Source organism: Rhopalosiphum padi, chromosome 2 (assembly GCF_020882245.1).
Source record: "Rhopalosiphum padi isolate XX-2018 chromosome 2, ASM2088224v1, whole genome shotgun sequence".
Lineage (NCBI taxonomy): Eukaryota > Metazoa > Arthropoda > Insecta > Hemiptera > Aphididae > Rhopalosiphum > Rhopalosiphum padi.
Window position 1 is genome coordinate 2,376,663 of NC_083598.1, and position 113,407 is coordinate 2,490,069.

The following is a 113,407-nucleotide window of genomic DNA, read 5'->3' on the forward strand; positions in this document are numbered from 1 at the left end:
CTTTCTACTTGTTTATATCCAGTTATATATTACCAGTCTTATAATAAATTATAGTACATGACAAAATGTACCATTATACTAATGAATTATGTTAATAACATAAACTTATAATAATAATCATAAACCAATTAACAAATATGAACAAATTAAAAAACATTAAAAACAGTTACAGTTAACCAAAAAAGTAATCAGTGGTTTCTAGCGATTTACCTAACCGTCATAGCCAACATTGTATACATTAACAAGTCATGGTGAACTTTAATTCTCTCAATTTTTCAAATTAGTATTTATCTAAAGAAACAGTATCAATTATTATAATATACATAATATATGATATAATATAACAATAACCAATTTCAGATTTTTAAAATAATACCATGTGAAGGAGTCAGTATTATCAATTACTAAATTTATGGATATAATTTTTAAACAATAGGTAATACATTTTATTTAAATTTTATTTTTAAGATAATTCCAAAGATATTTTAAGAGTGGGAATCAAAGAACCAACACGTAGTCTAAATATGACATCATTAGATTTTTGTTCATCGGCAATTTTTTTATTGAAAAATTAACTAGAAATTAAAATTAAAGCAGTCTGATCAAATATAAAACCTAATATTCAAAAATATTATTCAATTAAAAAAAATTTAATTTTTAAAAAGTAATTGTTTAACATAATTTATATTAGGTACTAAATTATATTATTATTATTATATTATATTAACCAAATTTGATAAAAATATATTATTGACACAACCCTTAATGTTATATTATTAACTTTTATATTTTTTTTTACATTTATTTTATTGTCAAAGGATAAAATTACAGTAATAAACAGTGAAAGAACTTTTATTGATTGATATTTTATATTTTATTTAATTAATTGTAATTTAAAAATACACACGATTTGATGAGTACACTACATGTGTGGTTTCTCCGCTGGTATCCAAAGTACAAAATAAATTTGTTAGTGTGCTTTATACTTAAAATAACAGTAAGTGTTATAACTTCAAATATCAATAAATATAATAATAAAAAGATAGGTAAGAGAGTATCGCTCTGCTGTACATCAGTACAAATTGAGTCACTATATTAGGTGTATTAAATTTGTACTAAATAATGACGTATTATTGTACACGAAAATCGTTTCTGAGTAGAAACGGTCTATCACTAAATTATATATTTACTATTATATAACTATTAAAGTATTTTATTTTACTTTTTATATTATATTAGGTTGATATAATTTTTTCTGAAAATATGGCGTTTATTATATTATTAGTATTTAATTATTATAATAATATAATATATTAGTACTGTATTATATGAATACTTATATAACTTAAAATTTAACAACAACTTTCTGTAAATACCGTAAAACAGTAAAAATAGGTTCATAGTATCTATAAATTATAAAATGATAATATTTTAAAATAAATCAAAAATGTTATTGTGAAATTTTACAATTTCACAATAATATAAAATGCATAAATGTTCCAAGTGCCAGCGAATAATGAAAAAAAAAAAGTAATAAAAAAGTAATTACGTCAAAATTAAAATTAAAATGTCTATAAAAAATCTACTTATAAAGAATCATGTATTAAGTTGTCAAGATTTTTAACCTAACAAATAATTTTTTATCAACAGTATTTTATAGAAATAGAAACTAAAAAAATTAAAATTTCTCATGCCAACAATTTTAAAAGTTAATCGTACCTACAATAAAAATGATAATATACCTACACATTTGGTCAATACAATAATATATCAAAAATCGTTTAAGGAGAAATAATTAATTTACGGGTGAATATTGAATGTTGTAAACAAGTTAAAACAACTTGAAATGATCATAAAAAAAATTATTTAGATTTGTAGTAGAATTTTTTTTTGTATTTAGGTTAAAAAGATTGTAAACTTTAATCTTGATGTTCAATGAAAAATCTATACACACGGTTATGCCACCGCCTTTATTATTAATAATTTATTTTTTTCTTCGTTCATCACTAAAATTATGACACTGCCATCAATATATCATGTATTCCACAGTCAATATAATATTACAGGTTCATAATATACTATTATACAAAAGTATAGCGTGTTAGTGTCGTGTTTTTCACCATCGTTCTCAACAGCGACCAGTCCGCTCGTGACCTATCGCCAACGTCGTCGAGTCCACGTCAAAAGTTAGTTAGTTTTGTTTAGTTCCCATCAAATATAAATATGGTTCCTCTACAAGCCCAACGTGAATTTAACACTAAATATATCAATAGTTTTTAGTATCATAAATGCTGAACCCAAAGTATTAATTCGAGTGAATTAGGTTTATATGTAAGTGTGTTTAAAAAATGGTTAGGTGAAGCGAATAAAGCTTTCAAACGGAGGAAAAATGATCACGCCATTAACATAAAGTAGGTATATATAAAACCGGATACGTGGTAACGATAACAGTGCTGTTGACAGAAGTGTTATCAACACTGCTTCACGCTGACCAGACGTGACGACCACCCAACTCTTATCACGTCCGACACAAAGGTGTAAAAATGTGTGTGATTTTCATGTAGATATTAATTCATTTTCCAGTATATTTTTCTATGTTACTTTTATAGTGTTACCAATTGTTTATAATCTTTTAGGAAGTAATTATGTTGTTGTGGTGCCACTGAAAGCGCGTTTCGCAGTTCATGTGCTCTATGAAGTGACCGGCCGTTAAATGACTAGTGACTACTATAATCGAGTTCGGAATGCTCGAATTATTTTTTTTATAGTTTTTCGGTCATTTTTTGCCTGCCCGTTCAGCCCCCCGGCTTCACGGTCTTACCGCGTTTCGTATTTTATTTGCCGTTTTAGCGTCTCAAACACCGCGGCCGTTCGCAAGTGTGCGTCGTGTAGTGAAGAAATTCTTTCTAGTTGTCCGCATATTTTATAATATTGCGTTTCCCGTTTCAAGACGGTCAGCGTTGCCAACGAAATGTTTGTATAACCGACAACGTATAATATATGTGCTAGTGATATTTTTTAGCGACGGCAGTGTCAACATCACATCGGTCCCGTCGTCGCAGCAGCATCGTAAGCACTAGTGGATTATACGTCCGTGGCTTTGGCCGATTGGTCGCACGTACGCGGGTGGAGTTGTATCGGTTCATTTGTATAATTGCATCGTATGATAATATTATACGTCTCCCCCGGTACGATCGCGTTGGGATGAAATCCGCCAATCAACACGGTCACATGTGAGTATAGGTCTACCATTTGTTCTTGCGTTAATAACGTTAATGTTATTATACGGCCGACCGGGCCGTCGATATTACTATATTAGTTTATTGTATTGAGATAACAGACCTTTTTTTATGCTGTTATATTAGTTTATTCAATTTGTTAATACGTATACATTCCACTTATTAAATTTGTTAATTATTCAGTTATATCCAGGATTACACTTAACAGCTACAGTGATCACTGTTATATTAGTATACCGCACTATACTGATCCACAGAGCAACTTGCATCTATATACTCAATTATTACGCTTAGTCATCATACATATAGATTAGTACAAAAAACGCTCTTAATTATTTGATGCCTTATCTAATGGTTAATTAAAATACTGAGCTGCTGTATTTAATTTTCACCCTTAGCTTGCCAATTATGAAAATCTAAACGATATACTACATATAAAAGATATTCAAAGAAATTCTTTGAGGAATCTTTGATAGAATCTTAGAATCTAATCCGGGTATTTAATGTTGACTAACCAGGATAGGTGTATGATACTGAATTAGTCGTTCGTTTTTATACAGTTTCACTATTGTAATTGTTTAAATGTTATATTTTTTGAAAGAGTAAGCCAAGCGTAACATACTTGATTTGAAGCATTTTTCTAATTTTGTATGCCATTATGAAAATGTTTAAGTATAATTTTACTAGTCGAACAGTAATGTGTTGTTTTTCCTAGTCGTGGTGAATTATTAATTTATTTTTAAAAAATCATTTACAAATAACAGAATTATCACTATATTATGGTAAACGGGCAGTTTGTAATATCTATTCAATCAAATCTTAAAGGCAATTGAACATACTTCATTTTTTTTCTCTTAAATAGCATTATGAAAATGTTTTATAATAATATTACATATAAAACAAAAACACATAGTTTCAAAAGAAAGTGTAGGACTATAATAATAGATAAGTAATATAACATATAATATATAATATATATAATAAATATTAGTTAAATATATTATATTAGTAAAATTTGAAAAGACTTCATTATTATACTATTTCAGCCTGAAAAAAAAAAACAAAAATACACAGTAAAAATGTGTTTACTTGTAAAATTTAAATATAACTTAAAATGTTTAAACAAATACATTCTGTTTTATTTAAAAAACCGGATAAAACGTTAAATAATTTGTGCTTATATATTTATTTTTATTAACACAATTGTGTTAAAGGGCATTAAACCTCAGGTTGTAAATCGCGCAAAATCTGTTTGATTACTTTAAGTTGGTGTGAATAAAATCAATACAAAGCTTTAAATGTTTTTCATTAAACATGTTACATGATGTTTTGAAAGTTTTCAATATTTTATCCTAGAACAAAGTTAAATTGAATTTGTTACTTTAACTCCTATTCAATTAAATCTTAAAGGATAATTGAACATACTTCATTTTTTTTTCTTTAATATGGCTTTGTGAATGTATTTCATAATAATTTTACAAGTAGGACAATGTATGGTGGATTTAGTTGAAATGTATGTAACTAAAAAAATAAAAAATAAACTTAAATAAATAATAAATATACATTATATAATATGTGGAAGAATGAGCCTCTCCCATAGATCAGTGTCTGTTATAATATATTGGACAAAAAAAGATTGTTTATCGAAAATCAGATTCACTTGGTACTTTTTTTAATGTAGTAATTGATGATTTTATTTGAAATTAAATTAATTTATGTCTGGTATGTACGACCGACAGTGGGTGTGGGGGCAAAGCAACTTACGGGTCACTTTGATTTAGTCATCTGGCCTTTGGATAGATTGTGTAGTGTTGAAATTTCCCTAAAGAGTACCGCTGCCACCAGAACTATTGTTTACGATAGTTCTGTTTGAGCCAATATCGTCCTAATTGAGAATATAGCCACGAAGTACGATACGAGTCTCAATTTATCTGACAACGACTATACCTATTCGTTATTAAATTATATATAATAATATTGCTTGAGAAATTGGTTGGAAAATAATACTAGGTACTATTTATAATAATGTAGGTACTACCTAATTATAATACATGGCATAGATATTATTACTTATTAACCATATTTGTATTTGGTGACAACTATGACTATCAATACGTTATTCAGTTTTGTTGTGACCATGTTTATATTTTATATTACATTGACTATATAGGTATTTGAATTTATTTTATGAACCTACTAATATCTAATATATCATGAGAAATAATTAGCCGATAGAGTACGATACTTTGTTACGTAAACTTAATTGTATTGTAGTCGCATTTAAAAAAAAATAATGTCAGTAAAATTGACTTAAGTTCGCCCAAACTATTAAAAAAAACGCATAAGGTAATTATTGATTTAAAAAATAGATTCGCTCCCCCCCTATAAAACTGTCTAGGGGCGTCCCTGAGACCGTCACAGGTAAATAATAAATTTAAAATTCCAATATTTCTTAATATGTTGTAATAATAAAAAAATCACATAATAAATGAGATGATACAAATATTTTCTAAGTGTATATATTTTATTGTTAAATATTCAGTGTAATTAATTAGAAGAAATAGACAAAGTCGTAAGGACTGATTCGTGATGTTAATTGACAAAAGTGCTCATGCTGTCGGAGTCCTCTCCAGCAGCGCTATTCTGTAACTCGATAAGGTAGCTTAACGACAACTTTCGATTCGTTGAGCTAACGAAAATTTTCTTATCGAATATTTCTCTTTTTTTAGTTGGAGGTCCACTATTGTTAGCCATTCTTAACTTTTTAAGGCGATCGCCCCTATTTACGAGCCGCCATTGCTCTTAATTCTAAGATTTGACAACAATAAGTGAGGGGCAACTGGTATTTATGGTCAGAAACAAAACAATAAGTATTCACTTTTAATAGTTATGATTTATTATATCTTAAAATAAAATGTTGGCAAATAGTCTCTATACCGAAAATCTGTTTTTACATCATAGACATTTACTAAGTGCTTAATATTCTACTCTTTACGTAAAGAAAAACAACAAATCACCAGTATAAATATTACTAATCACTTTATGTATAAGCAATTAAAACTTAAAAATAATTATCATTCATAGTTTTGCAAGATATTCTAAAAAGTATATAGCCAAAGTGTATATATTATAATATATAAACACAACTTAAACAACAAGATTTATAAAATAATAAAAAAAATATTTTCAAGACATGTCAATACAAATATGACTACTAATTAATCCGTAATAAAAAAAATAATTTATTCTCATTATCATTCTTGAAAAATAATAAAATGAAAATATGAAATATGTAAAAATTATCAACCCCATTCATTTAAGAAAAAAAATGATTTGTCATTTATATAAATTTAAGCTTTTGTCTTATCTACATCATTAACAATAAACGACAGTAAATTATAAAAAAACATCAATATTATAATATTATAAAAAAAAAACAAAACAATAGCATTAATAAAAGAAATGTATTGAAATGTTGAAACTTACAGAAGAATATTTAAACGCCATTATCTTTATTATTATCGACAAATTGGGTTACGTAATATAGACCTTATACAAAAAAAAAATAAAAAATTGTAAACTTATACCATATTATTATTATTAATAAACCTTAAAATTTTTCTTTGATCACTATAACTTATATAAAAAAAAAAAAAAAATAGAAGTTTTATATAATTTACATGGACTTGCTATAAAGAGTTGACCCTTGGCAAAAAGAAAAAAAGAACTCATTCAAATTTTTTAAATATTCGTGTGAAATATAATTTTTTTATACTTTTTATAAGACTAATTTAAATATTTAATTTTTATTTAGGAAGTAACCATATTTTTTCAATATATATTATGAATTTCTTCTGGATGTTTCAAGTTTACTGTGTATTTCAAAAAAAGTAAGTCTGAAAAAAATATAAAAATACACTTAACAGACAGTAAAGAATGTGTTGACTTGTAAAATTTAAATATAATTTAAAATGTTTAAACAACTAGATTCTGTTAAATTTAAAAAAACGGACAAAACGTTTTATAGATTTTTTAAATAAATAATTTTCGCTTATATTTACTTTTTATTAACACAATTGTGTTAAAGCCGTTAAAAACTTACAGTGGTAATATAATATAATATTGTCGTATTCACTTCCTTGCTAAAATATACCTGTATTTAATAATGTAAGTAACAGAAAATATTAAAAAAAAATATTAATGTATTCTATTATGCACATATTATTAGTAGTACCTGCAATATGTTAACGCTGATTAAGCTTGTGTTTTGTGCATGCAATTCATCTACCTGTTCTGATATTTTGTCTTCAGTTCTTTGAGCGACGATTATATTTATGTTTAATTCGATGACTGCCTTCGTCAGATCTGATTCTTTTGATTGACTTACTACTTGAATACTACTATGAATAAAACTACTATGAATACTCAATATTATGAATCATTTAAAAAGATGATTTATAGGACTATCATATTATACCGATTTAAGTAATTCACAAATTAGACTGAATATTTTTGAAATTAAAATGAAAATAATTTGAAAATAAAACTGTGTATAATAAAAATAAGAACGCTGTTCGATATTGATCACTATTATTCTGTTTTATTTTTATGCGTTCGAAATGTTAAAACTATAATTAATAATTATCTTTGTTTATAATTGTGTTATTTTATAATGCATATCAAACGCTAAATGGTTTGGATAAGCGAATTCTGTTTCGGATTATCAAATTAAAAACATAATAATATAAATATAGTTTTGTCATTCGGGGACAGTTCTAAGATCCTCCTTCCTCTATCTCAAGCCGAGACCCATTTTTGCACTTCTAACGTCCTTTTTACTAGTCGCGTGCAAATAATATTATAGTATTTATTGTTTACATCTCAATTTTTATTAGAGTAAAGGGAAACTAATAGTTTGGAAACCAATTTATTCGTTTAACTCGTTTGGATTGTAAACTGAGTGACGTATTGATACATTGAATTAATACGTATAATGTATTAATTTTATAATATTAAAGTGAAAAAATAAGTTTAAAAATATGTTATTAGATATTTTATCTAATAAACAGATTTTGTAATATACGATTGGTGAAAATCTAATAATAGTCCAAAGAAATTCATGTTATAAATCATAAATTATCAATAGTTATTTATTTTTGATTATTTTGGTAATTTAAGCACTTTCATCCCTCGAAAATAAATCCTGGTTACGCCACTGATCGTATGTTGAAAAAATTAAGGTATTATCGGTATATTTAGTTATTACGCGTTTGATTCTTGGGTCGACTTGTAAAGTTACGATATCTATTCGATAGGAATTAAATAAAATCCGGACTATGAAGTAAGATTTCTGATTATAAAAGTATGAGCTGCAAAAATTTAATAATGGAAATAAAAACGATGATGAATACTTAGTACTTACGTATTATAGTAACATACGTTTTCAATTTTTTTTATATATAGAATCATTTTTAGTATTATTAAATTCTATATGCTTGTGTTTATTTTACATTTTTGGCAGTATCTGTGATTCCACGTTATTTATTTTTTGCCATTGGCTAAATAAACAGTTATTATGATCGTATTATTATTATTATTATTATTATTATCATCATATTATTTGATCATAGATTCGCGGTTAATTTTATAAATATTATCACCTACTAAATAATTTGCAAATTTTCATATGGTTTTGACTAATTTGATCAAAATGTGAATATGCGGTCTTAAAACGCTTATAAAAAGAATTGTGTTCTTCTATAAGTATTTTTAATATTTTTAAATAACTATAATAAACATTTATAACTCATATAGTACATTTTTAAGGTTTTTGACCGAGAAAACATTTATTTGATCGAGAATAATTTTAAAAAACGTTGGTTTTTTTTATATTAAAACCAATAACTGTAAACGACTTAAGTGATCTACACATATTGCTGTAATCGATTGTACCTAATGTTTTGTATTATGCCTATACTATATATTGGACTAATAGTCACTCAAATCGATCTGCGAGGTATTATTATAATATAGGTAAGTAACTCGCATTAGTCAGATAATGCATATTATACATTAGTACTAAACCAGAAAATAAATGTGGATGCATTCACCTAGGTGTTTTATGGCTGCAAGTAAATTCTACACATATAATTACTTCTAGATCCGATCGTAATGAACTAATATATCGTTTTTTAAATGAAAACCATAATCATAATATTATGATATTGAATTTGTTATTGTTTCAGTATAAGAAAATTAATTATATTATTTTCCAAATCAATAGTTTCTAAACCGTTATTTGTTTGTCTCTGTAACTACAGTATAGGTATGTAGATATGCAAACATAAAATTTGCATGGGAATATGAATGGATAAATGGCATCGCTACGTCAGTAAAGTTTATCACCCCTCTCCGCCCTCCTTCTCACCCATTAGTGGATGGATAGACTTCCAACGGGTATATCGGCATTTTTGCAATCCTTAACTGCAATTACGAGTACTTACATATAGTGGGCTGAAAAAAATTTCAACTCCAAGTGGACGCACAGACTTTGATTTAAAATGTATAAATATATAGTATACTCAAGTTTTAAATCGTCTTGTGTAAAGAATAAATAAAAAAATCATCAGATATGTATAGGTAAGGTTTATTTAATATTGATTTTAAAGTTACATTGTGATCTGCAGATGTTATACAGAGTGATTCTTTTATTATGAAACATTCATTATTTCAAAAAGTATTCATATTTTTCTACATAGTTTCAAGTTGTTAAAAAAAAACAACGTTATTACTATATACTATATATACTTATTTTTTATATTTTTTTAAGTTTTTTACTTTTTTGAATAACAACACAAATTTTTAATTTTATATTCCAAATCAGAATAATTTTCTGAATATTTTAATACATAAAAATCGAATTTAGAACGAGTAGTTTATGAGTTATACGTATTTCAAGTTTAGATGCGCGGAGTTGAGTGGTACGGGGTTACCCCACAAAATGTTTGTCCACTACTCCGCTTGTCTAAATTTTAAATACGTAAAATCATACACTACTCACCCTTTATTTGGTTTTTTTGTATCCAAATATTTAGAAAATTATTCTGATTTGGAATATGAAATTAAAACTCTATGCTGTCATTCAAAAAAGTAAAAAACTTAAAAAAAATATAAGGATAAAAAATATTTAAAAATATAATTTTATAATAAAAACGTTGTTTCTTTAACAACTTGAAACTATGTAAATAAATGTTTTCAAAAACATGAATACTTTTTGAAATAATGAGTGTTTTATAATAAAAGAATCACCTTGTATTCTTGACCAAGAAAATAAAATATTATGTAGAATTTATTATATCCGGATGTGCATTCGTTTCGGTCTTGAGGGCTAGTAATGCCAGCAAACGGGTTCTTTCATAAGTTTATTGCTTGTTTCGAAGAGGGTTTTGAAGTCATGTAGCTGTTAATAAAATGATGTGGATTAATACATATCATATATAGGTAAATAAACACATAATTCTGTCATCATATGACAATATAAAAAAAAATCGTTTTTAACACTTAATTTTAAAAAGACCGTATGTCATTATAATGTTTACAAGAAAACTACTGGACTAAACATTTAAAAAAAAAAATTTTAATGGGTTTGATTCATCGAATATTGGTTTATATGAACTGGAGGACAAAAAGTAGTAAGTAAGTATAGATTTTTATTTGGAGATACTGCCAAATTATTTCTGATATCATTAGCAAAACCATAATATATGAACCATTGAACATATAATTCATAAAATTAATGTACGTAGATATTATTATAAATATTATAGATATTACTTAAATAAGTTATAATAACATATTTTACATCCAAGTCTAAAAGTATCCATAAGTACTAGAAAAAAAAAGAATCTAGACGTTTTAAAATATCATCTAGGGTCTATCAATATACATAAGAATTTAAAAGTTAAAATTCAGGTTTATCTTAATGAAACGTATTATGTTCACGTTCGATCATATTTTTATACAAATTATATATTAAAGTTATTATTAATTCAACAAGGAGCTTACTGGAATCTTTTTCATTGCGTCTGCGTTTTCATCTTTTAATTTGAGTTGGAAGTTTGATCGTCGCATGTATAGTCCAGTTTCTATCTTATGTTCTTTTATTTTTCGTTTTAAAAGTCTACCATGGTGGTAATGATCGACATTAAAACTTTCTCCGAATTTCACTTCCCTGAATATTATACCCCATCGTTCAACTTCCGGCGTAAGATTCTTAAAATTCTGTCTTTCAAGTCTTTTTGTACATGGATGCTGATAAGGTTTTTTATACTATTTGGAAATTTTTATTTTGTGAGAATTTGGAAATAACAGGTAACACAATAAGACAAATATTTTCTTACCGGCTTCTTGTTTAATTCCAATAATCTCTCTACCTCTAGTCTATTGCGTATAACGGGGGTGTTTTCGAGAGAATCACTTATGTCCCATGTTTCTATTTTGCCTTTAACAAGCCATCTCATCAGTTTGATTTCTTCTCGTCTCTACAAAAATGTATACTTAACACGTGTAAATAAATAAATTTATTTATATGTTGATGTTATGTGTGTTTATATAATATAAACGTTCATAACTTTACGATATTTATAATTTACCGCAATTATATCTAATTTTTCAGCTATCATTCGTAATTTGGTCTTTTGCATTTTAAAATAATAGCGTTCCAAAGCAGAATTAGTTTTGACTTTTAATAAGCCTTTTGGAGCAACATGCCATAAAAAATTGTTCATTTCTCCATGCCTATAAAAATAATTAGTAAAAATAGAATTAATTTTTTTATATATACATAAATAAAATAAACAATGTAATATAAAATAATGTAAATGTATGTTCAAGAACTTGTGATTACCATCCTATTTCAATATTATTTTCTACTCTACTCTTTCGTGTGACTTTCATTTTTTTTTTGACTTAGAATTTGTAAATTTGTCTTTAAAATATCTTGAATATAATCTTTAAAATATTGATTCTTAAATATAAAAAATTTAGATACGAATAATCATTTGTTTATAAAGTAAATATCAATTGGAAAATTGCTATAGAAACAATATAAATAAATAAAAATATATTTACCACGGCATACATTAAATGTTTGACAGCTACTGTTATAATTAATTACAGTGCATTCCGCTGCAGTTGTTCAACACAAATTATATCCTCTCCTATCTTTTATAAAATACAAAAAGTATTGAATTTATCAAAGCCTTTAAGCTCCAAAAAAATTTAGTGTGTAAAGTGAAAATTTTAACAAAAACGTATTTAGCCTAGAAAGAAGATATTTATTTTACTGTATTATACCATATATTATATAATATTACAATATTTATTTAAAAAAGTATTTATGTTAAATTATTATCATATTATCATAGGTTCCTTTTTAAACTATACTATATTAATACAAACAAAGTTGTCACATGTTTATTTTGTTTTGTTTTTTGTTAATTTTCATTCCAACTTATTAAATAATTATAAGAAATAAAACTTGATTAAATAATACAATTATTATTAACATATTTTATTTCATTGTAACATGCTTTGCTGCAAGTTAAATGTTTGATATTTTAAAACTTAAAATCACTATTCAGTTTTGGTTGAAGATTAAACAATTTAACCCCAATAAACAGGTTTAAAACGCATTTTTAAGTTCTCTTAAAAATTGGCTTTTCTATTTTGTTCATATACATTAATAAGTAGCTAAACATATTTTAACAATCTAATTTAATTTACCTATTTAAATGTTTTATTATATTTAAAAATTAGTGGTACCGTACTGTCTTGCCTTCCATATAAATTATGACAATGTATTACAACAGATAATAAATTGGCCCTTTTCCATAAGTTGTAAGTAAAATTGTAATTACAATCACTTTGATAAAACTACTACAATTTTGTCATCCATACATTCAAGTATTATACATATAACAATTATTTAATATATTTTTGGCAATGATGTGATAGCACAATAATAAAATATAACTATAAAAATATGCGAAAATGATGTAAAAATCAGGAAAAAAAGTATCTAGAACAAAACAACAAAATAGTGTCTATTTCATTGCAATTAGATTGATTGTAGAGTATTTATTTAATTTCAAAATTATCAATCTATCACACTATTCACACTTCCCTCAAAAATATAATTTAATACAATATCCAAACCCTAAAACAATTAACAATTGCGTTGGACTTATCGTATAATACACTAAAATATTTATTGTTCCATTTTAGACAGAAAGTAAAGGTACAAGTGTACAACTAGATTGGAATGTCAAGTGATACTAACATAGTATAACTTTAACATCTGGAATACTGCTATTAAGTGAAAATTGGCAATATATTTTGATATATGGGTTAATTTTATTGCTTTTAACAATATCGTATATCAATACTTAAATACTCGTAAGTTACAGTTTTTATAACTGACCCAATTGGTGTGTTATTGTTTTTATAGTCAAACCCAATTAGTACGTTACCGTTTTTATAGACGGACCCAATTAGTTGTTTATCTTTATCATAAATGTTATCTCGGACCCAACTCGGATACGTCCATGATGAACTCTTCGTCCCAATAATACCTAAATAGAACGGACGGATCACAATTCCATGCCTAGATTTTGGCCATTGTTTCAACCAACTATATAGGCAAAGCACATTTAAAATATTTGCCAACCAGCCCAATATAATGATAAAATTGAAAATTCGTGTTTGAAATTGAACTAATAAAATGTATTAAGATATACATCTTTTACTTTCGTTTGAATTTGCTAAAGAAGATTTGTTTAACGCTGGTTAGTGATTATGAATACTCTAAAAGTCTAGCATGTCATCTGTAAATTACGATTAATGATATATATATATATATACACACAATTACCGCTTCCCAATAATATTTTTATTTTTTAGGGCATCTACAATTTATTTTATTGCATGATTACTAATGTAAAGGCATACGTTGGATATGATACATTTTTCACACACAGCTTTGAAAATATTGAAAAAATACTTGGTTAGTTTAAATTATTTCATAATTGTATTATAATAATAATATACAGTGAAACCTCCCTTAACGAAAACCTCTAAATAGTGGACATTTATTTAGGAACGAAGACATTTTCACTACTTTTATATAAGAAAACCTCTAAATACCGGGCAATCTAAATAACGGATGTTTTTATGGCATTTTAAATTTTGATTTTAATTATTCTGTCGTAAATTTGTGAAATTAGAAAGTGCATTAACATACAAAATGACTTAGCGTTAAAATATACGAAACAATCTAAATTAACTGATTTTTTTAATATATGTTAGTTTTAATTTTTATATTATTATTTTTTTTTATCTTTTTACCTTCGAATTTTTAAAAATACATAAAAATAATAAAAATAAATTAAATTTATTATGTTCCTATGTATATATTTTATATAATGTATAAATAACTAAATAAATACATTTTTTTATTTTTCTAATATTATATTTCTTATATTTCTAAATACTAGACACCACCAAATAGTGGACAAAATTTCAGGAGGGTGTCCGGTATTTAGAGGTTTCACTGTATTAATATTATTAAATATTTTTCCTCTATATGTACTTCAATGGTGTAATTGATAATGGTTCAAGGGGGGGATAAAAATGAATATTCAAAATTCCCCCACACCCCCCGTAACTACATTTTATATCTCATTAGGTTTCAATATATTTATTTTATATTACATATTTCTCTTTATTTTCCTTAAATAATCAACAGGAAAATGTATAAGTAGGTACAATCGAATAAAATTAGACCCCTGACCTACACACTGTACGTATTACATAATATTATTATGTGAGCATGCAATTAGCAAGAGCTTACAATTTTTGGCTCAATCTGAAAATAATATTCTTAAAATTCCCAAGCTTTTTTTTCTAAATCCTGACATAATCCAGTCCGAGTAATATAATATAAGTATTTACTCTTTAGTACTTATAAAGTAATAAGCTTAACACAAATAAGCAATATTTATTATTATTAAGAAAATTAATTATTTATTATGTACATATACAAAAAAATGTAGATATCAAGCGAAATAGCAATTTTTTAGACAAAGATATGTCACAGGGTGAACTAGCCTAGCGGGAAATAAATAGTTTTAGATATCTTAATACAACTCACAATGAACAGAACTACAGAACAAGAAAACTTCAAATTTAAATTATTTTGTAAATTTTATAACTGATAAGTGATAACGTATCTAATTGACAGTTGTGTCACGCACATGCGCATTGGGTGATGTACATATCCATTTGGCCGGATTCAGTTTCGTAAATACGCGTCCGCACATTATAGCACGTCATATGTTAGCTATTCCAGGGTGCCGCCCAGACAGCCACGCCGGAACATATAATGTTTTTATAATATTCTATCTAGTTTATAAGTGAAATATTTAAAATGTAATATTATTTTAATATTTTAAAAACTTTATAAAAAAAATATTATTTTTCAAAACATTAATTTAATGTTAAAATTATATTATATTATATTTTTAATATTACAATTAAAATGTAACAGGTATATTAATGTAATATTTAAAAAAAACTTCTTTTAACATTTGGTTCAACATATTTCAACACCATTATATGTATAAATTCAAATAATATTTTCCATCATAACATTTCCAAAATATTTTGGATACATTTTTTTTTAAATATTATTATTTTTCATTCATTACAGATTTAAATCTTAAACTTAATTTTAATGAGCCGCTATAGTATGCGACATACGTATATCACTAAAGACTATGGTTAGCAAGTAGCAACTTTATTATCATCGACGATCGTAGTTTAATAAGAAAGTCAATAATAAAGATGTGTCTTTCAGTCAAGGGTGTCATATATTATTATATCGTTTGTATATTGTATATCCGCCATTGGCGGATAACCCCTTGAAAAAAATCCTAGTTGCGCCACTGTTTATAGTATAATATTATATTATAATAATATGTCAGCTGCGTCTATTTATTTCTTATAATTTATTGTTCGAAAATACAGTGGGGTTTCGTTTGGGGAAAAATTGGGGAAAGAAGTTCATTCGGATTACCTATATGACATAAAAAAAATCAATTTTCTTGCATTTTAAATTTTTATCCATGTTATATTCTTATATTAATTTGTATCAAAATTATAATTATGTACCTATATTTATATACAGCCAGCTAATATATATATATATATATTGTTACATATTATGCAATATACTGAACCCGCAAACGTTTAAGCAACATATTTAGTTCTTTGCAGTTTTCAACCCATTAGATCAGGGGTCGGCAACCTTTTTAGTTTTTACCTACACGAGCCATAATTTTTTTCAATTTTTCATTGAGGATCGCATAAAAAATAAAATATTAAACATATAATTTATGTTATATATATATAAATATATTACGATATATACATTATATTATACTATTAGATTACGTTCTTGCTCATAGCTTAAGTCATGAGATGTGCACATTGTTATATTAAAGTCGTAATTAAATTAAATTTATATAAATTTAAGATATAAAATTGAAATTTTAAACACCATGAAATATATTTGGTGGGCCGCAGCAAAAAGTTCCGAGGACCGCATTATATGACCGCAATGTATATAGGTCCGTAGGTATTCAGCGCTATTGTAGCTTTTGAAGTAAATATTTTTGTAGTGGGCAAAAATTCGTCAATCGACGTTCATATCTAAAATCTTAACGACAGTACACGTGCGATGTACGAACGTAATTGACAAATATTATTACATTATCATATACATACATACGTACATGGTACATATTATAATATATGTGTATTAATATAGCGATACGACAATATTATAATGGTCAAGTCTGTTTGGATTAACGAGACACTACTGTAGTATAAAAATAAACGAAGATATTATAAATTAATTGCAATGGTCAGACGAGTGATTGTTGGAAAAGCTAAAAGGTTTGGTTGTTTTCATTGGAATTGTGAAGGCCCATAATTATTAATAAATTATATAAATACTATATATATATATATATATAATATAACAATAAAAGTAATCTTATATTTAAATTGTAAATAATTTTTTTATAAATTTGTTATAAATTCATGAAAATGTTCTGAAGATTTTCAAGTACTAATATTAGAATATATTAGAGATATAACATTTTGAGAATGTTAAACATTTAATTTTAGTGTAATGTTTAAAAAGCGGACAAAAAAGCAAACTAAATATTATAACAACATTTCAGTAATCATAGAACATAACACGTTATATTTTTATACTTATATACCTATATTTACACTTTATTTTATTGTCTGGGCGGATAATCCCGCGATAACGGTTCATTCCGCCAATTGTAATTTTTTCATCCGATTGTCTAATTTTTCAATGGCTGTTATTTTTAACTTGCTTAACGGTATTTTTATAACCATCTCGGACTCTTCAATCTGTTGGAAAATATAATTATATCATTACAATTCTTGATATTAAAATGTTAAAAAACAATTAAAAAAAAGGAAGTGTGCAAGTGGGTAAGGTTCTGCTGTATAATAGAGATGGAGAGTAGGTCACTAAATAGATGTGTTAAATTTGAATGCAATAACTGGTATCATTGTATACGAAGAACGATTCTGAATGGGAATTATTTGTCAGTTTAGAATAATTAGTAGGATATTATATTATAATATTACTAATATTTAAATTGTAATATATCGTTATTTTAGGCGATTTCGTAAAAAAATTAAATTTCATAAGCTCATAATTTTTTTTCTATATTGACGCTTGAAGTTCTTTTTACAGTTATTTGAAGAAAATGTTATGGAGAACCTTGTATTGGGTGTTAAACCTTCGATATAAATCACAAAAATGCTATGAATTTTTTAACTTTAAAATTCATTACAAATTTTCGCGATTTTGACATATTTCGTAAACATTTAAACTTTAAAATTTAAATGCTTATAAAAAAAAAATTGTGAAACGATTTTTGATTTTTTGTTTTTCTACAAAAGTACAACTTATAAGAAACTTTGTTTACATTTTAAACATTTTTTGGAGTTTATTTTTAAAATTTAAAAATTTAAATTTCTAAAAATAGTTTTAAAAAAGTAACATATTGACTAATATTGATAAATGAAAATTTAATCGTCAATAGATAACGCTAATGTAAACATTTTGTGAATATTTCAAGTATTTAAAATTATTCGTTTTTGAGTGAAAGCAAAATGAAAAAAATCAATTTTGTCAAAAACTGGTTATGCTTAAAAATTTCCGTTTTCCAGTTAGTTTTTAAGGTTTGTCCTGGCACATTTAAAAACTACTGAACATTTTTCACTTTTGACCCTCCTCCCCTTCAAAGTACCAACTATATTCAATTTGATTTTTAAAGACGGGCTGAAGTAAAAAAAATCAAAGAATTATAACTACTCCAAAACGTGATGACAAACATAAAAAAAACACACACCATTGTAAGATCAATACATTCATCACTCCGTTCAGAATCTTATATTATTTTAAATGAAAAAATCAGAGAATGTATAATATTTGGGTAGGTACATACTTTTTGTGTCTTCTGTGCGAAGTCGTCGTTTTGAATTGCATCATACCCGATACTGTGTTCGGAATCGTCATCCGAATACTCTATATCATAGAACAAATAGTAATTAATATTAGGTTACGTTAGATTTTGTTAGGTAATGTCACCTTCTTCTGTGGGAACAATGAACTCATCGTCCCAATTATAGCTAAAAGAAAGGGACGGATCAGAATTCCAAGCATCGATTTTGGCCATTGCTTCTACAAACTATACAGGAAAAACACATTTAAAATATTTACAAACTAGCTCAATACAATGATAAAATTGATGATTTGTGTTTGAAACTAAACTAATAAAATAAGATAAGATAATATTATGTTTAATTTGTTTAACGCTGGTTAGTGATTATGAATACTCTAAAAGTCTAGCGTGTCATCTGTAAATTACGATTAATAGGGCTATCATATTATACCAGCCGGAGTAATTTATAAATTAGACAGAATATTCTGGAATGCGAATAAAAACAATTTAAAATAAATGATACTGTATATAAGTAAAATTAATTTTTTTTCTAATTTTAAACTTTAATTATTGTGAAAATCTTATTGTTTTTTGCAATAACGTAATGTGAATACAAACCTATATTTTTTATGCATTTCTAATGTAAAAATGACAATGTAGTATATCTATTTTAATATTTATAAATGTGTCATCGTATAGCATATTATGTCTTAACCGCAGTCGTGGATATAGAAATTAAATAAGGGGGGCTAAATAAAAAAAAATTACTTCAAGCACATAAAAACATAAGCATTAAGTTTAAGATTTGAAATATTGTAAGTAGGTAACTAAGGCCTAAGAGAGGGGCTTCAGTCCCCATAACCCTGTTCCCCCCTTTAATCCAAGAATGGTTTTAGGACGATTTTGTGACGGTACAACCGTTACCATATAAAATGGTAAAACGGTCTTTTTTAGGACCACAAAAGCACCCCAATCAATCACAATACAAAAACTGTACCGGCATTAAACATAGATACACAACGTGGCACACACGAGTAAATTGGATGATGAATTTACATTTGTTTTCAAGAATTAATAAAAAAGTTAGTTAATATGATTGGAAAAAAAATATACAATAATTGATCATAAAGAAAAATAATTAATACTCGTGAAAACGTGATCGTTATTGACTCATAAATTATCAATTACTGTTCACTTAAAAGAAAAAAATAATTAGATATTTTAAAATATATTATTAAAAATATATATTTTTGATGACTGTGGATTTTTTTCAAATAAAATCAATTGTACACGTATATCTAGGTATTTTTAATTTTTTACTCAAAATATTTTAATTGTACACTAAGTCCTGATTAACTTTAATAATATCTTATTTTCTACTTATTTAATAACTATATTTGAGTGTTGAAAAACAGTTAAAAAATATAAAATTAAATTATAAATCAGAGAGTGTACCTATATAATATTTAGGTAGGTACATACTTTTTGCGTCTTCCATGCGAAGTTTGAAACAGTGACTTCTGGTGTACACACAATATTATCATCGGAATAGTCTGTAGAGTAGAAAAAATAGTAATTAATATTAGGTTAAGTTATTTCGTGTTTCTTTATTATTATGCGTTTGATTCTCGTGTTTTCTTGCAGAAGAACCATTAGATAGGAATTAAACGAAACTAATACATTTACCTAAGGATTTTAATTTTTTTTTGTTGTGCACAAGCTCAACAAAGTCATCGTCATAATCATCATAGTCTGCCTTGCGTTTGTTTGCCATTTTAATATTTTAAATTAAATGCGAGAACAAAATAAATGTAAGAAACTGTTTTGAGAATGTTTGTATATTTTGTACGTTGAAACAAACTGATCGCCAATTTCTGTGGCTACGCTATTTTTAATTTTTAAACATCAACAAAATAAACGGTAAGGATTTTTTTTTTATTATTTTATTTATATAGATAGATTATAGATTATAAATATTATGTTATTATTAGGGCCTGGATTTAAATGCACTTAAAACCATACAAATATGCTCTAAAAAATAGACAAAAATGCATTAAAAATGAAAAAATGATCTTAAAATACTATATATTTTTTTATTCAATTTGTAATTTCTAAATAAGCTATAATCATTATTTATTATTTTATTAAAAAAAAAAAACTAAAAATTTGAAATGATGACTTGATTTACGTTTTGGCCGTTTTAGGGAAATATTATTCATTCTAAACATATCAAAATATAGATTAAAATGTATGTAAAATTAAAATTCTATAAGAGACTATTGTACTTACTAAATTTTGAGCATTGCATTAAATAATAATATATTGTTTAATATTATAATGTAATATGTTCAAACTCCTGCAAAGATCTTCTATTTATCGTATATTGATCAAATATGCATTAAAAACCAATAAAATGACCCAATAATGCTAAAAATGCAAAATACAATTTGTAGCTTTAAAACCCTCGTTACATGAAAAGAATTATGTACTTAAAAGGCATTGTGTAAGATCAACCAAAAAAATATGCACTTTGCATTGAAATCTGGGTCCTAGTTATTATATTAATAATAAATTATAAACTATATTAGGAAATTTTTCTATAATTTGGAGAATTAAGTGGAGAAACCACCCGGTAGGTTACTCATAATATTCCTATTGTTAACATCAAAATAAACAAAAATACCTACTAAAATATTATATTATTAGATAATAAACAGAATAAACTAAAGAAGATTTAGGTTAGCGTTCTATTATTTTTCTATCTCCTGTAACATAACGAATTTATGGTCTGTGTAGAATCAATATCGAGTTAAATTACATTGAATTTATTGACATAATATCTAAGTTTAAGTTAAGAATATCGTCTGTGTATATGTATGTCTTATTTTGTAAGATATTTAAATCTTTATGTAATTTATAAATATTATATCTAGATATCGGCCATGCAAAATATTAATAAATTACAATTTAACTATGTTCATATTACATACTATCTTGCTTTAAAATTTAAATACGGTAAAAATACAACGTACTAACACAGATAATATTTTAACAGTAAGTTTGATAGTAGGTAAATGCATTATATAAGTCCATATAAATAAGTTTACATTTATTTTACTTCAATCATTTCTAAAATTTTCTCTAAAATTATTAATTATAAATTAACTCTTATTATTAAAAATATATTTATTTCGCAACAACTTTATTGTTATACAAGTAATAAATCAACATAAACCAATTTTATTAATTTTAAACATTGTATTTTACATTTAAAATCACTTACACCTGGTAGTATGACATTTAAACTGGTACTATTTTTACTAACTTTGAAAAAGCGTTCAATATAGTATTGATAATACTTTATTAATTTTAAAATTAAAAAAATATTGGCTTCCCTAATCCCTTATAATATTGGTTCACATCCTTTATTTATCTACGTATGAGATTCAATAAATTATTATGTATCCGAAGAGATTGAAGTCACTTCAGGCGTTCCACACAAGGTGATCACCTGTCTACTTTTCTGTTTTATTTATTTAATAATAATATCATTTTTTCTTTTAATAATTCTAATATCTTACTTTTTGTTGATGATGCGAACATTTTTCAGTCCGATACTGAGGATCTCCAAAGTGATTTAATACCCTTTAACCACTGGTGCTTACAAAACAGCTTTTCCTTAAATATTAATAAATTTCTAATTATTACATTTTTGAATAAACCCATAGACTTGGTTTTTGATTATAATTTAAATATTATTACTATCACTCGTGCCTTTATATGTATAATATGTCTTATGACTAGAGTCATTCTATAAATGTGTGCTACGCCGAGAGCCCGAGAGCGTTACCGCTTCGTCATAAGCATCCTGCAGGTTGTTTTTAACCAGTTAGGTACAAAATAAAAAAAAAGCAAAAGTATATCTCTACAATACTACTATTCACAATTTTCACAAGCTGTACAAAAACGTCAAAAACTAATTTTACAATAAAATAATAAAAAAAAAAATATATAGAAAAAATAAACGATTAAAACTTAACAAAAAAACGTTTATTCGTGATCAAACACAATTTTAAGTACACTGAATATAAAATGTATAAACTAATATATATTATTGATATGGGTACAAAATATATATAACATTCTACATTATACTAGGCGCAGCAGCAAACCAAACGACGAAAAAACCTTTTCGTACGTTTCCACAAAGATCTGCGTTTCTTAACGATATTTTGTGCCACTTCGTACGAATAATCGTCGGCCGAAATTTCTATTTCGGTTTGGGCAGACGTCTCGCCTATCTTAATATTTCGCAAGGAAACGCATCGCCTCACCGGTGGACCAATGACTTTGACGGCGCTCACCGTCGGATCGTCGCCTGAATGTTGCGGTGTCGACGACGAGGGAACCGGCAATTCGGCTTTTGCCGCAGGCGCTATCACGGCGGCGTTCACGATGGCGATCATTCGCCGCATCTGCGGCCCCGCGTAATTGGGCAGCAGAATCGGCGATGGACGATACTCGTCGAGTGGAGCGTCTACAGCATTCTGCCGCAGTACATCGCCATCGCCGCCGGACGTCATTATATTTTGATGTTTGGCATCGATCTGAAGAACGGTTTCGCCGCCTTTAAACACGAAAATTCCGAAATCTTCGCGGTGGCGGTCGGTGCGTTTTTCCATTTTTTCACGACGGGAATAACCATCGAATCTGGTTTGATTTCGCAATGGTTCTTAATGCCATTGTTTTCTTGCATCATGATTTGTTGCAAATACTTGATAATAAACGAAAAAAGAGAAGCAAGGTGACTACTGTATTAACAATTAATCGATATGTGCTTTCAGAAATAACACTGAAAATCACAGACAGGTGATCACCTTGTGTGGAACGCCTGAAGTGACTTCAATCTCTTCGGATACATAATGATTTATTGAATCACATACGTAGATAAATAAAGGATGTGAACCAATATTAAAAGGGATTAGGGAAGCCAATATTTTTTTAATTTTAAAATTAATAAAGTATTATCAATACTATTGAACGCCTTTTCAAAGTTAGTAAAAATAGTATCAGTTTAAGTGCTATATGAAAATGATTGTAAATTTAAAATACAATGTTTAAAATTAATACGATTGGATGATATTGATTTATTACTTGTATAACAATAATGTTGTTGCGAAATAGGTTTATTTTTAAAAATATGAGTTAATTTATAATTAATAATTTTAGAGAAAATTTATGAATGATTAAAGTAAAAGAAATGTCTACTTATTTGTATGGACTTGTTGTACCTATTATCGAACTTACTGTTGAAACATTATCTGTATGCTGTGTTGGTACGCGGGTTTATACCATATTTAAATTTTAAAGCAAGATAATAATATGTAATATATGAACATAGTTAAATTGTAATATATTAATATTTTGCATGTTCGATATCTAGATATAATATTTATAAATCGCATAAAGATTTATAAGATTTACAAATACAAAGACGATATTCTTAATTTTAACTTAGATAATTTTATCTAACATAATATTATAAATTATAAAACTATAATAAATGTAACTACTACATGATATGTCTTGTACTTCTCCCCTCACTTGCACACTATATGAATCATGAGTCGTGACCACTATATCGCTCTATATTAATATTTTGTAAATACTATGTCTGGCCAAAACGTGAAAACGATGGCATAACGTTGGATATATTGTTACGAGCGTACGTCCGCAAATCCACAGCAATAACACGCACCGGAAGTATATCACACGCGTGTAACACATTATTATATATTAAACGCACCCGCGCATTGCTGTATATATATATATATATATATTATATGTGTTATTTTAGTTCCGTGAAAACTTTCGGTTTTTCAAAGACGTGAGGTTTTATGAGAGTCTTATGCCGTGGATTTTGGTGTTCGTGGTGGGCGCAAATCCTCAGGCAGTATAATATAAAAACAACGATCAAATTTCTTTCGTCTGTATATTGACGCCCATAGAAACTTTTTAATCTTCATCGGTCGCGGTAACGGAAGATGATATAAAAATAAATTCATCCCTCGCTTTTATCTCATATTCTGCTGTATGTGTAGTGTATGCTGTATTTAATTACCAGGCTGGAGGTGGCTCCTTGCCTCACCGCAACCAACCAACTGTATGTATATTTCGCTGTCAAAGCGTCAATGATATAACTTAGGTCTTAGGTAATAACACTAACTCCTATTCGACTTCATCAATGCTGTAATAAATTCAATAACGAACGTTAAATCATTTGAATAATTCACCACCTAGGACGAAGTCTTCAACAATCGCTTTGAACGAACTCCACGAGTGCAATAAGACATAGAGATTTAATGTTGATTAAACGGAACACAAAAATATATTTAATTATACGTTATTTTTAATAATAATTTTAAAAAGGTAGGCAAGTGGGCACCATTACGCTCTATTTATTAGAACGTGTCAAATGTATCACTGTTATGGGTATGTTAAATTTAAATTCAATGATATATCATTGTAAACGAAAAACGATTCTGAGCTAAGACTGTCTGTCAAAGTGTGTCAACCTACAACACTAAGTATAATTCATGATACATACATAGATATTATAGTAATTTATTTTATTTTTAGTATAACAGTAGGTCGATGTAATTTTATTGAAAATATTGAATGTATTATATTATTAAAATAACTATTTTATTTAATAATATTTATTTATATTTATACCATATTATATAAACTAATACAACTCTTTTTAATAATATTTTTCAGTAAGTAAACATTATTTAACAGTAAAATTAGATACATAGTGGTATAAATAGATAATATATAAATCAAAAATAACATTTTTGAATAATTGTAAAATTTATAATAAAATATACATAAATGTTTTAAGTTCCTACGAATGTTTTTAAATTATAACAATATATTAAAAAAATATATATTATATTATAAAAAACTATTGTCTATTTATATATTTTAGATTTTTATGGTCTCAGTATTAATTTATGTTACTTTTGAGGAATATTGAATTCAATTTTAAAAACTTAGATATAAAACGAACATTTTTATGAATTTTTAACTACAAAATAGTTAGCAATATTTTGCGATATTTTTCATCGATATTTTTTACATATATTAAAAACAGCTATGTAGGATATTGTATTAATTTTTCAATAATTTTGACACAGTAAAGAAAAAAATAATAAAATTAAAAATTTGTCATGTCTATAAATAACTCAAAAAAGTAATTTTTTTGAAAATGTCATCATGTTCTGAAAACGATAATTTACATTTGACGAAAATTCTAAGTACCTAGCCACGGTTGTCTGTAACTTCATTCGTAATTTAATTACAACAAAAAATAAAAAATCGTTTGGGAAAAAATATTTATTATACCGACATGTGAATAGGTATTTACCATTTTATAATTCAAATTAATGATTTGATAAACAAAAAAGATAATATTTTATTTCATAGTTATATTACGCCTATTGGTTGTTTATAGTGTTTAAAATAAATAAAAATAAAAACCTGATAGATATTGTGTCAAATCGAGGGAATCGAAACTGAGACCACCGCAGCGTCGCAAGAGTTAAACACTGTAACGCTGCAGTCCACGCGAATTATAACGATGATCATCTAGTACGTTGACACCGTCGTTTGTTCTTGTCGGTCCTCCGGAGTGATCTCCAGTGGAGGACCATATGTTGCGGTTGTACGACGATGCCCCGAGATTTGGGTTAGATGACTAGATGAGTAACCGAAAATTACTCAAATTTAACGGACGATCGGATAGGTGGACAGAAAAAGGATATCGAGAGTGCACAATGGTGTAAGTCCGCGGTAGCGGTCGTGTTTTTCAGGCAAACGTGTTGTGTCGGTGGACTTGGTTGCAGCTGAAGCACGACTGTTATAATTATCGAGACCGTCCGACCGCCTATAGTTCGGCTTCGGTCGCGAAGGTCATACAGCGCACTCCTCCCTCACGGATATCGGATGTTGGCCTACTATAGTACCCACGGATGGCAGCGACGGTGGTGGTATAGATTTGGGTGAGTGGCGTCGAAACGGACGTACTTGCAACCAGCTACAGCGTTTCCTAGTCCGATCTCGACCGACGATGCACCAGTGCAGTGGTTCGCCAAACTTTCACCGCGGCATATCGTCAGCCAGCCCTCATGCGTCCTAACTGTTGCACTCTATTGCAAGTGCACTTGCATTTGTCTGAGTATCAGTCATCGCCCACCGCCGCCATCCAAGTGCACAATATCACACCGGTCGCAGTCCGTAGTAGTCACATCGACAATATTAATCAGTCACGTTCGTTGTGTGCCGGCAACTCTATATAATATTATGTCCGACACTGCACGCATCCGTCCGGTACACCACAGCGACTGAGGTAATATGAATAAGATAAACATTGACAAGAATCATTTGATTTGCACTAATCCCGTCAGTTCTTTTTTCCACTTTTTTGTTCATATAGTCCTATCACGGTAGTTTTTAAGTATTTTTGTTATTTTTTTTTTTTTGATGAATTAATACCTATTTCGTTATTGTTATGAAAATTACATTGGATAATATGTAACATTTATTAAATAATAAATAATTGTGTTATTTCTAGCTACAAAATTAGTTGTAGTTTTTGATATTTTGTCAAAATTCTTACTTTAAATGCTTTAAAAAAAAATATTGTGACAATCTTCAATATTTTTTAATCAGGAGGTGATACATATACTAGGAAGCCTTGCATTAAATTTTCAAACATTTTTACTCAATTATAATTTTTTTTTATTGAAATTGATAAAAAAAAAAAAATTAAAAGTAGAAATTTCAATTGTCTATATATAACTCAAAAAAATCAAAAAAATTTTGAAAATATACTATAATTAGAAAATTATTATCAAACACTTAATGAAAATTTAAAGCTTTCGTGGATATTAGTTTTTGAAGTATAACAAAATATTGAAATTGATTTTGTCAAAAACTGGTTTAGCATAGAAATTGTCGTTTTTCCTTACCTAATTTTTTATCTGTTTTTCCCGATTATAAAAAAAGGACTAAACATTTTTAATTTTGACCTCTCCAAGGTCAATCTAGGGCCAACACATATGTACAAATAAAACATATCATTTTAAAATCAATACATTAAAATATAAAACAATTTTGAAAATTATTAAATTAAATATTTAAATAGATTATGATAATAATATCTTTGGTAAGAATCATAATAGTTAGTTATAAATTGTATTGGATTATGAGATAGATTTTAAAAGGTCAGAATTAACAAAGCCCCACGAGACACTTTATAGTTTATTGTGTTGCCCCTGTATGACTTTTTACTGCCCAACTGGTATTTAGTATTTAACTGGTTTTTACATAAATTTCAATAAAATTATGTTAACAAGAAATATAAATTATTATTTACTTTGGTAGAAATTTAAATATGAATAATTTAAAATGTTATATTTTATCTATGTGCAAAATGTTTTAGATTAACCTACGCTCGCTTAAAAATTATACGTCATATAATAATTTAATATTGTTGTCACTCATGTCCACCCAAATAAAATAAAATTCTTACGATTACGATATACATTTTTTTTTCACGTAATATGGATATGTTTTAAATTATTTAGTTTTTGTACATATTATATTATTATTTTCTTATGACTGTCATTGTCTTAATAATATTATTAAGAAATATATAGGATATATATTTTTATAACATGAGTTATTTTTTTTATCTTTTTAATTTTAAGGGGAGATTCGATTTGGATATATAATATTATATTATGTAGAATCTACATTGTAGATAAACAAAAGAATAAAAGGCTTATAAAAATTAAACGAAAAAAAACAAAACATATATATTTGCTTCACCATATTTATTGAGCGTATTGAGATTCAGTTGACTAATATAATTTTTTCATACACTTCAATTGAGTATTTAATTATATTTATTGTAACTTAATCGACGTGTAAAATATTGTATATAATATACATATATGTATGTATATATATATATTATATATAATAATAATAATAATAATAATAATAATTTGATAAAGAAAAAGAATGAAAAAAATAACGGAAGCATACAATTAAAACAAACAATATAATAATAATCACAATAATAATAATGTATATAAACTATTTGTATGTAATTAATAATTATTATTGACATAAATAAGGGGAAACATAATATAACATATTATAAATATATTATTATCATATAGCATACAATATAATAATAATATATTGTTATTATGTTATTTATCAACGTAAACGAATAACGGTCTTACAATAATAGACTACATAAACTTAAAATAATAACAGTTTAATATATTATAATAATATTATTATTACCTAACGAGATTTAGAATATACGACGGTAGTTTCACATTTTTACAATTTTTTTTTAGTTTTTTTCATTTTTTTTTTTTTTTATCTTTTCAAATAACAACGCGCTACCGTTTGCTGATTTAAACACTAAGGAAGTCAAATTGTATTATCGTTTAAAATGTGCGAATCACAATCTGAAAGTGCTTTTAAAAATATTTTTATTAAATAATTATTAATGTCTAAACATACGCGATATCATATAAATATATTACATAATATTATATCGAATTTAATAATATATAATAACAATGTACCGTTGCCGTTATTGTGACAACACAATGTACAATGCGTGTACACGTATTATTATGTAATATTAATATGGAGGTATACAAATAAATATACATAAAATACGATTTGGGTTTACTTTTTGCCGTCCATAATGGGTGAAGTCTAGATCATATTATTATTATATTAAACTACACGGGACACTACTGGTCACCCGATTTTTTCTAAATGATTTATTTTGATTTCGTGTTTTTAATTGTGTGTAACGAGACAAAATGACACGGGCTGGATCTTTTAGTATTTTTTTCACAGGGTTTTGGTTTGTAATCGGACGACGATGTGTAGAAGAATGAAGTCCACATTTTTAGAATTTATACTTTTCGTTGACGATGTTAAGAAAATTATAATTTTTTTCACTAACCGTGATCATAGCATATTGTTATATTATTACCTTTGCCTTCACATACTACTAACGTTTGATTTTGGTTGGTCGCTACTCGCCTAGTGAAATTGTCTAGGTGACCGCGTGATTATTAAGATTGTATTTTATTACTGTTATCGATGTCTAAGCTAAAACCGTCGTAAAGATCAATTGGAAAATTGCGCGTTATAACCGTATGTTATTACCTACAGCAAAATATAAAGCACTTCAAATCGTATAGTTGTATTATGTGGATATATATATATATTATTGTACGTTTCGTTATATTATTGTTAATTGTTTGTTTTCTCTCGATATAATATCATATAATACCGTCGATTACAAACACGGTTAATAGTGTTCAATCGACCTTAATACAATATATTATATTAATAATATGCATAAAACGTCACATAAACACATTTTATATAATATTAATTAATCATGTACCTATAGACGGTAGTGTATGGGCGTACACCATCATGCGCATATTATACCTACCATACGTACGCGCATACAATGCATAATATAAACACATATTCTCACATCGCGTTGTATCATATGTAGGTATATAATAGTTTTGTACACGCGGATAAAATATCATATTAGTAATAGTACATATATATATATATATGTAATTTGCGACTTATAAAAATAATTTTGAGAAATGAGAACGGTGACACCTAATCAAATAATAATAATTAATATCGGGAATCAATAACAAAAAAAAAATGTTTTACCATTATCACTAATTATTACAATTATACTCGTTTTCGTTTCCTCTTAATATTACAATACAATCGTAATAATAGTACATATCATTATACCTATACATGTTATAATAATATAAATGTTTTATATAAACTAAAATATGCCACTGAAACAATGAGCTAATCACTGGGCAACACTATATATATATATATATACACACAATATATATATATATATATGTATATGTGTATTTATATATTACCCTAATTTATAATAACTACGGTCAAGTATGTATTTTTTATGTACACATGGCATATACATAATAATACATTAGTGTAATATATAATTTTTAGATTTTTTTTCAGTATAAAACACTACAAATAGTCGACTTTGTATAGTATTATAATATAATAATTATTACATAAATTGCTTTAATCTTCATAATTTCAGTCCTAACATAAACTTAACGTAATAATAATAATATAATAGAATTTTAGTACTTATTTTATAATAATAATAATATTTATAAACAGTCGCAGGTGCATTTCGCGGCCATGGAAATACGATGATACACATATCACATATTATATAATATATAATGAATAAATACGTACATTTCACGTAGGTATACAGAGTCGTTCAGATAATAGATAAACTGAAGGCAATCGCAAAAACCAGAAATCGTTCGAATATCAATGTAGTATAATTATTATGCACTGTAGTAAATTATTTTTAACGCATTTTGTAACTATAATATAGGATGATTAATCAAGCATGCTCGCCTTTTTTTTCAATAATGCAATTATTCAAAATCTGGTTTTTGCAGTTATTATATACACTTAAAGACCATAATTTTATAATTTTATAATTAAATATTAATTATTGAGATTTTTTGTACTATTTAAGGACTGTTTTGTGTAACTTCTGTTTTAGTTTTAAAATGAGAATGAGGACCCCCAACAGTAAATTATATAACGGATATTTTTTCTGAAAATTTCAATATAAGAAAATACAAATTCAAACGAATTAACAGGAATTTTATATATTTGTAAAACTGTTTTTAAGGACTTTTATCTTAAGTATGATCATTTAAATAACTAAGTAAATACTTGTTCGAATTTTGAATTCAGTAGATAGATCATAATTTTCAAAAAAGTCATCCTTTCAATAAATTACCATACAAATAGTGTATTCTCATTTGAAAAACAGAATTTTGAATCACCACACGATACTTATTACTTAATAAATTAAATCACAAGAATCCGATGATATAGTCTTTAAGTGAATTAACAGTTTTCAAAAATCAAAAAAATACGCATGCTTTTTAAATCATCCTGTAAATTAATAATGCACGGGTAGTAATTTATGCCCTTACATTATACTATTATTGGGTTAAGAGGTTTTCTTTGGGTCACAGATTCTTTTTAGAGAAACAATTTATCGGAATAATTGTGAGTGTGAATTTCGGTGTGTGTTTTGCATTCGATTTCGCGTCTTAAAATGTCGTTCTTATGATGATATTTTTGTACAAGCATTATAGTATACATAGACGTTATCGTACATATTATACAATACATATATATATATATATATATATATATATCTATATAAATATTATGTATTATTTATTGTGAGCTAATATTGGTTTAAATAGTTGTTAAAAACATTATAAGGTATTGTCATCTAAATATAAGTATTAATGTTTAATTTACATGAATTTTAATAACACATAATATTTATTAATTTTCTTATTATCACGCTTTTTGGAAAAATAACGATAATCGATGAATTATTCACCAAGGTATTGGCATACATGTTATAGATTTCAGTATATTATTTTATCATCATAATAATTATTCATATCAGTCTCCGTTTTGGGCGTTTCCGGCGTCGACGACCACAACACAATATTGTTATATTATTGCTCTCGCGTTACAAATTATTGTTTATTGTTCATTGGCATAATAATTATTGCTATTGTTTTTCGTGAATTTCGTTGTTTTCGGACAAAAAAACTTTGATTTTGTATCGCATGAATCATAAATAATATCATCATTACTGTGGACGTTCGGCGAGAAATTAATTTCACTTGTAAAAAACGAGGTTATCGCCGCGGAGGTACCTGGTATACCATCGTAATAATAAAATCATTATATAATAATTAATAATATCATACTTTGATTACCTAACAATTTTTAAAACGCGATGAACAAAACGCCACGCCTTCAACGTCCATCGAGTGCGTATAGTGAAATCATTGTCATGCGATCGACACATCGCTCAACATAATAATAATTATAATAATATATGTTAATAATTGTTCTTCCATTTTAGTTGATAATAATAAATAATATCATATTATTATTATAACGTAGTCTAGTCCTACGCATATGAGAATCTGTGAAAAACCCTGCAGGTGTTAGATCGATCCTGTCTATAGACTTATATCATATTAATATACACATAGAGAATATTACGTCATACGTAATACGACATAATTTAATAATAATAATAATAATAATAATAATTGCGTTAACACTACTAAAATATCGTATAGTATAATATATATATATATATATATAAATCTTACGGAATTTGTATTTCTTTGAGCTCTTATCACCACCACTAAGTCTAAGTGTACAATATAGATTATTTAATCGCATGTAAGTAGTATATAATATAGTATATATATATATGTGTATGTGTGTAGGTGTATAAAACGGCGGTCCGGTAAACGCGGTAACCGATGAGTTCAGTCCGCGCCCAGCAGCACCAGATCGTCGGCGACCACGTCGCTGATGTGTAGGTATATAATCCAATACATGAGATTGAAGCAGATGAAGCACACCGGGAACACGATTCTCGAGTACTTGTCGATATCGCTGGGCGTAATGCCGTAAAGCTTGTTGATGTCTTTGTTGGGGTGCATGACATGTTGCGTGGGGATGGGCGTTATGTTGTCGTCATCCCCGCGGCCGTTTATGGTGTTCTCTAGCGAACCACCCTTGAGGTAGTTTTTTGGATCGTGAGCCTTGAATCGCACCTCCTGGAACAAACGGGAATCACTTACAAGGGGCACTGCAATCTATGTCATAATCGAAGATCGATTACGATAGATAAATACAATTTTTCCGAAAATTTTGCATTCATTATATTATTAATATTTAAATATTATGATAGTATAATGTTATATTTTTACCAATATTACATTGACTTATAATAACTCGAAAATTAATGAAATCTTTCTGTGAATAACGAAAAAAGTAAAAAACGATTCACAGCATGAATATAATCTATATAATAATCTATAATCTTTTTATATTATCTAATAATATATTTAAATAAATCAAAAATATAATTTCGTATAGTAAAATTCGTAATAGTATAAACAATATAATGTACAAAAAAATTGTTGAGTTCCCAAAAATAATAAAAAAAATAATTAACATACAACATTATTATCGTTTAAATAAATAATTTCATCAAAATTTAAAAGTAAAATGTCGAAAAAAAATAGTCTATAATATATTATTTAGATTTTATGGTATGAGATACTTATGATAAATATTTAAAAAAGATTTTCAGTGTCTACATAGATATAAAACGGAAAGTTTTTATGCATTTTTAACTACAAAATACTTTATTTTTACGATTTTGAAAAAAATTCTAACATCAAAGTTTATATAATATTGTGGCAATATATTTTTTCAAATTTCATTATTTTGATACAGTGAATAATTTTTATCTACTTAAAAAGTCATAGTATTTTGAAAATAATTATATATGTAGAAAATAACATAAATACTTGGTGAAAATGTTAAGTTTTTGGGGATATTAGTTTTAGAATTATAACAAAATACAGAAAAAATTGGTTTTGTAATAGAACTATTACTCTTATTACAAAAATTCAAAAATAACTAGTTCTAATTTTGATTTAGATACTTTTAGACATTTTCAAAACAATTATTCACCAAATAATTAACAATAGAAAATGCAGTTCTCATTTTTTATAAATTAAATCCAAAATTTCAAGATTGGGTTTCTATAATGATTGCATTATTGACAGAATATTATAAGGGGTAGTAAGTTTCATTGATTTCTGGTGATATACTTTATCATTATAGAACACAGGCCAATAAACAATATCATTAACACGTCCAGTGTCTCATATAGAATTCAAACGATAAAAGTGTTTTTTAATTGTTCTAAAAATATTTTTAAAAAAATGGTGAAGCTTGTGTTGTTTTTTAGACTAGACCTTTAACCACATAATTCGGGAGTAAATATTTGCGACGCTTACGGTTTGTCGAGGCATGTGATCTAAGTCTCCAGCTATCAGCGATCCGGACAACGTGCCCCCGTGGCTCATGTGACTGTGCCGGTGACCGCTGCCGTCGTAACCATGACTGGACATGGTTCCATGCGATGCCAGTCCATGGCTGGACATTCCGTGGGGGAGCGTGCCATGGCCGGACTGGGGACCGTGGCCACCAGACAGGGTGCCGTGTCCAGACAGTGTGCTGTGACCGGATATCGAGCCGTGGCCGTGACCGTGACGCGATGTGTGGTGTGGATGGGCGTGCGAGTGGCCGTCGTGGGCGGAGTGACCACCGGCACCTCCTCCTCCACCGCCTCCGCCGCCACCTTTCTTCTGTTCAGCGATCTTTTGTATTGCCAAGAAACGGTTCTTCCGCATTTGTATCCTCTTGGCCATGTACCCTACGGTGGCATACTCTGTGGAAACCAACGGCAATCGTTTACGGTTGAAAATCCGATTTAATATAACAGTAATAATAGTAATAATAATAGTCTACGGCAGAACTCGTTTATTGCAGTGCTAAACAAAAAATTTCGCGCAGCATACTCATCGCGTTTAGTGTTATATTTATACTGGAAACCAATTATTAACTAATAAATAAATGGTATTTTGTTCGTTGATTTTGTGTTATGCGATAAACAGTATAATATGTACCTACGAAAAAATATTAAGCAAGTGCACAGAGTTACTATGACGTATTAAGTAGGCCACAGATAAATATCTCATATTATACCGTTGATAATTAATTATTCACAGTGTTGACGTTTTAGTAATGATTATTATTTTGCCAATGTATCATTCACCCTTAACGAATTTCCGGTGATAAATAACCAGTAGTGACCAATGGCGTGTTGGTGTGGAAGGGATGAGTGTTAGTTTTAGATGTGTACAACGTTATGCGGGCTTTGATGTGCCAGACTAGTTTTACACCGGGCCGTTAATTGGTTCGCGAGACAAACATTTTTATTTCATAATCAAAGGTAAATATAACAATATAGTATTCACGATGAAATCCGACATAGACATTGTTGTTATATTTATGACGACCCGCAAAAGCGTTATCTACCGCATTTACCCACAATTTTAAAAAAAATAATTAATAAAAAATATTATTATACTATGGACAAATTATAAGTAAGAAATATTTTTATACTGGACTAGATTTATTTATTTTGAATTTCACAAATCAGCGAGTTTCTATAGCCACATTCTGTATTTAATTTTTGAAAACTATCGCCAAATTAACATATATATTTACAAAATACCAATTAAAACAATGGAATTATTATTAGAAACCAATAATAATTTATGACGTAAAAACAATATTATATTATATTATTTTAGTTAAAATTATAATAATAATAATAATAATAATACAAAAATCATGGCTGCAGAGGAGAACATATAAGATTAGTATAATAATATTGTTATAAATAGGGCTTTTCACTCGGATAATTCTATCAGGTTTTGGGTTTCGAGTGTTGGTTGTATCCAGATGTTCAAACATTGGAATAAAACATTTAAACAAACGTTTTTTATATTAATAACCATCATTATTCGAGTTATATGGATTAAACGGGTGTATAAGCTAGGTTAAAACCTAAGAAAAATTAAAAGAGAGATACGTGACGTACTTAAGTTTATACCAGATTTTAATATTTTTAAGGATTTTAGGGGTTGAGGCTAATTCTCGTGCAAAACCATGGCTATAAGATTAAAATTCGTACGATTAAATTTAATTTGAAATCATATGAAAACACGTAAACGGCGTTGTAGCGTAGGTATTATTATATAAATATAGTATAAATATTATCTGCCGTCGTTTTAGTGATGGTAGTATGCAAAAACAGGAACACAGCGAGAAAAGACCTAATCGCTAATTATTACACAGCATCAATATTAATAGCACCACTCACCCAATAGCGAAGCGAACACCATGACGAAACACGTGCCCAGGTAGACGTCGATGGACTTGACGTAAGATATCTTCGGCAGTGCAGCATTGGTGGACGACATGAGCGTAGTCATGGTCAATACAGTGGTAACACCCAACGAGACTCGAGCGGGCGTCGCGCACCTATTCAGCCAAAAGCTCACCCACGATATGATGACGATCAGCCCGCTGGGTATATAGATCTGGATCAAGTAGTAGCCCATGGACCGCACGAATTGTATCTCGCAAGCCAGTCTCGAATAGTTTCCTGTAACAGTCGACGGTTGTCGTCACTACACTGCAACGCTTTTAATCACCGAGCGGAACCGATTTTGGTTAAAAACGACCTTTCCCTTCTCGGTCAGTAAAATATTTTGTTTATCGATTTAAGATTTAAAAAATTAAAAATATCAAAATTGTAATATGATTGTAATATTATGTTTGCATTCATTAAATTTGATACATATAGACTTCCCCCATATTTCCAGATTAGAATATTTTCAATCTATCTATTAAATAAATAAATAATAATAATAATAATAGAAAGAATAATGTTCTAACGTTTTTATATTGAAATACTATAGAGGAGAAATTTCCTAGTTTAACTAAGTTCACAGTTAAAACAAAACAATTAAATTAAATTGAAATTTGAATTTATCAAACATTTGATTACACAAAATGCAATTACTTTTTAAATATTTAAAAATAATATTTATTGTATTGTAAATATGTTAGTATAATTATTCATTAAAACATTTAATACTAATTATATTAACGTTGAACACAACCGTGTAAAATTAACTAATATACATTTATGTAAATATAAAATATTAATCGACTGCAGAAATAAAATCTTATATTGGTGACAAAAATAGTGTGCTGGCCGAAAACAGTTATTACAGAATGGCCGAAAGGGCCCCACCCCAACTACAAACTATCAATTATTATTATAGATCGTTTATTATACCCGTCGTCAAGCTTATCTCCATCGCACGCTGCCGGTGCCCGAGCACTTTGAACTGTGGCAACGACACTTCGTTGGACACGCCCACCGAGTTTGGTCCCTTGTTCCATTTATACCTGATGTCCCTCATTGTGTATCCGACTGAAAATAAGATAGAAAAATAAAAACACTCGTCAGGTGGAAAGCGAAATTTACTATCACGTATTATCACGAGTTTTCAGAATTTATATTTTTATAGAGTTTAAAACCGTTGTCCGTCGTATAGCTAACATATTATTGTACAAAAGTAGTAATATCACTTTACTATTAAAGGATCACCGTTTATTATTATTATTATCAATAGATACATATTAATTTGTATGTAATGCGATGCACATGGTGGTTGTTAATTGTACGACGACGGTTATATATATAAAAAAAAAATCATAATCTTACAGCTCTCGATCTCAATGTGGCACAATTGTCTGTCCATCGGGAAGTACTGCAAGTTCATGGGACACGACGCGGTGATGGTTAAGCTGTGGAAAGCAAGAATAAAAATAAATAAATTTACGTTGAATTACAGATATTAAATTTCAAGGTGCAGAGGGGGAGAGTGAAACGTGGGTCACGGAGAAAGTCAGTGACGGTATAGGAAATGGAAATCGATCAGAGCCCTTCCTGTTATAATAATACTACATATACTATGTTATAGTCGTAAACGCTTACCGAATGCTCCGCGTTATGCTCCCCGAATGGTGTATCCGAATGAATTCGTTGCTGGTGGTCGCTATGTGAAAGTACGACTGTTTCTCGTTGACGAAGAACGTGTCGGGCACCCAGATATTCTTGATGAACTCCGATCCCACGGAAAGGGTCTCGACACCCTGCCGCTTAGTGAACGCCAACCGGGGATCGGTCCAGAATTGTCTGAAGTAAAAATCCAGCGTAAAGTCCTGCAAAATGCGCGCACAACGACGGTGGCCGTGAGTATTTGGTAGGTATATATTGTATATTCATGTGATCTATTGTATACGCGTATTGGTATATTATAATGATAATATAATATATTACTATGATAACAGTCTTGTAAAGGGTACGTTTTAAAAGTATTTGAGTAGGTACATATTATATTATGAATACTTAAAAACAAAATGTATGTTTAGCATTTTCAAAATTTTTTATATATTTTGATAATGTTTGGTTTTAATTTAGAAATAAATTGAACCAACTTTTTTTGTAATAATTTTACATGATTTAATTGAAAATATAAAAGTTATTATTGAAAAAGTACTCGAAAAATTAGTATTTAATTTTAAATTTGGGTACTTTTAGAAAATATTAAAAATACTTTGTCCAAGTATTTTTTTCAACAGTATATAAAATAAGTATCAATTTGAGTACTTAAGAATTATTTGAATACTTTTACTTGAGTACTCTACAAGACTGTATATAATTATGCAATTATACGATAAACTACGATCTACGATCGTCTAAGCCATTGGTCGGCCGAACCGAATACGATCAAACGTCTTAGGAGATCGCGAATGGTTCTGGAACAGCTGGTTGGCAAAAAGATGAGCGTAGGAACCTACTGATGCTTTGAAGACTCAAATTCGACTCGTCTTTAACGATGTATCGTGTAGCAATGTCACCACAAATAATATTAATGATAATGATAATGATGATTATTATATCAATTAAAAAACGATAATAAAGTGTTGGAAAGTTCATAGAACGACAAGACATTCGCTAATCATATTAATTGCATTTGTACTCATCAATGGCGAAATACGCGTATTATAAATAGATGTGTATTTGTGCTCTACGCTGACGTTGGTTTTTTTAATTCACCGTTCAAAGTTCAAAGTATTTTTTAGGCGGGAAAATAAATTCATTTTTTCAAAATCGAATCGTACGCAGAGATTTCACTAAGACGTTTGAATGTATCCGGAAATATAGTATTTATTACTACTATGATATTATTGTCTAATATATTATATATTAATATATAATATTATATAGAACGTAAAGATAACTATACGTAACTAATATTTTCGTTCGTAATAATAATATTATATTATGGTTATACTATATAAGTGAACAAATATTACTGTGAGATCAAGTATAATAATAATAATAATAATAATAATAATAATAATTAATAATATAATAATAATGATAATAATAACAATGATAACAATGTAAAATACAAGTATAACAGATGGGTAATACATGCAACAGGACTAAGATTTAAAATGCACACGCTAAGGTCTTTCGTAGGAATATCGTATATTATTATGCATAAGTATGTGTGTATATACATTTTATGCGTGGTGATGCTCTCGTCGTAAACGAACCAATATATCTTAGCATACACGAAGAATTTTTGTTTCAAATCAATTATTTATTTTTTAAGCGTTTAAGGACGTGATGTTATATCATTCGACATTTTCCTCGTCAATCAGTATAATTTATCCTTAAAGCTTAAAATCTAAAAACCCCTCGTATTTTCTAAGATATAAAAACGACAAAAGAATCACCTTATTTAATAATATTTTATACGTATTATGGTATACTTCCCGCACATTGAAACGATTTTTTCAGTTTTTCATTTATTGTGTTAATTTTTTCGACATCATGCTTTGACGCGAAAAACCGTGGCGTGTATTAAATGCAATCTACGTCATGCATCAAAACATGCTATTTCATCATTTAATATAATATACATAGGTAGTTTTACTGTGTATCGTTATATTTTCTGCTATTCCACATAAATTAAACAAATTGTCTATTGCATTAAATGTACCTAAATTAATGAACGTTTAGTGTTCATTACTATAATTTTTATTTTTTTTTTCTGAGAGTTTTTACTTAGACAACCGTACGCTTAGGTTATGTTTGAGGGGAGGTGTACGGTCGCCTGCCTAGATAGAGATGACGCCCGTGTTCAAATCTGTGACTGTGCGCTCATTGGAATCGCCGACATGGTCCACGAGCAGGCTACTCTACGTCCACAATAACAATAATATACCTACCGATTATTCGTGACAAAATCGTGTTCGTTTACGTACACAATTTTACTATAATATTATAATACATTTTACGTTCTATAAATTTAGGTGTTTCGGAGTTGTCGAACTGCAAATATTGAGCGATCTATTGATATATTGGTGGAATAGAAAACGTAAGAATTAAAGAGATATTATACGTCTGATTTTAAACATACTACTGTAAAACTTCCTAACGCATCACAAAAATTATGGTCAACATGAAAAATGGGGGAAAGTTTCTTGTAGATATTATGATAAATTGTATATCACAGTTACTGCCGAGTTCACAGCTACGTGGTCTGTCGTGTAGTATCTGAGAGTTAAGCACGGCCCAATTCTGGAAATTTCTCAGTAGATCGTGGTTAGTGTGAATGATATCATTACTACAGAAACCAATCGGCATTCGATAAAAGGCATATACTACACGACGGGTGAAGTAGCCGTTAATCCTACTTAACACGACTCAATATATAGGTACATATTATACCAGGTTTTATTTAATAAAATATATAATGATTTTTAATGGAGTCGGCTTATTTAGGGTATTAATATTTAATTCTAATAGTTTATCGAATGTGCGTATAGTATCATTTGCGTTATTCTACTATACGTTTATTTGATTACAGTTTGTCACGTTTCTCGGCATTAAAATATATAATTATATTGTACCTAAATTATAATAGATATGCATCCTTTTTTGATCGTGCAATCAAAGGTATACATTTTTTTTTAACGCCAGACGGTCACGGTTTTTTTTATCGGTAGGTTTTCGTGTTTGTAGAGTATTTTTACATAAAATATTATGTTAGGAAGGATTTCGAATTGAAACTTGTATATAATTATAAAGGTACTGCAACTACAAATGGCGGACTAGACAATGATGACATGATAAAAAAAAAATAAGTTTGAGGTCAGTCTCACTGACGAACTTTACTTAATAATTTTCAATTAAAATACATTACCGATATTAAATGACGTACAATTAAATGCCATGAACTAAAATTGTTAGATTCCAATATTACTCATAACTAGATATTTATCAGAATCTTTAAAATTTTAAATAAATGCCTATTTTAATTAAAAATTATTAAACTGTATTTAATGTTCGTTTAATATTAAAATAATTTAACTTTTTTTCCTTTTTCGCTGGCTTTCAAGTTGATCAAATATTTATATTTTTATAGTTTATGGAATTTCTCAATCACCACACTGTATTGAGATATTAAATCTTAACGTTCTGTATAGATGAGAATCAGTGTTGCGGTGATAATGAAAAAAGTAAAATATTATATCGATGGAAAACGGTCGGCTACGGTTATTTTTAATAATATTGTATGCAATAACTGAAGTATTATTAAAATATTACTTTCCATGTAGGTCGTTAATTCGATAAGTTTATACGCGTAAGCAAAACTGAAAATTAACAATTTATAAAACTAAATTTAAGTTGAATAATGAAGTTTCTTTTAATTAAGTTATACTGCGTTACATTACATTTTTTTAAATGTAACTTTCAGCCCAACAAGTTTTTTTCTTACCGTGATATGTAAGTAATTAATTAGAAAATTAGTTTAATTGTCATGTTTGGTTAACCTACTTAAATTTTGCTATTTTAAACTTAACTCCGACGGGATATTAAAATTAGGTTATATACCCGGCCTTGCTAATACAATAAAATGCCTACAACACGAATGACTGTTATAAAATTATAGTGCCCGAGATTTTTGCTTGTTGACGTCGACGTCACTTTTATAAACTTGTGCGATGTATAATAAAGTGTCTCGCTAGAAACCAACACGCGCAAATACAATATTATACAAACGCAAAGCCGGTGTACATTACACACGCACATTATATATAGGACAACTCGAGTGAAGGGTGTTTGTGTTTTTTGACACTCGGTCGTCGGTGGCACGTTTATTCGGTGTACATACACGACCTTGAATCGGGGGTTAAGAGCGGAGGAAAAAAAAATATTGATAACAGAAAGAAACATCACTCACGAGCGTCTCTTTACTCATTACCTATACGTATATATACAATATTATATAAACGCGGTAGACGTCATAATATCGTGTAACACGTCTCTCGCGCCCAACTGATCGACGACGAAACTCGATCGACACGTTTTACGTATGACGCACTACAGCGATAAACATAATAATATAACACCGACCGAATATAAATAGCATAGCGCGCGAATAAAAAAGTACACCTGAGGAGGACTCGGACGGCGGAGATCGCTGCGGTCTCGGCTACGGGGTGTTCGCGTCCCGACAAGTTATGTCGGAGCATTGCGACGTGATGCACGACGACACTGTTATAAATAAAATTATAATAACGATATTATTATTATTATTATTATGATGCGTAACATCGTTATTGGACCCATAAAAGAGCCGTTATACGTGTACACAATACGTACACTGCGGCGTGTGATATGATCGCATATAATAGTATGACGCGCGCCGTTTGCGACTACTGTGTACAATATATATATATATATTATAAATCACGCCGTAATGCAATATTATTATTATTATTATTATTATTATTATCGCCGTATAATAATATCGTGTGTTGGTGCATTGTGTCTTAGGCGCCGCGAGTTCGGTCTCGCGTGTGATATTTCCGTGCTGGTAAACTTTTCGACAGCGCAATAATAACGAGACTCGAGAAAATATTGCGACAAAAGAAACTAATAATAATAATAATAATAATAATAATAAAAAAACCCTACAAACGCACATGTATATTATAATATAATATACTGCATACATATATTATGACAATAACAATAATAATATATATATATACACCGCGTTATATCGTTGGTGCTTTTTTCGGGACATCGAACGGGGCGATACAAAAATATAATATGGTGCAAGCTATTTCCCGCGACTGCTGCATATCTGCAGTAGTTCTGTTTTGACGAGAAATGACGAGCGACGAAAAACAGTAAGAATCTATCGCATCGGGTAAACGTGTCTTAATAATCGTGTAAAAGAGCTTTAATACCGGAGTTTAGAGTGAATTTAACGATATACGTTTTTCCACCACCCTCTACCCACTCGGTTATAGAGTGAATTTAGTTTTTAAACATGCCTATTGTGTGAAATCAGCGCCCTCTCCAAATTTTAAATAACGGCAATATTACAGGCAGAGTTAGGTACTGTATCGTTTACGCGTGTGTATATAATAATTAGGTACCATACGAAATTGTCGTTGAAAAAAGTTCTAAGAAAGATTAAGGGTTGTTGTGACCATCCCCGTTAATAACAAATTAGGACGTGTAGGATAGTTCGAATTTCGGTCCATACAAAATCGTCGACGATCCGAATACGATTTTAACGCGATCACCACACCAGTTTTTGTGACGTGTCCGTTCGTATATTATTGTTTTAAGATTAGGTCCAGTGACGGCGATTGATCGACATCGGTGCTTTGGAAACGATTTAATAATGTACACTATGGAGGCCGTTCGCATAGTATTATAGAGGAGAGTAAATAATTATACAAGTCAGGGTTTTTGTCACGGAATCGTGTTTAATGCCATTCTACGGAACAAAAACAAATCATTCGGATACTTCAGCGGAAAACTATCGTAAGTATTATATTTACATACGATGACACGCGTTTTGATTTCGTTACACGTGTGTTGTATAACATAATATTATTATATATTATATTGTTGTTATTTTTATGTACCTCACATTACCTATAGTAAGTTAGATATTATATGAAAACTCTTGTGATGGTGTCATTCAATTCGATCTCTTCTAAAGACGTGACGGACATTTTGAATTTAACTTAACGAGTTTCGAGACCTTGACACTATTTTAATGTGCAGTTTGATTGTTAGACAAACATCGGCAACCCCCAAATTGGTCGGTTTTCTTTGGAATATATTATTATCATTGATGAATAGATACATTTTCTAGTCACGATTCTTGCACGCTAATGGATAAACTGATGTATAAAAAAATTATGACAAAAGATAATTGACTAAGTAATATAAATATGTACACAAATCGCGTTTGTGCTATCAAAACTTCCACCCTATTGCAGCTGAAATATGTATAGTCGCCGATCGGAGTAAATTATTAATTTGATAGTCATAATAATTTGTTAGTTTTTCATTCGTTCATATTAATTAAATAATTAATGTACTGATTTGAAGTCACACTGCAGTCGTACAACGATAATGGTATAATGGTATATACAATATATACGATAATACACCACGTCGATCAAACATTTTCTTCGCCAGTAATATAGACTGTCATCGATCATAGCTTTTTTTTTTCTAATGAAACGAAACATAATTATACTGCTACGACTGCATATTGTAATATCGTTTCGATTCGGCAGTGTGATCATTAAGCACAAATAATAGCCTAAATGATTGTAACTAACCATCCTTCCTAAGTAATTTTTTATCCACTCCGACCACTGTACAGCATATGACAATATGATGGTATTTATTATTTGAGTAGTAGTCACATATCATTTACACATTTTATTAAATAATAACAAAACGCCGTACGCATATTATAATGACGCAGATGGGTAGGTATGTGGACACCGCAATTGTCAAGCAGCAGAATTGCATGCAGGGAACGTCATTTGGTTCCTTTCATAGTTTTCGTAGCGAGTTTTAGTTATGACGAATCATTACTTAAATAATTATATAGTCAATAATAACGGTAAAATTGGCTCGCTAAAAAAAATCGACATTGAAAATAAAATATAATATTATATTGTTTCATGTTTCCACGAGTCGTTCAAACATTATGTTTCGAAACAAAACAATAAGCAAAAGAAAGCGTCTGTTCAAACGGACGTATTATTGGAACACAAATAATAAAAACAATTAAAAAATAATGATAGTATTATACGCCTGTGTATATATATATACATATGTATACACTGTGATCAAGATTTCGTGTTTCAGCAATGTTCTTATACATGGAAAACAATATATTATAATTTGATTAGAGCATTAGGTATGATAAATAAATAAATTATTTAAAAGATTTTTTTTTTAAACTCGTCTGATTAGGTCTTTTAATTAGGTAATTAAACTATGTATAACCAGCTAAGAACCGATAATGCATATTTTTGACTTTAGAAAATCAGGATTTTTTTAAAGTTTTTACAAGTTTCATTACTTTTGATTAATATGATATTATTATATTTATATTTTTACGATTTTCTCAACTGTGCATATTTCCATTAGAAAATCGCTGTCATGAAATTCCGATCAGCCAGTACACACATATATATATATATAATATACACATAATATTATGTAAATCTTTAAATATGTATGCGTATTACATAATATATAATATAATACATAGATATTAATATTATATTTAAGACATATTATAATATCGATTAATACAACATAATATATTATACGAATATAGAAACACTCTTAAAAATAAAAATAAATCATATTATTTCGTATCATATGATTATTGTCAAAAATTTAAAAATAACAAAAACGTTTTAAAACAAAAAAATATTTTATTATTATTATTAGGTTATTTGTACCATGAGTACTTCGGACACGGAGCTTATACTGAGAACATACATGGTGACTCCGACCTCTACTGGGGGACCTGCAATGATAGGTTAAAACGTCAATACTAATTATGTATGACTATTCCACAAGTATACATAAAAGGGTTTATTTTTCTATGTATTATAATATTAATGGATTTACAATTTCAATATAGTATGATTAAAAAAAAAAAAACAAAAAAAACAAAAACGAAACGAAAAAAGATTAAAACAACAAAGAATTTCGTTTAATATTTGTATCGTTTAGAATTACAAATCTCATATTTTTACCTTTATTCCCCTCTGATCCCGTTGACAAACATAATCAACCTAAAAGGTTAAATGTCGTATTTTAAATATCAATACATTAAATTTTTTTTTTATTTGAAATTTTTGAATAAAATCATCAGATTCAGTCGCGAACGGATCGACTACTGAACGTGACATATTAATACGATCCACACATACATAATATAATATACAATATTACTATTTATGTATGTATATTGTATATATATATATATATATATTATATAAAGCTATATTTGTATTCAAACGAAAAACGTATATACGTGATATAATATAATATATAATCGGAGTTAAGTTTTTTACGTCTGTTCAGAATTCCACAAGTTGGACATTATTATAGCCATCGTCGTCAGCAGCAGAAATCGAAAAGATAATTTTTAAGGCTTATCCAATATTATTGTATTAGTATTATTGAGCACATATTATATATATTGCTACTATAAAATGTCGGTAGAATAAGCGCGTATTGTCACAAAAAAAAATTCTGACATAGGTTTCCCTGTTTCTTATCGTTTAAAAATCAGAATATTACGGAGAGAGAAAACTCTACACTCAATACAATCAGCTCGGACTAAAAACGATAAATTTATAAAAAAGCGCAGATTAAGACTCGACGTTGAGTTTACCCCCCACGATATCAACATTTTTAAGATCCGTTGATTACATTATATGCACTAACCCATAGCTTATATTTCGTCCTCGCACTTAAATTACAAACTGTAGGTATACAATATAACAGAAGAAATAGATTAAAATTACATTGGTTTTAGTGAAATTCTGGGCTTAAAACCTAAAAATAAAGGTTTCTGCAAAACTTCTATGTTATAAATAAATAAATGTAAATGTTATTAGTTGTTATGACGTTAATTATATTGGCGAACTTAGACAAATATTTTATCTACGTTAAAAAAATAAATAATCTGTTAATAATCAGTCTCAATGTATTTAACTAAATATGAGTTAAAAAATAAATTTGATAAAGTTTAAAACAGAAATATAAAAAGATTTTTATATAATAAAAATGTATTGATATAAACAAAATAGTAGATTTTTTTTTAACTGGTTATGAAAATGTACTTTATATTCAATAATGTAAATAATTAGGATTGAAATCTAATAGAATTTTTACGGGTTTTAATATACATATATTTTTTTTAAATTTTGGTTGTTATGCATATCGGTTATTATCGCCTATTTTTCTGATCTCTTGAATTTAATCATAAACAATTTTTACTGTATATTATTATTGATTCTTATAGGATTGAATTTTGAAATATTTTCACATACTTTAAATTAGTATTTTTGAATAGGGAATGCAATGAGACACACTTATATTTTATTAACTGAAAACTGATTTGGGTTTAATCCCCATTCATTTCTCTTTTTCCCTCATACACCCACCGACCAACAATCAAACAAGAAGAATTGTATATCGTTTAGATTAACTTATCTATAAAATATATACATATTTATTTAATTATTGATTATCTATATTACAATAGGAAATTGTAATCCTTTTAAACTTTTGCAAAAACCATTTAATGAGACATCAACAATATTTAAAGTAAATTATTTAATACCAGATAAGTAACTCTAAGTCTACATTAAATTGCCTTTGAAATATGGTTGACCTAATCTTCGTTTTAAACCTTTGTACTGTGGAAAACTATGGTTCACATAATGTAGAGCAGAATATAGGAAACGTAATATATTATATAAATTTAATACTATAAAAAAAAAAATGTTTTGCAACGTACGTGAAAAATGCGATCACATTGTTTTTTTATATACCCTTATAGAAACTAAGAGATATTTGGGGTATCTCAGAGAATACATTTGTAGTCCTATTTTAAAAGAACTGGCGTACTGCATTAGACAGCTTTAATTGAAAACTGGTACACGTACAGCTACAATTAAAATAATTCATTATTATAATAAAATTAAAAGTAAAAATTTAATAATTAAGTATTAAGTCTTGGAAAATAATTTAATAAATACATATTTCTTCATGAGCACAGTGTCTTCGATTAAAAGCAAAAACATCAATAAAATTCTGAAAAAAAATGAGAATGTTCACGAGCCAAGGTGATTGAAAAGTTTGAATCGACTAAACATTTAGCAAGCCTTTGAAAAATAGCAGCCGTCTATTATCATATTATTGTAACAGTGTGTTTTATTGTCTTCGATTTCAGACTGTAGTTTTTCAATTAATGATTAAAATATTATTTTTCGCGTTCGTTCATAACTGTTATATCTATAAGTGCATCGGTCCCCAAAATTTAAACAGTACAATTGTTTAATTTGTTTCAGAAAGCTTTACCAAATATGGTGATCACCTTTTTTCTTCAATAATGTAGTAATGCAAACTGAAGTTTTGGAACTTTTAAATATACCTTAAGTCCTTTGTTGTAAGTGGTATCATATGAAGACACAAACTTCTGTTTTTTTAATATGAGAACTTTCTTTTCTACTGTAATGTATTAAGTAGATAATTTTTGGGAAACAAAAGTAAAAACTTCAAACGAACAGATTTTGAGTTTTTTAACGTTATGTTTCTGTAATACTAATGATAATGATAATAATAATGGGTTTAAAATATACACATAGGCTTATTTAGGGTTATATAAAAAATGTATTAATAATTTATATTAATTCATCAACATTTATAATTTGTGAAAATAGTTTGATTTAATAAATATTAGATCCAATATTATAAATATAAAATATTATTTTAAAATCATTTTAAAGAATAATTATCCTTATTGTTGTATAAATATTGTAATAACTGAGATACTTGGTTCAAATTTTAAATGAAGTATATAAAACGGTTTTTACTTAATCGCGTACAGTAAAATACAGGGCTCATATTTTTACAACAGAAGTTTGTATCAACACAGGATAAACAGTAGCAGTAATAGTAGACATTTCTATAGTTTTAAATTATGGTTTTAAAGTATTTATATATTTAAAAATTCTATCAAATACAATTTTAAATAAATTCATTATTAACTATAAAATCGGGAAAAACATGTTTGGTTAATTATACACTGTATACGATGGTGCTCAATGATTCGTTTTAGTTTTACGCTAACTTGTTGGGCCGTCGCAAATGGAACGTGTGTGAACAAGTCTGACGGAAAAATTTACGCACGTGGACAACAAGTTTTTTTGTTTACGGTTTTTTTTTTGTCACCACCCTCACTATCGGAACAACCAGTTATTAACGCTCGAATTCACCGTAGGATTTTCATAATATTTTCTTTCTCCAATCTCTCCATCGCGATCTCCTCTACTTACTTACTCCGACGCCGTTGCAACGTAACTTTGTGAGTAATGTGAAACATAAAACACATACTAAATCAAATATTACACCGCTTGTAAATAATATATATGTTACAAAATTATTTTATCACACTGCTTTAACTACCCCACCGCGAAACAGATTTAATTAGTTTTGCCGGTGGTAGAAATTCGGATACGTTATAAAAATATTATTACATTCATCAAGAGATACACGCGTACATACAGAATGATTGCAATATAAATATTAATGTTAAACACTAGATAATTAAAATTTTTTTTTTCAAAATTTTTCGCTTGGAAAGTTTGTAACATGAGTGAAACCGACGTTTTGTTCTGGCCCGTCGTATTTTTGTCACAGATGTGGTATTATATTATTATTTGCCGACAAAACTATTATCGAATTTTGATTTCAAAAGAAAATTCGTGCTTTTAGTTGTGTTATATTATAAACCCAACCTGGCCAATTAGGTAAACCTCTGATACGTATGTTTTAAACGATTATAAAATTTAAACGATTTGATTAATTTATAATAAAACTATTTATATTTTATATCATGGTTCGTTAATGTAACACTCCAAAGTGAACGTCGTGATATTTTAATTACAAAATACCAATATGTTACCAACAAGTTCAGCGCTTACGATAGCGTGTACAGAACGAGTGAAAAAAGTGCGACATTTTAATAACGCAAAGTAATAAACTCACAAACACTATGCTATAATTATTATATAGGTTTGCGATTAATACGAAGACGTTATAATATTGTTAGCAATATAATATTTATATGTATAATACTATGGGCGTACCGTTATTGAAAGTGTAAAGGTATAAATAAGTCACTTCGCAGCGTTTTATGATTTTATGAATAATATATCGTATTATGTGTATAGGTAAGTTTTAAAGAAGAGCAAAAACAATATTTAATTTCACTCGTGTTCTTGATCACTACGATATAAATGTAAAATAGATAGAAAGGTACCAAATGGATTATTTTTTTTAGCAGTTGTTGGAATGATAACTGTTCGTATTCAACGCGAATAAACTATTCAAGACCTTAACGCGTATACTAACGATAAGCTTTGGGTACATTGAAAAATTAAATTTCGATAAAAAAAAAATAGATCGTTTACTGTATAATATTATAATTTATATTATAGTTATCTGTCATTCAAAATTAAAAATTTGTACATTAAAAGAGTTTTTAATACATAAAAATCTGAATAATTAAAAATTTAGTACTTAAGTATACTAAAAAAATCTAAATATCAAAATTTGAATAAATTATTTACTATAAAAAAATAACGAAGGTGCCATTTATTTTCTTATCAATCCCGTTGACGCGTAAACATCAGTATTCAGTAGTTAATAATTTAGGTATTATAGTAATTTCTATTTTAGTTTCTCGAGTTTGGTCATCGTTAATTGTTCAACAATTTCATAATGGTCATGGCGCACGTCACAGCGTTTCATGTTCTGAAATCGTATTGACCGACTGGTAGCAATGCGACCGAGTCTTGGGAATTATAATTGGCCTACGAACCTTTCATAATATTATCATGCACAATATATGACCGATGAGTGAATAGTTACCGTTATGATTTATTATTAAGGGATAGTATGACGCGATGCTCAGATATTCTTTTAACGGTAGACAAGCATTTTATTAAAAAGTGAAAATGTTTTTGAAAATAACTTTTTATATAATTTAAATTCACTACAAAATAACAATTAAAAAAATTTATATTACGAAGTATGTGTATATTTTTTTAATATTTTAGATTCCGAAGGGGACCGATGATTATACTTATTTTACAACAATGTACCTTATTTGTGTGTGTGTGAATTTTTTCTAAGAGCAATTTATTGTCTTTATTATAATTTTGTTAACTGATAAAATAATCACCCTGTGTATGCGTATTTATGTAAGAGCCACCTAATTTATTTGTTTTCATACCAATAACGTTTTGGTTTCTTTTTTTCTTTTTGGTATGAAACTCTAACGAATACGAAAAATTCGTGGTATGAATCTGATTCGTTTAGTTTTTTATTTCTGGTTGCTTCCATCACGGTTTACGAACGACTATATTTAAAATGAGACAGATATTTTTATAATATAACATTATAATATTATTATTTTTAACTTTTATGACCGAAATTTTAAAAAAACGTGCACGCACGATTATATAATAAACGAGAATACTCGTTCTTAGAATTCTACAAAATCTTGAAAATTATCCAAATCAAGATGATTATGTGTTATATCATTATTATAAATAAAAAAATAAAGTAATTACCGCAACCACGGTTGAATATACAAAACATATATAATACGACGAACCACGCATATCATTATATAGAATAGACGGCGGTGTCCATCGTCTTCAACACGGATTCATACACATATAATATATTGTTATGTATAATACCTATTTATAAATATACGACTCCCGACAGTATATTATATTATTATTATTATTATTACTATTACTATTATTGTTATAACGAACGGCTTCATATTCGTTACGGAAGGCATGATATATAACATTATAATATACGACGTGTGTAATATTACGATGAAACGTTGATTAATGTTTTTCGCCATTTTCCCAAAACGTTGCACCAGGGGCCCACCCGGGTCGTTGTGCGTTTATACGGTGTACACTGCATAATATATGTTATTACATAATAATATATGCGAAATTGTTCCAAAAATGATCAACTGACGCTATGATTGTCTTAGATGAAAGTACATTACTTTCCGTCGCGGTCCAAAAACGACTAAAAAGTTATCGGTAACCGGAACCGGAAACTAATTTATACTTCACAAAAACGCCACGTCAGTTGCTTACTGCAATAGGTACTAAACTTGAAATATTATCGTATAGGATTATGTTGAATTTAAAATATGTTTGTAACATACGATTTCGAGTTTGCGATATGCTGTGTCGTGTTTTAGTAGAAATGTGTTTTAAAAATGTTTGTATTATAATGGAATAAGGACGTGCCCGGCGTAATAAAAATCTGATTAATAATAATAAGTTCCACCGAATTTAGCGAACGTAACGGCATAAAATAACGAGTGATACGAAACACCGCCAACGGAATAGTTAACACTTATGAAATATTATAAATTTTTTTTTTTATATATTTATTATAATAGTCAGCGAAAACGAATAATATGGTGTTTTTGGCTGAAAGCTGATGGAAAAATTAATATCGAACCAGTTCTCCGGACTTGGCGAGTAATCATATAGTATTGTGTATTATGTTATATTAATGAATAATAATAAGTATTTCAAATATTATATTATTTTTCTGCCATCGGCACTGTTCGGCACTGCTATAATAATATACAATAATCCGTCGCCGTCCGTACATAACTATTAACTATAATATCATAATATTATGTAGTTTTGCGTATGTTGCGCTGCAGACTTCCACTGACCAAAATCGTGAACAATGTTTTTTTATTTATTACTATTATTAATTTTTTTGATTTTTCGTTCGAGTTATTATAACAACAATTTCGCTAAACATATCTGTATTGTGTATTATTTAGAAGTTTAGAACCCTTAATACACTGTGATACGATATGACAAAAAATATATGTAATAAGACATCGTGTTACTGTAGAGCGTGCCCGGTACACGATGGCGCGATTGTGCCCCATTATGTGTGTGCAGAGATCCAATGGGACGACTGTGGACGGAAATTGTAATAACTATTACATAATAATATTATTATGTCATCATAGAGGTATTTCGATTTTATTATTCTAATATTAACATAATACGCGTATAATTGCCATCATATAGAACGTATCCTCGTCGTGTATAACCTTTGTCGTGCATTACGACTGAAAACTTGTACGGCGGTTCTCTAGCTGATCATTGTATTATACCAAGGGCGGTATAACATTTTTGCAGACATTTTTTTAGCGGTTCTCCATTCTATATATTCTTCTATAATTTATCTAGCAATTTCTCCATGCGGTCTGGTCTTAGTAGTCTTCCTTTTGGTGTTTTTTCTTCTCATTACGCCTACCATTATTGCTATTGTCATTAGACTTCTATCAGTCCGACGATATACATGGCGGACACATTCACATATTACTCTTTGATGAGCTGTAATACATTTTCTCATTTATGATAAAAAAAAATCTACTGAGGCTGTAGTTTTCCTTTGAGGTGATAGGTATACAAAATATATGTATATTGTAACTATTGTACCCGGTGATCAACGGGATTTTTAGGAGTGCTTCTACACGTACAATAATAATTTCCGACAAAAGGGGAACGACTGTTATTCCATCATTAGGGTGCGCCATCCATCGTATATAGTAAATTTAATAAAAAGTGTAATTGTTTGAAATTGAGTAACCGTATATTGATACTAATAATTAATCGAAATAAATGATCGGACCAAATAAACCTAGCCATGTTGTCCGATATTTTGTTTATACGATTTTCGAACAATAAAAATGTGGTGATTGATCTTCGTCACACTATGAATTATATTGCAGATTGAATTAATAAAATCGAATAATTAATAATATCAATATTACAGGCCAATATCGTGCATCTGATCTGGCGTAATGTATAGGCAAAATATGTATATTGTTACGTCGGTATACACTAATGTTATTGTTTATTGTTCAACGCAATTACGACTGTCATACGACTACGAAAACTATAACGATAATGGTTGTAGGATGCTCATAGTAAAAAATTGAAGTATTCCATCACCGAAAATCGTTGAAAAACTCAACTAAAAAAATACTATCTTGATATTAACGCAGAAAAAGTACTCAATCGTACTCATAATTAAAATTTTGAATTAAGTATCTATACATCGACATTTTCAAAATCCAGAATTTGAATGAATTTATTATTAATAGTTAAAATAAAGGTTAACACAATCGGCGAATCTTCTTGTTTATAAATCAATTGCTAAGATGACAGTACAAAAATGACTTTATCAGACTATTCATCGCACTATATAAAGTAATAATATGGTATAAACATAAAAATGTAATAATATTTTTGTGCTTTAGAGAAACGCATACAATGGAATAATAATAATAAAAAAAACGCGAAACCTCGTGAAATTAACCCGATAGATTTTATGAGTCGTGAGCGCGTATAAAACCGATCGTTTTGTGCTGGTAACGCGATTATAAGGGGGTATAAAAAAAACACACGATCGTCAGACAAAGGCGTCCGTAGCTGTATATGCCACGAGTATATATGGCACCTGTACATTACATACGTCTTTAACTCGTTATTACGCGTAGTTACAGAGGAGTGCTGTAGTGGCTCGTTGTTATACGACTTACGACAATAAGTTTTAAAAGAGAAAATATATTAAAAACAAAAACGTATATTATAATATTTATTACGATATATGAATACCTATATATATATATACGACTGTTATTCAACACTCAACCGCGAGTGTCGTTATTATATATTTTCAAAAGAGTGGAAAAACGATCAGAACACGGAAACCCGTTTTTTATTTTTTTTTAATTACGAAACGACAAAAACCGCCATCGCCGCACTTAGGACGTGTATTATATAAAATAATAATAATGTACCTACTAGTAAAGTCTGTTTATTTCCCCGCGGCGTTTTGACTGCGTCGTCTTCTGTACCTATTAACCGCGAGTTGACCTAATTATGGTAAATAGTTTTTCATCGGTTATTTTTACGTCGTAATATTAACTAGTAGACCATCGGATGGACCGGTTACCAAGACGTTATTATAGGGTGTATGATAACAACGCACAAACCACCAGAGTTTCCGAACGATACCCGCCCATCTGTATTAATAAAATCCCTCCGTCTCGGAACGACTACCATAATATTATATCATAAAGACTGGTTTACGGCAAAACCATTATCGCTGTTGCATGTATAATATCATGTCGGTCGAAAAACACCGGGAAAAAATAAACATCGCAAACGGACAAAAAAATTGATAAAATAAAGATTTTTCGAAATTATTGTTACGAGAACATTGAATTGGGAAAAACGGCTATTGACCTGGACAAGACGAAACGCCTGGACGCGAAAATCGACCGGAAAGAGACTGAAGTGTGTCACACTGTACATCACATAAGTATATATAATATATATGTATAATATGTTTATATTGTAATCGTAATATATATATATACGCGTATACGTCGCGCGCAGGTTTCCGTTGTAATAATGGCACAGACCAACGCAGCCGCCGTACAGCCCATGAATATCAAACAGTCGGCCGCGTTCAATAATGCAAAGCCATCCTCGTCCGAACATAATATCGTAGGGTACCTACGTCCGTCTTTTGGACGATACGAAAAAGTGGCATATTTTAGACAGCAGATGTAAAACGTTTTCTGAAAAAAGTCGTCCACTTTTAGCGGTAAATTCCCCCAAAAAAAAACTAAAATATTATATACATTATGCGAGTGTTTATAATTTTATAACATATTATTATATACAATCCTAAAATTGAAAACGTTTATAAAAACGATTTTTATCGTGTAAAGTGTTACGTAACATATTTAATAATAAAAAAATAATAATAATAACGCCCATTTCCGTTCGGGTGATATTTTCCGGGTTAGGTTGTGTTTTGATCGATTTTTTTGTTTTCACCGGAAATTCCCACCGCTAAATCTTCGCTTCGTTATAAGAGGTGATATTATTCTTTTAACGTGTTTTTTCTTTACTATTGACAACTATTCATTGCACTTATAGATTATATTGTACACAACTTTGTGCTTTGCGAACGGTGAACGATACCGCTACTACTTCCGATTTTTATACAGAAACCCGCATCGCTTTCAGATGCACATACCGTATTTTTTATGGCTTTATATATAATATTTATTTGTATTTTGACCCTATAGATGCAATGTGGAATTTTGAGGCGATTATTTTGACTTGTTACGCATACATTTTAAGAATACGATGTTAAAATGAAATCACCAGAAATACTTAACAAAATTTAATACTATGTTTGAACCCTCATATTATATAATAGCAATTAGGAACTTAAAAAAAAACTATTTTATCGATATTATATTTGTTTGGTGATTTTAAAAAATATTTACTTTTTAAAATCATTTTATTGCGTCATTTTAAGTCATTTAAAAATAACATTTTCACTTTATTATTTTATATTTTTTAATCGTTATTATTTTTAAAATGTTTACTCTTTTGAATAAATAACAAACGTTTTTAATTGCATACTTTGAAACAAAATATTATTCCGAGTATTATTATTATTTTTTTTTTTTTTTTGGTAAAAATGTGCGAATGTGTAGTATACCTATTATTCAAATGGTGAAAAAGCGTAAATGTTTAACTAGTTATAGAAAATAAGTGTGTAGCCAATTAAACATATTACATCGCTGGTGTTCTATGTTTATTATATATGACGTGCAGAGCGCGTAAAAAATATAAAATAATAGTATACAAAAAAAAAAATCAACGATCCTTATAATATAATATCGTACACGTTGCAATATATTATATTGTATATTATATATATACAAATATATGCAGCTATTAATAATATTATTATTATGTAGTCAGTTGGGGTTTCTCGCGCTACAGAAGACACGAGATCCGTAAAAAGCGGCGGCATCACTATTCCACCATTAAACTTCATTGGTATTCCCACGAGAAACCTCACGTGTTATTATATTATTTATAATATATGGACGCGAACATCGCTGGATTTACATAAAAACGTACTAAAACGCAAATGATTTTCCGTAAATATCGTTTCACCGCGATTCTCGGTCGACCGCCGACAGCCGTGCGGTAAACTATACGTCATGTACCTATAGGTAACCTAACCTAGGTACGTGTGGCCCGAAACCTAGAAATATATCGATACGGTGGTTCGAAAAAAAATTATTCTCTGTGGAAATCCAGAGAAACGGCGTACAAAATTTACTCCCGGATATCCGACGTGGCGCATGTGTGGATATATGATTGTGTGTGGGTACGTCGATAATGTATATAAGCGCATATATACAACACGCAACGCTTGGTAGAGATTCGTCCGCGATCATCGTTATTTGAATAGTACCCACATCACACCATAAAAGTACTAGCGTTTCGGTGCCAATAATTATTGTTTCCGTTTCCGGGCGCGGCGTCGGTCAAAGGTTGTTTTTTCTCATCATATTGCGTTCTTGCACAATATGAGTACGTTTAACTGCATTTTAGTGAGATATTATAGTGATGTTGTAAGGTTGCCGCCCGATACGAGTTTTTATTTTTTTAAAGTATTTTTTATCGTTTTTTGAATTTTACGAACTATAATAACTTGACGAAGGGGTGCCCCTCCCATATCAATGAATCCTCTAATCTTACCCCATAGTATTACTTAAATGCTTTAGTATTTTTAACGATATTAAAGGCGCAAAGACGTGATACTGACAAAACGACATATTTTCTCAATAGCCTCAAAATATATCATTCCGTTATACATTATAATATATTAATACACTTTTATGCGACTCTATTCTGTCCATTTTTAGTGTGCACACGTCTAAGTAGTACACGCTACGCGTAAAGCTCACTACAATAATAAAACCTGTTGCGTTATCAAATGCAGCGTGTTTGGATGATTATCATACAGTTTGTTTTATATTATTTATAATACTCTTGTCGTTGTCGGTTTGGGTTTGTAAGATTATATTCTATACATATATTTGTATATATATATATATATATATATATATATTATTACGAAATTTCCGGGACAAATTTTATTATATTACAATATATGTATGTATAGTATACACCTATATATACATATATATCATAACAACGAAACAACGACAGTCTACAACGTGCTTCAAACCCAACGTTTATGTATTACAACAAAGCGTTCCAAATGGTTTGTAACATAATAATAATAATAACAATAATGAGACTAGATGAGGTTAATGGTTTAAGAATATATTCGTTTGGATGCAACTAGTTCAGCTAGGATGATAATATAATATAATATAATAATAGATAGTGTATTTGAGTTACTTAAAAATGTTTAAATTATAAAAAAATAATAAAATTAATATAATAGTAATAAATAAACACATTATAATATAAATGGTCCGATATGCATAACAATGTTATATTATGTAGTTTGCTTAAAAATATATATTTATTGTACCATTTGCACTTCAGACAATGAGCTGATGCTCAGCACGTACATGGTGACACCAACTTCTACTGGAGTACCTGAAACCCGGCAGATTAAAAAAAAAAAAAAAAAATCAAAATCAAAAATGATACGAAATATTGGAAATTCTCTGAAGCGACGATAATATTTTTATACAAATGCAATATACATTTTATTATCATGGTATATACGAGTATAAGATATTATAAAACACATTATATATTAATTATAATATATCGATAACATTAAATCGATAAGTACCTACACACAGTACATTGTCAACGTAAAATTCTAAAATATTAAACAATATTATAGTAACATATATCGTGTAGGTTACCGACGACCTTATAAATAACAACTAAAGTGACGACTATGCGCCTGTAAAATATCATACTATAATACTAATTATACTACGATTTCGATGTGTGAGCTAATCGATATAATATTACGTTGCATATTATAATTATATTATATTCGTACGTCATATTATTATACGCACCAAATGTACGTCCTTGGTTTGAACATATAGGTACACGAATATGAATATATTTCATTATTTCTACGGTGCATATTATATTGTATAAAATGTACTCGTTTGCAAACCTATATAATATGTCGTATGATTATAAGGCCAGTATTATAATACATATAACCTGAACAATGTATTAACCAAATAGGTATGACAATATCGTTATTTGTACGTACCAAGTTGAATTTTTTCTACATAAAAATTCAAAGTTTCAACTTGATCAACGTTATTTAACATTTAAATAATATCTCACGCAGGCTTGTACATTTAATTTCAAATATTTCAATACCTACTTAAATAATATATACTTAAAAACGTCAACAGTTCTACTAAACGATTACAAAAATCTTAAAGGCACAGTATATTTTCATAATATATTTTATATTATAATATTATCGACACACACACACGTCAAAAGTGTAATATGCTATATAATACATATAATATAGTATAATGGAACGCATACCTGTATGAAAAATTATCAACGGGCCGTCGTGGTCGTCGTAGCAATGAAAGTAAAATTATCATAAAACGTTAAAAACAAAATATGATTATCGAGCAACCAAAATGTGATTTGAATAAAACGCAAAAAAATTAACGCTTTCTATAATAAGCACCGCCAAGGGTAATTGTAATATTATTGTTTTGAAAAGGTGTATTTATTATAAATAGTTATTATTGTATGATATTTTTAATTATTTTTTGTGAATGAGAAATCTAGATGTTAGATATTTAAATATATTTATTAACGAATAGGGTGATTCACCAAGCACGCTAATTTTCTTATTCTCTGTTTTTCCAATAATGCAATTATTCTTAAAAATCTGAACATTAGCATATTTTTAAATACTTACATAAGCATAATATTTTTGAATATTTAAGATTTGTTTTTTAACTTAAACTTATATATTTTATTTAAATAATAACCACCCTTTTTAGAAGAAGGTAGTTTTTATTTTAAAATCAAAAGTTTGTGTTGCCTGCACAAGACACTCTCTTGAAAGTACAAAAAAATCTTAGGAATTCGAAAATATAATGTGTGTGTTGAAAAATTTTCATAATTATAATTTTAATAAAATAATTATCAAAAGAAAAATTGGAGTGAGTGTGCTTGACGATTCACTCTGTATAACACATTTTAAAACAATAAAACCGAGTTCAACGATACCGTATGCATACCTCACGACGTTTTGCTGGTGAAATCCGCGAGATTTTAATTTATTTCGGTTGACCGGTCGCGTATGGTGGTGAAGTGGTTAAGGGCTGGGGAGAGGATTAATGACGTCGGATAATAATAAAGGTTTCGGTTTTTTGTAGTTTTTTTTTTTTTAAATTTTTTTTTTCGTTCAAAGGCCGCCACCGCGTGAATATAATATAATATATTATATATATTTTCCAAGCCGATTTATCATTATTTCGCGCGGTTGAAATGCCGAGGTCGCGGCGCTATTTGAACGTGGTTACCGAAAAGACGACGTAGCTATATTATTATAGCAATGTTATAATAAAATATGTTGTCGTTATTGTTTTGGTGGTGTTTTCTTCGAAAGGGTATTATACGCATTGTAAAGGTCTAGACGAAAAACAAAATATCAACTAAAATACTGATAAATTAATTTCGATTGAGATTACGATAAAAATCGATACTACTTGTGCTCGTAAATCAACGTTTATTTTAGAAAAGAAAACACTTATAGCCGATGATATGAAATAATATCTAACAGAGAACAACTGCGGCAGAACGACCCGTCGATGATTAAAATTCTGCAAATAGCGTTCGACCCAGACCATGTTAACTATGTATATAATTGTTTTATATTTATAAACGTGAATCATGTTCCTAAAGCAGTGGTAGTGAACGCGATTGGGTGGGTGGGTGGGTGGTGCGTGCGTGCATGCGTGCGGACGTCTGTGTATGTATGTGTTTATGTTACAGGTAAAGTACCAAAGTCGGATAATGTATATATTTAGGTAAGGTGAACACTGAACAACCAAACACCATCCAAACCTATTAGATAAAGTAGAAATATTATTTATTTTTTGAAACAAAAATAACAATTGTATACGTTTCAGACGATACAGGTCGAGTCAAACTACCAAAAATAGACACAAACAGAGATGATCCTTAAAATGTAGGTACCTGCTATTTGCAGTTGTGTCTATTAGAGATAATCAGCACTGAAAACTCAAAAATAAAAATAGCACCCTTCTTTAGCTTTATTCGAGAAATCAATTTACTGTATGTCGTGAACCAATTATAAATATTGTAGAATTTTTATTGACAAAAAATCTTTGCTTGAAATGCCTAATGTACAATCTTTTTCCGACAGTCAAAGCTTAAAAAATTTCAAAACAAATGCCAATCAAATAAATATTAATGTAAATCTTGGGAAATACTTTGCAATTCAAAATGTCACCCGAACTTAAATTTCTCAAATAAATAATTGCACTGACTCGTATTTCGTTTTACATTTAAATTAAATTATAACATTTTCTAATTAATAATTATTTTTCGAATCAGAACGGTTTGATTTTTAATGCTAGAATAAATCTGTATAATGAAGTATTTGAAGTATTCAGTGCGTTGGTCCTGTTGTGCCAACATTGTCCGTTTACGATTATATAGTAATACTTTATCCATAGCTCACCGGGTAATGTATACATTGTACATATTTAAGGTAGATAATGTATACATTACGCTGTTCATATGAATAAGGTTTACATTATCCGGGTAATATGTACACTACTCCTTTTTGTATACATTACCCATAACACAATATATAAAACATATTATACATTTTAGATTGTATACCACGAAATGGTACGACGCAAGCTGATATAGTTATCATAAAATTAAGTATCGTCAAGTTCAAAGTTTCAAATCCGTAAAATGTGCATTGCCGATGACGTAAACGTGCGCCCATAGTTTGTGTTGTTTTTTTTTTTTTAATTTAAACGAACCTTTGCATGCATATATATATATATTATATTATACGGAGTTTTGTAAAGTATATTCGAGTTAAAGTATTCAAATACTTTTTAAGTAATCAAATACGCATTTTAAATACTTTCAAAAAAAGTACTCGTACATGGGATAAAAATGAAAGCATTCGGTTCGGTTTATTTATTATAGAAGACAAAACAAAACGTTATGCAAACAATTTAAAAACATCCGAAATTATACGAAACCATCTATGGAAATACTTTAAGTTATCCCCTATTAGTACGGCGATAATTTTTTGCACTTTTAAAAAATTTCTTTTACAAGACTGCGGAGAGCTGGTTACGGTGTACGCGTTCTGTGCACCGCAGAGACCGTTGGGGGGGGGGGTAAACGAAAACGGAAAGGAAAACGATGACGTACGCCGACGGAGCTTACGCAGGACATGATATCGCGTAGACGTAGTGTATGGGATACCGCGTGTGGACCGATCTCTTTCGGGTCGCCGTCGTCGACCGCGACGTAAGTCGAATAACGCATATCACACACACACGCACGCATATATATATATTTTCGTTTATAAGTGCGCGCGCGTGTGTGCATCATGTGTGTGTGTGTACAGCTTAGGTCTTACACGCCTAAAGTGCGCGTGTGCATTTACTGGCTAGGTGTGTGTGTGTGTGTGTGTATATATCGTGTTCCGGGGCGTGTTTAGCCTAAAAAAGCCGAGAGCCGGTGAAATCGAAAATAGAGTCACGGCGCTACAGGTCAAATCGATTTCGGGAGAGATGATGGCCGGAGTTTACACGCCCACACACCGTTACACCGCCGCCGCCGCCGCCACTCGTTCTGCGCCCCACCCGCACCGCGCCCTACACCCAAACCCGGTGTCGGTGTAACAGTGGTCTACGATAGTGCTGCTGTGCTGCTGCTGCTTCTGCTGCTGCTGCTGTCTCACCGTACATTGTGTACAGTGTACACGACCGCCACCAGAAGCACCCAACACCACGACACTGCGATATTATATATATATATATATATATACGTATGTATTTAACTCGTCCTGCCACCCCACCTTCCGTTTCTCACCCCCTCTAGCCCGCTCTCACTCTCACTCTCTCTCTCTCTCTCTCACCACACGGTATACGCACACACATATATATATATATATATTCTATCGCGTGTATGATTTAGATCCGGTACAGTACCGACGTGACCTATATATGTATAGTTATCCTCGTGGTGGGACGGGTGACGGTGTGGTCGAGTGGGGTCGGATGTGTGTATGGCGACCGGAGGGTGTGTACACACACTATGCGTTCCGCACACCCGCGACATGTCGGCCTGGCTAGCTGCAGCCTCCGACTCCCCGAGTACCACTGCACCGGTGTCCGACAAACCGACGACCTATGCCGCCGCCGCCGCCGCCTTGCCACAGCTTCGGCAGAAAGTAGCCGACGTCGTAGCAGCACAATCGCGGCGGCGGCGGCGCGGCAACCGTATCGTCGCGTCGCAGGTATGCACACACCATACACGTATATTCATATGAACGTAATATATGTATAATGCATAATACATTATTATACTTATATATCATTACACATGCGCCGCCGCATCTGATGTGGGTCAACTGGTCCGCGTACGCCGTCGTCTTCGCCGTATCGTCATCACCATGATATAGGCATCTAGCGTATATCTTTCGCCCGGGCCAAAGCATAAAATTAGCATTCTCTCTCGTAATTCATCTGTTATTACGCCTATATAACTGTAAATATATTCGCTTATTATTCGGTGATTTGGCGCCCTCCCGCCGAAACTTCCGGCACGAGTGCCCCGGTTTTCTCAACCCCCCCCCCAGATCCGACCGCTCCCCCGCCAAGAGTATCGATATTATAAACAGAGAAGACGTGATTAGGAGAGGTCGGGGACCGTATAACTAATTTGTCATTACGCACGTGTGCAGTGTATGTGTGGCACGTCTGGCCGATTCTGTGAGCAGACGCTCACTACCCCGTATAACTTAAATATTCAATAACAATCAGAAAAAAAAATGCTCTATAGATAGACGACTGGTGAATGAAACACAATCGTATAAGAGATAAATATACGATAAAATAAATAAAACGTAAGACGAAGTGTATATCCGTCGACCCGTCTGGTTAGGCGTGATCTATCATTAAAATACAGAGTGTATATTGAAAGTAAATTGCCGAAGACGGCGTGCGATCATTTCGTATACGGGGCGATTTATAAATAATAAATCAAAATGCCTGAATGTTAAAAACGTTCTTTTATCAATAAATAAAATCGTCTGGCGTGTGTATAACGTACGCGATAAAGCGTTCTTGAGAAATGTCGACAATAAGAGATTGGACACATTTTATTTTTGTTCTTTAAAAGGAGAAATGGCGGTGTTTTAAAAATGGTCGAACACGCAAATTAAAATAATTATACGTTAAATGATCAACAATTTATAATTATTTATCAACTTTTCGAGGTTTCGTACATCGTGTATAAATATATCGGGGTAGTTCAAAGCACATACCATCCCAATATGCACGCAGCACGCACGCACGCACGCACAATATGTGGGTATATTATATTCCAATCATTACAGGTTTCGTCGTACGTCGTATATATGTGATGTAATAACGTACGTCACACCAGCCAACCGATTTGAAATGTTTGAAAAACAAATTTGACCATCAATTTGCACTCTATTTTTATGAAAATCCCTAAAGACCTATGTAAAAAAATAAGGTCACGGGACCAGTGTGACGTATCTGATAATACAGTGGAAAATAAACGATTTAAATGGATATTTTTTTTCCTAAATGTTTTTGTAGTATTGAATAGGTAGGTACCGATATGATATTATACTACAAACGGCGCATATTGCACGCACATAATATATACACACAATTTGTATACAGAAAGTGAGATAGAGTGAGTGTGAGATCCGTTTAAAGTTTAGACGAGTTTTTCACAAGAGTGGCGGCGGAGGAAAATATATACAATTTCTTCGCATGCACTTATATATAACTTTGTATGTGTGTATTTCCACATTTAGATCGCCTAAACTTTAAACGCATATATCGATCTACTATAAACACATAACCATACAACGGTATAAATATTATACTATATAATATCATATACATTATACAGTACACACTACTGTTTGTCTGATATACTCTTTCGGGATTTGTACATAACTCATATCGAATAATAATATATACATCGCACGTATACGATGATGTATATTGTAATGACGTTTTATTCGTGTGTTTAATTAGAATTTGAATTGAGTATAATAGAATATTGTGCATTGTATTATACCGCTTAATATTGAAAATCATAACACCTACCTAATGTGCATTAATGTGCGTTATTATCTGAGAAGTATTTGTAATAATAATATTTTATTATATTATTATTTTAACAATGTAAAACAATTTCGGAAATAGAAGTATCACAATAGTACAATAATAATATCATGAACTAGTGATGTAAAAAACAGTAATTGAAAAACGTTTCGGGTGAGTTGTTGAAAAATAGAGATCATGGTTTATTGTTATTTTATATTATATTGTATATAGGCAAACTGAAAATGAGACAAAAATGTAATCGAGTTTGAGAAAGTTTAAACCAAAAATTCTCTATCAGTTACAACCTTGATAAAATGGTATAAATTTAAAACGAAGTAATTATTTAATTTTTATGAATTAATGTTTATTAATAAATTCGTATTTTCAGCAGTTTTTTTATCGAGTTTTTGAAAAAAACGAAATATTACATTATAAATTAACTATAATATATTTCTTAGAATAGTACTAGACTACTAACATATTTTATTATCGTAACATAACTAAATTTATACGAACAGTTTATGGTTTAACTATTCATATGCAATTGTTTTTAAGATTACACTCGTATACTGATCCCGTAATTAGTTAAAGTAGAATATAACATTATTTTTTCACTAAATTCCTATCAATAAATATATTTGATTGGATCAGTGTTTTTTTTTTTTTAATAATAGTAATGAGTTTATAGTAAAATTATTTATTAAGTATATAAAAAGTAAATAGCGAATTTATTTACCAAAAAACAGTAGCTCAAAAAAAAAAAAAATCACCTCTTGTAAAATAATAACCGATCTATCGGTTAAATGAAAATATTATACATAAATAAAGTATAACACCTTGTAATAATTACAATGATATTGTATACCTTAATGTCATATATTTTATATTTTATTATAATATACTGCATAACACCGGATGTGAGCAGTTTAAAGGATGATGGTTGCACAATACTATTATGTATTACACAACAATAGTGTTAGGTTTAAAGTGATTATGAATGGCATTATAATATAATATATACGAAGTAGGTACATATTATTTTATTAATTATTGTATAAGATAATAATATTATTATTAAATATAAATTTTATGAAAAAATTATTGACTCACCTCCGTAATTCGGTCTTACTCTTTTGTCGTAACTGCCGCTGAACGAATCGAGTATGGCTGAAATGTTCACGTCTCCGAACATACTACTGCTGAAACAAAGCGATACAATCGTCACAGTTTGCTTGCCAAAGAAAACGACTTAAGTGCAAGAATCATTATGTGATATAGAGTGCATTATAAAATATTTATTATAGTGTGGTATAACATATTTTTATTTATATATTACACAAAACAAACAGCGATGGTTTTTTATAATAGCTGTAGCAGTCCACAGACAATTACATACGATTCACGGAATATTTAATTATTATAAGATTAAAAGGAAATTATGATAGGGAATGGTAATAAATTGAAAAACTAACAAAAAAACGCTTCCCTTCAAAGCACATTGATTTTCATAATAATTACTGTCACCGTTCTTCCTTCAACCACCGTCGCGTTAAATGTGAGAACGGTAATTTCTCAAGCGATCATCGTAGTGCTCTATGATCGGGGTTCCATAATGCTTGGTATAAAGGATAAACATTTTATGAAAATCTCATCTTAACTCGTACACAATATAAATCGGTCAAATACAATAAGCGTTTCACACCTACCTTGGCAGTAATGCTCAAAAGTGACTTTGCTACCAGCTTTAATAAAAAATATAAATAATCATATTTCAATATCACAACTAATGCCTCACTATCAGTTACATCACAAAATACAATTTCCAAATCCTTTGACTAACTTAAGGTAATCATAGACCCATTTCTACTATTAATTATCAACAAAATTATTAAGTAGAATCAACTTCAAACATCACTTTTTATAATTTAATTTCCATTTATTACAGTATATTAGAATAATGTAAAATATTATTTAATATTTTCTATTTATTTATATAATTGTAAAAATATAATTTTAGTTATTAATTGAGTTATTATATTATTTTATTCATTTATTTATTATTGTTAAAATGTTAGTTACTAGCAGCAGATGTAATAATATAGTCTAAACGAATAATTGAATAATATACAAAATATTATAAACAAATGTTTCATTTTAAAATACCTATATAATTAGTATTGAAATATTTTAAGACAATTTCAAGTTTATAATATTTAAATTTAGTGCTCACATTACACCTTAGTTTTAATTTTTTGTATAACAACGCTATTTTTTTTATACATATGTTATGGATTTTTAAATTATTATTTTAAGTAACTTCAATCCATAACATGTTCTAAATCCAAAATTTTTTAAATTACATATTTTCAAAGTTTGAAAATATATTGACTTCTTTCTTTCAAAAAAAAAAAAAAACCTTTATAAATTAATCTTTTGGGTTTGGATATGTATATATATATATATTTTTTTTTTGTAAAAAAGAGACAAAACTTTATTTCTTTAGCATAACATAACTTCATCTTCTAACTATACTTGCACAATAGATTTATTTTAAAACTTTAAATATCATTATACTCGTTATATGGACGAGATATAAAATGACATATAGCCGCTTATTAGTGAGCCCAATGATAATATTAGAGAATTTAATTAATTAATGTCAGTTATAAATATTATTCTCTATGCATACCTATTAGTAATTACATGAAATATTATTAGCAATAAAACGATGATTTGATATTAGTCTGCCGGCGCAGCGTATAGGCAATTTGGGTACGTCGTTGTGTAGGTTGCTTTTGGACGCGCTATCATGTGATTAATCTAAAATCCTGTCTGGCTCGAACAAACTTTTATTTTTTTCATAAAAAAATATTTTGCTACCTACCTACTTCTTAATTTTTTTAATATGTTGTCCAAATTAAGATAAGAAGACTCCTTAAATTATCATCTAATTTTATCAATATAATTATATTATAATGTATTATTAATCGCTTTATTAACACTATACAACCCAATGATGACATTAGGAATCACGTTATAAACCGTATTATATTTTTAATAAATTTAAATATCATATTATATTATAGGTAGAAAATAATTATTCCAATGAAATATTTTAATTTTTTTAGTCTTTTGTAACAACTCAGAGGCTGCTCTCTGCTCTCTGCTCGATTAGCTCACAAGCCCCCTTTTGTAACGCTAAATATTCAGGCTTATCTGTTTGTTCTTTCTTTTAATTGTTTTCTTTGATTTCTTTTCGTGATACTATTTTCTTTGTTTTATTTTTTATATTGTTCTTTGTTTTTTTGTTACGCGCACCCTTCATCTGATATTTGAAACATCATCCTATCCATTACAAAAGATCTAATATAAAAATTATTTCTTGGGAAAAAAATATTTATATTAATTTATTTTGTTTACAATTGTCATAACTACTATTTGCTTATTATTTGGTTGTCATAGTAAATGTTGACAAACAAAAAAAACTAACTAACTATTTAATTTGAACTTTTTTTGTACAATAGAAATATACGAATGGGTATCAATATTACCTATTTAATTTGGTCATTAAATTCTAATTTTAGTAGTTTAACATTAACAGTGGCTAATTAAAAAAAAAAAAAAAACATTTTTTTTTCAAATTATATACAATATTACGATGATAAAAAACAGTTTGACCATTTGAAAAAGATACATGAATTCTTTTATTATATTGAGTTTTAATATTTATTGTTGAACATTACGGATTATTTAATAATAAATTTAAGAACCTAACTCCAAATTTATCGTTAGATTAGAAAAGGTTTTTTATGGTTTGAATTAAAATTATACTGTTCGGTTCTGCGATAATTACATCCCAACTACTTATGCAGATGTATATGACAACTATAATAGTAAATGACAGTAAATTCATAGATTATAAATTATATATGATAGCTTGAGGATGGAACTAACCTATATACAATAGTCACCGCTTAATAGACTCACTTTGGAAATAGAGTATTTGAATTCATTAACCAGATGAGTCAATAAAACGAATGTCTTAAAAATAAAATAATATACATTTATGGATTGTAATAAAAGAATTCGATTTAACTGTATTTTAAATGTATATTGTTATCTACAAATAAAAAGTATGTAAATTTATAAAAAAAAAAAATTATATACAATTTTTTTCCTGTGTTTTTTTTTTATAAATAAAAACTTTAAATGATAAAAAAAAATATATTTTCAAATCTTTAATGTTTGATGTATTAAGTCAATAAAATAGTAGTATTAGTCCTCAATATATATGCAATAAATGGATTAAAAAATAGTAAATATGCCCATAAAAATAAAAATTGATGCCTTCAACCAGTGTAGTGTGAATAGTAGATATATTTTTCCTACGTGTAAGTATATAGGTATAAATCAAGAACAGCTTGTTTGATTCCAATAGCAAAATAAATATATTAACTGTGAATCTAATAAGCAACGAATAATATATGTATTTTGAAATTATTACTTGTTGTATCATCGTAATAATATTGTATTACAATATGAGACGTTTAGTGACAATGAATCAACTAACCGCGGGTAGAAATAAAGCAAAAAAACAATATTAATGCGTTAATTAACGGCGATTTTAGAAAAGGTAAACGACCGCAAAATACGAAAATGCAATAAATTTATGTTGTACACTTGAAACAATTTTCCAAGCTATTAAAAATACAAATCAACAATTCGATAAGTGGCTAATTTACTTCGCGTATAAGCGTAAAACACGATTTTTTTTTCTGTTCGATTTCGTCGTATGAATGAAACTACCACTTTACGTTCATCATTTTTAAAAACGAGAGCTTCGATACCGGCGCGGTGATTGAAATGACGTTCCGCCGACACGTCATCACATGCCGTACAAATATTTACTTTCCTACGAAGTTATTAGATCTCAACGTCTAACCGTATATAGATATATTATGTTGTATGTAAAGGTTTCGATACGCGATGCGTGTTTTCCGGGAAAAGACACATGTATGTGTATGTATAGGACTGTAAACACAAAGTGTGTTCAAAATAAATTTCGTCTAGACTTTGCGTGTTCGATATGGATTCATTGAAAAATATGACATAATGATTTTTAATATCTAATTTTTATAAAATCATAATTATTTTTTGTGTACATATTTTAGTCTTTTTTAATTTTAACGATAAGTTATTCAAAAATCATGTCATCGTTGATAGTTTTGATAAAAATTAGTATGGTGAACATTATATTATATCGGGCGGCGTTTAAACTTCAATAGTGTTAACTTTGTTGTAATTTTTAAGTCTTTTATTAGTTACTTATTTATTATTATTTTTAAGTATAGCCTACATGTTTACTACGATATTCCAAAGCGCAATACTATTCCGGGAAAAAAATGTTAAGCCAATTTAATACTTCCCGAGATAATGCGCTGCAGGTTTACCGTCAAATTAATAATCTCTATTTATATATACGGAAGAGCTATTGGTCGGGCGATCGACATCCAAAGTCCGCACAGTACACACATGTCGTATAATGAAAACGACAGAATAAAATACGAGATACGAATCATCGGAGTTTACTGGATTTTTCTTTTCATTTTTTTTTTTTTTTTGTTATTATTTTTTTGAGATTTTGCCAAGATTGGCAAAGGCTGTGTAGGGAGTCGGCCACCAATACATGTCTTATTGTATCCATATTATATGTACTCAATGTGGCGCGGGAAACGGATAATAGAAAAGTTCGCGTAACACGCTTTGATAGATTTATGAAAGACGTGATATTATTTTTATCTACAATTTAAACCTCTCGTCTGTCACTACAATAATAATATATTATACCCGATATTATAGTTATTGTTATTATTATTATTATTATATAAATTCTGCGACCACTGTATATGCTCTGTGTACCATCATATTATTATTATTAAAACATATAAATCTAAAAAATTAAGTCATTGAGTTAAAGATGATAAGATATTTATTATGATTAATTAATCATCTTATAAATCGAATAATTATTATAATTCCTCTAAAACTAAGGTGGTCTTACGATTGAAGGAATGAAAAAGAAAAAAAATATTGCATTTAACAATGCATGCGACTGAAGGCTTGAAATTATAACAATCAAAAATAAAACAAGACTTTGTCGAAAAGCAGAGCAAGAGGTGATAAAAATCGATAAAACGTTATTATTTGACGACGATAAGAGTAGTGTTTAATCAGTGCAAATAATTATCTCTCGATAACCTGCAATAGTATGACATTTATTGCTATATTTGTATATAATATATACATTATACTGTAAGTTTTTTGCTTTAGTTGAACACTACTCAAATGATTTTGAAGATTTTTCAAGTACAAGTATTCGAGTATTTACTAATCGACAGACTCAGGTTTCAAATACGAATGTCAAATAATAGATGTACGGATTCTCGTTTTATGGTTTCTCGTGTTTAACGGTTAGACATCGTATAATAATTATTAAGGTAATAATATTGTAAAATTAATTATTTCACGATGGTCTAACTGTGAGTATAAGTCATTGCGGAACTAGTCTAGGAATATTATAATTAACATTTTATGACCTTTGGTCCCTTGCAACAGCCTGTATCTATACATAACATCATTACACTGCACTGCAGTAGCCAGAAAAAAAATGCCCTTATACAGATCCATCTATAAAAAAGCGATTCATATTGTAATAACAATAATATTATGTGTACGGTGTCATATTATAATAAAATGTTGTAACAAATTTCGCGTAGTTTTATGTATCGGAAGAGTTTCGCGGCTATAGCACACGTGTTGCTCGAAAGTTAAAACTTTGTACGTACTTATACTCGTCGTTTTCTCGTCGATATACACACAAAATATAATATAATAACAATATTGCATACGATGGCGAAACGCCGTTTCGTACACAACGCTACATAATATTATTATGATGATATTTCTCTGGTCTGAAAAATGAATATTATACAACATAATATTAAGCCACGCGCGAAAACACTCGAAAAGTACGGCACTTCAAATAGAAAATGCGCACTCTGATATGTGTGTGCGCGAGTGTTATGGAAATGACGGAAATAAGAGCATCGATTGACAGTATAGTGTTAAAACATTGTTGCTGGTACTGACATTCTACTCTGAGTGCAAGTGTGTACTGTGTGCGGCGCAAGTGGTGTTCAATGACTTTTCCCGACCGTATTTATAATATTATTATTGTATGGGTATTATAGGTGCGCAAATACAGCGATAATAATATATTATTATGCCAGACCAGCGACGGATTTGAACTGTCAAAAATATACGAGTCTCGCTCGATAAGCTACTACCAAGTATATTATATTATAATACGGATATTATTAATATTCATCTACCGCTGCGAATAAATATATTGTTTTTTTTTTTTTTTTTTTTTTTTTTCCAGCTATCTCTAATCGATTTTTTATTACAAACGCAAAACAATGATTTTTTTTCAGTCTGGATAAACCAACAAAAAATAATAGCTGTAAAGTAAATTTTGATGATGAAATTAAAATGTTCAAAAATTTGAAAAGAACTCGCCGAAATTTGCAAATGCGTGACGAGTGGAGGAGTAAATTAATGTTTTCGGCTCTCGATTTTTGTCGCAATTTTATCTTGAAATAATTTGAACACGATTTCCATAGCTCAACGTCCAAAGATGACTTATTATGTTTATTTCTGTCAAGTAGTTTTTAAATTGATTTTATATCCAAAAAACTAATTTTAATTTTATTTAAAAACACTTATCGATAATAGTGACATTTGCTAAGTTCTATATAAATGTATTACAATCCACAGTTTTTTTTTTATATACTCGTACTATCAAACACTTGACGATACTGATGATTCAATATAATTTTAAGTGGTTTGAGTAATATTTAATAAAATAACCTGAATATTGTGTTATAATTAAATAACAATTATTAAGGATTATGTACAAATATTAGTTTATAAAATTTAAATATGAAAAATTAAAAATAAACAATATCAAACCCTACTTTTTACATTATTTAATTATAAATAATTGTCAATTGACCACTACTTTTTTTTAATATTTGTATTCGTTGATGGATTATTGTTATTTTTAATTGTTATAATGTATCAAATAGGTAATTTTATTTTAATATATTGTATATAATGAACTCAAAAACTATTCGAAATCGAGTAAAATGAGTGACTGATGAGAAAAAACGATCAAACATATAGTATATTATAATAACTCGTGTGACCAACTATTTCATTAAAAATAATTTTTAATAACAATAATTTGCAATAATAGTAGACTAGGTGGCATCATTGGAGGTCAAAACACCGTTCTCCTTGTGTTATATCTCGGACGGGGCTTTATATTATATTTTCACCAATACCGTAATATCATTTATCGTATATTTATGGTGTCATAAACTTGGGCGTTGGACGCGTTACGTCAAGTTTTTTTTTTTGTTTTTTTAGAAGTTTAAATTTTCAGAATCTGTCGGATTTTATACTCAACGGCAATATTAATCGTTTCGCTCGGTGTACATAATATAATGAAATATTATATTCACACAAACGCGGTAAAATACACTCAAGTACTTCTTGCATTTATCACAAAACTGTTTGTTCTACCAATGGATTATGTTAGAAAAAATTTATATTTTAAATAGTAGTATGCTATATTATAATATTATCTATTTATACCATGTTTCATTAATTTAGGATCTATTCCTTGGCTGTTTTCCGTTGGATTGAATCATAATTTTTTTAAAAAGCTATGAATAATTTTAATATACATTTATAGAAACATTTCAAAGTTGTATATCTCTAAGACGTGTTAGCTCAATACAGTTTGTAAAAAGGGCTAAGCCAAAGTAGTAACGGTAATAACTTATAAATAGTATTAAATAATAATAAGCCTATAAAGAAGTAAAGATATTATAAATTGTTCAATATTTTAAACATTTTAATAAATTTAAAAGAAATTTAAAAGAAAATAATGTATTGACAATACATTTTAAATATCTCTCATTTAGTTAAATAGTATATAAAAATCATTACTTAATGTTAAACAAAAATTACTTGGAAAAAAGAAATAAGACTACCCAAATTAAATATCAAAAATAGATGTTGATAATTGAAAATAATAAAAATGATACAAGGAATACATTTTCACCGTACAACAGTATTGCAATACAGCTAAGTTATTGAGTGATTTTTAAATAGAGAAAAACGCCGTATGTATTAGTTTATAATATTACGTATATATACTAATAGTCACCAAGACATTATTATAAATAACATTTATGTTATTCAAAATTTACTATAAGAAAATTATAAGAATAAACTTTTATAAGTTGGCACAAAGTGTTTTGTTTGATTAAAAAAAAACTCATAAAACAAAAATTTAAAGTAACGTTTAAAAATCGATGGATCTCATAATATAATTCATTATATATGTAGCGTGTGAATCAAACACATAAAAATACTTATAAGCTCGGCAGTACAATAATTGATGACACAATTAGTTCTAAAACTGAAAAGAACCCAAATCTAAATATCTAAATCACTGTAAACTGTCGATAAAATTGTATGATACATGCATATATTACTTGAGACTAGATTGAAAACAAAATTGGAATGATAACGACGACGATTTCACACCCAGAAGACAATCAAAAGACGGACACAACAGTCGAATTCATATTTTTAATTAATGTAATATTACAGGAGCTATACAAAATGGTATGATACAGCTACACCTCAGTCACGATAACCATAATCGTCTTAAGCACGCATATCCGTTTAGGTTAAATTTGTATTGTAGGTGTTTACAAATCAGAATGTGCACGATTTGTACCGTATATCAAAATATGTACATCAGGCCTCGTTTAATTTACTGAAATATCGAAATAAGCAGAGTTCTCGTTATACTAACCTAACCTAACCAGAAAAACCGTGGGCACTTTTTTTCTAAAAAAATTAAATATAAAAGTGTTTAAAAGAATAAAAATTAACATAATACTATATACTAATCGTTTTCTTCTTTTTGATCTTATTTAAAAAAAATCCATTTTACACTATTATCAAAATAAAAAATTGTCACCATATTAATTTGATTAGGAAGTTTCTATCGTTTCCTGATAAAAGTATTGTCCCACATATTTAGGTTAGATCAACATTGAATATGAAACAAATTAACATTAAAATCGTTGCGATAGAATAAAATGAAACATTAATTTGTACAATAATTTTGTAATTTAATAATTCCCAATTGAAATACTTATATTATACAGTATTTATAAGCTATCGTAGCTTTTACAAATGTGCACTTGTACCTACGAGTAATATTGATATTGGGAGGGTTACTAATATTTATATAGATGCATACAAATCGAAAAATGTGAGTCATGACTTCGTACATTATAACAACATAGATGTTATAAAATTAATAATTTTAACAGTTAAAAAATGAATATGTTATTCTAATATATTATTTCGAGTAGATGGATGTAATATTATTCAATTATTGCATTTTCAGAGAAAAATTGATATTAGGTACCTATATATATTTTCATTTGTATTTTTAGCGTTGAATTCGTTTTCATATAGAAAAACAGTGCCTGAAATTAGTATCGTATTCGCGGTAAAGGCTATTCCAGTAATTATGGAGAAGGGGTTGATAAGGTCGAACGATGACGGCGAGCCGCAGTGCTGGAACAACAATAATATTATATTATAATATATATACGCGATAACATTATTATATAATATAATATTATGTGTAGTGGTGCGTTACACTCGAGTCCCGGGCATTGTGTAGGGAGACGCGTTTCGAGGACATACCCTCGCTGTTTACATCTATATATATATATATATCTATACTTTAAAGTCCCGGCTCGAACGAGCTCTTTACGTCTCGAGGACACGACAACAGCGGCGGCGCCGTTTATATAGTGGCTGTTCATCGCGTTTATTATATTATATTATTATTGTTATTATATTATTATAATATAAATTAACGTGCGCACACGAACTCAGCCGAGTCTCTCGAAATCTGGTCGGCGGTACTCGAACAAGACAGCTCGCCCCCGAAAAGACACTCTGCTCTGCGCGGGGTTTTTAAGTGTGCGAAAAGTGTTTGCCCACAAAGACGACTTACAAGGCACTTCCCGTTTGGTATTTGTGCGGTACATCTCGGCAGGTATTTGTGCACAAACGACGGGAATCGGTGTGCGTAAACGATGCACACGCGTGCTCATAAGGACAAATATTACCGAAAATCATGGGGGGGGAAGATCGATGCCCTCTCGCCATTAGGTTTTTGCAATAAAAAGTGTTTGTGCGCGAATCGTCATGGGACTTCTTTGAAAGCGCAAAACAAAATTGTCGTATAAACGGAACGAAAAGGGTATACTCACGCGGCGTGCGTGCAGGGCGCCGATGGGGCCCAAAAGGCGACGCAGGCCACCAGCCATGCGGACATGCGGCGGACGGCGGCCGCCGACGACAGAGACGACGAAGACGAATGCCGACGGTGGTTGGTCGCGTGCCTCATTGTCGGCGGCGGCGACGGTGACTTGGCGTCTGACGCGACCACGACGTCGGTGGCCGCGTACGGCAGTCGGGCGCGGCTATCGGTGGCCACGGAGGCCCGCGGCCGACGCGGCGGGCCGCGCCCGTTTCGGTCGTGTTGGCGGTGGTGATCGTGATGGTGATAGTGACGATGATGGTGGTGATGGTGACGATAGTAGTTGTGGTGATAGTGGTGATGGTTGCGGTGATCGTACTGGTGGTTCAGACGGCGATGGTGCTGCGGGTCGCCGGCGTGCCGGCACCGGCGCCTGTGGTGTCGGTAATACGACGGCGATAGCCGCCGGCCGCCACACGTCATCGTGCCAGTGGCCGCTGCGGCTGGTACGGGCGGTGATTATGGTGCTGTCGGCGCGTCGTCGTGGTCGTCCCGCGGGCCAACCACCGATCTGGCACGGCCGTCGCCAGAGCACCATATACGGCGACGTCGTTGCGGTCGTCGTAGTGGCGATAACGAGCGGTGGAGGTGTGGGATCGTCCGACCGCCGCCTCTTCCTCTGCCGGCGCTCGCGGGGCTGGTTCAGTCGGCCGGGCTCGTCGGTCGGCGTAAAACGTACGAAAAACCACTGACACGACACACGATCAATTTGCCGCCCGTTGGCGCGTCAAAAGCGTATCACAATATTATTATTATTATTATTATTTTCAATACCTGTTTAACGGCGACGGACGACTTTGTGGCCGGGATATGTCCGCGGAGCCGGGCGCGCGTATACACACGTACGCGACGTACCTATACGCGGTGCAGAGTGCGACGCGCGCGCCGTGCGCCTTGCGGACGGCGAGCGAGAGAGAGAGACGACGAGGGCGCGAGAGAGAACGCGCGCGCCCGAGCGGCCGAAAGAGAGATGCCGCGGAGCGAGAGTAGATGTGGAATAAAAAGGACCGGAAAAATAGGAAAAAGCGTGTTCGCACGCGCGTGCGTATTACGTGTGCTGGTGTGTATAGGTGTGCTGGTGTATAGGTGTGTGTGTGTGTGTGGGTTTGTGGGTGTGTGTGTGTGTGTGTGTGGGTTTGTGGGTGTGCGAGTGTGCGCGCGCGTGTGTGTGGTGCGCGAGCGACCGTCCGTCCGCGAGCGCAATTGTCCGTGCGCGCCGCGGTCCCGGAGAGCTTTCTCCAGGGTTGTTTGCGCGCTCCGGCAGCTGGGCGACGGGACGCCCCGTGCCGCCGCCCGGGTATTCCGCTTGGCGCGCACCGACACTCTCGCGTGCGTCGCGGCGACGGCGGTAGGGAGGTGGGCCGGCGGCGGCGGCAGCGGCGGTCGCGCATAGTTGTACGCCGCGCGCGCCGTATTGATTCGGCACGGGCCACCCGACACCCGCCACCCCGTCCGCGTAGCGACCCCGTCTTCGTCACCCACCTACACCCGCGTAATACTCGTTCGCGACCTCCGCCGCCGCCACCTTGTGACGCCTCGCCTCGCCTCGCCTTAAACCACTAACCACCCTTCGACCCTTTCTCTCCTCTGGTCGCGCTCGCTCATTCACATACGCCGCCGCCGCCGCCGCCGACACCACCCAATTACCTTATATAGGTTTTTTCGATACACGTGCACGCGGGCGCGCTCGCGGCCCAAAACTTTGGACGAAAACGCGTTCGCCCCGCCGCCGTGCCTCGCAATATAATATTGTCGAATTTGTATTATCGTCGTCACAATGTATAGTATAATATGAAATAATATTATGTCTAATAAACGTAGTGATATATTATCGCGGGTTTAATTATGCATACAATTTAATATTTTTTCATACGATTTTTGGATTTTTTTTAAATAAATCGATATAACTGTTATTAAAATATATTGTCATTTTCTCGTGTTATCTTATATATATATAACGTGTTCTATTATCCGTGAACGTTTTTGGGGTTGAGTATGGTTCACCGCCCCTAACCCTCGCAATGAATCTGTAAGAATTTAGAAATGTTGTTTTTCTTTTTAAATAGATAACTGATATTATTATATATATATTTTGTACAAAATATTGCAAGATCGATGTAATTTTCATTCTTTAACCCCCTCCTCCCTCCTCACCGCTGTCATTTTAAGGATCTATAAAAGAAAAAAATCAACCAGCTTAAAATTCCTCAACACGCCTTTACGTCTTTAATTAACATGTCAATTTTATTTTTGAACACGTTATTTCCTCTCCTTCGAGGAGATGCTATAAAATTGAACTGCCTGACAGTAATTAATTAAAAATAAATTGGTCAAGCTGAATCTGAAATCTGATCGGGGGCGAGGCTAATGCTTCCCACGGCCCGCCTCGAAACCGCCTATATCGTGCAATTTTTCTCATAAGTTCTTTTGTCTATTTGAATCGCGTATATTTGAACAATTTGTTTATACGGCCGTTTGATTTTCATACACCACCTTTGCCGCAATAACACACCGAGAAATTACTTTAAAAATTAACTGCGCATTTTTAGAGCCGATTATATCCGACGACAGCAGATGTGATATTTTAACTATGCAACATATATTATTACTATGTAAGCAAATCAATAGGTTTAATAATCGTAAGTCGAACTGTAGTATATATATATATATATTGTATATTATTATAATATTGAAGTTTGCACTATCTACGGTACTGTAACGGCAGAGTAAACACATTTTTTTTAAAATCTCGAAATCCGCCCCTGGTCGATCGGCTGCAGTCGTTTTAATAATATCGTATAAATGCTTCTTTCTCCCTCTCCCAATCCACCATAAATCGGTCGGGTCCGCGACGAATAGGGTCCTTGACGCCCGTCCTGGCTTTATATATATTATACAAAGTCGACAACGACGATAATCGAATTCGTTTTCATTCAGTTGAATTGATGACTATTCGAGGCGTTTCTATATTATTATATTATACTTAATACCCAAGACGACGCGCCTATTATTATATCATATATTAAATATTATAAGACAGCGCGCGGAGACGACGATGCTTTTATAATAGTATAATAAGACTTCGGATGTTGACGAAATATTTTATATTATGTGCTTCATTATTATAAACACAACTTTTACCAGCTGTTTCCGTAATTGTACGGTGAACGAGTGTTAGGTCCATTGAAAAAAATAAACAACGTTTTTAATAGTTGCAGTATCCGACGACGAGAAGTTTGACAACATAGTAAATGAAATATCGTGAAAGCTTTCTTGGAGAAAAAATCCCTTTGTCAAGCTCATAATCATATTATTATACTAGCAAAATGTAAACTATCAGAAGGTTTTATGAATGTATTAATTTAAAACAATTATTATGGTTTTTCACTTAATTGCAGGGATATACAGTATATATGATGCACCTACATAATATAATATGATCGAAATTTTAATAATTTATTTTAAGATGTTTGATTGTTGATTATACTTTTTACTATGTTAAGTTTAAACCATAATTTGAAAATTCAGTAAATAACAAAAAAAAAGAATAATATTATAGAATAGATAATTATGTGTACCGTACGTTTATGGTTGTAAGTTAAGTAAATGTAAAAACATAAAATTGGATAGTAAACCGTTAAAAAAAAGTCGATTGGATGGTAGTTGGGGCACGTGGTAACTATGAGTACATAAGTACCTATTGTACCTATATATTAGGTAGGTATATTGTGTATATATTATGTTTGCGTGCAATTGACGTTCGTCACTTTTAAAGTGCGGATGTACGCACGAATATTATAATATAAAAGCGCATTTATTGACACTAAACGCTACCAGCTTTGTTCAATAGAATATCTATAATAATCTACCATTCCCTGTAAAAGCAAGTAGTTTAATAATATTATTTCAAAACATTATAGAATAGATAATAAATATTAATTAATAAATAAAATGTAAAAAAATATATTTTATATTTTGAGAAACCTATTATATAATCTTAGTTACTATAATAAATATACTAAATAAATTATTAAAAATGATTTACTCGCATGAAAAAACTAAAGTATTGATTTTTAAAGATAATTTTCTTTCTTGTTAAATAAACCGTCATCGAAATGGCTCAATAGCAGCACCTTGGATATTATATTAAATAGTAATTTATTAATTTAAAAAATCATTAGATGGCCTGCGTTCAAAACCACTGTATATAAAACATAGATACTGATATTATTATGTGTAATGTATATAGGAAGTATACGCGGTAAAAATTAGACTATAAAATATAATATTATAGCCACGGCGAAGAAGAGTTGCTTACGAAATATTATGATAATATTTCAAAAACGTATACACTATTATATATATATACATATAATTCTATATGTATAGTAGCATATTAAAACCGTTTAAACTCGAGCGTATAATATTTGCTCAACAGACTGCGGAAGCCGACGCGGCGAATCGTGAAACTCGAGTGCAAAGTTTATACGCGTAGTGATTTGATACATTTATATATATATATATATAAAAAAATTAAAGAGAAAAAAGTTGTCTATTTGCGAGATTAAATACAGCTGCAGGATTTGGATGTGCCACGTGGTAGAGTGCAGTTTTTGTCGTGCTGTTTGATCATGATATAGATATTAATGCTCAAAATATATTATATTAAACTGTATAATGTCGGGATGAATCATATAATGTGGTTTGATAAACGATATAATATTAAGAGTTTGAAATCAGAAATATTTATTTTAAGAATACACATAATCAAGGTAGACCAGTAACTGATGAAACGTTCAATTACAAAATGTCTTATATTCTAGTACTGCACCTATTATTTTTCATTCTGGTATATTATGTTGAGCAATTTTAGATTGAACTAAAAAGAATCAAACAAATTGATCGTATTTCATATAAGGCATAATAAATAAAGAATAAGTACATTTATAGGTTAGGTTAGGTTAATAATACTGTTATTAATACTGTATTAAAGTATTTATACGAATTAAAAAAAAAAATTATTATTCTTAATCTTATTATAATTTCCCAGGAAAATAAATAAAAACAAATTGAAATATTTCATACAGTTTCAAAATGTTTTATAATACATATTAAACTAAAATATTATCAGTAATAAATGAGACCCACATTATGGAGTTAAAACCTTATAAAACTTCGCACTTGTTTAAATAACTTAAACGATTGTATATAGCATAATATATACAAATAGTGACATCTTCATAAAATGTATGTTATAAAGTATATATATGGGGTGATCAATTTCACGTAAGTCACTCATTATTTCAGAAAACACTGCATTTTTAAAAATATTTTTATTTATATATATATTATTTTAAGCCATAACAAAATTATTGAAATCTCTAGAATACAATAGTGTATTTTTTAAGTGTTTTACTGTTTTTAATGACAACATACGTTATTAATTCCATATTTTAGAATAGAATATTATTTTTTATATTTTGAACCATACAAATTGATTTTTGGAAAATTAGTTTATGAGTATTTAAAATGTATACGAACTGAGTAATAGACTAATGGCATACCCTTAGCTGAATCACTACGCTTCACTCATCAATATCTTAAAAACTCGAAAGTCTACTTATAAACTCTTTTTCCAAAATTTATTTTTATATATCGGTGACTCCAAAAAATATTTTTTTTTAGAATAAGGAATTAAAAGTAATTGTTTTCATTAAAAAAAAAATGAGAATTTAAAAAAAAACCTAAAACTATCAAATGGTTATCTAATATAAAAAAACAATATTGTTTTCCGATTACATAAAATAATATAACAAACACGTTTTCTAACACTAATAGTTTTTGAAATAATAATAAATGTCTTACGTTAAATGGACCACCCAGTATTTTACTAGTATATATAATATATTATATACCGACCAGATGAAATTTTCAATCGATATCGATATCGACTGGTACACTTGAAACTTTTGCGGAACATAACATATATTCTGCAGTATATAATATTTACTGGGACAACCGGAATAGTCGCTCTGTAAAACCAATGATAATGATGATGCTGCAGAATTTGCTCCGGCGTAAACCGGCCACGAAGGGTCGACGATAATAAAATCTATATAAAAACACAACGCGTATATATTACAATATCGTGTGTGTAGAATATGAGCCTACGCCAATGCGCACACGATAATATTGTCATAATACGCGCGTAGACGAACAACGTGTACACGCACAATAATAATAATATATCGTATGGTGATAATAATAATAATAATATCATGTACACGTAGTTCCTGATAAGGTCCGAATGATAAAAAAAAATAAATATTTATAAAAATATGGCTTTTATTATACACGCACATATTATGTATGTTTCATATTTTTTTACGACGGGGCGGTGTAGTAGCTTGCCGCGGCCGTATATATATGGCCAAAAACGTATCATCCAGAAGACACCGGCGGGGAAGTTTGGTGCACGCGCATTTTATATATTTTATATGTTCAACGCCGCCGGCTATTATTATAACCTCGCGAAAAACTGCGGATCGTTTCGAAAGCGTATTACAATATACGTATATATGTTGTACACACATCCAGGCGCGGACGTATATATATTATTATTATTATTATTATACAGTGGTACATTGCGCGGTCTTGTCCGGAACACGATAAATCAGTGCTCGTACTGTTTAAACGCATATATAATACTACCCCGTCGGCTTCGGCGGCTGTCATCCCTTCGCCAAAAAAGACGAACATACCGCGAAAACAAACACGTGGACATACGCACATCTATTACGAGCTCAAGCATATTATTATTGTCATATTGTATCAGACGCGGTAACGAATAATTTCACTCGTTATATAATAATACGACGTGAAATCGTTGTGCGTATGTGTATAATATTGCAGTGTAAGAGATTATCCATTTAACGTCAGACATTCGTTGTTAGAAAAAAAAATACTGACGTTTTTCAAAATATTTCTTTTGAATAATTTTAAGTCGTTTGAGCAAATCATTTTTGAAAAACAAATTATATTGTTTTCGTTAAAAGTAATTTAGTGATTTGATTAGCTGAGTAAATATAGTGGATCGATATTTTGTGCGGTACCTACCACTACTGTTGTATCGCTCAATTTTACTGAAATAATTTTTAAAACTAATAATTCATTGGCTATATATTCGTCCAAAATTTGATTGTTATCCTTCGAAGTATTTCAACAATATTATTCCGCTTTTGAATAAGGAACGAAAAACGCATGTCGTCTTTAATGAGTAAAATACTTACATAAAACGTTTTAACGTAACTATAAAATAATAAAATATTCATTTTTTTCAAGAAAAATGTTATTTATAACGACTCGAAATTATATTAAACACGTCAATAATTTTTGAAATAAGTATTGTTTTAGATTAATATATCTATTCTGTTTGATACTGTTCGATGTTATCGGAATTCATCATCAATCGATCGTAATTTGGCAGCGATGACTTGATGGACCGATGGAACAACGCGCACAGCGCCGATTATCCGTGGCATCGATGCGTCGCCGTCGTCGTTGTCGTTCCGACGACATTTTTTATTCGCTTTTCTTATTGTACGCGGTGTACATTTATATTATTCGCTGTTCGTAATTATTTACACATTGCAACACGGTGTGTACTATAAAATTATAATTAAATAGTGTCAACGCGATTCGGCTGATATTTTATATTATTCGGTTCGATATTCTTATTCGCGGTTCGGTTATTATAATATAGTTCGTGGTATATGATAATATGGCTCAACGACGATCCGGTTCGATGCGTTTCGGTTGTACTTTCCTGTCGCTGGTCAGGTCAGATTCATTTATATATATTTGTTATGTATATTTTGTTATGTTATTAAATCACAAAATATTTATTAGTATTAAGTACCAATATATTACATTACAGTGGTTCGACCCGGTAAGGATTATTTGTACTGATTTTATGATTTTATCATGTTATATGTATAATATGTGTTTACGGAATACAGTCCATTATTATTAAAATATTATATCCCGGTTGTTTTGTCGTGCCGTACCTGGTCTGCACGTATTATCGTCCATTAGACAACGTATAAAACCGCCGCCGTACACACACGTGCGGATGTAATACGCGTCTACAATATCACATGGTGTATTATGCATATGTACCATGTATTATATATGTTGTATATTATATAGTGTTTTAGGTGAATAAACTCTTGTCGATGGCCTATAGCCGTCTGCACTTGCATCCGCCCCGGCACCCCCCCCCCCCTCTTGGCGCAGTGGCTTGGTGAACTAAAAACAGTTTTATGAAAAGGAGCATATATTATTTAAATAATATTTTATTTACACACTATGTTGCTAAAAAAAAAAAAAAAATAGCACACATGTCACACACACACTGCTAGAGAACGGATTCATTCATATGTCCGTTGATGTTATAATATTATGAATATTATATTGTTTATTTTTTTTTTTAAATAGATGTTATTTATCAAGATAAATCGAAAAAATATTCAAATATTATTAGTTGTATAAAATTACAAAGTATCGGGGACGTATGAACTTTATATTTAAAATTTTGTCGTTGGTTATCACTCTTTTGCGTGTACATGGCCAGTCTTACATGGTAATGACACTAATCGTCGATCAAAATCAAAGTGTAATAACATCAATGGTGAGGCGTACACTCCAAGTACCTATATATACGACTATGATTATATATATATATAATATAGTGTCTTATAAAGTTATAAGACTATAAGACCCACTCGACTATATTACCTTTATATACTTTATAGTGGCCCCGAATATATTATTTTTATTTCACATTTTCACTCGTGTGCTACATCGATGCACGTTATTCATTTTTAATAATGAAAAAATGTGAAGGAATAAAATAATAAATGCATTTTTAAATTGTTGATATCGATAACGTGAAGAGAGACTGGAGGCAAAGCCTATCAGAGACCTGCGATAAGTCTTTATATATAAAAAAAAATAAATAAATAAAAACACTGTCCGACCTAAAATACTGAGTACGCCACAAAAACCACTACTCTAGTACTATACTGCTACTACTACAACCACCACTTCTACAACCACTACTATTACTACTATACTTACTGCACCACTCTATTATACGTCACGACGGTTTCCTGAACTAACTATTGCCAAATAATTTCTCAGAGAATTTAAAAAGTTCACAGCGACTATTGATTTCGAAAAAATCAACCTCTTTTCAGTTTTTACACGCGCGCTGCTGCGACAAAATTGTTTACGATTCGAAAACGCTATATAGCCAACGCAATAATAATATTTTACGATATACCTTAATAAAATCTACATGTATCTAAATCAAACATATTAATTTTCCACAGCAGATTATTAACTTTAAAGGTACATTTGCACGTCAATTTTCTGCTGTCGTATTACCACATTAAAAACACGTACGTAGGTCATATTAGGTGATATTCATATGATTATAATATGAACTATTATGATTTCGATTTAAAATGATTATTTTCTCAGTGTTAAAAATAATATAATTATACTCGTATTAAATAATGCGAATGATTTTGATATTTTGCATCGATGGAATCATAATATATACTATGACGTATCAATTACAAGTGTTAAATTATATAATTTAGTGTCGTGACAAATTAAACCATCAAATCTACTAGAAACACTCTATATATTATTGTGTTACACTCTGTGCAGCGTTTTCGCAAACGTCGAAGGCTGTTTATTTATTAATTATTTCGTTTATTCATCTTCGTTATACCTACCTACTCGAATTACTTTTGAATAAATAATGATGGTTCAACGCGAACACGAAATCATTTTGTATACGTACTACGGTGTTCGAAATATTTCGGATTAAGGAACGCACATAATAAATACAACGCTACGTCATGTCATCTAATATAATATATAATAATTTATATTTAGCATCGATAAAATCACTTTTAAACCAATTATGTTCTTCCATTTGAACGAAATCAAACATTTTCGTTTCGAAATTAAAAACAATACAATCGGCGTTGCCAGCTCCCAGTTCAAATATTATTAATTCACGTTTTAATTTTCATTTCTCCCAAAAATGTGTATGATTGTTTTTTTCAATCAAAATATTTCATACGCGAGCTTCGGACGACGACTGTGATAAATCGACAATTCGATGCCACTTTTATGATGGAAACTTAACTTAGTTAAGCCTGATTTTATACGATTTGTGCGGCTGGTCTGTTACTGAAGGATCATGAAATCCAGTGGATATATTCACATTGAATGATAACCGCGGAATGTATCTGATGCTGTACAAAAATTGTGTTATAATTTAGAATAATTAATATGGGAACGTGGGACAAGCTATGAGTATACTAGGTAAGCAAGGCCGTAATTCAATTAAATTAGAATACATATGTAATATGTATACTTATTTTGGATCCCCTCTCCAAAAAAAAAATTCTATATAAATATTAATTGTTTCATTCTTCAGATACAATGACAAAAATCAATACATTCGTAACAGTGTTATTATTGAATTATAACTTAAATTTTTTCTGAAATAACAATACAAGGTATAAACCACTTGATTTTCTACCGAACATCAAGTTTTTAACTCTATATTTAAAATCGATAATAATATTGAACTCTCACATGCGTTAATGGTGTTCTTATTTTATTTTTTTATCACACTATACACTTTTTACTACCACTTTTTATAATAATACCCATATAATATAGCATGTACAAGTCTTATAGTAAAAAAAAAAAAAAATGTTTATTTTTGCATTTTTATAAAATTAAGTTTATTCGGATCTCAACTCTGGCAGATATAATATACATTATATTTAATATTTATACAGCGTATACGCGTTTTGCGGTCTGTGGCAATAAACGACATACAAACCAACCTTTCTAGGTTTATAACCCTCTACTCACCCCCTATAGTTTCAACTTTAAAGCATATATAATGATTGAGATGACTGGGAGTGGGGGCTTAAACCTCATAAAACTACACCAAGTCTCCCCAAATCGAGTTCTCATCAATTATGTAGTAAGTAAATATAATTTTTTTCTACAAATTTGAAATTAAACCCAATTCTTATGATTTAAAAACAAAACCATTGAAAATTGTAAGTGTGAAACAAATTTAAACGATAAGAAATGTTGATTTCCCGTAGAAAATGTGCTAAGATTGTAATATGGCTAGATCACATTAATATTTTAACATGTTAATTTGTTGGCTATACTCATTATTAGCTTAACAAATATACATAAAATATACATTGAATGTACAATTGGTGGTCATAATAAATAATATGTACTTGTATACAAATAGAATATACCAACCAATAACCATAGTTGGGAGATCGATGTAGTTCCTACACTAACATTTTTTTTTAATCAATATTATGGGGGAAAATATCCTAAAACACGTTTTAAAAATGTATTTTAGTAGAATAATATTTTATTGGCAGAGAAACACCCTAACACTCAGTAATACTATATAGTACATAGATACCTACCTATATCATACTATATTATAGTAATAGCCAATATGCAGTATTTGTTCAGGTAAGTTATTTTGTTTACCATTGCAGTTTACTGTATTGTCTGCATAGAGATAACCTGTGAATGATATACATTATATAATATTGAACTCCAATAACATTAAAATTCACAATTACCTACTAATAATCATAACATAAAACACTCGTCTTCTTATATTATAATATGCAGCTCATATTGTGTAGTAGTGTTGGTTTTTTAATCCGTTCTAAACGTACATACGCGCGTAGTTGGCGATTTAACGACGACGACCGAGGACAATTGATGCTGCTAAATAAAAAAAATCATCATTCAATGAAATTCATTTATATATTTATCCATATATCCTTATATAAATCCAACTATAACAATATTACATATAAAAAATATCTTTACAAATAAACAGAGTTGGTCACCTCCAAGCCAGTGGCTGTGCGGAGATGAGAATTTTAATACACTTATAATAAAATTACAATACATGCATGAAAAAATGGATTTACTAGGTATATACAGAGAAACTTTATATTATGAGCTATCATAACTATACTAAAGAAGATTAGTAAGATTAACAATAAAAATCGAATAATGATGTAAACTTAATATTATTAAATATAAATTATGTTCTATGTTTACAATTTATTTACAATTGTATCAATAACAAATCACTTATATATAAATATATATATATATATATATATATATTATATAATGTATATACTAGCGCGAAATTATTATATTATATGAGACGAACGTTCAATTTCACAACGCACTTATTAACAACAGTTCTATATGCATGAAAACTGCAACCACTCGTGCAGGTGTTGATATACAATTTATATACTATTATAGTCACTATTATCGTACTAATTATTAAACGTGCAATTTTGTACATACCTATACTTATTATACGTGCGACGGCCAAACCTAATTTCGAATGTTCTTTAAATCTGTAGATAGTTGCGACGTTTTGTACCGATAAATATTTAAATCGAAATGCTTACACAATAATATTTGTTTTTATTTTATTATAGTTAATATTATGCCTATTCATAATGTTGTATAAATTTATATCCAAACATTTTAAATAAAATTCAAAGAGTTCAAATAAATGTTTAATACACTATATATTATTTAAAATAAAAATACTATTAATAATTATTACTGCGATTAAAATAAAACAAGCATTAATATTTGATTTGAGGAGTATATTACCTATTATACTTTGTGACTTATTGAATAATAGTTATTTGTAGTTTGTACTTATGTCAATTTATTATAATTTTTTAATGATTTTATAATTAATAATATATACGATATAATAGATTTAAAACCGTATTAATACAAGGCGATCATTAGGTAAAGTTAGTTTGCAATATTTACAGCTGATGTCAGTTTTGATATAAAATATCGATATTATATATAAAAAAAAAAAAATATAAATCATAAAGTATCAATGAAATTATAGTGCTCTTCTATTGATTGGTTTTGTGAAATTGCACATGCTACAGTTTATTTTATATAAATATAAGCTATAAAATATAGGTACTTGCTAGGTACATAATAATATATTTATAGTTACTTATCTACTGCATTGTTATAAAGATACGGTAAAATTATCAGTATATTATGACTTAGTGATTTATTATTAAAATTCAATTTAAACTACAAATAACACCGAAATACAAAACATAACATACTGTTCCTAGTAAAATGTGTGATCAACGTTCGGTAACCCAGCAAATATTATTATACTCGTTCATAATGTATAATAATAATTGTTTAATTATCGATTTGCAAGTGGTATGTTATTTAAATATAAGTATTTTAATTAAGATATTTACTGCATACTATAAAATAAATGATTAAAAAGTGTGCTTAAATATAATAAGGGAAAAATTATTACATTATGCATGTTTACGCGCATATTACTTCAGTGAAGAGTTTTCGAAATTTCCACTCTAATGTAATTTATGCACGTCTATTATGGGTGACTGTGATGACTGATGATGACTTTGCCCCCCGTGAAAAAGTTTTTAATAGACTCAGAGAAATTAAATTGAAGTACCGTATAAAAGTTCATAAAAAAATTATATTTTCGCGAGGTCAGGTCGGATAATAATATGGTGTACCTATCTACAATATTATTTTGTGTTTTAACGAAAGATAATAATTTTACATAATATACTCATAGGTATATATATATATATATTTATCAGGCTTGCGTAAATAAGTTTAACTATTACCCGCGCGTGACCTATATACGAATATATAGTTATAACGTCTTTTGCAGAATTCTGTTTTGTTTACGCACTGAATTAAACAAACAACATGGAACCATTACAAAAACAATCGTTATAATAATAATAATAAAAACATAAATTACACATTTTAATATCTCGCGAAAAATCAATCAAATTATCAGTAATAGTGGTGATGCTTATACATTACCTAGTTTTCATGGTTCTAAAACAAAAGTTATGATCTATAATGATTTATTTATTTTAAACTTTGAGTAGAGCAATGAATGTAAAGATTTTTAAATTATCTGTGTTTTTTTTTCTATTTGGCTTCTCATTTTGGGGCATTAAAATGCTTCTATTTTAAATTTTAGGGATGCTTACTGATAGCAAGATCTAGCTATTTCTTTAGATTGATGCTAAGAAATTTCTTCTATAGCTACTATAAATTTGAAAAAAATCTTCTATATTAACGCTTTTATAATGTTATTTTATATTAAAATGATAATATTTTCTTATTATAAATTAATTATCTCTAAAATGACTTGATAAAAATTTAAATTTTAACTAAAAAAAAATGTGTTTTTAAACAAAACCGTCATGTCATTAGTGTTGTGTATTTTGTATATCGTATTTTCAACAGTATAGCTCGTGAACAGTCAAAATAATATGACGATATTTCTGACAGAAAATATAATATGTGATAACGCGGTCCAGCCTGCGCTGTTGAAAGTGTCGTGACAAATTTGTTTGGTCCATAGATCGTCCGGCGGGCGCTATCGGTTACGGCGACCATTTCGGTATTTAAAAAAAGTAACTTGCGTGATTATTGATAAAAATATGATCGAACATTGTATTTGTAAATGCTAGTTACAACGGCTAATTATAGATCTATGTTCGACAGACGTTAAACGAATTTTAGCGAGCCACGACAGTCTTATTATCAGATAATTGTGAGGAGTACTCGCTAACCAGCGAGACAGTAGTTCACAACGTTGGCTGCCTATCCGTCGTCGTGCATTTTGTCTGCTAAATGAGTCACTAAGCTGTAAGACCTTCTCGTCGACTGTTTGCCTCGTTTATGATAGACAGACAGGCCATTGCACTTTTCATTATAACCGCCACAGCCGCACAGGTGATTACAGCCTGTAATTCCCATTTGGCCCAGCCGGTGAATTGTATATTCCCCACGGTTCATCAAACGATTTTCACGACCTCTTTATAATTAAGTTTAATCTCAGCCCAACTCCAAAATCTGTCCTCTACCCGCCAAAACTAACTCTCTCAATGGTTCCTCGTACAAAATTGCAGATTATCGGCATACTGTTAAGTGATGTCTACTACTGTCCGTTCAGCAGTCTCCACAGCTATTCGGTTAGCTTAGGTTCGCTGTCTTAATTCCACAGCGAATCATCGAAGCAATTTCACGGCTGGTCACTAAACAAATTCGGCTAATGAAGATCCAAAGCAAAGCAGACACTCAACATGTATATAGTGACGGCCAACAGCCTGTATTAAGTCAATTCAATTCAGTAATTTAAAATATTCAACGTCGATAACACCGTGAATTAGTATCAGAACATCGCGTATAATGCATTCGATGAGACGCTTTAGTTTAGTTTGAGGTTCCCGAGAGACAGTACCGGGTCTTCAAACGTGTCGGCACGGCGGAGGTGTGATGCTTATGCGTTGAAAATTATGTAAGATGTTGCGGGTTACTCTCAGCTAATAGTATACTAGTTATGCAACTATGCAAGACTCTGCCAGTAGAATGGTAGAAAGTGTGAAAAATTTAGTAGTAGTAACATTCCGCTATATATTTTTACTCTTTTAAACATAGATAATAATTATAGGTATAAACCATTATAATAGTCGTATAAATTCATAATCACGTATAAGTCTTAAATCGATATTTAGATTTTTACGAAGAATGATGAGTCGCTATATTGTAAACAATTTCATAAATAAATACTGTTACGTGTAATTGGTCAAAAATAAAGTCGTATCCATCCCAAAAGCATATCTTTGTTACAATCTGAGTAACATACTAAAAAAAAATTTTAGATATTAAATGTTTATTTTTTTATCTTAAAAATAAAGATTATTATTTGATTTAATCGAACAACCTATAGCGTTTTATTTTTTTCCCTCACAATTTTAATTCATTGCCTATAGTTATGATATAATACGTATTAAGCACGGAGGATAAGAAGGAATAGGAGAATATTGATCTTTTGGTTTCGCTTAATTTAGTCAATAATTTTGGTCAAATGTTTAAAGGAAGGTTATTTTTTACATTTTTTAACGTCGAGATATGAGAAACTGGGTACAGGTAATGCATTAGGTGAAACGTGTGCGAGTTTTGCCGAATTATTGGCTTAATCGTTGCCAATTTTGTTGCTCTGACCTGAATCCACAAAAAAGAGATATATTTGTTTTTTTTTTGGACGATGTAACTAATGTTCTGTACATATCTCATAATATCAATTGGATATTAAGTGTTTTTTATACTAGTTAAAGCGCTGAATGAGTAACTCAATTTTATGATTCGATTATATTTTATAGTAATTTAGTTGAATTTAAGTCATGATTAATCGTTAAATACTTGCATATATTATATGAATACAAAAATAATTATTAATGAAATATTACATAGATCTAATGTTCTTAGAATAAAATTCTTATGAAGGACAACGACCTATGTTTCTCATGATGGATTAAATTTACTACAGCGGCATCGTCAATATGAAATTATCACAATCAAATAAGTATTAAATAGATTTCTTGACGTGATATTAAATCGACATGTAAATTATGACAAATCTTGAAAAATAAATCCTTCACGTTTATTCCATTTGTAAAAAGATTAAAATAGGGGATGTCGTCGCGTATGAGATTTATTGTGAAAGGTCTTAAAATATGAAAATAATGCGATTTTTTTTATATTTTTACACTATGCTTACATATTTTTCTATATTATTATATTCACCGGCTTTATATTAAATGTTTAATTTAAAGATTTTTTAGTGGTGGAGAGGGGAGGGAAAACTGACATAGACTGTTGGTTTGGATAGCCGTAACAGTGTTTTTATGAAATAATAATAAACAATGTATAACAGTGATTTTAATTTAAAATTAATTTAAACCATGTACGACTATCCTGCAAAAGCTTATATGCGCTAAGCTCGGTGCTAAAGAGAAAACAATGATAAAAAGCGTCTGACCAATTAACTATTACACGCGTCATATGCATGTCACGGTGTATTTCATTTAATCTTTACATGACTATAATTAGTAAAAGAAAAAAAAAACATTAATATAAATTATTAAAGAATGGAAAAATTGTAGACAGTAACTGATACACGGTACACGGCTTCCACGCGTATATTATAGCCAATTTTATTTAAAATGTTATTCGTGTATCAAATCTTATTTCTAAAATACGATGCGTGTGTGATATTAATTATTTTGAAAAATCTGACAATGGAGAAAAAATGCGGTGTTTGAAAAACAAAAACGTTATTATTAGACTTTCGATGTCAAAATCAAAGAAACACTTATAATATATATATATATTTACACATGTTATTATTACTATTATATACTGCAGTATAAACAAAATAAAATAAAAGTATTGTTATTTGTATTGGATCCGAATCATTGTTCCATAATATCATATCGTATGACAATTGTATATACTATTGTTAGCTATCGAGAAAACACTAAAATGGTTGCTAGTACACCGCAGCGTCGGTTATACTTGTACGATATTTTCACGTTAAGCTCTGGTAATATTTCTTCTAATTTGGAACACATTTTAGCAAGTATATGGCGGTTTTCACACAACTATGCCAAGCACACATAAGACTAAAAAAAACAGAGTACATAAATCTCGATTTACAATTTTTAAAGTCATTAAGAAATATATTTAATAACAATATTTTTTCTTCAAAAAACAGTGTGTTGGTGTATGGCAAACGCTGTATATATATTTTTATTATTATATGGTCATGGTAAATATAAACCAAAATTCATTATGTAAATAACAAACTGCAATATTTTTATTATTTAAAAATACACCACGTCATGTACGGCACGGGGACAGAGTTTTATTATTTAACTTGATTATGTTAATTTTTACCGAGTTATAGCTTGGAAATTAAACTGATTTTATACGAACTGATTTTAGGTACGATAAGCAAATTAGGTATTGACAAAAATATTTCAGTTAAAGAAAAACGTTCATAATTTATAGCATGAATGATTTTGGTTAACAACTGATTGTACTTACGTTCATCAACCACATCATTTACGTTTTTTTTTAAATTTGAATATGTACAGATGAAAGTATGTCTTGTTGTGATTCGATGAAAACAAGAGTTGTGCATGTACTAAAAAATTATCTAACAAATGAATGAACGATTTGCAAAGTATAATCTTGAAATCCCAAATATTATTTATTATTATTCTTATTTATATAAATTATTATTTAGAAATGTGATGTATGTCACCTATTATATAATAAATAGTAAATAAATATTGAAGCATTGGGTAATATTTTTTTACTAATAAAAATCTAAAAATAATTCGTCTTAAAAAAAATAATACAAATAACTATTGAAATTAATAGATGAAAATTAAAATCAAACCTGAGACTTATAAATAGTTACGATTCCCAGTTGTACCAAAATTATAAAGACACATAACAATTTTTAAATAAAAAATATGAAGTTATCTTTAAAATGCAATCGAGTGTAATTTTTGTTTGTGTATTAGGACATTGAAGTTATGAAAAACCAATTTAGACTAAACTTAATTATTACCCCCGTAAATTAACAAAAAAAAACCATATATATTATACATAAAATATACAGCTTTGTAAATGGATAATATAAATTTAAATTAAAGTATTGCACAATATCAATTACTCATCTGTTGATAAGTTTTATTTTTAAATAGGTAGATAAGTAATTGTATTACAACAATTATTTATACCCGTCAAAAAGTACCTTTATTATAATATTAATAATTATTGACTAAACTGTCTAAACTTACTTACCAAACCACAGTCATCCAACGCTTTCTGATTTCCCATTATTGCGACAGGCAGATAAAGTCAACTTGGAGGGTCTATTATTGTTGGTGACATCGCATCACGGCAGTAGAAATATGAAAATGAGCTCCAATTGGCTACTCCGTGCTTGGGCGTAACTACAGAACAATGTTTAGTGTTTATAGTGTCTATCATCTGCATTATTTTATTATACATTTATAAAATACGATGAAAAACAAATATATCACTTACCTACTAATCCAGTTCTATTATTATAGATGTTTAATATTCCCGGGTAAAGTATTTTTGATAAATATTTTTTTATTTACTTATATAATCTGAAAATCCTGTATTTAATAATTATCTAAAAAATAATAATCACATTAAATAAAACATTTGATTTTTTTTTTATTAATATTAAAATAAATATTTAAAAAAAATACACGTCACGATAAAAAGCATATTATATTTTACTAAAAGTCCAATACAAATTGAACATATATTATTAATTATTTACTAATGTGATTATTTTTGGATAAAATATCATGAGAATAATTATTTTATAGTATGTATCGATGAGAAAATAACTTTTTTTGATATTCAATTGATAATTTATTATTACACTAGAACATTATAATCTTAAGTTGAAATCCTTTGGTTCGATAAAAATTGGATTGTTCCCAATATATTATGTTATAAATATTCATGAATACGAAGATGTTTATTGTCTCGTCGTTTTATTTTGTTGTCGCTGCAATGTTTTATTCGTCTTTAAAATATTACTCGTATAGTTTAATGACATACTAAAAATTGGTTTTTATGATATTATATACGTATACTGTTTTGTGTAATTTGTGAAATTCGTCTCGACAACAAAACGGATAATGTCATTTTTAAAAATATAACATGCTCTAAAAAATTGTTACATTTGTGATTTTACATAAAAAATTATTACATAACGATAATTTAATATAATCAATATTACATTACACATATAAATATTATATTTAAATTATAAATTATCATGTTTGATTGTATTTTGTAAATAATTACATTTTATTGTAATATGAAACTGGACATTTGTTAACAACTAATAAGATATTATATTGCTGAACTTTAATAAAATTAATTTCAATATTATTCTACGTTATCACTATTATTGAAAATAAATCATTGTTCCTAATTTCCAATCGCAATGGATAAGGGTTTTCAAAACCAATTTTTGCAGATTCAAATGTAAACTACACGTATCTTACATAGTTTGAATTTAAAAATTAAGATTATCATTAAAGTAAAATTTGAAAAAAAAATTAAAATATTTTACAGTGTTACATTTTTAACAACCACAATACCACATTTATACATAATATATTGTTGATTTCATAGTCTTGAATATCTAATATAAATATATTTAGGACACTTATACATTTTTAAAAGTGGCAACAAGGCTATTATTACGAAGTTTTACTTGTGTTGTATAAAAAATATATAAGTAAATTATTTAATGAAAATTATTCTCGTTACAGATAATGTGGAAATATAAAATCCATAAAAATGTCTATTAAAATATAATATCATAAAAACAAGCATAACATTACATTAGGTTAGGTTAGGTTAGGTTCTGAAAATTTGTGAACATACACATATACACACATACACAAACTCGTACGTACGATAGCCGTATCGATGAACACGCAGGTTACAACTTGTATTTTATTAGGGTCACGGCAGCGGCATTGTAAATATATGGTCGAGCGGGAGATCAGACGAATTAATGTCGATTTGTAACGAGAAGGACTTGATGGGTCTGTCGGTTCCGAGTGTAAGTACAGCGTATAGTGTGTAGGTGGTGATAGTCGATCGTAGTTAATAGTATATAGTTGTCATTATTATATATTATGTCTACAAACACACGTACACTCGCCTGTTCGATTGTAGTAATAAACCCGTACTGTTAAATCTAACAACACCCTGAATCCGACTGTTACGTCGACAGCCCTGCCAGCTGCAGCAGTCATGTATATAAAATATATTGTAAAATATTAATGAATGTGCATATTATTATTTCGATCACCTCAAAAACAAAAGTTTAAGATGTAATATTTTAACTTTCAAACCAATAGCGTCATTAAAATGTTTATAGTATCGCTGTATTTCATAAAAGCTATATACGTACTACTCCGATAAAAATAAGATAAGTATTTAGGACCGTTTTGCCTCTTGAAACGATCTTTTTCGGTGCTCTCCAAAACCAAGATCAATCGTTGGTTTAAAACAAATTGTCGTCATTTCTTTTCTCCCCGTGGGCTTTTTTTAAAATATTTAAAAAACAAAAGTTTAATTTATATATACACCCGAGTTCAGTAATATTACGCGCGTATACATTATATATAGTATTAAACAATCAAATTCATTATTCTAATTACGAAACTTTAAAAGCTCATTAGGGGGTGTCTTTATGTTACGCCTGAGAACAAAAAAAAAAAAAAAAATACAAATACAAAAAACAAAAAAAATTGCGAGTAATTATTTTCATTTGGCGCATCCGACTAGGAAATTAATCACGAGACGACACATAAATTTCTTTCGGACTGACCGCGTCGTCTTCGGCGAACAGCGCTGCAGATATCACGTTTGCTGTAAAGACGCGTCATTTCCCGGCGTCGTATTGCTCACGCGTCTGTAGCCGTCTAGATTAATCACTCTTTTACCGCAATGATGTACAGCCATAATATATAATATACATTATATTTAATATTATATTATATCATAATAATATCGTCATGACTTGTTTTATTTAGTGTTTTCTTTCGCCACTCTTCGTTTTTTAATATTAAATGAGATAATATATTACCGTTAAATTATTATCACCATTATTGGGTTTGGTTGTGTTTCAATGGTGCTAATAACAAATATATATACATATTTACGTGAATTTAACACTCGTTGTTGAATGTTGAGAATCACCGAAAAATACTCATCCTATCCTGTATTGTAATTTTAGTCAAATATTTGGTTATTCTTTATAGCAGCGGTTCGTATAGAATCTAATAAATATTATAAATTAGGTACGTAATACATTATGCGTTATTTTAGGTGCTACATTTGATTTGTAAATGGAAATATGAATTTATCTAATGAAACAGTGGATATGATAACACAATTAGTTATTAGAGAGGAAAATATGGACAAAAATAAACGTTCTTAAACTAAATAATCATTATTTATTTAATTTTAATTTCATATAATGAAATAAATTATCATAAACGTTTGTGAACTGTTTTCTATTTGACATTTTGACGGCACTGCAAACGTTGTCCATTGATTTTTACAAAAAAATATATTTATTTGAAAAAAAATCTAAGGTTTTAAATTTTAGTAATTTTTTCAAATATTTTAGATAATGCTAGACATAAAGTAATTGGTCTGTAATTTTCAAATGATTGCTTATTACCCATTTAAAAAATGGATTCTACAAGCCGATCTTTAAATGAAGTTGGATATGTATCAGAGACAATTATTTAATTGAATATATATTGTAGCAAGAATAGTATAAAGTTTATAATATATGCGGTTCACTTACATTTTTCTCGACTGTTTAATATACATTATTATTTTTTTAACGATATAACTATACAATATTAATAAATAGTACAATTCATATATAAATTTATATCTAATAAATTATTTTAAAGTATCGATAAAACTATTATAAAAGAGATTTTTTTATTATTAACATCAATAGTCAATAAATGTTAATTTATTATTGAGCAGAAATTGATAAGGTATATTAAACACAAATTACAACTTTTTAATTGACAGAATTATTGGTAAACCTCGTACTATAACTGTTTACTATTATTTTAGCCTCAAAATAAAATATTTTTATATTTTTAAACAAAATCCTAAAATATATAATATAAATACAACATATTGAATTATCATAGACGTTGAAATATTAAATAATTTACTGTTAAAATATCACTGGCCTATAATGTGTCTTACAATCAAAGACCATAATAACTTGAGGTTAATGAATTTAATTTATCGCAATTCATGATAAAAAGTTAACAAATTATTATTTTTTTTTAATTCTAGCATATACGTATATTTAAATTTAACGCATAATAAAATGTAAAAGAAGAGAGATTCTAACGATAATATTTTAAAAATATAGCAACGTGTGCTATACATTTTTTTCTCCTTGCGTCTCGCATCTTCGTCATCGGTAGGTATTATATAATATTAAAATATACATATATAACATCGTCGTTGACGTAGGAGTAGCTTAACTGCATAAACTATTAATATTTGTCTTAGATTTTAGAATTAATGGTAATATTAATTGAAAATTACAATATATAATGGAAAGGTAAGTACTTAATAATAATTAGTGCTTTAAACTGAATTCACTAAAATCAAAAACTGTTAAAAAAATAACATTTTTTTTTTTTATTTTGCAAAAATCAGAAAAATATGCCTATACCTACAGTGCTCTAAAAATTAAAATATAATATGCAGACATACTATTTAAAGCTTAGAAAAGGAAATATTTTTTAATATAAATTAACCTTATAAATTGATAACTGAATAATATAATAATATAATAAATAAAAATAATAAAAATACAACTTTAGTTTTAAGCAAATTATACACATTTTGTCAATATACCGATCTGATTTAACTATTCAAATAAACCTATGTTTAAAAAATTGAAATATAAAATATTGTTTGCTCATTACTTTGTGTGCTCTACAGTAAACCTAAAAATAAAAAATAATAATAAAATTTGTTTAGAGAATTTTGAATACCTATTTGACTTATCATAATAATTGTTATGAATAAAATTTAAGTTTAAAGAAAAAATTACGTTTAGATGAAAAATTTTAGCTAGACCACTTGTTATATTCCAAGTCAAGAAGAAAAAGGCCAATTTAATGAATGATTGAACAGTAATAATTAATTATTTAAGTTAATAATTAATGTTATTTTTTAGTAAATCTCGGCATCACTTAATCTTTAAAATTGTCAAACTAAATTATTAAATATAGTGTCTATAATGTCTATATAATAAGATTTAAAATTTATGGCTTAGGTATACCGCAATATTTTAGAAAGAGATAAATATATACTTTTCTTTGGTTTCACGTCAAATAAAAATAATTAAATCAAAATTTATGAAATCGAATTTGATTATGAGAGTTGAATTTAAAAAAAATAGTCTAATAAATTGAGTAAACTTTATGCTTAATTCTAGTACGTTTTTATTATATTTATTGATTCAGTACGATTATTAGTAAATCAAAAGTAGAGCACTATGACAAGCCCGGGTATGTAAAAGATGATCTGGCTGAACCAACATAATATGTGATCATACTCTTGTCATAGTTTTACTCTACAGAGCATATAAAAGACAAAACAAATATCATTACCCAATCCCCTTAATGTAAAATGTCAAATTATTAAAAATATCAAAACAGACATTACAATATAACGGAGCATAAATGACACGTTAAAAGTTCAGTAGGTAGAGCCCGTGAATTTGGAATAATACCATTATATTGTTTTAATGTTCATATAAACAAATGGAAATATAAAGGTATTACACATTATTAAATGTTATTTTCATATTTAAAAAGTGATGTACATATTATTACAGCTACATAATTGGAGATGTTTATCAAAGATTTTGAGTTATTTAAAAATTTATGTAAATAATACTCATTATGCCACAATAGATGTGCTATTGTTTTATTTTGGCATAATTGTTGATTCAATCTTTTGGTAATTATTAACTAAAAATAACTAATATAGGTACAATGAATAACCAAAAAAAATAATTTTATATGTTCTCATGTTAATTATTCATTTACACAATCTTCAGTATCAAGACTGTAGTCAGAAAAAAATTTAGGGGGTGGAGGAGTCTGAACCTTGAAACGCCCTTGTTCAGTGTGTATAAATCGGTTAACAACATTCAGTAATAATTACAACGAAACTAATTATGATCCAAATTATAATTATGATCAAAATGAATCTGGTTAACATATTAACAATTATTAATTATAAGAAAATAAATGATACAATGAGTCAATGAGTACAAAATATAAATTAAATAAATTATTTTTAACGTACTCTCCATTAAAGGTCTTCATTGCAGCAAGCACATCTTCCAAATTGGTCATCTATATGTATAAACATAACGTTTGGACAGCTCCTGTAAATAATCCTATTTGTTAATAGCTATAAATCAGACATTTCATAAAATCAATCGATATTTAACAAATATGATATAGAATAGTAGTAGTAGAGCATTTATTTAAACGTGTGTACTGTGTGCACTGAAGATGAACTACAATAAATATAATTAAATCGAGAAAATGAAATACCAGATCCAAATTGTTATCAATCATATTGATTTACCAGCCATCAACAAAATCGCTACTGAAGTCACCATCTGTATAAATAACTTCTGATTTATCAAAAAATGATTCTTAAGTATGTTTGTCTAAAAGAAATTAAAATATCGAAAAATGTATTTAATTGTCTAGTACTGCATCTAGGAATTAAAAATAATAATTCGGAAAGTAAAATTAAACAGAAAATATGACTAAATTGAATGTTTAGTAATTTGAAAAAAAAACAGAGATCTAGCCTTATCCATTTTGATTCCAATTATTCGTAGTTTAAGAGTGTTAACAAAGACTGATAAGATGAGCGAGGTCGACGTACTTACTAATAAATAAGTATTAGTACTGTTTAGTAGTAGTAGTTAATCTAAAGTAGTGGTCTTCAAATTTTTTGACTCGCAACCCAATTTTCTTACCATACATTTTTTGTAACCCATTTCAGCTTTATTATAATAATAATTAGCTATAACCAAAAAAAGTTAAAATTGCTTAATAGGTAATTGTTATTTTATGTACATTATATATGAAATATTTATTTGTGACATATTATCTAACATACTTAATATATTATAATATTATATAACATATATAAATATGGATTTTTAAAATTTTAAACAGTAGGTCAGTAGACTCAAATTGCGACCCAATCTTAAAGCTTACGTGACCCATAGTTTGAAGACCACTAATCTAAAGTACTCTATTGTCAAAAACAATTTTAAATCGATATATTTATTTGTATGGAACCTATTGCGTTTGTTTATAAAATTACAGAATTACTGTCGAAAAATTTTCATTTGCTATTTTATCAGCGATGAATTCATCGTTCCAATAATAAGAATTAGAAAATATAGGATTGCAATTCCATTTTCTACTTTTTTCATAAATCACGTTTTAAATATTTTCGACCAATTAAATATAATAACAACATAACAACATTTTATGATTGGTGTTTTAAATCAAATTCATAAAATATATTAAAATATGGATTGACTATGGCAAAGAAGAGTATATAATATATATATTTAAGTTATTTAAATCATATAAATTTATACACTGATCGTGAATACTTGATCGGGTCATCTGTAAATGAAGTTTGATCGCTCTATAATAACTATACATCCATTATATACCGAACGAAATAACTTACAAATTAAACAGAATTTTTCTGAACTTAAAAAAAAAAGAAAATTTGAAAAACAAGATACTGCATATAAGGAAAATTAGTTTATAGTCTAATATTGATCTAAAAATGTTGTTAATACTCATTTTTTTTTCAATAATATAATTTTAAGTGTTATTTTTTGTTATTTTAATGCATTTAAAATATATTATTTTTATTAATAATTATGTTATTTTATAATATATGTCAAACAAAAATTTACTCCTACAACCGTATTCCGTTTCACATTATGCAATTTAAAATATATAGGTTTGTCATTCAGAGACGATGCCAAGGCACCCCCTCCCTTTCAAACCGATACCAATTTTTGTCCTTCCAAGGCCCTTCTCACCAGTCACATGCAGATATTATGGTATTTTTTTTTACATCTCAATTTTTATTAGGGTTAAACTAAAACCAATAGTTTGAAAACCATTTTAATAATTTTATTATTTTAGATTTTTAGCGTAAAAATAAACCTATTGATTTTATAATGAATTTTTTTTTTATTTAATAGGTATTAATTATTAAAAAATATAAGAAAGTCGTTTTAAGTAGATTTCATTACCAATTCTAATATTTTTTCAGAAATTGTATAAAATAAACAAGTTATTTAATACGTCGGCAATCAGTTGATACGTTCAACCAAATAAAAATTAAAATACATATATTATTCATCATAAGTTCATAAACTAACGATTATTATTAATTTTAAATTATTTTAGACTTTTTGTATTTTTTTATGTATCGTGGGTTTTTTCATTAATAAAAACGGCCGTATATTTAAATTAAATATTTTAAGCACTTTTAGTTCACATTATATTCTGAACCGTATGGTTATAAGTAATTTTCTACTTTTCTAAGTCGAGCTAGTGTTAAAAAAAAAATTATAACAAAAAACATAATTTTTTCACTACTAAAAATGTTTGATACTGTTCAGTCATCTAAATGTACAGATATATGAGTAACTATGGTCTATGACCCCATAAGAAAATCCAGATATCTTAAATAAGTTTAAATTATTTTAGTTAGGCGCTTTTAATAGTTTCTTTGAATTTCAAAGACAATTATTCTTATTCCATAATATACATAAATATATTTAGTGTATAAATCATGATTTATAGCTTGCATAATATAATATATACTTCTACGTATTAAAAAAAAAGGCTATTATGAAAATGCAAGATGATAATTTTTCATACATTAGTTTTTACAACTAAAAAAAAGTGAACTATGTAAAAGTTACTTGTATCTACACAAGAGATTTATATTTTAGTAATTTTAATTTCATATTTTAATATTTAGTGACCGTGCTTGAGGTGATTAGTATTTAATACTTATGCGTTATATTATATAACTTTTTTTGGATTTTTCATATTGACCTGGGTCATACTATCTTATAGTCACTTAAAACACAAAATAAGATGATGGGGATTGATTTGATACACCAGTACGTAAGTAATCGATCACCAAAATAGTATAGTTTGACAAAAATGTATCCCACACGCACACCAATTGCATAACGCTCATCTACTGAGAAAATATAATAAATACTTGTCCTGACTACTTTAAAGCTTCATCGTTTTAATATTTTTAAACATCAAGAAAATATATTATGTTTAATATGTAGGTATATATATATAAATATATATATATATATACAATAGAATATATTTAAATTATCACACGATATTATAAATTAGTAAATATAATATATAATTACAATAATAATAATAAATATATATTATAACTTTTAATAATGTGATAATATACATTTAACAGTCAACAAAAATTGAATAAAATAAAAAAAAAATTAATTTAGTGGAAATTAATCGTTTTGTATTTTTTGTATAACGACAACAATAATGCATCAATGTACTTATTTCAGACAATTGCCTATGACAAGTTGTATAATTTGAGTAGTGTTGGGATTAGTTTATTTTGATTGGATCCAAAGGATGTGATTTTTGATCAATTACTGTTTAAATTCCAGTTTAAACTGACTGGACTAGGTTACTTATATTATCATTAGGGACCGGATTTATATGCACAAAAATCCTCAAAATATGCTTATAAAAATACTGTAATATGTTATAAAATATGTATTTATTTTTAAATATATACTTAAATATGCACTTAAAATTTTGTTATGTAAAATATATTAATATGTAATTGTATTATGTAAAATTATGTAAAAAAAATTATTAATTAACACGGTATTAAAATAATAATAATTTATCATTATTTAAATTACAGTTTCGGTAAAATAGTATTTTACTGTTTTTAAAATAGATTGTTGAACGATGGTGATTTGAGCAAAAGTTATAAGAATTCTATTTAAGGAAAAATATGGGAAAACTGTAATGTACATGGGATTTCGATGTTTTGGACCTCCTCAAATCTTTACCAGATTGATTGAGAAATGAGATTCCCACACTAGGCCGACATAGGGCAGAAAATATTTGAAATAAAATAATTACCCTACTCGCAACCATATAGGTTGATTCGTATTTGTGCGCATTACTAAATGTTAAGGATTTTTACTACGTATTACCTAAGTCTTGAACTCTATAGTTATAATTATGTTTTTACTTTACTTAGACTGCACAGAAATATTAAAAAAAAAATAATTAAAAACTATATAATATAATCATAAATTGGAATCAACTTAGAGAATAATTAATATATAAATAGATATTTACTGCATATGCCTAGCACTTTTGGTCATTTATTTCAATTTCAATAACATAAACAAGATTAATATTTCTTTTTGAATGGAACGCCTTTACCTATTATGTGTTCTCATCAGAACTATCGGTAATGATGATGATCGATAACGAGCCGTCTTTAAGCGTGTGTTTTGCAACGTAGAACATAATAATTTACTTTGTATATATATATATATAATTAATATATCTATTTAATTAATTATTTATAAGATTGAAACCCCATAAACGAAATTTATGTTGTACATGGTGGCCATACTCCTCCCCCTCAAAAAATGAATTCTGATTATGTCACTAGTTTTATGCTGAAAACAAAAGTTTAGCACAAATATAAATTGACTAAGGTACCCATAGGCGTAAATTTACTTTGTTTAGAAGGCGGGCTAAAATTATAAACATAGAACAGGCCAAATCATTTTAATTTTATTACAAATTTACAATTCAAAATTCATACATGAAGCTTAAATGTTCACATAACACATACCTTTCGGATATCCTGATTAAGAATTACGTTTTACATTTTATAATTTTCTCTCATAAATAACCTTAAATTTCTTGAAAATCTTAAAAAAATATAAGGGGGCTAAATTTAGTTACTAAAAAGCGAAAATGTTGAGATACTACTTACTTATCGGTAACATGAGTTTTAATTTTTTTTTCATAAAGATTATCGTCAATATTATCATTTACGTTTGCGCTTATTATTATTATCCATTTTTTAGAAACTTCCAAGCACGATATACTAAATTGAATCATATTTTTATTACTATCAATTTATAAATATAGAAAGAATTAATCTATTCAGCTATTAAAGTTATAAATAATATTTGTGTACCGTTATGTGGGAACCGACCATCGGCGTATTAATTATTTATTTTCAGCTATCTAAAAAATAAACTGTTATGATCGTATTTTTATTATTATATTATTTGTACACAAATCCAATCGTATAATAAATATAAATATATTTATTTATAGGTACATTAAATTAAGAATCAAAATTGAGTAAATATATGATATGCTTTTTTTACAGTGCTTTATGTTCTGAAGAAAGCGATGAATGTATTGATTTTACAATGATGTGTTGTTTGTGTGTGTTTGTGTGTGTGTGTGTGTGTAAGCAGTCAATAAAATGCTTCAGTTTTATTAAATGGAAGACAGGTTTCTAGTAGAAAACTGGATCTAGTTGGTACTTTGGAGGGTCAAAAGTAAAAAAAAAACTCCTAGTACTTTATATTATAATTAGGAATTAGAAATTTTTAATCAAATCCATTTTTTGAAAACATCGATTTTGTTTTTTAGGTGTAACTTGAATACAAATAACTTAAAATACATGCAATTCTCATAAAGTTATTTTATAATCATTTTTTATTTATGATAATATTTTCAAATTTTTTTGACTGTTTATGAGCTTTTATAGGCATAAGAAATTTTTATTTTTTAGTTTTTTTCCAGAAATATCGTTTCCACGCTGGGTGGGAATGATTGAAAATTAATAAAACACTCTTCGTAAGTTGTTTATTTTTCATTAAAAAATATCGAAAATTTAAAACCATAATAGTTTTTTATAAGCATTTAAAGTTAAAATGTTGATAAATTCGTTAAAATCTACAAAGGTAGATTTTAGTTTTATACCTAGGTTTTGAAATAAAATAATATAAGGTTATTTATTCGTATTGTGACTTATGTTAAAAAAAAATAATTCTACCGGAGTTAAATTCATTTTTTATAACGGTTTGAATTTCAAATTTCTGTGACAAAGGATATTACCCATATAAATATATAATAAATATTTCTTTCAGTAACATATTTGTTGGTTATTGAAAACTATAGTTACCGTAGATACTTGAAATTTTTAGCCAATGTTTAAATTTTAAATTTATTTAGTTTCTTTTCATGAAATGTCAATTTAAAATTATTCACTAAGTCAAAGTTCTTGAAAATTTAATACAAGATCCACATAAATTCATATCAGTATAAAAATTATAACAATACATAATAAGCACACATTTTTTTAAATCCATTTAAAAAATGTAATTTTAAGCAATTCGTCAAAATCTCAAAAAATTACAAACTCTTTTGTAATTTGAAATGCATAAAAATTTTATTTATCATTTATATAAATGTTGAAAAATTAATACAAGATTCATCAAAAATAGCTTATACTGTTATACTGAAACCATAAAATCGAAAAATATATAAAGACGATTTTTTGTATAGCCTTAATTAAATACTATTAGAATATAATAAATGTAAAATTGTATATCAACCTACCATAATACAAAAATAACTTAAATAAGTATATCAAAAAACATATTACGTGTTATACTAAGTGATATAGGCTAATAAACTATACCTGCTCAAAATCGTTTTTCGTATACAATGATATATCATTAAATTAATATTTAACACATCCATTACAGTGATCCCCTCGACACCTAATGTACAGAAGAGTGGTACCCACTTGCCGAGTTTTTTCTTATAATAAACCTAACACTTTCAACTACCTATTTTGTATAACAAAATATAACTAACAGTAATAAAACATACTATGGATATTGTAGTGTATATAGACAATTAATAACACAGACAGTTGTTTTTTTCATGTAATAACTTACTAACAGTTATGGTTTTGTTTTAAATATAAATAATAAGCACTATAAGATCTGTAATCAGTGTTATTACAAACTACTTAAAAACTCTAATATTTAATGGAATTCCATTAGTATGAAGTGATAGAAATAAATAGTCGGCATTAATAATAAGTTTTGACTTTTGGAATTGTCATAAAAAAAATACGACCACTATATCACAAGAGATAATTTATTGTATTTAAGAAAAAATGAGTTATTCTTCGCCTTATATATATATATATTATATGATGTATAAAACATCATATTCACTATTGTAAATATAATAAAATATACTTAATACCGTGGCGGTATATCCACTCAAATATTTTTTTAACCCGTCGTTGGTGACTTAATATTTTTACACCGTTATTGTCGTGTTAGCGTTTCACTCACCTATTAAAATACACGTGTGAGCATACAAATATACGATGGTACTGACAAATTTCAATATTAGACTGCTATAGTATAATTATTTAATAAGATAATAATAAAATAACAAGATAATAAACCGAAAATAAAAACAGTATAATTATAAAATATACGGTAAGGCGATCAGTGACGGGCGAGTACAACACTAACTACACGGTATTATTACGTATACGGCAACATTGGACTCCGATAACTTTGTAAGTTTATTTATAACTTTTAATGTTTTTCCGTAATCATTTTCGTAAATAACTCAAGGGAGCATTTATATAATATTATCAAAATCCAATAATATTTAAACCAGTGGTTCTTAAAATGGCAATTGTGTGAGCGGAATGCTCATAGCGTCACCAACGACGGGTTAAATACAGTTTCGTATATTTACGTGGTAAATTAACACAGTTTTCCATTGATTATGACTTATAAATGTCTTTATTTCAAATGTATTTTATACTTTTAAAATTATAATCAGTTTTAATGTTGTTTTTTTTTTTAATTTTTATTTAGTGTCCCTTAAAAATAAGTGGATGACGTATATACTTGTATACTTGTAAGCCTTCATTATACTGGTCAAATTCTCTCGCTCATTGTTTGCCTAGTTTTCGCGTTTTGAAGACTATAGCAGATCATCCATTCATCTATAAATAAAGTAAACGATCGTTATACTTGTTCGTTAATCACTAGCTATTTAATTCTCTGACTAGTGAAATAATTTCGAGTAATAGTCGTTAACTCGTGATGGTTAGCAAAATTTAGTGCGCTAGAACTTTAGACACGACTTTTAAATAAGAGAACGAGCGAGCTGAATCGTTCAAGTGTAAAAATTGGAATAGTCGTTTCATGCACGCTCATGTGTGACTTAATTCACGGATATGTAGCGAGTAAATTCACCCAATGTTATCGAAGTTTAATATTACTTAAATTTGTTAACAATTATTAGTATCAAAAAAAGAAAATAATCGAAAGACGTATCACATATCCATTTCAACCAACTCAGTTTGTATAGTATTTATATCAATTATACATATAGAACATTTACGAGATACGGAATTGTTTAAATAATTCTATTCCGTGAAAAACGGATGCGTAATCGTGGTGTACAGCTGTGGACCTACGATCGCGTCATCGACGATATAAATATTATTACTACGCCGTCGTCGTCGTTGTCACACACATCGTTATACAACGTGACGACGATGAATCGGTGCGGTGTTGAGTTGGCAAACTCTAAATGGATAAAAATAATCATTCACATGTGAAATTCGATTCGGTCTCGTTTATGCCATGTATTAAACGGTAAAAAAAAGTCTAAGGAAAAATTCCTAATAAATGAAAAAATAGTGGTACTTTCTCAGTTGAGTGTCAATGGGTTAGTCAGTAGTCACTGTATTGAATGTGTTAGATTTGAGTTAAACGATAAAAAATTATATATTCATGTGCAATGTGCATATAAATGGTCCTGTCAGTCTAAATTCTAAAGAAATTTTATTACCTATATCCTACTTATATAACATCTGATTGTAGTCTATTTTTTATTTTTTATAATTAATTTCTTAGCTTAATTAATTTTTGGTAAAATCAATATTATATGAGTGTTTGAATAATTCTTATTAACATATAAAGTTAATATGAAAGTACCACTGCAGTATAACGGCGTGTATGGCAAAAATGGCATAAAATCAAATTGCATTTTTTGAAATAATATTTATGTTTACAAACAATAATAAAATATAATAATGACGAAAAATGTTCAAGTCCTAATAAACAAGATTTCCTGAATTACAACAATATAAATAAAATCAATGTTTTTTCAGTTTTTTGTAATTTCATCAAAATTTTAAATATAAATAAGATATTATGGGTATAAATATTAAATATAGGTAATTTTGAAATTTTTAGGTTTCTTTACGACTTACTTATAACTTATGAACCTGATAATAAGTGTTTTAGAGTTTGGCTCAAGCCTAAAATGCATTATCATAACTTTTTTTTTATTATTATTATAAAAAAAAAACAAAAATATATACAATGTATATTAATTTAAAAAATAAGTGATATAAAAAATTCATCAAAACTTAATCAAAAATTAAAAATATGGAAATTTTAAATTTACATTTATATAAAAAATTAGGTAGTCATTCAATAGAATTGTACATAGACAAAATATTATAATAAATTATTTTTGAAATAATATTAAAATGTTTTATGTTTCTATGGTCAATATTCATTAAATATAATAATATAATATCAATACATCAGTTGTTGATAAATTATTATTATACTTTGAATAAAATATAAATTTAACTTCAAACGCCCATAAACAAAATTGTGAATTTACACTCTATGGATGGTTACAAAAAAAAAGGTTTTTACTCACAAATAAAAATGTAATCATAAAAACACACTAAAAAAGTAAAAAAAAAAAAATCAAATACCTATCTATAAACATCACGAATAGAATCAAAATATTTTGAAAATTATATCAATGAAATACCAATATAACAGTTGCATTGTATAATGATTGAAAAGCTTATCTATTATACAGAAAAAATATCTAAAATAAAAATTTATTTAATGTATGCCAACAACAAATAATAAATAATTGAGATAATAATATATTTTATATTTTTATTGGCTTATTATTTTCTTGTATTTTTATTTCTGATATAATAATAGTAGGTTTATGATTCTATAAATTACACAGGTTTGAGGCACCGGTGAGTATTGAAAGAAATCAGGTAATTATAATTTGACCATCTATATCTTTCCTTGTTTCTCTCTCTCTTTCATTTACAGAAAATTTACTACAAAACGATACGTTAATGGTATACCTACCAATGTAGTTGGTATCGTGTAAGTATTTATTAAAATTTTAGAAAAAAAATGATTGATGTCATGAAATGCACTTGGTTTAGCTTTACTTAAGAAGTGTCGCGTCTAAATTAAAACCACTTAAAATTTTGCGTGGGCGGTAAAAATATCTAAATGTTACGGTCAACATGATTTATTATGAATTACAGTACAATGCGTTGCGATATTCGAATGATCGATGTAGACAATTAGGACGTGTACACCAGGCGTCTTACACCGAATTTAAACGATTAGTGAAAAACGTGATAATATATTCTTTCAAAATCATAATAATTATCGCTTAAATCTTAAACCAGAAATAAATTTAGAATTTTCGTTTGAAAAAGCAAAATACAATAACTATCTAAATTTTCTAAAACTCGTTTTTCGCGCGTCTTAGTCGACTAGTCATAAGTATTGTATTGTGAGCCTCGCGTAATCGATTGGTATCGCTTAGTGCGACATCATTTCACAAAATGTGATGCGTATTAGATTCGTATAAGTTGCAGATTGTTAACATGACACCTATTAATGTTTGTATGCCATTAACAAATTTCGATATGATTTCTTCTCAATTTTCGTCATGAATTCCGATTATCGTCATGATGTAATAATGTTTTTGAGTTAAAGCTCTCGCAGAGTAATTTCGAAATCATTAGCCACTGACTTTAAATATTAGCCCATTTGTGACATGGGCGAATATAACTCCTAAATTTCTTTGTGCGTATACACAATAAAAAACTTGACTTATTATTATTATTTTTATCAATGAGGTAAGCTTC

The 113,407-nt window shown here is 28.9% G+C and overlaps 2 protein-coding genes across 8 annotated transcripts; both read right to left on the bottom strand.

Moving 5' to 3' along the window:
• Positions 1-10,289: 10,289 nt before the first annotated feature.
• Positions 10,290-19,071, bottom strand: LOC132920918 (uncharacterized). Of its 4 annotated transcripts, XM_060983651.1 has the most exons (7): positions 18,994-19,071; positions 18,851-18,930; positions 17,585-17,741; positions 11,891-12,035; positions 11,639-11,779; positions 11,304-11,567; positions 10,290-10,698 (listed from the first exon to the last, which is right to left on the bottom strand). In XM_060983651.1, the coding sequence occupies exons 3-7, from the start codon at positions 17,638-17,640 to the stop codon at positions 10,627-10,629; spliced, it is 678 nt and encodes a 225-aa protein (XP_060839634.1). In that variant the 5' UTR covers positions 17,641-17,741; positions 18,851-18,930; positions 18,994-19,071; the 3' UTR covers positions 10,290-10,626. The 4 variants fall into 4 exon arrangements, with proteins under 4 accessions (XP_060839634.1, XP_060839635.1, XP_060839637.1 ...); XM_060983652.1 differs by lacking the exons at positions 17,585-17,741; positions 18,851-18,930; positions 18,994-19,071 and adding an exon at positions 13,062-13,186 and having other exon boundaries at positions 10,291-10,698; XM_060983654.1 differs by lacking the exons at positions 17,585-17,741; positions 18,851-18,930; positions 18,994-19,071 and adding an exon at positions 13,067-13,181 and having other exon boundaries at positions 10,291-10,698.
• Positions 19,072-28,729: 9,658 nt separating this feature from the next.
• LOC132923020 (gamma-aminobutyric acid receptor subunit beta-like) lies at positions 28,730-78,793 on the bottom strand. 4 transcript variants are annotated; one of them, XM_060986807.1, is made up of 9 exons: positions 77,511-78,793; positions 67,186-67,271; positions 46,427-46,494; positions 38,544-38,770; positions 38,271-38,353; positions 37,839-37,976; positions 36,855-37,139; positions 34,921-35,354; positions 28,730-33,666 (listed from the first exon to the last, which is right to left on the bottom strand). In XM_060986807.1, the coding sequence occupies exons 1-9, from the start codon at positions 77,981-77,983 to the stop codon at positions 33,373-33,375; spliced, it is 2,088 nt and encodes a 695-aa protein (XP_060842790.1). In that variant the 5' UTR covers positions 77,984-78,793; the 3' UTR covers positions 28,730-33,372. The 4 variants fall into 4 exon arrangements, with proteins under 4 accessions (XP_060842790.1, XP_060842792.1, XP_060842789.1 ...); XM_060986809.1 differs by having other exon boundaries at positions 28,730-33,663; positions 77,511-78,792; XM_060986806.1 differs by lacking the exon at positions 46,427-46,494 and adding an exon at positions 59,229-59,296 and having other exon boundaries at positions 77,511-78,792.
• Between the last annotated feature and the right edge of the window lie 34,614 nt (positions 78,794-113,407).

Bases quoted from the DNA above. Each gene is read 5' to 3' on its own strand.
- LOC132923020 (XM_060986807.1), bottom strand. From the start codon at position 77,983: ATGACGTGTGGCGGCCGGCGGCTATCGCCGTCGTATTACCGACACCAC. The intron at 67,272-77,510 runs GTGAGTATACCC...TTGTTTCAGCAG, and splicing joins GCGCCCTGCACGCACGCCGC to TAGTATGTTCGGAGACGTGA. The intron at 35,355-36,854 runs GTGAGTGGTGCT...TGGTTTCCACAG, and splicing joins GGTGTTCGCTTCGCTATTGG to AGTATGCCACCGTAGGGTAC.
- LOC132920918 (XM_060983651.1), bottom strand. From the start codon at position 17,640: ATGAACCGTTATCGCGGGATTATCCGCCCAGACAATAAAATAAAGTGT. The intron at 12,036-17,584 runs GTATATAAGTAT...TTATTTTTATAG, and splicing joins AAAATAAAGTGTAAATATAG to GCATGGAGAAATGAACAATT. The intron at 10,699-11,303 runs GTAAGCTCCTTG...TTTTATTAACAG, and splicing joins ACGCAATGAAAAAGATTCCA to CTACATGACTTCAAAACCCT.